Source organism: Mya arenaria, chromosome 9, assembly GCF_026914265.1.
Source record: "Mya arenaria isolate MELC-2E11 chromosome 9, ASM2691426v1".
NCBI classification, from domain to species: domain Eukaryota; kingdom Metazoa; phylum Mollusca; class Bivalvia; order Myida; family Myidae; genus Mya; species Mya arenaria.
This window is the reverse complement of record NC_069130.1, coordinates 68,216,526-68,360,704: the sequence shown is the minus strand read 5'-3', so window position 1 is coordinate 68,360,704 and position 144,179 is coordinate 68,216,526. Positions and strand designations below refer to the sequence as shown.

General features: G+C 34.8%; 8 protein-coding genes across 11 annotated transcripts; 7 read left to right on the top strand and 1 right to left on the bottom strand.

Moving 5' to 3' along the window:
* The first annotated feature begins 15,852 nt into the window (after positions 1 to 15,852).
* LOC128245583 (uncharacterized) lies at positions 15,853 to 30,620 on the top strand. 4 transcript variants are annotated; one of them, XM_052963790.1, is made up of 14 exons: positions 15,864 to 15,960; positions 16,120 to 16,348; positions 17,947 to 18,250; positions 18,560 to 18,890; positions 19,012 to 19,155; positions 19,941 to 20,111; positions 22,947 to 23,050; positions 23,376 to 23,504; positions 24,028 to 24,098; positions 25,331 to 25,354; positions 27,163 to 27,304; positions 27,684 to 27,780; positions 28,524 to 28,628; positions 28,998 to 30,620. In XM_052963790.1, exons 3-14 carry the CDS (start codon positions 17,952 to 17,954, stop codon positions 29,301 to 29,303), a joined length of 1,923 nt encoding a protein of 640 aa, XP_052819750.1. In that variant the 5' UTR covers positions 15,864 to 15,960; positions 16,120 to 16,348; positions 17,947 to 17,951; the 3' UTR covers positions 29,304 to 30,620. The 4 variants fall into 4 exon arrangements, with proteins under 4 accessions (XP_052819749.1, XP_052819750.1, XP_052819747.1 ...); XM_052963787.1 differs by having other exon boundaries at positions 16,120 to 16,374; XM_052963789.1 differs by lacking the exon at positions 16,120 to 16,348 and having other exon boundaries at positions 15,853 to 15,960.
* Positions 30,621 to 36,348: 5,728 nt separating this feature from the next.
* On the top strand, positions 36,349 to 41,712 carry LOC128246481 (uncharacterized). The gene is made up of 4 exons (XM_052964704.1): positions 36,349 to 36,492; positions 38,525 to 38,594; positions 39,178 to 39,285; positions 41,536 to 41,712. Exons 2-4 carry the CDS (start codon positions 38,528 to 38,530, stop codon positions 41,589 to 41,591), a joined length of 231 nt encoding a protein of 76 aa, XP_052820664.1. The 5' UTR covers positions 36,349 to 36,492; positions 38,525 to 38,527; the 3' UTR covers positions 41,592 to 41,712.
* A 10,921-nt stretch (positions 41,713 to 52,633) lies between these two features.
* LOC128246514 (uncharacterized) lies at positions 52,634 to 55,848 on the top strand. The gene is made up of 4 exons (XM_052964741.1): positions 52,634 to 52,734; positions 54,307 to 54,376; positions 55,053 to 55,160; positions 55,675 to 55,848. The coding sequence occupies exons 2-4, from the start codon at positions 54,310 to 54,312 to the stop codon at positions 55,728 to 55,730; spliced, it is 231 nt and encodes a 76-aa protein (XP_052820701.1). The 5' UTR covers positions 52,634 to 52,734; positions 54,307 to 54,309; the 3' UTR covers positions 55,731 to 55,848.
* A 21,019-nt stretch (positions 55,849 to 76,867) lies between these two features.
* LOC128203765 (uncharacterized) lies at positions 76,868 to 83,631 on the bottom strand. Its single transcript, XM_052905306.1, has 7 exons — positions 83,506 to 83,631; positions 81,939 to 82,095; positions 80,431 to 80,516; positions 79,516 to 79,613; positions 78,829 to 78,992; positions 78,399 to 78,473; positions 76,868 to 78,211 (listed from the first exon to the last, which is right to left on the bottom strand). Exons 1-7 carry the CDS (start codon positions 83,610 to 83,612, stop codon positions 78,158 to 78,160), a joined length of 741 nt encoding a protein of 246 aa, XP_052761266.1. The 5' UTR covers positions 83,613 to 83,631; the 3' UTR covers positions 76,868 to 78,157.
* A 2,257-nt stretch (positions 83,632 to 85,888) lies between these two features.
* Positions 85,889 to 95,648, top strand: LOC128246302 (clavesin-1-like). Its single transcript, XM_052964495.1, has 6 exons — positions 85,889 to 85,904; positions 87,055 to 87,204; positions 91,196 to 91,355; positions 92,199 to 92,260; positions 95,057 to 95,233; positions 95,536 to 95,648. Exons 1-6 carry the CDS (start codon positions 85,889 to 85,891, stop codon positions 95,646 to 95,648), a joined length of 678 nt encoding a protein of 225 aa, XP_052820455.1.
* A 3,284-nt stretch (positions 95,649 to 98,932) lies between these two features.
* On the top strand, positions 98,933 to 111,127 carry LOC128246480 (alpha-tocopherol transfer protein-like). The gene is made up of 8 exons (XM_052964703.1): positions 98,933 to 99,067; positions 101,301 to 101,450; positions 102,648 to 102,807; positions 104,550 to 104,611; positions 107,160 to 107,365; positions 108,712 to 108,822; positions 109,358 to 109,481; positions 110,869 to 111,127. Exons 3-8 carry the CDS (start codon positions 102,797 to 102,799, stop codon positions 111,009 to 111,011), a joined length of 657 nt encoding a protein of 218 aa, XP_052820663.1. The 5' UTR covers positions 98,933 to 99,067; positions 101,301 to 101,450; positions 102,648 to 102,796; the 3' UTR covers positions 111,012 to 111,127.
* A 2,719-nt stretch (positions 111,128 to 113,846) lies between these two features.
* On the top strand, positions 113,847 to 119,564 carry LOC128203270 (alpha-tocopherol transfer protein-like). The gene is made up of 8 exons (XM_052904604.1): positions 113,847 to 113,939; positions 115,002 to 115,151; positions 115,943 to 116,102; positions 116,328 to 116,389; positions 116,698 to 116,903; positions 117,155 to 117,265; positions 118,106 to 118,229; positions 119,059 to 119,564. Exons 1-8 carry the CDS (start codon positions 113,924 to 113,926, stop codon positions 119,199 to 119,201), a joined length of 972 nt encoding a protein of 323 aa, XP_052760564.1. The 5' UTR covers positions 113,847 to 113,923; the 3' UTR covers positions 119,202 to 119,564.
* Positions 119,565 to 122,025: 2,461 nt separating this feature from the next.
* Positions 122,026 to 141,074, top strand: LOC128202891 (uncharacterized). The gene is made up of 8 exons (XM_052904062.1): positions 122,026 to 122,138; positions 131,816 to 132,076; positions 132,798 to 133,370; positions 134,319 to 134,597; positions 136,518 to 136,946; positions 137,214 to 138,514; positions 138,745 to 139,051; positions 139,251 to 141,074. Exons 1-8 carry the CDS (start codon positions 122,120 to 122,122, stop codon positions 139,556 to 139,558), a joined length of 3,477 nt encoding a protein of 1,158 aa, XP_052760022.1. The 5' UTR covers positions 122,026 to 122,119; the 3' UTR covers positions 139,559 to 141,074.
* The last annotated feature ends 3,105 nt before the right edge of the window (positions 141,075 to 144,179 follow it).

Sequence of the window (144,179 nt, the reverse complement as noted above, 5' to 3'; positions counted from 1 at the left end):
TTATTGCATGCATATTTACCAACAATGGTGACATTGAAGGTTGTTTGTTCTTACAATATGGTCTAAAACCAAATTTAAACAAACAGTTATAGAGGAAAACATAAAGACGGTTTTAACTCATAAACCGTTTTCATATTCAACGACCTGGTCTGTTTTGTTTCTTATCAACTGAAATACCCGATTTTTAAAATAACAAAATATCCACTTACCGAAAACATCATTCGAGGCATGATTTGAATTTGGTTTTGATGGCAATTATACTCGATTATGGTAGCAAATGTCTTCCTTTATCGCTGTTACACATCCAACGTAAGGATAAATCGTCCAGTCATTCGGTCAAGCCATTTTTCTTTTTTATGTCCGACGTTCAAACGTTTATATATTTTTAAAAAGAAATAGGTTAATAAATAGCGTTCCGTGTATTAATTAGCTGCATCTGTTCCGTTTTTCGTCATAAGGCATATACTTAAAGCTCTTAAAAATAACGCATTAATGGCACACCCTGTAGAATCCACTTATGCATTAAAAGCTTCAAAGACAAGACCAGTATGCAAGCGTTCAAATGTAAACCTCGTTTAGAGGCGTTAACGATATTATCCTCGCAGACAACACAGTCAAATTCCTTTCAGTTATTTTATTGTAATTTAATCATCAAATATTTATAATTCTAGACCCAAGTGACAAATAACACAGCAGCTATGTGACTTCTCAGATAATTATCCCCTTAGAGAAACTAATTTGTTGCTTACAGGGGAGAGAGACAATCCTCATGGAGTGATTAACACAGCAGTAATACAATTAACAGGAACAAGCCCTGTAGTTAAACATTAAGTGATGACCTTGTCTAGAACAAAACACTTTTCAAAGTCTCACAAACAAACACAATGATATATCAATGATGAGGTTACCGTCTTGGAGTGGCAATTCACAACATGAGTGCACGTGCGATTAAACCGGTTTATGAGTATGTGACTCTTTTCCCAAAATCTTATAGTTAGATGACATGCAAATTAAATCTTAATAATTAAAAAAGGGCGAAGTCAGCGTAGAGAACGAGCCCTTCTTAATCAGTAACATTTTACTTCAGGTAATCTATTTGATTTAGATCACAACCTAATTGACTGACACATTGTCAACGACACAGGGAATGGCCATCGGATGAATGGTTGTAGACCTTTAAATACCCGCGAAAGTTTAATTCTTAATGATTAAGCTTAGTACTTAACGATTGTCTTTCTGCAATTTCATTGGCTGAAAATATAGGTTGTAGTCTAAATTTCTAATTGTAATTTCATTGGCTGATATTGAATGTTGTTTTTAAAAGTAATGAATCATAACGATTACACAAAACGAACTGGTTTACAGACCAATATATTAAAATTACATTCTTTTCACGGTCTTATAGCAAGTCTTGTGGCGCGCGTGTGTGTGGGGGGGGGGGGGCTATCGGAGGGGTGATCTGAGAACCAATACATTAGTTTAAGCCCCCCCCCTCCGATAGCTTGATGCACCTGTAGTCCGTTAGGCCTCTCAGGGTCATTGTTATTGTTTTACTGCTGGGATTGTCCCTGTTGTTTTTCATATTATTAAAGCTTCGTATCCATAAAGTCTAAATAATGATTGAATAGTTGGTCCAGAACATACTACTATTCCTATTCTCAAGAACTTTCTTTCAATAAGAATTTTCTCAACGATAGGTTTGTGTAAAAAGTGCCTTTAAACTTGGCTCAAAATTATTAGGCTGTGGTGTCTTATCACAATGCTTGGTATTAAAACAGAGATGGATTTCTCAGGGGGATACACGTATTCCGAATCTGCAACGGTTTAAGTGAGGTTTTGGAGTCTGATATGCAAGATGGCGACGAAACAATCCTATATTGTCATTGTTTTAACCTCACTTAAACAGTTGCAGATTTGGAATACATGTACTCCCCTGTTTCTACATTTTAAGTTTAATGTCATGTCAATATAATTATGTGGATATTAAACATACCAAGATGAGTGAAGATATTTTGTTGTTGATTTTTGTACTTTTGACAGTATTTTTATTCTAGGTATATACGCATAACGTACTTATTCTAAATTATTTTGAACAGCATTCGACAAATACAATTTGTTGTTGTTTAAAGTGGGACGCTGGGTTCTCTTTCTGTAGTGCGTTTGGTGGTCGTTGCAATTACATCGATCATGACATCTGCGAGCCTAAGACAGAGACTTTTGCAATTTGGTCCAATGTAAACAACCCAATGACCATAACTCAGGATTGCCTACACTTGTCAAGCAGTTTGTTGGACCCCTCGAAGATAATAAGCCGATTACGATGACAGTGATAAACTATATTGTTTACGTTTGTTTTATACTACCAAGGGCTATTACTCATGCGTGACAAAATTTATCCTTATTATATAATTAATCATTGAATTTGTCTAACAAAAATATGGTCTGAGTTAAAAATGGCAAGCTTTGACTGAATGTTTCTGTTCGTGGTATTGTGTTCTGTGTGTGAAAATGTGAAAGGTCTGCAAGACGCTAGTTTTCCCTGTCGGTAAACTCTTGTGAACTACCTGAGTAATACAGAATGAGTGTCGGTGGATATACAACTGCTGTGCAATGTTGTATGTTCATTTTTCCACTATAACAAAACGAAAATGTAAAAAATGTATCCTAACATAGTCTGAGCAGAAGATTTTCCTTACGAGGCTAGTCAAAACGGAAACACACTTCCAATGTTTATATTGGCCTTTATGAGACTGTGGAATTGTCTAAGACATCTAATATAAAGACGAATTAGATGTAATGCGGAAATTGTAGCCTACGGCGTATTTTGGGACTTTTTTTATCCAAATAGTCTTAAGCTAGCACAAGTTACCCCTGATTAGAAGAAAGATGACCCATTTATAGAAAAGGACCATATACTAGTAAGTATTCACAATCAATGTCCAAATTTAATGAAACAGGCGCCTTTCTACATACAAAAAAAGTAAGTATTGCAGAAATTCCCAATACAACATAACTAAACTGAACATGCATTATTAGTTTACAGTTACATTCATGGTGATGTCATAAGTGTTTAGTTATCACAAATGGAATTTAACGTGAACTGATTTATTTATTTATTTATTTAAAGTTTCCGATCAATATCTGAAGGACACTATGGCTCAAGGAACAGCAGGTAGGCAGGATGGTCATGACAAGAAGATGATCCCTATTTCTTTTGAGGTAAGTGGGCCAAAAGTCAATGTCGTAATGACCTTCAGTTGAAATTCGGTTAACATTCAATATCTGAATAACTCTTCGGCTCAGGGACCTCAAACTTAATAGTATAATTGTCATGACCAGCATATGAATCATATTAATTTTGAGATTAGAGGAAAGGTTAAGTTGGTTCTGACCTAAAGATGGAAATCAGTTTCTGATCAATGTCTGAAGAACACTATGGCTCAAGGGACCCCAATACGTGTAAGCAGGTTGGTCATGACCACAGAATAACCCTATTGCGTTAGAGGTCAGTTGGCCATAGGCAAAAACCAAGGTCGTTGTGATCGTATTCTGAAAATACGCAGTTTCCTTTCGATGATTGAAAAACGCTGAGGCCTTGAAACTTGGTAGAGATCCCTTAAACATTACCCGCACCCAAACTTTTTTGACTTTATGCAACAGCAGAATTGATTAACGTATAGTGTTACAAAATTAATTTCCAAAATGTAACGCTAAAATTTGAAAACCTTCATGGATCCTAATATGTTTGTTTTTTTCTACAAAATTAAAACCACGTAAAATATTGTGGAGGACTATTTGAAAACGGGGAAAGGAATAGACAAATTACAAGTAAAATAACCTTCAACCATGAACTATCAAGTACTGTTATCGAAAATAATCCATTCGCTATTTTAACATGATCTTTTTAACAGTGTCTTCAGTGTTCATGATAGCGCAGTGGATAAGGTTGGACTATGAGATGGGAACCACAAACACATGGTAGTCATGCCCGACTCTTTCAAGAAAATGATCGGCAAGCCCGTGTCTACGCCTGTGCTGGACGGCTTTCAATTTAAAGATAGAAGTGCATATTTGCAGTTTATTAAGATGAAGTCCTTGAACCTCTGCAAAAAAGATAAGACGCGCATATAAAACATTTTAATCAACCATCCGAACGTAGGGTTTGATATAAAATCCAATTTCTCTAAATGATTAATTTGGAGGACGAAAGTTCCATTTCCAGAATTTCGAAATTGACGGAATCCCTTTAACGCAGCAAATGATTATATCAAACATTCATAAAAGCCATTCTTTGTCAACTAAAAAGTGTTGTTGATTTTTCGCAGATATACATAACGTTGGTTAAACGTTGAAATGCCGTTTTGGACGGCGCAGACATCCGAGTTAATTCGTGCACTTTATAGATTTTATTCCTTACATTAAAATTTTGTTTTGACAAGATATCTTATCAAAAGTACATAGATTGCCATTTTTATCAATTTGGTTTAATCTTGTCACATCAATATAAATAAACAAGAGATGTTTGCCTAAACATGATGCCCCCTTAGCGCCATAACATCAGGAATATTTGGACAATTGAATAAACACCTGATTACCCCCAAATCAATAGGGGTCACATACTGGTCACGCCCAACCTCCACGTCAATTTTTAGGATCGTCGGTGTAGGCATTGCCAAGATATCGCTCGGCCTATATTTTTGCATTCAAGTTCACTGTGACCTTAACCTTTGACCCCAAGATCGATAGGGGTCATTTGCTGGTCATGCCCAAGTTCCAAGTCAAGTTTGAGGTCCAGGCATTGTCGGGTTTAAACATATCATCGTCTAACTTAAACTACTCAAACCACCAATTAGAGGCAAAGCACTGGAGTTGGGAATCGACCGAAAAACATTTTTTTTTTAACATCAGCAAATATAATATGTATTGGTTTTGCAATGTGCCCTTGATTTGAAGTTAAATATGGTGTGTAACAAACACACTTGAAAAGGTTGAACTACAAAATATCAAAATCAAACTAGCAATTATTAAAATGATAATGTTAGTCAATTTAATTGCAGTTGTTTTGCAAATTCGACCACATGCACCACCGCCGATATATTTTCTTAAAATATAGATAACAGTTACTACTGTGACATGGAATGTGTAAATACATGTTTATCATACAATGATTGTTTTTTTAATATCTCGTTGTTTAACAAAGTGCAGGGTTGTTCATTTATGTGGTATATGTCGTGTACATTAAGGTACAGGGTTTATTCACATACGGTGTAATTTGACTATGGCCAATTACAAACGTTATTTTATGGGCAAGACATATCATATGTAACTAAAGCACAAATGTCACATCTATTTGTGTATAATGTATATAATGAAGTTGATAATTGTATGCTTAATGGGAATTGTTTATTACATAAGTTTACATTATTTTATTCAGCATAAACGTAATAATGATTCCTTACATATATTTAGGACAAATACATAAAGTTATACAAGGACATAAAACATTATATCTAAGAAGCAACTGAACATTTAACTTATATTCTCGGAGTTTTATGGCATAGTATTTATTCGTAGTCGTGTATTCGTACAGATATTTCCCAATATATGCACACACCATTTTCTCTTTTTATTTTCTGTAGACATTTAAGGTATTTAAATTTTGCCAGTGTCGAACAGGCAGATCTTATACAAAATGCACTCTGAGATGTTCACAAGACTTGCGTATAGTCTAACATAAAATGCTATTTATGTTCTACTCTTTTCAGTGTACATAACTTCCAAACAGACTATTTCTAACTTAAGCCTTACTTAGCTTAGGCCAGAGTTTTTATATCTTTAGATTTACGGGAGCGCCGTACCTAAATATTGCAAAACCCAAATAAAAATAAAATTCATTTTCGTAGTTTTAGTTTTATTTTTTTCCGACGAACGTTACTCCAATGTTAAGAAAAAAATAAAATTAGTGTTCTATAACCCATATCTCAGAACCAACTGGTGAACCAATTGTCATTCATTATCGGTCTTTTTACTGCACAAACCACGTAAACCAGTCGGAAATACGCGGGGAAACAGAACAGGTACCCGTTACCATAACAACGTCCTGTCAAAAGTGAAAGTACTTTTTGTCATACCCCTTATTTCTCACAATTTCTGCAGCTATATAGAAATGTTTTACTACAAAAACGTTCCGATGTTTATGTTTCATTATTTAAATCAAACCGTGGTGAACTTAGAGCGTATTTATTGTGGTTTTTTTTTTGTAGATTCAGTATGTTGTTCGCGTTTTGTGGAATGATTGCGAAACTTCCGGTCAAAATAAGGAGACAGAAATTCGTGGGTTGTATTGTCTATTAAAAGTCGTTGGCGCACGTCGTATATTAACAAGGATGAATTGGATTACAGCGCAAAAATGTATAGCTTCTGACAAACACAAACTGCAAAATGATATCGTGTTCATCATAGTCATAGTCATAGCTCTGGGGAGCATTGAACACACTGCTTCACGATCACATATTTGAAGAGAAAAACACAAGGTATCGTGATATTCGTAGTTGTTAATTAGTTTAATAATGATTTAGAATTTGAATCGTTATAGAATACTGAAAATGATGTAATAATAACATAGTGTGTGTTTCCGATAAAACAGAAAAAATCTGAACATAAGATATCTGGCAGTCAGTGCAAGAAGTCAAACTTATCTGTTGCTTATTGCCAACGGGCATAGCTGGAATTAGAAGGATATTTTTCAGGACTGATACTAAAATCAGTTCTTAGACCTGGTTTTTTGAAACATATAACACGTGTAAAATTTATCTTAATGCTCCCGAATTTTCATTGTGAAGTACATAAATGTAGATTTTGACTGTCTGTGTATCCGTAAGCCCTGTCAAACTTTGAAGTGAAGAGGAATTTCCATCAGGGCTTCTACTTTTTTGGGTTATATTTTCTATATAAAAACCACGTCACGGTTAATTGTCACGGTGCTATTTCGTTAAAGACAGAAAAACACATTTGACCTCCTTATTATACCGTGTCTGAAACTGTGTTCAATGTTTGATTACTTCACAATGGAAAGGATATGCTTATATTGTGGGCAAAAGGTTAGAATTGGCCATTTAAACTTCTTTATTACACTGACATGTTTCATAAAATCCATGGGTTGATAATATATGCACCTCATAAGCATAGATGCATTCGAACAAATATATACAATTAATTTCAATGAGCGCTTGAACTCACAGTGTTGAGGTCAATATTTTCAGTCATTAAAAGGATCTTTTAATTATGCTTTTGAAACTTTATGGTGATCTATCACCCTTTTTTTCAGCCTATGAAATAGCTGACACAAGTAAGGTGTGTTTTGTCTTCATGATATAAGAAGATTTAAAAAATAAAAAAAAATCGGAGAAAAATCTGTTTTATTTTTATTTATTTCTCCTTTGGGATATTTTATGCATTTTATTTTTATTTTTATTTCCTCCTCCTTACCCAACTTTTTGAAAAATCTCCCGTAAATTTAACGATAAAAAAACTCTGGCCTTACTAAGAAACTCTACGTTATTAATTGTTTGGTCTGGACTGCTTTTCCCTTCTTGTTAAATATCTAAGATCATATTTCGATCAGCATGATATATTAATCTGCTTATATTGTATTCGACGCTTAAAGTGACACTCTTATTCAAAATCAGTACATACAGATGTATAACAGACATCAATTTCGACTGATAAACCTTTAACTACTTACTAAATAAGGCATTTTTGGAAAATATTAATTACTGATAACAGGATTGTACTCATGTTTTTAAAAGCAGAAAGCGCAAAATTATTAAATGATTGGTGAATGCTACAAGATTTACTGTGATTTACTTTAGTCTCATAAGGTAGAAATACCGTGTTATGCTCATTTCTTTCAAATTAAACTCGGTACCCTTCATAAGAACCGGGTTTTTTTTCGACATATATTCATCCTTTTTGGAATATTTAAACTATATTATTAATTGTGGTAAATCTCACATAGGAGTAAGAGTGCATCTTTAAGTGTTAGAACATTATATCATGACTTAATGTAATAATAAACAACATTGAATATCTTTGTAGCCATGGCTGGGGAAATTAAAATAAAACATTGTATGGTTTCTGTATTTGAAAGAACTCAAGTGGGAATACTTAAAAAATTAAAATTTATCTTATGGCAGCTTTAAATGTGCCTTGGAATTGCATAAACTACAACTCATGTCCCTTTTGGTATTTAAAAGTACACAATACAGGTTGATGTCTAAAGTATTTTTAATTATATTGCATTGTTTAACTTATTTGATTATGATTAAAAGCAAAAAGTGCATGATCCGTGAACAGATAGAAATAAATTAGCTTTTAATAATCGAGTGTTTCAATTAATGGCTACGTGGTCACAAATTCCCTAGTTAAAAAGCGCTAAACATAGTTTATATATTTCATCTGTAGACAAATATTTTCCTTAGACTTTGACTTTACTAATGAAAATAAAATTTTATCAATAAAGTCAAATGTCCATAATAAATAAAAATGCATCACAATTAAAGAAAATGTTTTTGCATTAGCTTATAGTTTACACCTTTAGGTACAATTGAAGTCGTAATGGGCAACGGTAAAGCTATAATACAGCTTGTAGGCGCGGTCAGACCCCTTTAAAGTCTTAAAAAACAGTTCCAGTGCCATCGCATAGCTTGAAGATTTTTTTTAAAGATATACATACGTCGGATCACTGTAACCTACATTAAATAAAGATCAGATATACACACAACGATAGAAGAAAGTACACAGTTTTATGTTCCTCATCTTTCATAAATGTAATTGAAGATGTGTTAACATATTATCGGTGTATGAATAAACCGATAATCAGTCACTGGGGTATTACAGATTCGGTAAAATTGACCTTGTTATTCTCGGCGGGTATGTGAATGCTATGATGAACAAAGAACAGGACTTAACACCTGTGGATGTTCCGAATATGAGGCGTTTTCTTCCTCGTGGCATTTTGCAGCACGATTATAAGTATCTTCCATGGCCGAGTGTAAAATAGGTTCATTCCGACCCGAGCGTAGGGTGCTTTGCGGAAACGAGGTTTACCGAGTTTCCGCAAAACACCCTGCGCGAGGGTCGGGATGAACCTATCTTACACGAGCGGCTATGGTAGATGCTTTTTCTCCCACCTCAGTTAAACAAAATTAAGTAAAAATGTATTTTTTTGCTGGAACTCTTTTGTGCTTAGTGAAAATAATTGCGAATGGATATGCGATAAATCGTGGTTGTCATGGATATTCGCGCAGTGATTCAGGGTATGTAAATGGTCTGATCGGTCTTTAAATAGTTCTAAGAAGAGTAAAGCATTATTTCTTGAAAGGTGTGTGAAAACTGTTTTCTGGTGACATTTGAAGCGAGAAATAATTAACTGGCGTTCTAAATATTGCAACAGGACAAGGTTTCCATGATGCGCTACAGACGACAGTCTTCAACAAGGGAGATAATTGCAATGCGGTGACCATAAAAAGAAGTTCCATACGGGCATTTTATCTTCACCTGTGGGCAAGATCAGAATTTCTAGCATGGTTAAATTAATGGATCTACTTATCTGAGGTGGGAGAAATGCACGCCCGCACACCGCTTGTGCCACAGCGACATAGCTGCAACAGGAGCAGATCAATATCCGAGAGTGGCTATCCAAATGAGAATATCTGGAGTATGTTGGGCCGAGCAGGACGCCGACGTCAACATCCACGGTAATGCTTTCACGCGTAACTTAATGCAGCATGTTTATCCTTGTATTTTCTATACTTTGTTTAATTTGACAGACAATAAATTGAACTATTTACTCTGAAAGTTTGTAAACATTAGCGTACCAATTATTAAAATATCAAATAATATTTACACTGTATAGTTTCGTTTGTCGTTCAGTGTACAAGCACAACACAATTATATATAGGTACTATACTTTAGATATAAAATTCCCATCGTTGTATCGTTTTAAATATTCGTGATTCCTGAAAATAGGTACAGTTATATGTCATTCTTTGATAACAGCATTCATAGTATATGAACTCCTGTTGATATTATTACCCTGATTGAATCTTGTAGCGGATATATCAATACCATTTAAATATTCCTGACACCGACTCAACCAGGATAAAACCTTCCCGGAAGATAAATTTCTTTGTGTAGGAACACACAAATTTCTACAGAAGCACAGTCCCAGTTTAAATTAGATAGATTTTAAGAATTATTCCTCTCACGTTTTCACGAGTTTCTATTCATCTAACTTAATTAAGAAAAGGTGATTGATACTTTGAAAAATACTCAAGAGTACTTTTGCATTTTAAAAATATGGTAAGGGCAATGCTGATTAGCATTTTAACGAGTTTCACAGCGTAAAATGGAAAAATGATATGAACGCATTCCAACGCTCGTATGTTCTTGTTTTTTTTCTTCAGTCAATCAATGTCATTATGCATTGACCATTAAAGCCAGAGTTATACACCTAGTTATACATTGTACATATTGTCCCTTGCAACATGTATGCCAAATGTCGAATATTGTAATTCTGATAAAGTTATTTTTTATTCCATTCAGTATTATTTATTCAATAATTTTCAATGAAATGCTGAGGAAATATGTATCATGGATTCTTGCAACTGTCTCTGCAAGATATTGTAAGAGTATTCAGTTTACCCCGTTTATGAAATGCAAGATATTATTTCGCTAGAGTGACCCATTTTTTAGTCGTTAGTCTGTGAAGGTTAATTACAGTATTGTTAAACGAGAATAAAAAGACGAAAATATGTTTAAATGTTACTTATTTTAATTGTTATAATAAACCAACAATAAAGCAATATAGTTACATTTGCGACGCCATCCGTAGTAGTCTTAAGTTGTGTAAGTTATTGTTAGTTATGTTAGTTATGTTATTGTAAATTTTGATGTTGTCAGGCCTAAAGAAATGCAAAAAGAGATCCCTCTTCGTCTGCGCGTTCCCTTTTATACCCAGCTTTCAAGTTTTAAAGTTTTTCAAGTTTGATTCATACTCTTGGCCCACATGGGCATGAGAGGTAACAAAACATGTATCAAAACATACAACAGCAAGAAAAATATAAATATGAAGATGAACAGCAATAAAAATAAAACAAACAAACATATCAGCATATCATGAAAAGTATTTTAGAATAAAATTAAGGAAGATGATTCAAATAAAATTTAGCATTATTATTTTTGCAAAGAGTGCTAGCTTTATCAATGTATTTTTATCAGAACTACACATTCAATTTTTATAGTTCAAAATATTTGGATATCTATAGAAGTTATGATTAACATATTTACGTCTTTCATTAATAAAGTGATTACAATTAAAAATATAATGAAATTCGTCTCCTAGTTCTTGTCTATCACACAGTGAGCAAAGTCTTTTTCCTCTTTCAATGCCATAGAAACGACCCTTTTCAATAGGTAAATTAAAATTTAGGCATCTAAATCTACAAAGATCAATAGCCACGTTTTTTGGCAAACATTGCAGATAATTCTCCAGTTTCATTTCAATTTTATAAATCCTATAGTTCAAACATTTAGGAGAATCATAAACACTGCTATGCCAGTTTTGTAGATATTGATCATACAATGCAGATTTCACTTTATTTTTAAAATAATTTAAATTAGGTATACTCTGCATAATCCAATACTCTAAACATCCAATGTTATCTAGAATATTTTTAATTTTGACAATCCATTCACAATGTAGAATATCCTTTTCATGTAAATTATACATAGTTCGATACAAAATTGAACTAATTCTATCTTTATTACCACTAACTAATCTACCCCAAAAATTCAACATACTGGAATAAACTTTGTTTTCAATAGGACAAGCTCCCAACTCACCCAACACCATAAAGGTGGGAGTGGACATTTTTTTATTGTAACATATATTTGTAAAATTTGAGTCTTTAATACATCTTCAGCAGCCACCGTAGTAGTACTTCGTCAGCTCCCGCCAATGAAAATGCTGCATTCGCCAATTTCCCTCTTCTCAGCCAATCAAAAAGACGCGGCAAAAGTCTTCGGGAGCAAGACAAATCGGCCCCTTACCAAATCGGCCTACTACCAAATCGGCCCCTAAGACGTTTCGGCCCTGCCATTTCGTCCCCTTAATTAAAATGACTCGAGACGTTTCGGCCCCTTAGTGATTTTCAATAGAGACATTTCGGCCCCTTAATTTTATTTTATTTTTTATCTTGAGTATAAAGAAAAACATTGTAGGTCGTCTTATAAATGTCAATGAGATCTGTAAATAAGTTGTAAATAAAATCTTTAAATTTAAAAATAGACAGATATGCATGAAAAACATTGATATGACTGATATAAAAAAAATAACCTTCTTCAATGGTTATTTACATGCAAATGTCATATATTTCCGCGATCAAAACTGGCAGAAACTTGGCACATTGATATCTATAGAAATCGTGGTAAATATGTAAGTATGGTTAAACTTATTGTTCATCGTTGTTGCCAATCCATGTCAGGAAGCAGTCCCAGTCCCTCACATTATAATATTTTCTTAGAAAACAAATAAAATTTTGATTTATTCAAATAAAGATGCAATAACTTTTTGTCAAATGTTGAAACGATAGTTTGAAGACATCTTTTTTATCTTAGTACTAGTCTAGTATTCAAAATTGGAAAACATACGTTTTATTACATTGTTGAAGCCCCTGCGTTTGAGGGTTTCAGAAATATGTGTACAGACTAAAGCAACATCGCTCGAAGCTAATTGGAGGATAAATGTTGGTATGGATAATGGACATGCAGACTTGTGTGAGTTGGGATTTTGTAGTAGCTCTGTTGTTCTGTAAATACATTTAGGCATTTGTGGTTGCTGACATGTTGTTGAAGTTTGCACTGATCTATACGGACTGAAACTGTTCACTCAGGATGTCAGCTGTCTTGGATGTGTCAGTCTGTAAATAGCCGTCCTTGTCTTATAAGAAGGAACATTTTTTTCTGCTCTTTACCTACAAAGAGTAACGTTTTGGTCCTTTAGTATCTAGAACTGAAACTTTATCTACTGTATGACTTGTTTGTGTAGATGGTTTTACCAACTTCTCTGCTGTATGTGTAGGTGGTTTTACCGCCTTCTCTACTGAATGTGTAGATGGTTTAACCACCTTCTTTGTTGTATGTGTAGATGGTTTAACCACCTTCTGTGCTCTATGTGTAAATGGTTTTATCACATTCTGTGTTGTATGTGTAGATGGTTTTGCCACCTTCTGTGCTCTATGTGTAGATAGTTTTACCACCTTCTCTGCTGAATGTGTAAATGGTTTTACCACCTTCTCTGTTGTATGTGTAGATGGTTTTACCACCTTCTCTGCTGAATGTGTAAATGGTTGTACCACCTTCTCTGCTGAATGTGTAGATGGTTTTACCACTTTCTCTGTTGTGTGTGTCAATGGTTTTACCACCTTCTCCGCCGAATGTGTAGATGGTTTTACCACCTTCTTTGCTGAATGTGTAGATGGTTTTACCACTTTTTCCGCAGAATGTGTAAATTGTTTTTTCCACCTTCTCTGCTGAATGTGTAGATGGTTTTACCACCTTCTCTGCTGAATGTGTAGATGGTTTTACCACCTTCTCTGCTGAATGTGTAGATGGTTTTACCACCTTCTCTGTCGAATGTGTAGATGGTTTTACCACATTCTCTGCTGAAAGTGTAGATGGTTTTACCACCTCTGTTGTATCTATAGATGGTTGTACAAATTTCTTTGCGGTATGTGTAGATGGTTTTACCACCTTCTGTGCTGTATGTGTAGATGGTTTTACTACCTTCTCTGTCGAATGTGTAGATGGTTTTACCACATTCTCTGCTGAATGTGTAGATGGTTGTACCACCTTCTCTGCTGTATGTGTAGACGGTTTTACTACCTTCTCTGTTGTATAGATGGTTGTACAACTTTCTTTGCGGTATGTGTAGATGGTTTTACCACCTTCTGTGCTGTATGTGTAGATGGTTTTACTACCTTCTCTGCTGAAGGTGTGGATGGTTTTACCACCTTCTCTGCTGTGTAGATAGGTGTACAACTTTCTCTGCTGTATGTGTAGATGGTTTTACCACCTTCTCTGCTGAATGTGTAGATGGTTGTTCTACTTTCTCTTTTGTATGTGTAGATTGTTTCACCACCTTCTATGTTGGTTGTGTATATTGTTTTACCACCTTTTCTGGTATGCTGTATGTGTAGATGGTTTTACCACCTTCTATGTTTTATGTGTTGATTGTTTTACAATCTTTTCTGATGTATGTGTAGATGGTTTTACCATCTCTTCTGCTGTATGTCTAGATGGTTTTATCACCTCCTCTGCTGTATGTCTAGATGGTTTTACCACCTTGTATGTGTAGATGGTTTTACCACCTCCTCTGCTGTATGTCTAGATGGTTTAACCACCTTGTACGTGTAGATGGATTTACTGCCTTCTCTGCTGTATGCGTAGATGGTTTTACCACCTTCACTGTTGTATGTGTAGATGGTTTTACCACCTTGTCTGCTGTATGTGTAGATAGTTTTACCACCTTTAAAGACCTTCGTGTAGTGTTTCAAGCATTTTTCCTTTCCCGTTTTCCGTGCCTTCCTGTAGGGACGCAGTTTCCTTATATATCAGTTGTTTTAGCCTTGTGTCGACTCATTGATGAGTTCGCCTGTTGCTAAACGCTTTTGTTTGAACACACTTGTCATTCAGCTGATGTTCACATGCCATTGACAGATTGCATAGATGTTAAGTTTTATTGATTTAAAATGTAGATACTAGATGTATCTTTATAGGGTTGATATTTGCCTTCTAAGATAAACCATGCGGGTCTGAAGGTCTCTCATATACCTTTACGTTAAATACAAGCAGAGGAATGAAAAAAAATGATCTGGGCCATATTACAGAAGCATCTTAAGTAAGGTAAATTTGTACCGTTTCCTAACATACAACAATTTGCTTAACTGTTTCACTAATAGAAAGTGGTATATGCTTAGTATATATCGAGGGGTGAAAGCGAAAAGGTTCTATCTGCTTATTTATTTAATGTCACTTAGAACCTTTTCGCATTCACCCCTCGATATTCTGCTATCAAAATAAGGAAACCTAACTTTTTAAAACTGAAAAATACTTTTTTAAGAATTAGTTGTGTTTTCAAGGAATATAACAATTCCAAATTTTACACTTTTTTAGCTGGTTTGTTTAATTATCCATATTTATAGATGTACTAATAGTTAAATTCATGACTCTCCGATACCCATGTTGGGAGTGACATTCTAAATTTAAACAGGTATCTGCCGCCATGCCATGTATCTGTATATTGAATATCCATATATATATATATATATATATATATACGTCATTTGCCATACATTTGGTATGAGAGAATATACACGTTGTTTGAATTGACTTGACTTGACTACTAGCCGATTTCTTAAATACGTCAAAACAAACCTTTCATCATAGGAAATGATCAATTACTAATTTATATAATACATTTTCAGACTCCTTCAGTCTAGTAAATAAGTCAAATTGCAAACAAGTTGATGGATGATGAACTGTATGCTTTAGTCCAATGTACTAATACAGTTTTATATTCTATCATAGACACTTTTTTTTAGATATTCAACTTTCAGTTACTATTGTAATCTGCCTTCCTTAAACACCGTATCTTATCTTTTATAAAACCAATATAGGAACCGGGAATATGGAGATCGGATGAGACCGGGTATTACGGGGAGTGACCGGGAAATAGTACCGCCCGGGTTTTAGTACTCGAAATATTTTGACCAATCAGAGAGCGTAGTGAGCGTAAACTGTAATGGCGGACAACTGAATAATTGTTGCGAATAATCGGAACAAATCATCATTTTACCACGCTCTTTATGTGGTAATAAATCAAATATTTGCATTTCAAAGGTAAAAATAAGTTTTCTTTTTGATTGCAAACTTTTGGTATTCGTATTGGAGTAATATCTCAATTTTGTGTTCATCAAGAACTTGTTTTGGCATGTTTGCTTGTAAAACGATGAGGGTGGGGAAAGTTTTAAGATGAGACACTTGCGATGACTTTTTCAGGTTGGGTATAAAAGACTGACCGGACCGGACCAATTTCGCACCAACGGAAATTTCCGTAGCGGTCGGGAAATCGCTCGGAAGTCCTCAGAATTTTGATATAAAAGATTGTCCAGACCAGACCATTTCCAAATCATAATAATGTAACGGTCTGCTGTAGGCGGCGGATTAGTGTAACGGTCTGCTGTAGGCGGCGGATGTGCTTTCATAATAACGTTCTGTTAAAACGGAAGTACGTTCATACCAGATGTAAACTTGGTTGGTAATTTGCAAATTAGCAAAACCCGAAAAAATCTGTGAAAATAGAGAAGTTAGTGTATATATAGACCAGTCGACCCCTTCAGGGTCGAGCATGCTTTTCCCTGAAGGGAACTGTTGGTGTTTGTTTCTTTGCACCAGAAAGCTCGGCTATCTGGTGTTTGATTGATTCGCACGTGACAATAATAAAACAAAAAACAACATCAATTAACAGCTTATTACATATTTATATATAAGTACAAATTATATAATTCATAAGATACATATAATCCTTGATACTGTGACATCGTGTGAACAATTTACCATACCAACGACGGGGGACCAGGGGATGAGTGGGAATTCCGGGGGATATGGCACGTATGCCAGTCTTTTAAACCCATCCCTATTTCAAGCTTATAATAATAATAATAATAATAATAATAATAACTTTATTTAAAGAAGGTAACACATTAAGACATAGGCATCATATTATAAACAAACATAACACACGACTTATTTACAATGTGGCCTTCTGAAAGAACATACACACGTACACACACATAAATGCTTAGAATGAAAACGTAAGCATAAATTTATGTTATTTCAAAAGGGTACGTATTAAAATGTTATACGAAAACATATAATACTTGGCACTGGGGTGCAATTTTTTAATCTGAATACTATGCACCAGTCAATTGTAACCACGCCCCCCCCCCCCCCAAGGTCCGGGGGTATACCATGGATAGCCATGGAAATGGGCCGTGTTTTTACCATCCAGGTGGCCCAGCAGTGCCGTGTGAATGTGGTGCTTTTATGTTTGCAAAAATATAGAGGGGAATAGGCCTAACCTAAGGTCCCATGGATGCCGGGGCATTTTACCATCTGATCGTTTCGGCAGGGCGGGGATTTTACCCGGGGTTTGCTGGACCAAAAGTCAAAGTCCACATTATTCCCCGGACATGGGGGGGCCGTGGTTACAATTGACTGGTGCACTAGCAATATACTGGTCTCTTTCAGTAATGTTACAGTTAGACCACCTTAGCAGTGCTTACAAATCATCTGTTTGAGAAATATTATTGTTTTGTAAGATAATATTACTCAACAAATTACATGAAAGGAAAAAGTTGAACAGATATGACAAAATTGTTGTAAGACAAGTTATTAAAAAAATATTTTACTTACCTTGCATGAATGAATTACTGATAGTCCAGCAGATTATAGTCCATTTACAGTAACACATATGTTATTTTCAACTTCCTTGCTATGGCTCTACCCAAGGCCATGAAGCAACAAACTGACATTTTAAAGTGTAATGATATTCCTAAAAACATAAATTAGCATGCTAATATAACAAAGACTTTAACTTACACAAAACATGCTTGGAAAAAGCAAATTGTCTGGGGTAATTTTTTGTGTCTATTTTTGTCATTGTTGGGTTTAAATTTAGATTCATCTATCAGACTAGCTCAGAGTGTCCAGGATTGGATCTTTGCTCAGAGCGGCACCTCTGTTTAGGATTGATCATTTCATAACCAACCAGGAATGGTAAAAAGCAGTTCTTAATGACCATGGTTCTGTTTCTTTCTATCATAGGAAAGATGACTTCCAATATCGATGACTCCTTGAGGGAACAGAGCAAACTGCTGTTACGTAAACTTAAGGACAAACAGACCAAACTTCAAGATATTGTAAATACCAGTTTGAGTGAAGACCAGTCATTCACTGAACCAAAGTCCTTGAGTATTACTTACTTGAAGAAGCAACCCGGGCAGGATCCCGTGAAAAGAACCCCAGTAAGGAGGCTAGGCAGTGCTGAAAAGAAAAATGTGAAAGAAAAGTTAGACACTTCCCTTGAGAAGTCGGTGCTGGATAGGTCAGGCAGAGAGGGAAGAGCAAGGTTTGTTTTATGTATTTCAGGCATTTTTTTATTTTTTTGTGAAGAGTGAACTTTTTTCTTCTATGAGGACCACAACTCACTGTCAAGATACAAACCTTACTCAATAAAAATCGAAGGAAATATGAACTTTTCAACAAGCTTGAAATCTGTTTCACAAGGTTTTAATGATGAGGCTAATGCTAATTGTTATCAATGTACCCTATTATAAGAAATGAAACGATAAACACTGGAATTTCGGAACTTTACCTAGGGAGAAAGTTAGACAGAATGAGATTTTTTTTAATCAATTTCATAATTTATGATTTTCAGGTTGCATAAAAAAAGGTCAAAGTCTAAGGAAAACAGACCTCAATCTGCCGGAAAATCCCCTAAAAGAGCAGTTTCAGGGGAGAACAAAGAAAACTATTATAAAAACAGCCCGGAAAAGACTGTTCCAGAAAAAGTCATAGATATTGACAAAGTTAAGAAAAACGGTGCCAGAAGCAAAGAAACCAATACTGAGCTTGAAGATTTAAGGAGAGAGATCGAAGAACAATGTGGGGCAGCTGGTGGTGAAAGAAAGGGGAACAGACAGCAGGCAGCAGGACCGACAACTCCAAATACAGTGAGGAAGAGGAGGATTATTGATCAAAATGTGAAGGTGAGATGGCTCATGAAGATATCACTTAAAATGTGAAATGAAAGGAAGGTGGAAGGATGTTTCAGAATGCCTATGCTACTTCTCTAGTTTAGTTAAATTCAGTCTTAATTATTTTTTTCAGGTGTCAGGAGTGGCAGACCTGAATGCCAGTGAACTACTTCAAGAATGTGAGGCAGACTTTACCCGCTTGAACTACAGCTACTCGGGAATCGATGATAATGACCTTCAGTTTCTCAGCAAGAGGCTTAACGCAGAAAATGAGCAAGTAAGCATCAGTGATATATTTGATTTAAAAATACATAATAATTACATATTAGATGTGTTTCAAATAAAATGCTCCCCTCAAAGGTCGTGCATTTTTTAACACTTAAACAAGGGATATTATTTAAACTTTCTAGTGGTTTATATAGGATAGATAAATACCAGTTTCAAAGTTTTTTTAATGTTGAAGTCTAAATGACAAAGCTTGTCTGAAACTTGGAAACAAGCTTAATGTATAAAGCTCATTATCATTACATATTAAATATTAAATGAGATATATCAGTGTTTTCTCTACCTGAAATGGGGCTGAAAGTGTCTGCATTTAGTCCACAATAGTAATGGCAAAACTCACAAACATAGTTCTATATTTAACATAGTTCTATATTTAACATAGTTCTATATTTAACATAGTTCTATATTTATTTTGAAGAGCATTTTATTGTGGCCCACTGTGTGCCAGTGGGACATTTATGTATAGTAAAGTCTGGCCTGTAGATGAAATGAAACATAGAACTCAAAATAAGCAATGATATATCTTATAAGCTCCTTGTCTAGCTATATACTTTATTTTATACTTTTGTGTTGATGTGGTTATTTTCACAATTCATTGCGCCCTGGCCCCATTAACAAAAGAAAGAAAAAAACACTGTACACTGTATATCTATAGCTTAAATCAGCAAATTATTAACAGGAATTCAATGAGATAGGCTGTTTTAGTTTAAACCTGATTGAAGAACAACATGAGCTTTTGAACCAGCTATTAACCAACCTTTCAAACTATTTTATCAGCCTGAGGAAGATGCACCAGTGAGAGACACAGACACGGACACAAACCCCCCAGCTCGTTACTCACAGAATCTCTCCCACCCAGGGAACTCCCGCAAGATCGCCTCCTTCATCAAGGAATCCAAGAAACCCAAGTCAATTCTCCTAGCTAACAATAACAGCAGGCTCAACAAGGTATCAGCTCTGTCTTATGACTTAAAGATACAATTACTTCAATAGTTTTAAATTTAATGCAAATAAAGTAAAAGTCTGGGGGGTTTTTGTCTGAAAACAGTGGTGAATTACACCTGTCTTGTTTAAAATGAAAAAAAAAATCATGATATGAAATTACAACATTTTCATGGACTATCATTATTAGCTTGACTATTTAGTTCTACTCACCCTGGTATTGGTATTGGCATATTACCTTGATTAAGGTCTTGCATGTTTTCACATTTAAGGCAATATCTCAGCAAAAACATCATGGATTGCATTGTAACTTCAGACATGTGTTTCCATCCATCCAACCGATATTATTAGTTAAGTTTGATAACGCTGCCTTTCATTCCTGTCTTGTGTATAATACAAATTTTGGCCCTTGACTATTCATCTAAGCAGACATAAGTCGACTTCTGTAAGTTTTGCATTGAAACTTTAAACAAAGGTGTTCAGCAATCAAACCTGCTTTATTTATCAAGTCAGATAACTTCATTTCGAATATTATGCAAACTATACAATTACACTTTGTTTTTCGACTCAATGTTTTGCATGCCAAAGTGCATAAGTCAATATCTCAGCAACATCCTGATGAAATGCATTCAAACATGATTCAACAGTTTCCTTCTCAACCAACTTAATTTATGAAGTCAAATAATAATCTTTCATGTTATTCAAAGTACAGCCATATATTATTCAACTATGAAATTATGTTTAAAAATGGTTATTAAAAAAGTAGTCAGGCATGCTGTGAAAGCTGTTGTAATGATATGCATTTTCATTTGCAATTTTATACATTCAAATGTTCATCCATGTATAACATGTTATGAAAAAAATATTATGTCAAAAACCGTGTCCTACTTATTAAGCCTTACTTCAGTGTTCCCACGCTACCGGGAAAACGGGAAAAAGTCGGGAATATCGAAAAGTCTGTTCCTGGTCGTGAAAATGCCTTGAATTTTGTGATTATAGGTTAAAATCGGGAAAAAGCCGGGAAAAGTAATATTTAAGGTTCGAACTGTTTTGGGTACGAAACTAGTACTCTTAATCATCTAGACACTTGCATCTGACACTGTTCTGTTAAATTGACTCTGGTCAGAGCGATTGAATGATCGAGACTAAGAAGGTTTCCGTTACCACATGCAAGCGTTTATTTTTCACTGCCGTCTGCATTTAAAAGTTATTTTATTGGCCGCAGTTTGTCGGGATTCGCTTTATATACGCTGTCAGTAAGAATCGTGGGTGCTATATACAACGATATTTTTAATCTACAGTATGCTAATTAATGATCATGGATAATTAGCGATCCATGCTTTCATCGAAATATATTTTAATACGTGAAATTGGCCCTAGTTCATTACCATAAACTTGAGATACGCTGTCAATAACATACATGAATGTTAATTGCAATGATCTTACTAGTCTGCGAAGTGCTACACAGCCTGGCAAATATTTGCTATTCATGTGTGAATCTATGAATGATCATGCCTTTAGACTGACCTTGCTCGTATTTATAGACTTTGAGAAGACCACAGTTCTTTGGCCAGTAGACATCATAATAGTTTTAAACTTGTGCAAAAAAGTCACTTATTTTGCATTTTTACCCATGGATTGATGAAGATTGATGGACAGATATAGCTGAATTGCATGCTCATTGATGCAAGTAGATTTTTTTAAAGAGAGTTCAACTCTTAAAATGACACTGGATGTTATGAGTTCAAGTTGTTCAATATTTGTTTAAAGCTTCCCTCTTACGGATTGAACAATTTGACAACTTTCTTACTTTTGTCTTGGAACGAGCCAATTTTGGCAAAAATCCATGAAAACCAATTATTTAAGACTGCTGGCAAAAAGATAGATCACAGATATTTATATTTAAGATCAAAAATTGGTGTTTTATGCATATTTATTTAACCGTTAATAAACCATTAAACATAAATTTTCGAATATAAATATGAAAATTAGCGATCTGATCTTTTGTTGGCAATCTTTTATCGTTGGTTTGCAAATATTTACGTCAAAAATTGATCTATCTCAGACAAAAAATGAAATAAGTTGTTAAAAAAGTATCTATGAGAGTGCAGCTTTAAAAAATGTTCAGAAAGTATGTTTTTGTTCAGAGAGTAAAACTTTTTTTAATGTGATATTTGATTATATTTACCTTAAGCATGCATTTATCCACCAATTACGAAAATTGGTATTGTTAGGAGATCAACCGGCACCAAACCATGCTGGCTGATCAGGGTCCACAATGTTCTATGCACTATAGTAGGTAAGCCTTTAAGTTTCCAAGTAGCAAATACAAATAGCCTAGACCCTGATCATGCCAGCTGATCCATGTCTACACTGTTCACAGAGGCCAACAGTATTCAGCATGCTAAAGGTTAATCATGTTGTTCAATAAATGTCTAAGAAGTTCAGAAAGTGAAAGGTTTTGTTTTTGAGAATAAAACCCTTTGAAAATGACATTTGATGTTATTTAACAAGTTGTTTAATAAATGTCAAAAATGGCAAATAAAGTATTTCACTGAAATGTTTCGTTGTAATAACTGTGAAAAAGGTTGAGAGAAAGTCTGAAATTTGCAAAAAAAACCTTGAAACAGTCTGGAAAAAGTCTGGAATTTTACTTAAAGAAAATTGTGGGAACCCTGCTTACTTATGTGCCCCTCCCCGCTCCCAGGTATTGCTTAGTGTTGTCCTAATTCTACAGCAGATACTGTTTCAGTTTAACTTAATAAACAAGCAGATTCCTTTGCACCGTTGAAGAAATTTAAAATTCATAAATTTAAATAGTTTTCTTCTCACTTTGAACAGTCTGGTAGCAGTAGGGTGAGTTTTCGCAGCCCCACACGGGACAGTTCTGGACATCTGTCCTACTCAATGGATGCATACTCCAAACAGCAGCATAAAATGCTCGGGTTAGTAGTTTAGCATAGACACATACTCCAACCAGCAGTATAGCTGCTCTTAAGAGCTGTTTAAACACTTCTTTTGCAGTATCTTTAAAGGCATTTAGATAATTGCTAATATTATTTCAGCACTTTATGCTTGAGTAATAACCTTTACCAGATGTTAGAACATTCTAAAAACAGCCATATAAAGAAGCGTTTGTACCATATAGTGTGGAACCTATTTACCTATAAGTATTTACCATTTAACCCAATATCTTAAATAGAGACAGTTGTGAGCCAGTTTTGACCACTGAAATATATATTTGTCCAATTCACCTCTTTGTTCTATAAGGTATGACTGGATTGCTGCCCTGATGGATAATGACCCGGCGGGAGTTAACCAGTCTGAAACATTCTTTGACGAGTTGAAAGAATTCCGTAAGCTTAACCTGGAGGAATGTGTCAACAAAGTGTACATGGAGTAAGGCTCAGTTTTCATTTCTAAATTTAATCTATTATCATATGATGTGTCCTTGTTGATGGATCGTAATTTCAAGGGAATTTGATTTCAGTGCTATAGTTTATTTTAAGTTTAGTTACACCATTCACAGTCATAAGGTAAATATTGTCAATAATGGTAGAGTCTAAGTCTTAGTAACCAAGAGTAATTATGACACTGACTTTTGCATGCATGTTCTCACCCAAGGGGTCCTTTCATCCATCCTCTTCATTAGTTTGTTGTTGAGTTTTTTTGATACCTAGACCGCCTACCAATAAAACGGAAATACAGTTATCATGGAAGTGTGATTTTTTATGCCTTTAGCGGGATGTGTCCGCCAAAGATGGCAGATGACAGTGACATTATACTATAATGAATTCACTGTTTCAAAGAGTGAGTTGATCAGGATATTATCCACCCCTATTGTTCAATATGCCACACCAAAACCATGAAATAAACATGACTATCTTTTCCCATGTAAAAAAACTGTAAATTTTGTTTCCAGTGGTCCCCAGGAATTATGGGAACATCCGGAACGAGAACCGTCGCCTGTACAGCGCGCCTTAGAGGAAACAAGTAAGAACTAGATCATTATTAGAGTTTTATTCACAATCACGCTGCACTGTTGTTAAAGTACATATTTTTTTTATATGTGTATTTTGATATGAATTAATTGATGTTTAATGTGCTTTTGAGGTTTTTTCTTTGAAATATATTTAAAAAAGCATGACTTTATAATTGTATGACTTTTTAGAATCTATTGAATATTTCCTATAATCTGTAGTAAGAGCATAGTAAAGAAGTTATTTGTTAGTTTAACAGATGATCACTTGAAATGCACATTCAATTGTAATGTTGTTGTTTTTCTTCACTGGGGAACAATATACTACTGTAATGTCCTGATTCCAGTCCATGTGTGCTGTGTCATTCAAATTGATTATTTGACACACTTTGCTGCACATAAATCATTTTTTGTCACATTTGTTTGATTCACTTCTTCTATTAATTATTGTACTTTCACTGTTAGAGGGAAGTTCTCATACAATTGCCATATATGCTCTTTCAATTATGCATTTGGGGGGATTTTGTAAATTTAAAAGGATGAATGTCTGGCTTATACTTTTTGCCATTATTCATTTTATTGATTAAAACCTTTACATTTTATATTGTGTCATATCATGATATATATAAAACCCTGTTGAAGAAACACCTTTCACGGCACTGAATTAGGGTTCCAACTGCAGATACAGGAGACTTCAGTTCACATTCTGTTGTCAGAGGAATCTAAAAAATGATTGTCTTAACAGCTATTACCTTGTTAAGTATATAAAACAATCAGATATTTTTTTATTAGTTCACTGAGCACAAAGTGTTCATCATTCATTGTGCGTTTTGGACATTTTTTTACTTCAAATTACTTCTTTTCAGAAAGCAGTGGCCAATTTTGCTCAAACTTTACCAGAAACATTGTAGTATTGGTCCCTTTCAAAATTTGGGACTCAGACCTAAAAATAAAGATAACACTTATGAACCGCAAAGTGTTGCATAAAGCATTACCAAGGGCTCATCTATCAATTTTGTTCAAATGGTGACTCTTGTGTTAAAACTGGCCCTACCCTATGAGCTACCTGTTTTATATAGGAATATAGGAAAAGTTATAAATCTTTTAACTCTGGTGAACTCCATGTATTTAAGGCCATCTTGGCACTCTTGTGGTTGATTACAAGAGCCTTTAGTGGAAGTACTTAAAAAGGATAAACACTTAACACTTGAATAAATTGTGTATTTTGAGTGACTTGATATTTTAGGAAAGCGTGAAAATCCAGTGTCAGGTATTGTAGTGTGAATTAACCCATGATTTATATTTAACTTGAAGGTATTCATGTTTTAGATTTTTTAATTTGAATTAGTGTTTCTTCTAGGCCTTTGACCACAGCAATGCACTATGCCACCCTTTTGACTCCCTGAAAGGCGCCCTGCTGCCCAATCAGAATCGAAAAAAAAAGATGTTTTTTGTTGTTGATAAGATTTAAGGTTATAGGTCATTTTCCTAAAATACCATAGAAAATATCATTGATAAAGGACACATTTTTAACCAATGCCATTTTATTTTGGAACGGAGGGGGGGGGGGGGGGGGGGGGGGGGGGGGGGGTCCTATATATGCATGACTAACAGATATAAGGTGAAGCTTTTAGAACTTGACATGCAAGATGTGCCAGGGCTCCCTTTTAAGACATTGTCAACAATGTCACCGTACAGTTGTGCCCTTATTAGAAAAAAATACCATGCCCTATGTAAATCCTGAAGAAACACTATGAATGTATTCATTGTTTTGTTTCAACATATTTGATATGTTTAGATTGTTTGATTATATATCTTGAATTCACTACATATTTGCTAATTTATAATTTGGTGAGTTGAAAATTAATATGAATAGAATACACATGTAGTCATGCTGATTTAATTATTACATGCAATTAATAATTGTTTCGAAACTGGTGAATGTTGAACAGTAATTAATTTGTTTGTTGGTTAGAGTTTTCCCAAAGCTTTGATTTATTTGGTTGTTGATAGCAGAATAACTCTTTAAGACATTCTACTATTAAAGTGTTCCAGTTGCCCCTGGTATCTCATGGAGTTGATATTGCTCAAATATCTGTTCCCTGTTTCGTGCGTCATTAAAGTACTATATATTGTTTACATGCAATGCATATGATTGGATAAAAATCACAACAAAATATTTAAGATATATGTATAAAAAAATAACATTTAACAATCAATATGCATAAGTTATTTTTATGGCAATGTATACAATACATAGAGATAACTATAGTACAGTTTATCAAAGTTAGAGGACAAAAGGCGCATTAATTGTTTTTGTTTTACGTACAAAGTAGGCCACCAGTGAGGGCTTGATTTCCTTGTGCTATCAGCCAATCAGTTACTGGAGGGCAAACACCATATCATATGAAATGCTATGTCACTCATCAATGAGCCTATAGGAATGAACTTAAATAATAAATAGTCCAGAACTGAGTGGTATTGTTTTGTCAAAAAAGGTCATGTCATAGTAACCATGTAAATTGCCTAACTAGCTGTTTAATTCTAATTAGCTGAATAATTAACATTAATAAACCGAGCATGAATCCCATATATAAACTTATTTTGTTTTGAAACTGTTTTTAATATCAAATAAAGTCATTAAAACTGATATTGTTTTTTTATTGCTTTTTTTTGCAAATTATGAAAAATATGACCGTGAAGGTTGAATTAATTAGAGTGCCTTCATCATGATTGATCACATCAGTTTAATATGCGGAAATTTAGGAGTTTATGACTGTGTTAACATAAAGGCCAAGGTTTCAATAATATATTAGTCATAACTTCAATAGTCTTAAATCTGTATTAACATCACAAATGGCAATCAATGACCATTTTTATTTCCTCAACTTTGTGCTCATTTTTAATGCTGGCTTAAGTTTAATACCACTAAAGTATGTATCAAAGTAATGAAACCATGACAGTAAAATATTTGCAATTAACGACTAAAAATGATCTTTATTGAAACGGCCACAAGAATGATAAAAAAGGCAAACATGGACTTATATTGACTTATATTATCAATATGATTATTTTCAGAGGTGAAGCCTTACGTTGTGAATGATCGCCTGTTTGCGGAACCAGTCCATCGCAGTCTCTTTGCAGACTATGACTACCAGGAACCACAAACCAGTCAAGAATCAGACACAAAGCCAACCTATGATGAACCAAGATTTGTCAGGTAGGCAATTATATTTCAAGTTTTAGTAAAGACAACTTCGTTTTTATAATTAATAGCCCTTTTCAATTGAATATTGTATGGGCCTACACCCTCTTTTCACTGGAAAATTAATGTTCTTCACTTGAAATTATTTTGGTCTAATTTCCTAGAAAAGATCACTGTGTTAAGAATCTATATTTTTGTTCTTAATTTGGAAAAATTACATGCAAAATGTACTTTTGTACTCATGAAAATTAACAGAAATGGCACATAGTTCAAATACTGCACCAGGTATTCACTAATTTCTCTGTGAAGAAAATAGTTTCAAATTATAAAATCTGCATACTCATTTTTCAATTATTCAAGTACACTTGAACCTGAATCTTTCTTCACTTCAAAGGGTTAGTGTCCCCCGTTCTACACTGAAGACTCCCAGTCGGATGAAGCCACATCGACGGAACAGCTTTGATGCTGCAGATTCCATGGCACTGTCGAAGGTATCTGTCTATTTTTCTTTCCTTCTGGAGCCAATGATATTTAATTTTTAGACAGAAATTAATAAAACTTATGTCATGTATGCATCAATGCAATGTGGTCTGTTTTGTCTGGATCGTTTCAGTTAACTCAAAGAGTTATTACACTTCAATTCATAAAAAAAAATGTACAATTAAATTTGTCTGTTTGCAGACAAGGTTATGCAACTGATGAATAGAAAGGAATGCAACATGTATGAGTTGTGTATAGCAGTATGAGGCAATGATGAATCAACAAGTTTAACTAACATCAGGACAATAAAACTAGAATTGTTGCCATTTATTTTTAAAAGAATATGTGTTACTAATATAAGTTAATGAAACATAGATTTGATGTACCACCAGAGTTATAGCCCTTTAATTCATGAAAATCTAATTCCTGTCCTTTGGTGTATTATGTAATTTATTTAACCTGAACTTTATGAAGCTAATACATGTATTATCATTATAAAGCTATTTTGACCTAACAACAGTAAATTTTAGACTCATGCTTCACAACTTTTTACCCAGTTCATATTCATATTACTTTACTTAAGTACTTTTGCAGAGTTTTGCCTAAGATGGTGTCTTGAAATGTCTGGGTGTCTTGAAATGTGATTTTTTACCATGAATCTACTATCGGGGAATATCAATTCTCAAGTTTGCTTGTTCTGTATTTTAAAGTTGTGGTCACTTATCATTGAAGCAACCACTCTTCTCCATTTCAGCATTGCATGATGGGGTTCAACACCAGCAAGCCAGCAATGGTGCCTGCCTCCTCCAATATAGCCCTGCGGGATGCCACGTCTGGAATCAAGTCAGCAGTCCGCACAGTAAGTAGGTTTGATGAAAGTTTTAAGCTGGGTTGTTTTACCAATGTAAACATTTGTTGAAGATATGCCTTAATATTAGACAAGCATTTGAATATTTGGTTCTGTTGTAAGTGTCATTCTGTTTCAGCTGTTTAACATGGCTTAGAAAAATAATTTCACACCACTACACATGTTTGTCAGCTTTAGCATTATTTTTATTGTCATAAATTGGAGGCTTTAAGTTATAAAGTCAAAACTGTTGGATTTTTCAAACTATCTAGAAGAAATAGTCTCAGCAATGCATAATGATAAATTGTCACATTCCCATATGCAATTGCTCTTTCCTGATAATTATACAGAAAACTAATGATTAACATTTAATATTTTCAGACTTTGGATGATGCAGAGACATTAGCTGCTAACTTTCCGTATGAATGGGACCCTAAAGAACAATCCATCTGCCGTCCCTTACCAAGACCGACTTATAAACCTGAGTCTTCCTACGCTGATAGCAGCTGGCCCGCGGCCATGAAGAGCCAGAGCCTGGCTAGTTGTCTCCATACATCCAGCAACTTTCAGCAGACATCACAAAATCTACAGAAAGCGACGGACGAGTTGTTGGATTCTACCTACAGCCTCATGTACGAGATGAAAAGACTGAAAACTGAACGCAGCGATCATCCTATAAAGCTGTAGTATTATAACAAATGTCTAGGCTAGTGTCTGTGATAGACTTCATTTGAAGAGTTTTACTATATGCCAGTTTATTCCGTCCATTTCATCAGGAGTGTGTTGATTCCGTGATGCTTGATTTTCATTAACTGTTGTTTCAAAGGTTTGAAATGAGACAAAATGATTAACAACTTATTGGTCATCTCACATCTCTTTTTTAATTGTCATTTGCCAGTTTGCATATTAAAGTCATAAATTTAGAAGTTTTAATCAATTGCTCTTAGAAACAGTAAACATATTTGGCTGCTCCTTTTAGATTGGTTTTATGATTATTTTATCTTCACTACCATACACACAGTTGAAACCATAGTGACTGTAGCTACCATAAGTATCTGCTCATCTGTTTTTCAATGAAAAGTATTAGGTATGGTCCTAGCCTCGGTGTTGTTGTTGTTGTTGTTGTTGTTGTCATTATCATACACAAACATTAACCTTTGCCAAAATTCATAAAACAAGTGAAGATATTCCAATGAAACTTGGTACACATGTTGACAATCATCAATTGTACAGCAAGGCCCATAACTCTGGCTTAGATAATGGTTGAGCTATGCACCATATTTCACTGAAATAAGACCAGACGAGTGTGTGCATTACCTCAAGGCTCTCTTGTTTTATATTTATTGTACCTCTTAATCGTGTTGACTTCGCATCAGTGTAAATGTTAACAGCTGTTCCCATCAGGAATATCCATGTTTTGGAATTCACTAGATAAATTTATTTATACTGTGTTTCTCACTAACATGTATAGGTTATACTCTGTTGATGTTACAAAGCTTTTTTCTATCAGTTAGATAATACATAAGAACAACAACAACAAAAACAACAACAACAACAGTTAGATAATACATAAGAACAACAACAACAAAAACAACAACAACAACAGTTAGATAATACATAAGAACAACAACAACAAAAACAACAACAACAAAAACACCATTTAACAGTGACTGACGTCGACATCACTTTCTTTTACATGATTGCTTTTATTTGATAAAGGCATACTTTCAATGGTTTTGGTTTAAACATTATTTACTGTATTTATTGTATACAAGTACATTTAGCAAAGACGTACAACTTTTAGAGATAAAACTTTAAAAAAAACACATCTTATGTTGTAGAATTTATATAATTGTATAATTATGTTAAATAAATCAGTCAACAGTCTTTATCTTTAGATTGAATAGTTTATTTATTTTTGTTTAGCTGTTTTCGCTTATAAAATATTTAATGCATTTTGTATATATGATTTTTCTATAATTTAATGGAAATAAAATTGAATTTGTATAACCTTTGTTAGTGTTATTGTGTTGACTTTTGAAAGAATGGCAGACGCATAGAAACTACATTGCATGGCATCTGCAGCGTCGTTGTCCTTGACGTCTCACTTTCATTTCCGATTAATAACTTGTGTACAATTTGTTGAAGAGTCCTCTAACTTGTTCCTAGTCTATGGTCCTAAAACTAAGAAAGTTCATTGAAATGAACACTACAATAACATTTGTCAGGCAATAATTGAGGTTGTTGTTCCGAAGTGAAAATACCTCTGTTTTGACTGGATGTTGGTACTACTCCAGGGGTATTAAAGCTACGTTCATGAACGTTAGTAAGTGGAGTTAGGCCATGAGGGGATTATAATGTACTTTATTTTTTATGTCAGATGATTTTTTGTGGTTGCTATGGCAACAAACCAAGAAAATTGCAGGAACTGAAGAAGAAAGCAAACTAGGTTAATGGAAACTTGGTATGTGGATACAGGGGCATTAGGACAGTAGGCATGGCGTTTTATGTGTATCGTCTGATGGAGAAAATGTTATTGAAAGTTACCACTTTGACTTGATCCTGGCATAACCCCAAGAAAGAAGCTGCATTTATGAAACATTGTTATGTATAAAGAAGGCCATTAGAACATTATGCTTGTAATTTCAATACATTGAAAAAGGAAAAAAAAACAACTTTTAACTTGATCTTGGCATAAAACTCAAAAAGCATATACATATAAGCTATATTCATGAGACTTGGCATGTGGATGATGGACATTCGGACATATAGTTTTGTTGGTCAAAAGATGTTATTGTATGACAAAAGAAGTAGTGTGAATATCTCCGTCCGTATCGACTTCCTTTGGAACCTGTGAGTTCTCTAAACGTATGCAAGCTGTGTCCATGAAACTGTAAGTGGTTGGGGCAAATAAGGGCAATATGGGCATCAATTATAATGCTACACGTTACCATGGCAACAAAACCAATGGGACTACTTGATTGCTGACACTACTCAGTGACTTGTTATGTTAAGTGTGGTATTTTTGTTAAGCGTTCGAGTTTCAGGTGGCATAATTATGCTTGGTGTTATTAGCCTCGGGATCGGTTGAGGGTTACCCACGTGAACACATTCACTATTGTATTTATCATCCGACCATGCTGAAACTTGGTGACATTGTTAATGGGTATCATACTATGATACTTTGACCATTTGGGTGACAACTTGGTTGCAGTATTTTATGAATCGATCTTAGATGCACCACATTTATGCCCCTTTTGTTAATTAAAGTAGCTGGTTTATTGGTTTTGAAGACGATGACTAAAGTTTTTATCATCGAATCACAATGCAATTTGGTGACAGTGTGTTCATGGTCAAAATGTCGAGGTCATTGTCAGCTTGATTGCCTCAGTAACACTAAAGTTAAACACCGTTTACATCCATTATGTCTTGTGAGTAATCAGACGAATTTATACATTGCCAACGCAGTCTTTTTCCCGTTACATTTGAATTGGTATCATATATATAAACATATGTATGTTTTTTACAAATAATTCCGATATCGATTCCGATATGCGACATGTCCAACTTTGCGGATTTCTAGTGGTCTTTTATGAAAAGTAGTGCAGGATGAATGAAATGATGCCGGTGGCGGTGATAGTGGTATGGGTAGTAGTAATGCAAGTAGAATTAGTAATAGCAGCAGTTGTAGCAGTAGCATTATCAGTTTTATTACAGTTTTATTATACACTCAGCACATACAGCATGTGAAAAGAGCTAAATACATTGCATTTTTAATATAGAACAAATTTGGTATTCAACCAGGCTGTAAGGTATCTTAATACAGCTAACAAAATCTAACAAAGTACAAATTGGAATCAGTGAGCAATTAAGGGTTTGGATATAAACATTTTATTGACGTGAAATTTAGTCCATGCCAGGTGGGGTTTGCAGTGTTTTATATATTGTCATGACAAATTTGCTAACATTGTTTCATTATTCTCGTTCATAATAGATTTAAATCCGAGAATATTTACAGTATTTCTATTAACATAAGGTAATAATGTTTTTCGTTCGTTATTAAAGTGTGGACATCTAAGGAGGTAATGGAATTCGTCTCCAATTTCGTTTAGGTTACAACAAATACATTTACGATCATTTCTATTTAGTCCAAGCCATCTTCCTTTTTCAACAGGTAAGTGGTTATTACATAGTCTAAAGTTTACAAGGGGCTGTATATATAAGTCAGGTAATGTACAATAAAATTCCTCAAGTTTGTGCTCTGTTTTATATATTCGATAATTATAACATTTTGGGGATTCCTTCACTTTGCTATTCCAAGTTTGTTAATATACAGTCGAAACTCGATGGCTCGATTTTCTAGGGACCGGCCAAAGTACTTCGAGCCTCGAGAATATCGAGCCAAGCGGGATTGCTTACAGAATGTTATTTTTTTATTTGTTACATAAAGTCTTATTTACCCCCACATGTCACATGCATATAACACAATAGGGACAACAGTATTATCAAAAGGTTTAAGCTGACAGTCAATTAGCAGATACAAGTTTCATATTTTGAAATACAGACTAAATAGAGCTTTTCTAGTTTGTTCAATGACATATTTTTAGCATTAAGCAATCGTCTATTTTTAGTGAAAACCATGCCAAGATATTTAAAATTATCGACAACTTCAAATTTAAAATTTCTTGACATTAATATCTACCTTCCAAGTAGTACAATAGTCGATGAATGTATCCATTAGTGATAATAATTCGTGTTCACTTTTTGCAAATAACACAGTGTCGTCAGCATGCAACAATACAACTAGTTTCAAGTATACATCGAGATCAAAATCATGTATATTAATACTAGATGCATTGTGGGACAACATATAATACTCAAAGTCATTTAAAAATAGTGAAAATAAAACAGTTGATAAATTTTCACCCTGTCGTACTCCTCGACTACATTGAAAGAAGTCAGAAACATTGTGATTTAGCAAAATGCATGTTTTTATGTCACTGTACATGTTTTTTATAACACTGAATAGTTTACAGTTCACATTATACTTCATCAGTTTCGACCAGAGTCCTGCACGCCATACAGAATTAAATGCTTTACGGAAGTCAATAAATGAACAAAATAGTTTGGATTTCTTTGCTTACAATATTCTGACAACATTTGTAGCACAAAAATATTATCTACAGTGCTATGATTTCGTCTAAAACCAGCTTGATTTTTTTAACAAAAGTTCGTTTTCTCAGTAGCGGTGATGGTGTGGTGTGATAGTGGTAGTAGCAGTAGTAGTATTGGTAGTAGTTGTATCATTGTATTGTTCTTTCCGTATGTAGTTTTATAATAAGAGGGTTCTTTGTTTAAATAGACAATAGTAAAATGTATTTGAGTTTGAAGTTCATTGAACTCACTTTTAACGACATCCAACTTACAATGATAATGTGGAGCTTTATGGTAATTTGACATAATATCACAACGATAGAGTATAGAACGTTATCTTGTTAGAGATGTCAAACCTTGGTCGATTAAGTTTGAATTAATTTACTTGTTCTTCTTTTTATTTACTTATTGTCCATTTCCATCCCCGTGGTTGTCAATCAGTAGTTATATAATGTACTTAGTTATTTTATAAGCGTCAACTGTCTTAGTTGTCATAAACACCTGTGTGAGCCGATCATTTTATAAACGTTTACAAGAGATCAAGGGTTACTTCTAAGATTAATTGTTTTGTAAGATGAAACATGTACCAAATGCTAAAATGATGGATTCGGTCCGCTTTCAAAACTAAGAATGTAGCCATAAAAATTGGAATACTTGTAAACAGACGAACTACCATCCATTGTTTAATTATTGTTTTTTTTGTTGTTATTTGATAACCTTCAATTATTTTAAGCAATTATTTGCATTGCAAGTAATGTTTATATTATACATGTAAGATACCCACATACACCGCTGCGCGCGGCGTCACCCGGGGCAGTTTTGGGATATACACGTATTACACAACTAGACATCAGATGATACAATTGCAATAAAAAATGAATTGTCTACAAAATTGATATCTTTATGTACAACGCATTAAATCTTACGTACTGATGTATAAATATACACACTTTATGGCTTTAAGAACGGACATTGGAAGAAAGCAGATTTCTGCTGCGACCCAGAGCCCGAATATCAACATCGGTGATGAAATGGATTGATTGAAACTTATGAAAGAAGTTATGCACCAGTCAATTGTAACCACGCCCCCCCCCCCCCGTAACAATTCTATGCGTGTTCTATAGAAATATTCGTATTACTCTAAATACATATAAACTTCCTTCATGGTTATAATTATATAACACTTGTGTTAATGCTTTTGTTTTACCTTTAAAGGCGCACAATATAGATTGATGCAAAAAAGATGTTGTCCTTTTTAATGCATTATCATGTAAACTTTTTTGACTTTAATGATAAAAGCAAACAAAGCATAAAGAAGGTAACCAGAACTAGTTCGAACTTTCTAGTAATTTCTAATAGTATAATTTATGTGCTTTGCTGGCTTTAAAATCGATCTTCAGAATTAAAGTTAGTTTTAACTGATTGTTAGTGTAAACAAATAGTAAAATTGTTATCTTCTACTAACGGATGATTTATGAGTATCGCTTTAGCGCTAGTTTATCATTATTAATTTGTTATTGTTGAATAGGTCATATTTCAGCTGTATACTCTCTGTTTGAACCCACAAATGATTCAAGAAAAAAACTATTTCAATGAATAATAAATAAGATAATGTGTTTTATGGCATGATACGTTTTGTATGTCTTTCTTTCCTGATATTGTAATTTTATGTTCAAAGTTCAAAGTTTATTGCCAAAAGCGGCATATAAACGTCTGTTGCAATTGTAAACATAGTCATGGAAATATAGTTATATTTCCTTAATGAAGTAAGCTTTGATAAATAGTAAATAATTTAAAATAAAAGTGTCCTTACATGTGCTATACAGTGACACTTTAGGCATACTACCAATACAATCATTTCAGTCTTAATCAACTAGTCGTATATAGTTCATTATTTTTGTTTATCTAAACGTAGATCATTGTATAACATATTCATTGGTTAATTTACATTTTTCGTGACTTTTAATCAGAATTTGACAGACTTTTCCTAACCACATGTAGGTTATAGTTGATGTCATAAGTATGTTTACTTCTTATATGAAGCAGATTGATTATGGCAACGTGTTGGACGAATCATAAATACTCAGAGAAGAATGACACTACAAGAAAACATATCGCTTCCGTCCGGATAAAACACGTTCTAATTAGTATTTCAATTATTGTTTATATCCTGCATTAGGACATTACTTTTTTATTTCTGTTAATATGTTTTCAACTTAAATAACCCCCAAACAAATAAAACACTACTGTTTTCCTTGGTCTAAATATATATGTTATTGTTATCACCCTTCTACGAAATGTTGCAAATCCCACTCCTCGTTGAGTTAAACCGAGATGACAGATAAAAACAACACTGACAAAGTTCAAACAATAGACGGTGAAACAGTCACTCTTCTCCGTTATCAAAAAATATAGGAAACAAAAAATCGTACCACAATGTTTTCCCACAAAAAAACAACAACATTTTTTTTTACAAAAAGCCGTTTTCTTGTAAACCAAGAAATAAAAAAGACGCGGCCTTATCTTATCAATGATGATGAAATATAAACCAATGAATGATAGGGACATTTTACAGTATATATTTATTTATAGAAAAATGATCGATGTTTGCTTCGACCAAACATGAACGTATATAAGACCGATCTTATGACAATTGAATGCACTTGGAAATTGTACTAATTCTGATTGTTTTATTTAGCAAATTTAACACCTGCAAACTGAGGTAAGTTTATTTTTCACTTTCAAATTGGTAATAATTTGGAATATTTAGATATCTAACTTATTCATAGTTTTAACTTTAATTTTCATTTTATTTATTTAAACGGTAAAATAACACGCAAGGCGGACAATTCAAACTTCATTCATTACCAAACAGGAAATAGAAAACCGTCTGAAATAAAGTGCATATATGTTACTTTATTAAATTGTTATTTATGCAATTGTTGTTACAATACATCAGTATGTGGCTTCAATTACAAACGGATATGTAATCCATTTTGTTCTAACTATACTCATATTGAACGAATGAGTGTTTGCTCTTGAGCACAAAATGGTGTATTTGTTATATTATATTATGTTATGTTTGACTGATAACTGTAAGCGACTACTAGTATTCATTTTCTACAGTACCAAGATTCTAACGGCTTCTAACGGCACAACAATGCTATATAATCGAAAGCTTTCCAATGTCTCTGTTTTGTGCCATTTCTTGAAGCAGATCATACAAATACATTCTTGGTTGCATGCAAGTAAGATAAAATTTATGAAAAATGCGTTTGCTTTTGGGTTAAAACAAACGGATGTTGGGAAGATCGAACAACGACTGGTTGGTGGCTCGAAACAAATGAGGATTGCAGTGCTCGAATCAACGACTGGAGGGAGGCTCGCAGGACTACTGATTAGTTTTTCGAACCAATTAGGGCTACAGGGCTGAATCAACGACAGGTGGGAGCCCGAAAAACAACTGATGGGTGACTCGAACAAATGAGGTTAGCGGGGCTCGAATCAACGATAGATGAGAGATTGAACAACGGCTGATGGGTTACTCGAGCGAATAAGAGTGGCGGAGCTGGAACCAACGATAGACGCCTGATGGGTGACTCGAACCAATGATGGTGGCGGGGCTCGAGTGAACGATAGATTGGAGCTCAAACAATGGCCGGTGGGTGTCTGGAACAAATTAGGGTGGCGGGGCTCGAATAAACGATAGATTGGAGCTCAAACAACGGTCGGTGGGAGTCTGGAACAAATGAGGGTGGCGGGGCTCGAATAAACGATAGATTAGAGCTCAAACAACGGCCGGTGGGAGTCTGGAACAAATGAGGGTGGCGGGGCTCGAATAAACGATAGATTAGAGCTCAAACAACGGCCGGTGGGTGTCTGGAACAAATGAGGGTGGCGGGGCTCGAATAAACGATAGATTGGAGCTCAAACAACGGTCGGTGGGTGTCTGAAACAAATAAGGGTGGTGGGGCTCGAATAAACGATATATTGGAGCTCAAACAACGGCCGATGGGTGTCTGGAACAAATAAGGGTGGCGGGGCTCGAATAAACGATAGATTGCAGCTCAAACAACGACCGGTGGGTGTCTGAAACAAATGAGGGTGGCGGGGCTCGAATAAACGATATATTGGAGCTCAAACAACGGCTGATGGGTGTGAGGAAACAATGAGGGTGGCGGGGCTCGAATCTACGATAGATTGGAGCTCAAACAACGACTGGTGGGTGTCAGGAAACAAAGAGGTTGGTGAGATTAGAATCAGAGATAGGTGGGAGCTCGAACAACTGATAGCTGCCTCAAACAAAAGAGGGTGGCGAGATTCGAATCAGCGAGTGTTTGGAGCTCAAACAACGACTGACGGCTGCCTCAAACAAATGAGGGTGGCGAGATTCGAATCAGCGAGTGTTTGAAGCTCAAACAACGACTGACGGCTGCCTCAAACAAAAGAGGGTGGCGAGATTCGAATCAGCGAGTGTTTGGAGCTCAAACAACGACTGACGGCTGCCTCAAACAAATGAGGGTGGCGGGATTCGAATCAACGATAGGTGGGAGCTCAAACAAACGTCAGGCGGCTTATTAGCGAGGTTGAAATTTGTTATCGCCAACAAAATGCTTAGCCATACATGTCGGGTCCAATATGCATAATCAAGATTTTGACAGTTGTTACAGCAGCAATTTTTTTTTACCTTTTCCTTTTCATAGCACATTACCTGTATCGTTTTGTTAACGTTCAGGTCATTTGTTTCTTTACAGAAAATGTTCCGCCTGACTTTTATGGTTCTGTTGGGTATTATTGCCGTAGCTGTCGGTTACCCCTACTTTGGTAAGACTTTTAGCGATAATTATGTTTGCGAGAATAACTTTTCTTTACTTTCATAGCATAGACTCTTTACTTTCATAGCATATACACCATGCTTTATTTTTTATTTATTTAAAAGAAACATTAAACGATTTTTATTGCAGCGACACATTGCGAAACAATATAATAGCGGTATCGTAGAGAGTACGATGTAAATTATATGCCATTTATGTTCTATAGCCAAACGTGGCATACCTTATAAGCGTATGTATACCACGTGATAAATTACGTCATATATGCTACGTCGAAAAGTAACATTTTGCTAAAAATGAAGACTTAAAGCAAATACCACTTTTCTTTTTCTAAAATTTAAAATGAAACATAGGACAGCCCATGCCGCTTAAACAGCCCCAGTTTCGTTTTATTACCGGAGGCAATTTATCACGCAGACTGCTTACTTTAAATTAGTAATATATATATAGTAAAGTTATTTTCTTGTCATTTCACAATCATGTTCAAATGATACAGAAACTATTGCCATACAAATTTATGACCATGTCAACTTGTAACCAACTCGACATACAGCTGTTATAAATCTGTTCGTCAGGAGGAGGTGGCGGAGGGTACATGGGTGGTCGTGGGGGATACATGGGCGGTCACGGGGGATTCATGGGCGGTCACGGTGGCTACCCTGGGCGTTATGGAGGACACCGTGGTATATGTTTATATAATATATTCTTATTTCATTTTTTCTTGTTCTACTTTAGCGTCATTTGTCTTTATTTCAAGTTGAATGCGTACACACATCATATGTAAATAAGAATGTGTAAACACATCAAATGTGAATTAAGAATGGGTCTACGCAATATATGGAGGTAAGAATGTGTAAACGCAACATATGTAAAGTAAGAATGTGTAAACACATCATATGCAAAGTAAGAATGTGTAAACACATCAAATGTGAAGAAAGAATGTGTAAACACATCATATATAAAGTAAGAATGTGTAAACACATCATATGTAAAGTAAGAATGTGTAAACACATCATATGTAAAGTAAGAATGTGTAAACACAACATATGTAAAGTAAGAATGTGTAAACACATCAAATGTGAAGAAGGAATGCGTAAACACATCATATGTAAAGTAAGAATGTGTAAACACATCATATGTAAAGTAAGAATGTGTTTATCAAATGTGAAGAAAGAATGTGTAAACACATCATATGTAAAGTAAGAATGTGTAAACACATCAAATGTGAAGTAAGAATGTGTAAACACATCATACGTAAAGTAAGAATGTGTAAACACATCAAATGAGAAGAAAGAATGTGTAAACACATCATATGTAAAGTAAGAATGTGTAAACACATCATATGTAAAGTAAGAATGTGTAAACACATCATATGTAAAGCAAGAATGTGTAAACACATCATATGTAAAGTAAGAATGTGTAAACACATCATATGTAAAGTAAGAATGTGTAAACACATCAAATGTGAAAAAAGAATGTGTAAACACATCAAATGTGAAGTAAGAATGTGTAAACACATCAAATGTGAAGTAAGAATGTGTAAAATAAGAATGTGTAAACACATTAAATGTGAATTAAGAATGGGTCTACGCAATATATGGAGGTAAAAATGTGTAAACACAACATATGTGAGGTAAGAATGTGCAAACACAACACATGTGAGGTAAGAATGTGTAAACACAACATATGTGAGGTAAGAATGTGTAAACACAATATATGTGAGGTAAGAATGTGTTAACACAGCAAATTTGTGTAAACACAACATTTATTGAGATAAGAATGTGTAAACACAACATATGTGAGAAAAAATGTGTAAACACAACATATATGATGTAAAAATGTGTAAACACAATTTATGTGAGGTAAGAATGTGTAAACACAACATATGTGAGGTAAAACTGTGTAAACACATCATTTGTGAAGTAAGAATATGTAAACACAACATAAGTGAGGTAAGAATATGTTACCGCAGTATAAGCATGTGTAGTAAGAATGCGTAAACACAATAGTGATTATGAGGTTATTATTTTTTTGAATAATTATACAGTGTAAGTTCAGTCGATATTTAATTTATTGTGAACTTGACTCAAATATGAACAACTCAATCACACAACCATTTAAAAACCAATAGATAGGGTTTTCTTACTGCGTATTGACACCCGAATAAAAATCCTTTTCTGATCAATCTCGTTATGAGTCTTATAAGGAGTTGTGTGTCAAAATAACATGTATAATATCCATTTTACACATGCAAGTTGACGATCTGGATAAGATAAACGAATACTAATGCAGGGTTTGCTCAGAATTTATACTAGTGGTATAGGTGTCCACCTTCTACCCATTCGCAATAGATTAAGGTTCGAACCCCACCACGCTCATGTTCACTTATGCCTCTCAAAACATGCAGGAGTAATGGCTTCTCCCTTGCAAGCCTACTTAATATCAGATGCCGATATCAAACAACGCATTTTAGAAAAAAATCTACGATTGCATCTTAAGATTTTTTCATTACAGATAAGGTTATTTAATATCATTACAACAGTAGGTTTTACTTGTTAATGATCAGATGTCCAGTGCTCGGTAAAATAGATTTATTCCCCTTCAATTTATTAAGAGAGTCACTCTAAAACAAAAAAACAACAACAGAAAACAAAGTTCAAATTTCATCTGTAACAGAAAATAAAGTTAAAATGGTGCCTTGAATTTTGCAAGTTTGTCTATATCTCAAAAATGTCCTTATTTAGTAACAAATATAATATGTTTGGGAACTAAATGCTTTTCTACGATGTTTTTTATTATTTTTCCTTGCGTATGTTGAACTCTAAGGTTAATTAAATGATTGATGAATATCAACCACCAGCTGGCTTTACGAGCTCGGACTAAATAATTTCTGATGCATATCTATTATTAACTGCTATTGAATTCCATTTCAGGAGGGTACAGACGCTACGGGTACGGGGACGATGACAACAATTACTACAATAGCTAATTGTTTCGCCATTTGTATATATATAAAGTAAACCCACGTTTTCACGAGAATGTGATGTATAATTTATATTTGCTGTGAATGTTGAAAACATTTTATGCTGAATAAATGTTATGTTATGTTATATTATGTTATGTTATGTTTTATTAACAACTTTAAATGTGTTTAACAACATAAAGGGTCGACAATAGGTGGCAGAAGCAGCCACGACTGGTGAACAACATTTTATATAATAATTATAATTACATATACATAATAATCATATATTAGTATATAATTATTTAATAACATAACGTATGTTTAACCATCCTTGTACGATATATCCACCTGATCCCGGGCCCAGTCAATACGTTCAAAGCATAGTATAAAACAACGTTCGTTTGCCTGATAATACGACAGCAGTACCGTAAAGCCATGAGACAGTATTAAGAAACGGATATATAGATTCTGGAAGTAAGAGCCTTCGGAAGAACTGAACAGAACATGAATTAAGATACGAGCGCATCTAGCTTATGATCAACAAAACAACAATCAAAGCATTCACAAACGCATTAAGAAATAAACCTGATTATAAGCAAAAATACAACAACATCGTTACAAAAGCAAAACTTTTACATCCAGTTTAAGTTCCAGTCCAGTTTAAGTTAAACTGGAACAAACATGTGTATAAACAAAAGTATTAACTGGGACCACGGAAAATATCTTGAGATAACGAACATTCATTGTTACCGAAGTACAAAACATGTCTTACTTAACCCAACACATTTATAAAAAAGTTCGACATAACCAGAACATCGAGATAACACCGTTCGATATAGCGGATTTCGATTGTACTTACAAAGAATACAGTCATGCATGGTTTACAGTAATGCATTAGGGCGGCGCAATTGGATTAGTTGTCCTTGTAGAAAAAACAACAAACGTTTCAAATGAGACTTTCGAATCAGATAAAGGTGATTTCATACACACACCTTTTAAATGTATGCTTTACAAACAATACCAAATACAAACGTAACAATAAGACCTAATGACATCCCTTGGATAAACAATATGATTTGCAAACAAATAAATATCAGGAAAAAATTACACAAATAAGCTAAACGGCAAAACATTGAGACAGCTTGATCAAATTTTAGGAGGTCCAGAAATAAAGTCATATACTCAATTCGAAAGGCAAAAGAAGAACATGAAAACAAGTTAATCATTCAAGTTAATAGTAGCAATATCTCATCTAAAAATGGTTTAAACTAGTAAAACAACCTTACAAATAAACAAACAAATGCAATTTTACCAACATTAATAGAAAATGATCGCACTGCGTCAACAGATCAAGAGAAAACTGAAATGCTTAATTACTATTTTTGTAAACAATCAACACTTCCAGATGAAAACACTCAACCGCTTCCTCACTTACGAAATGCTACGTCAGTCTTATCAGACATCGTCATATCTCCTCAAGATGTCTTAGACGTGATCATCTCTATCGACCCTTCAAAGGCTTTTGGACCCGATCTTGTCAGTCCCAGACTTATACGAGAAGGTGCACCTGTCCTTGCTACGCCTTTATCCATATAATTTAGTAAACTAATACGACAATCTGTTTTTCCGTCGTCATGGAAACTTGCAAACGTCACTCCGATCTTTAAAAAAGGAGACCCGTCTAATCCAGCCAGCTACCGACCTATTTCTTTGCTCAGCTGTCTTGGAAAACTGATGGAGCGCTGTATCCATAAGGTTCTTTATAACTATCTCGTTAGTAAACAAACTATTATCCCCTCTCCAATCAGGCTTCATCAAGGGTGACTCTACAATCAATCAGCTTACATTTTTATACAATGACGTCTGCAAAGTGCTTGACGATGGCAAAGAAGTTCGCGCAGTCTTCTGTGATATTTCTAAAGCGTTCGATAGGGTTTGGCATTGAGGTCTCCTCCACAAACTATCTGCTCTTGATATTTCTGGCTCGTTGGTTCTCTTCCTATCTATCATTTCGCCAACAGCGTGTGTTATATGCTGGTTACTCGTCATCTTGGTCTTCTGTCAACGCCGGTGTCCATCAGGGGTAAATTCTCGGCCCACTTCTCTTTCTCGTTTATATCAACGACATCAAAACGGACATCAATGCCAATATTCGCTTTTTTGCTGACGATACAAATGTAAACACCGTGGTCGACCATCCCGACACAGTTTAGCACTGTACTTAACAGAGATCTTCAAACCATCTACTCCTGGTCCCAAACATGGCTTGTTTCCTTCAATCCAGACAAGTCTAAGTCTATCATATTTTCTAGAAAACACAATAAGCCTGTACATCCACAACTTTACATGAGCCATATTCAAATAGAACAAGTCGAGTCACAAAAACATCTCGGTATAACCCTCTCAAACGATGCCGAATGGACACAGCACATCACTCTAATGTTGGGAAAAGCTTGGCAACGTATCGGTCTGCTAAAGTATCACCTTAATCGTCCCTCTTTAGAGAAAATGTACATGTCTTTCATTCGACCGCTTTTGGAGTATGGTGACACCTTATGGGACAACTGCACAAATCAGCAAAACTCTGATTTAGAGTCTGTGCAAAATGAGGCTGCTCGTATAGTTTAAGGTGCAACTAAATACTGTAATATCAACTCAATGCTCTCTGAACTAAAATGGGAGTCCCTAGCAGACAGGCGTAGAAAACACAAGCTTATTACCTTACACAATATACCACTCACTTTCTCCTATATATCAAACAGATCTTATTCCCGCATAAGAACAAACACGATACAATCTTCGAACTGCCAACAACACCCCGACTATTATAGTAAGAACACAACTTTACCAAAAAACTTTCCTTCCAGCAACTATATGTGAATGTAATGAACTTCCATACAACATCAGGAATCTGCCGTCTTTGATATCATTTAAACAATCTCTTAATTAAAAAATGTCAAAAGCCAAACCAGTATTCAGCTTTGGATCACGCACTGGACAAATATTACACACCAGATTAAGTCTTGGCTGTAGCTCACTTGACTATGACCTTCATAGAAGATCAATAGTCGATTCCCCTTTGTGTCGTTGCGGATCCGTCTAAATTGCCGAACACTTCTTACTTTATTGTCCACTGCTTGTAGACATTCGTCGCCGCTTCTTGAGCAACATGCCATGTGCATCTATTTATCAAAATCTTCTCTATGGAAATGATACTCTTTCATTTGAACAAAACAAAGTAATATTTTCACTTGTGCAATCGTACGTAACTGCCTCTAGGCGGTTCGGTTAGCAATGAGAAGCAACACACAATAAACGAAGACCAACCCTCCCTGGCGTATCGGGCTGATCACGCCTACCCCCTAATCGGTGTGCGACCAACAATTTTCATTTCTTATCATTTTTAGATAATATTAAGAAGACAAAATATATCAGTTGTCAACGTAGCATATGCCATGTCTCATCTGTTTTTTTATGCGCTTTATCTAAGTAGAGGAGCAGAATTAATATAAGTTATTTCTTGTTTTCTAATCCTCGAACATATTGTGATGTATTTCATTTCCATACATATAACGTATGTATATTTGTATGGTATTTGTAAAATAAATAAAGTTTAAACTAATGTATGCAGACATTTTCACGGTAATTGCACCTCTTTTATTTATTAAGTATGAGCTCCTTGACTTTTAGTCTTCCAATGGATTAAAGCTCCAAGGCAGTTGAATACGGAACACAGGGAGGGGAAAAGCTAGGAAAACCTCATAACCAGATATGCTCTATTAATTAGAGCCAAAAGTCTGGTTTGCGATCACAGCCTAGATTTACGGCAACAAAATACTGAAACTTACGACAAACGCTTTTGAACTAATTTTATTCGGTGACTGGTTACCGATCCGCGGAATGGCAGGTTATTGAAATTGTGTACAAATATCATCGAATCGTAAAAGCATTTTCATACCGAAGGTTGACCAGTTGACTGGGTGGTCATTAGTTTGGCGATTTATTAACGTTAAGCAGATTGTGTATACATACACCACATACCAGCTGATGGGACATTCTGATCAGCGAACTCTAAATACGATGCATTCATTATTATAATTATCTCAAAATTAAACAAGAAAAAAGTTGATGCATAGCATCAAGTCGGCGCAATGAAATTAGAAGAAAAACGTGCATGCAGATAACCAAAAATGGTTATTATCTCAATGATAATATTTTGTTTTATGTTGGGTGTACATATGCCCGAAGGACATTATGGTTAATAATATTGTTACAATAGTTTAAGCCCGGAATTATAGATATTCTGTGTTTCCCAAGCTAATCCTCCGGTTAAAACTAAATTATAACACAACTATACATACGTTTCTTCAGATGAAATAGAGTCAATGATCTAATACATAGATTTCAATAGCATGAAATTCACCTTTTATTTATACCAACATCTTATGTGAATTCCTTGCTTTATATTATGTATAAGTTTTTGTAACACATTTCACTCATATGAGTATATAGAACGGGAATAAAAATATTTTTTCATCAAAGGGGAAATCCCTGGAGTTCATTCTTTTGAATGACATTTTCAAAACAAACGATTAAGCTCAAGGTTAATTTTTCAAAACTCGGCATTTTTGCTGTCACGAAGGGAGATTACTGCGTCGGAGGTTTACAAACATAAAGGATATTTTAATAGTACCGTGTAACCTTCATCTATTTGATATCAATTGGAACACCTCAACCTGTATCTATCTCGGAAATGGCCGAGTTGTTATGATTGAGTTGTTATTTAAAATCAAAATTTTCAAAATGATAAGCAGGGCTATTTTAATCTAAGGTTTCATTATCAATTAAAGTGTTAAGTTTTATAAAACAAACTAAACTTCATATTTTATCATGCAACGTGGAAACTTTTGAAAGCATTGTTCTGCAATTGTTCTTTTGACACATGTATACCAAACATAAATTTTGAGCTATAAACCTTCAATTCCTTACTAAATAATGCAATTAATGGAAAATGTGAATCACTGATAACAAAATTGTAACCGTGTATTTAATAGCTGAAAATGCAAAAATATTAAATGATTGGTGAGTACTTAAAAATTTACTGTGGCAAACTTTCGTCTCGTAAGGGTGGAAATACCGGGTTTTCTGCACCTTTCTTTCAAATTAAACGCGATATCCTTCATAAGAACCATTGTTTTCGACATTTATTCATCCTTTCTTGTATATTATGATAACAATTGTATTAATGGTGGTTAATCTTATGTGGGAGTAAGAGTGCATCATTAAAAAGTTATGCGTGACCATGGCAAAAAGACCAAAGATACTACTTTATTGCTAGCAATACTCAGTGACTTGTTATGTAACACGTGGTAATTTTGTTAAGCGTTCGAGTTATTAGATGGCATATACTTGGTTTTATTAACCTCAGGGTAAACCTTGTGAACACATTCACTATAATTTTATTGTATTTATAATCCGATCATGATGAAAACTATTGACATTGTTAATGGGTATCATACTATGAAATTTCGATCATTTGGGTGACAACTTGGTGGCAATATTTTATGATCCGATCTTGGTACACCAGTAGATGGTTTTTGGTTATTAAGACGATGACTAAAGGATTTATTATCAAATCACAATGCAACTTGGTGACAGTGTGTTCATGGTCAAAATGTCGAGGTCATTGTCAGCTTGATTGCCTCAGTAACACTAAAATTAAACACCGCTTACATCCATTATGTCTTGTGAGTAATCAGACGAATTTATACATTACCAACGCAGTCTCTCTCCCGTTTCATTTGAATAAGTAGCATACAAGTTTATGTTTTTTTACAAATAATAGTCGATCCCGATAGGCGACCCGTCTAATTTTTGGAATTTGAGTTATATGTTATAAATAAGCGTGCAGGGTGAATTATATGTACGCTTTTGGCGTATGATGTGGTGCCGTTGGCAGAGGTAGTGGTTATGATGGTAGAGGTCTTAGCAGTAGAAGAGGCAGTAGCAGTAGAAGCAGCAGCAGCAGCAGCAGCAGCAGTAGAAGTAGTCGTAGTAGTAGTAGTAGTAGTATTGGTAGAAGTTGTATCATTGTTTTGTTCTTTGTATTTAGTTTCATGGTTTCTTTCTTTAAATAGTTGATAGTAAAATGTATATTAGTTTGAAGTTCAATAAACTCACTTTAAACAACATTCCACTTACAATGGTAATGGGGAGCTTCATGGTAATTTGACATAATATCATAACGATAGAGAATAAAAAAGCTATCTTGTTAGAGATGTCAAACCTTGGTCGATTAAGTTTGAATTAATTTACATGTTCTTCTTTTTATTAACTTATTTTTCATTTGCATCCTCGTTGTTGTCAATCAGTAGTTATATAATGTACTTAGTTATGTTTATAAGCGTCAACTGTCTTTGTTGTCATAAACACCTGTGTGAGCCGATCATTTTATAAACGTTTACAAGAGATCAAGGGTTACTTCTAAGATTAATTGTTTTATAAGATGAAACATGTACCAAATGCTAAAATGATGGATTCGGTCCGCTTTCAAAACTAAGAATGCAACCATGAAATGCGAATACTTGTAAACAGACAAAATACCATTCATTGTCTAGTAATAGTTTGTTGTTATTTGATATCCTTCAATTTCATTTAAGCAAGTATTTGTACTGCAAGTAATGTTTAGCATACATGTAAGAAACCCACACTCACAACCGCGCAGGGCGTCATCCGGGGCAATTTTGGGATTTTTCTCTAGGATAACACACGTGACATGACCCCCGGATTCTCTCGGACAACACACGTGAAATGACCTCCAGATTCTCTTGGACAACACACGTGACATGACCCCTATATTCTCTTGGACAACGCACGTGACATGACCCCTATATTCTCTTAGACAACACACGTGAGATGACCCCCATATTCTCTGACAACACGCGTGACATGACCCCCATATTCTCTGACAACACGCGTGACATGACCTCCATATTCTCTTGGACAACACATGTGACATGACCAACACATTCCCCCGGACAACTCACGTGACATGACCCCGACTTTATCTTGGACATCGCGTGGTATGACCCCAAGATTCCCTCGAACAGCGAACGTGACATGACCCACAGAATATCTAAGACAACACACGTTTCATGACCCCTAGATGCTCTTGGACAACACGTGAAATGACTTTCTGATGCTCTTGGACAACACATGTGACCTAACCCCCAGAATCTCTGGGCAACACATGTGAAATGTCCCCAAATTATCTCGGACAACGCACGTGACATGAGCCCCAGATTTTCTTGGACAACGGTAGTGACATTACCCGCAGATTCGTCCGGATAACACGTGACATAACCCCCAGTTTCCCTCGGACAACACGTGACATGACCCCCACATTCCCTTAGACAAGACATGTGACAGGAACCCCCAGATTCTCTTGGACAACGCATGTGATATTACCCCCAGATTTTCTTGGACAATACATGTGACATGACCCCCAGATTATCTTGGACAACACATGTGACATGACCCCCAGATTATCTTGGACAACACATGTGACATGACCCCCAGATTCTCTTGGACAACACATGTGACATGACCCCCAGATTCTCTTGGACAACACACGTGACATGACCCCCAGATTCTCTTGGACAACACATGTGAGATGACCCCCAGATTCCCTTGGACTACGCACTTGACATGACCCCCAGATTCTCTTGAACAACTAACGTGACATGACCCCCAGATTCTCTTGGACAACGCACGTGACATGACCCCAAGATTCTCTTGTACAACGCACGTAATTTGACCCCAAGATCATCCCTGATAACAGATGTAAAATGACCCCCAGATTCTCTTGGACAACACATGTGACATGACCACCAGATACTCTTGGGCAACACATGTGACATGACCCCCAGATCCGTTAAGACTGCACATGTGACATGACCCCCAGATCCTCTTGGGCAACACATGTGACATGACCCCCAGATCCTTTAAGACTGCACATGTGACATGACCCCCAGATCCTCTTGGGCAAAACATGTGACATGACCACCAGATACTCTTGGGCAACACATGTGACATGACCCCCAGATCCTTTAAGACTGCACATGTGACATGACCAACACATTCCCCCGGACAACTCACGTGACATGACCCCGACTTTATCTTGGACATCGCGTGGTATGACCCCAAGATTCCCTCGAACAGCGAACGTGACATGACCCACAGAATATCTAAGACAACACACGTTTCATGACCCCTAGATGCTCTTGGACAACACGTGAAATGACTTTCTGATGCTCTTGGACAACACATGTGACCTAACCCCCAGAATCTCTGGGCAACACATGTGAAATGTCCCCAAATTATCTCGGACAACGCACGTGACATGAGCCCCAGATTTTCTTGGACAACGGTAGTGACATTACCCGCAGATTCGTCCGGATAACACGTGACATAACCCCCAGTTTCCCTCGGACAACACGTGACATGACCCCCACATTCCCTTAGACAAGACATGTGACAGGAACCCCCAGATTCTCTTGGACAACGCATGTGATATTACCCCCAGATTTTCTTGGACAATACATGTGACATGACCCCCAGATTATCTTGGACAACACATGTGACATGACCCCCAGATTATCTTGGACAACACATGTGACATGACCCCCAGATTCTCTTGGACAACACATGTGACATGACCCCCAGATTCTCTTGGACAACACACGTGACATGACCCCCAGATTCTCTTGGACAACACATGTGAGATGACCCCCAGATTCCCTTGGACTACGCACTTGACATGACCCCCAGATTCTCTTGAACAACTAACGTGACATGACCCCCAGATTCTCTTGGACAACGCACGTGACATGACCCCAAGATTCTCTTGTACAACGCACGTAATTTGACCCCAAGATCATCCCTGATAACAGATGTAAAATGACCCCCAGATTCTCTTGGACAACACATGTGACATGACCACCAGATACTCTTGGGCAACACATGTGACATGACCCCCAGATCCGTTAAGACTGCACATGTGACATGACCCCCAGATCCTCTTGGGCAACACATGTGACATGACCCCCAGATCCTTTAAGACTGCACATGTGACATGACCCCCAGATCCTCTTGGGCAAAACATGTGACATGACCACCAGATACTCTTGGGCAACACATGTGACATGACCCCCAGATCCTTTAAGACTGCACATGTGACATGACCCCCAGATCCTTTAAGACTGCACATGTGACATGACCCGCAGATACTCTTGGACAAAACATGTGACATGACCTCCAGATACGCTTCGGCAACACATGTGACATGACCTCCAGATACGCTTGGGCAACACATGTGACATGACCCCCAGATACTCTTGGGCAACACATATGACATGACCCCCCAGATCCTCTTGGGCAACACATGTGACATGACCCCCAGATACTCTTGGACAACACATGTGACATGACCTCCAGATACGCTTGGGCAACACATGTAAGATGACCCCCAGGGAGTGTGACAGTCGCAAAATACTTGAAAAGAGCAAATTATATCGTCCACCGGCTTCACAAGAAGGTAACCAGAACTTGTTCGGACTTTCTTGTGAGTTCTAATAGCATATATTATGCGCTTTGCTGGCTTTAAACCCGGTCTGAAAAGTCGTTTAAACTTATCGTTTGTGTAAAAAGCAGTAAAATTGTTTCTTCTATTCACGGATGTTTTATGAATATCGCTTTCGCGCTTCTTTATCATTATTAATGTGTTTTTGTTAAAGGTCATATATCAGCTGTATACACTCTGTCTGAACACACAAATGATTCAAGAATTAATATTTAAATGAATAATGAATAAGATATGTGTTTTATGGCTAGATATGTTTTTGTATGTCTTTCTCTCCTGATATTGTAATAAAGTTCAAAATTCAAAATTAATGGGCAAAAGCGGCATATAAATGTTTACGGCCATTACCAACATAGTCATGGTAATAAACATTATAGAGATGTATTAATATTTCCTTTAACTACGAGCTTTGATGAGTAGCAAAGAATTTTACATAAAATTGTTCTTACACGTACTATACAATGACACTTTATGCCTATCAACAAGACAATCATTTCAGTCTATTATTAATGAGAATCAAATCATACATTTAAAGCGACAGTCCGCAAATCGGGCAAATTAGCCATGAAAAAAAAATAAAATCCATCTATGTGTTGATAAGCATTCCTGACTGACGAATCCAAAAAAATATGAATCATAAAAAATATAACCAAGTTAAGTGTAATATTCATTAAACCACAAGGAACAATAAAATAATAATATTTTTTGTTTACATTAACACGCAGATCATTGTTTAACATGTTCATTGTGAATTTACATTTTTCGTGACTTTTAATCAAAATTTGACAGACCTTTCCTAACCGCATGTAGGTAAAATTTGATGTCATTAGTATGTTTACTTCTTATATGAAGCAGATTAATTATGGCAACGTGTTGGACGAATCATAAATTTTGAGAGAAGACTGATGTAACAAGAAAACATATCGCTTCCGTCCGGATACAACAAGCTCTAATTAGTATTTCAATTATTATTTATGTCCTGCTTTAGGACACTACTTTTTGATTCTTCGCTTCTTTTTTTCATCTTAAATAACCTCACACAACAAAATAAATAAAATTACTGTTTTTCTTGGTCTAAACATATATATATGTTATTGTTATCACCCTTCTACGGAATAAAGCAAATCGCACGCCTCGTTCAGTAAAACCGAGATGATTTATAAAAACGGCATTGACATAAAACAAACAAACAATAGACGGTAAAGCAGTCACATTTCTTCGTTATCAAAAAATAAAGGAAATAAAAAATCGTACCACAATGATTTCCCACAAAAAATACAAAAAGGCGTTATATTGTAAACCAAGAAATAAAAAGGACGCGGCCTGATCTTATAAATGATGATGAAATATAAACCAATGAATGATAGGGACATTTTACAGTATATATTTATTTATAGAAAAATGATCGATGTTTGCTTCAACACAACATGAACGTATATAAGACCGATCTTATGACAGTTGAATGCACTTGGAAATTGTACTAATTCTGATTGTTTTATTCAGCAAATTTAACACCTGCAAACTGAGGTAAGTTTATTTTTCACTTTGATAATAATTCGGACATATCATCAGATATCTAACTAATTCATATTTTTAACCTTAATTTTCATTTTATTTATTTAAACGGTAAAATAACACGCAAGGCGGACAATTCAAACTTCATTCATTACCAAACAGGAAATAGAACACCGTCTGAAATAAAGTGCATATATGTCACTATTTTATATCGTTGAATAATTCTACAAATTATGTCACATTTGGTAGTACATACATTGTTATTTATGTATTTGTTGTTATATATGGCTTCCAATACAAAAACTATGTATTTCCTAGTTGGCTATGAATGTGGTAACATTTTATGGCGAATAAACAATATGTTATGTTTTGTTAGACTGATAACTATAGACGACTGTTCACTTCATACAGTACCAAGATTCTAACGTCACAATAACGATAATTAATAGAATGGCCATTTGAGGTAATGACAATCAAAAACCTAGCCGTTAAAGATGTGATAATAGGGTTCCTTTTAGTTAGACACAACCTTACGAAACCTGTTTTATTTGTATATTTTATCACCCAAAACAATATAATTCACTTTTCAATGTCTCTGCTCTGTGCAAATTCTTGTAACAGATCATACAATAACATCCTTGGCTTCATATAAGCAATGTAAAATTTAAAATGTGCATGCTTTTGGGTTCTAACAAATGGATATGTGGGGAGCCCAAACAGCGGCTGGTTGGTGGCTCGGAACAATGAGGGTGGCGACGATTGTTGGGAGCTCGAACAACAACTGATGAGTGACTCGAATAAATGAGGGTGGCGGGGCTTGAAATAACAGTAGATTGGATCTCAAACAACGGCTGGTGGGTGTCAGGAACCAATGAGGATGATGGTGCTTGAATAAATGAGGTTGGATCTCAAACAACGGCTTGTATGTGTCTGGAACCGATGAGGGTGGTGGGGCTCGAATAAACGATAGGTTTGAAGGAACTTAAACAACGGCTGGTAGTTGTCAGGACAGGAACCAATGAGGATGGTGGTACTTGAATAAATGATTGATTATATCTCAAGCAACGGCTGGTAGGTGTCTAGAACGAAAGAGGGTGGTGGGGCTCGAATAAACGACGATAGTTTGGATTTCAAACAACAGCTGGTGGGTGTCTTGAACTAATAAGGGTGGCGTGCTCGAATCAACGATAGGTGGGTGCCCGCACAATGGCTTGTTGATGTCTTTAAGAAATAATGGTGGCGGGGCTCCAATCAACGATAAGCAGGACCATGAACAAATGTCTAAATAAATGAGGGTGGCGGGACTCGAGTAAACGATGGTGCCTGTCTCAAACAAATGATGATGGCGAGGCTCGAATTAACGATAGGTGGGAGTTCAAACAAACGTCCGGTGGCTTATTAGCGAGGTTGGTACTTTTTATCGCCAACAAAATGCTTAAGCCATACCTGTCGGGTCCAAAAGAAATAAAATATGCATAATCAAGATTTAGGCAGATTTTACAACAGCAAGAATTTCTTGCTTTTCCTCCCTAGCACATTACCTCTATCGCTTTGTTAATGGTCAGGTCATTTGTTTCTTTACAGAAAATGTTCCGCTTGACTTTTATGGTGCTGCTGGGTATTATTGCCGTAGCTGTCGGTTTCCCCTACTTTGGTAAGACTTTTAGCGATAATTATGTTTGTGTGAATAACCGTTCAGAGTTCATATTTAATTTCACTGATAAAGGGTTATTTATCTATTTACTACTCCTAGTAATGACTTCTGTGAACAATTGATAAATACAAAAAAAATCTTGCAATCATTTCAAATTTGATTATATGTCTTCTTAATTTTCACAACATAGACCCCATGCTTAACTTTTATTTATTAAAAAGAAACATTGACAAACTCATTATTATAAAGTGTAACATTAAATGATTTTTATTGCAGCGACACATTGCGAAACAATATAATAGCGGTATCGTAGAAAGAACAATGAACATAAGATGACATTTATGTGTGTTCTTTAGTCAAACGTGGCATACCTTGTGTGTGTACCACGTGACAAATTACGGCATATGCTACGTCGAAAGGCAACATTTTGCTTAAAAAAAGGACTTAAAATAATGATAACTTTTCCTTTTCTAACTCATTTAAAATGAATCAGAGGGCAGCCTATGCCGCCTTAACAGCCCCGCCTTCGTTTATTACCGGAAGCAATTTGTCATGTGGTATACGAGACTGCTTACTGTAATGTAGTAATATTGTAAAGTTATTTTCTTGTCATTTCACAATCGTGAAACAACTTGTAACCAAATCGACATACAGCTGTTATAAATCTGTTCGTCAGGAGGAGGTGGCGGAGGGTACATGGGTGGTCGTGGGGGATACATGGGCGGTCACGGGGGATTCATGGGCGGTCACGGTGGCTACCCTGGGCGATATGGAGGATACCGTGGTATATGTTTATATAATATATTCTTATTTCATTTTTTTCTTGTTTTACTTTAGAGTCATTGGTCACTCAAAACATGCAGAAGAAATGGTATTATAACACAACGCCTTTCAAAAATACAACACTATGATTGCATTTGTTTTTCTTATTTTTTCTTTATGAATCAGCTGTCCAATCCTTTGTAGAATAGATATGTTCCCCTTAAATGAATTAAGAGTGTCACTATAAAAACACAACAGCAAAAGGTTCAAATTTCTTCTGAAATAGAAATCAAATTAAAACAATGCCTTGCATTTTGCCTCGTTTGTCTAGATCTCAAACAATGTCCTTGTTATGAAAGAACTATAATATGTTTGGGAGAAAAATGCTTTTCTACGATGTTCCCCCCCCCCTCTTATGTACAACTCTAAGGTTAATGAAATGAATGATGAATATCAGCCAACAGCTAGCTTTACAATTGATCTTAAATAATTTCTGATGCATATCTATTATAAACTGCTATTGAATTCCATTTCAGGAGGATATAGACGCTACGGGTACGGGGACGATGACAACAATTACTACAATAGCTAATTGTTTTACCATTTGTATATATGAAAAGAAAACACACATTTTCAGGACAATGTGATGTATAATTTATTTTTCCTATGAATGTTGAAAACATATGCTGAATAAATATAATGTTATGTTATATTTTGTTTTAAAAACAACTTTAAGAGTGTTTTACTACCACCCATTAGCGCACCTGATCCCAACCCAGAATAATACGTTCAAACATAGTACAAAAATGATGAAATGGCCGCAGTACAATAAAAACGTAAGACAATATTAATAAACGGGTATATACATTCTGGAAGTAAGAACCTTTGCAATGAGCAGAACATAACAGAACATGAAGGTAGATACAAGCATATCTGGCTTATGATCATCCAATTAACGATCATAGCATGCACAAACGCATAAATAAATAAACATGATTATAAACAAAAAATAACACATTGTTTCAAGACAGCAATTACATCCAGTTTAAGTTAGACTGGAGCATACATATATGCATACATTAGTATTGACTAGGCAATAGTAGGTGCAACACTGTCAACATTCCTAGCACAGAGTGAAGAAGTACACATCTTATAACGTTATCATATACGAATACAGTCAAAACTCGATATATCGAAGTCGTTGGGACCAAGGAAAATACTTCGAGATAACGAACATTCTTTGTAACCAAAATACAATACATGTCATTATTTTTGTAAAATGCTCGACATAATCAGAGTATCAAGATAATATAGTTCGACATTGCGAGTTTCGACTGTACTAACAAAGAATGCATTTATACATCGTTTACAGTAATGGTTTTGGACACCGAAAATGAAAGGGTTGTGCTTGTAGAAGGAATAATATACGTTTCAAATGAGACTTTCGAATCAGACAGAGGTGTTATCATACATTCACATTTGAAACACAAACAAGTTCACGGTAACTGCACCTCTTATCTTGAAGCTCCTTTACCTACAACCCTTAAATGGAGCCAGACGTCTGGTTTGGGCCATGAATCACTGCCTAGATTTACGGCAACCAAATACTGAAACTAACAACAGCCGCTTTTGAACTGATCTTATTTAGTGACTGGTTACCGATCGGCAGAATGTCAGGTTATCGAAGGTTTTGTACAAATATCGTCGAATCAAAAAAAGCAGTTTCATACAAAAGGTTTGCCAGTCGAACGGGTGGTCATATGTTGGGGTGTGTTGTACATACATCACATACCATTTGATAGATCATCCTGATAGAGAACTCTAATAACGATACAATCAAAAATCTCAATATCAAAAATGTCAATCTCTAATATATTTCACAAATAAGCTATTCACAAATATGAAGTTGCATATAAAGTCATAGGATTACTTAAAAATAACCAAAACAATGAATACATGGCTTAATACCGAAATAACTAATTATCCTCCAATAAATTAAACCTTCAACAAAGTGTGCACAGCAAGCGAATATTAAGCTGTTGCACCATGTTCCTAATCAAGGGTACATGTACATGGAAATGATAAAACAGCTGTTTTCAGTAGAGTTAAACAAATTGATATACTACGTTTATAATTTAATATTGGCCTTTAAAATGTTTGTTTACTCCCTTTTTCAAATTCTACATGATTTATTATTTCCCTTTGCGGATAGAAATGTTCAATGACCACATAGGACCAATTTGAGTCCAGTCCATAAAATGTCACCCACAATCCGACAGTCAATAAAACAATAGATAAACTGCAACCAACATGTTGAGCCAACTAAAGTACTATAGTATATTTTCACCGTCTGTTAAAGACTAGCAACAACATGTGTATAGCATGTTTACACAGTCTGTTAAAAGGCTAGCAATACCATGTGTATAGCATGTTTACACAGTTTGTTAACAGACTAGCAATACCATGTATATAGCATGTTTACACAGTTTGTTAAAAGACTAGCACCATGAAGAACATCTGATAATTATCTCGCGCACAGTCGTTGTCGGCAGTCTTCGAGGATTTGGACATTATTATAGTGGGGACAGATCTAACATATTGCATTATGACAACATATGAACCTGTTTTGGGCTACACATTTCATACTAATAAACGGGAACTGGAAACGAAATATTAGTTCGCTTTGAATTGACGAAGATAATATTTGGGGGAGAAAAGCACTGAGTCTAGCATTCTTATTGTATTGTATGGTTAACTCCATTGCTATTGTTGTGAGATACGAAATCCCGTCTTAGGTTTAAACATAGGATGCCGAATACTCTTTAATTGTATATGCAACTAAACAGGACCGATGACTTCAGGCAATTAAAATATATCGCTGATCACAAACATTCTAGTGGCCCGTGTACAACATTAGGTAGTTTGTAGTCGTGTTGTATTAATAAGCAGTTCGTGTTGCGTTCATATAATTTTCTTTCTAAAACTAGTTTTGTAAAAGCGAACAAGGTTTTACGAGCATAATCGAGATAAGACTTTATTATAAGTATCAAGTTGTTCTGTCTCCTAATTGGAGGAATGTAAGAGTAAATTCAACACACAGGACAAATGTCAAGCTAATGTTTATACCTTTAATTGCTTATTTGTACCAAGTCAATCAAAACTTGACCTTTAATAAACTCACTTAATTAATGATTGTGGTTGGTATTTTTTTATAAATAAATAATATCATTAATTAACGAATGTTTTACTGAATGTTGGTGTGAAAACATTGATTTCATAAATTTGGCAGCCTTATTTTATGTAGATTAATTACCGCGTCATGACATTATCTTTGTATTTTTTTTCTAGAAATGAATAATATCATAATTATAATATGTTTTACCAAATGTTGGTGTAAACATATTAATTCATAGATTTGGCACATTAAATTACAGCGTCATGTCGCGATATTCGTTTGATGTCAACATTCGGGCAAATACAGTTACCCTCGGTTTCGCCTGGGGTAACAGTATTTCCCTCATGTTGACAATATGTACTGTCACACTGGAAGCCATGCAATATTTACATATTATGTCATGTTACGTTACGTTACGTCAGTTACGTTTATGTTATGCTATGCTATGCTATGCTATGCTATGCTATGCTATGCTTACAAAAGACCGGTTATGAAGCACTTTTATCCATCGACTTATTATTGATATATACATTTTGTGTAAATATATGATATAAGGAAATCTCGTTATCGGACCACATATAATGAAACACTCTGTCGGTAACCAATAATGCGGCACAATGACTTTTTAGTTTGCTTAAGTTTACTTCCCATCTGATTTATTCTAATTACATGTTTAACTATTTAGCAAAAAAGTAACACCATGGTACCGTATTAAATCCAATTTGAATCCTGAAGACGAAGTAGGGCGTTTTTGTTGATACCAAACCTGTTTCATGGCGTAGCTACTGCATGTAGCCGTTATTTCTTAATATTAATTACCTTTTTTCATTTAGCTCATCTTCCCATTGTAAGTCATTGTTATCAAAAAGATTGAGTTTCGATGGTTTTAAAAACCGGTTTCAGTTTTGGTTAAAAAAGGAATAAACTGGTTTTGGTACTATTATACCACAGTGCCAGATAGACACGATAAAGTGTCGATACATCCTTTTTGCAACCACTGATCAATCCGGAATTGTATATCATTGTCAGATTTGATATACTATGCTTTACATCTAAACTTTGCTTAATTCGTAAGCATGTTAATATGGAAATATATCAGCAAAATTATGCATATTCTTTTTTTTTAAAAATAAGTAGGCACAATAAAGCTACAAGAAATGAAAGGAAAGGTACATTTGTTATCTGAACGGTAGTGTGGACGAGTTCCATTTTGTTATCAAATGTCATTTTATATGAACACCTTAAGCGTCAATTAATCCCGCTATATTATGACACATCAACGTGTTTGAAGAAACATAATATATTGATGCAAAACAGTCATAAATTGCTCATTTGAAAAGTATCTATGTATTGTGATAACTCTTTTAAATTAAGTGAATATCTAACTAATATAATGTCTGTAGATGCATTTGTGGTCCATAAAACAAATAGTTTATATTTCGTTATTTGTAACCTCTATCTCCAATGTGTGATCATTAACTGGTTTACGATTTTTAGTCATATGTAGTAATCAATTACATTGATTTAATACGTAATATAAGTTATTATCATTGCACGTGCTGTTAACGGTGAAAATTTAAAATGCCGTGTTAGGCAAAAACTTCTGACACATTAATTCATTTTTAGAAAAACGAAATGGAGAATGCACCTTATACGATGATCAGTACACATAATATAATGAAATGTGCACATAACAAAACATAGAACGTACCTAACATATCAATCAGTAGACATATCATAATAAAATTTGCACATAACGAAATGGAGAACGCACCTAACATGCTGATGAGTATACATATAATAATGGGATAAGCACATGACAGTACGTAGACTAATTTAATGAGGCAGCAAACGCGTTCCATAGTTATCTGTTTCCCCGTTTAAAAACGCACTACAGTATGGTTTCCAACTTTAAATCAGATATGTTTATTAGTACAGATAAATATACTGACGCTATTTTTTAACTTACTAGGATTTACGTTGTAAACAACTGTAGTAAATTTCGATTTGGAAAACTGCACATAAACTGCGAAAGATGCGAGTCCATATGCAAGTGTCGTAAGAGATGAGTTACATCAGTAGATAAGATTTAATGCGTTTTTAAGCGATGTCAATTTTATGTACGTTTTTGACAATTTTCTTTTTCTCTTGCAATTGTATCATCTGGTTTGTAGTCCCTTTAAGAGGCACAAGATAAGGACTAAAATGTACTTGCCAAAATAAGTATGTCATTACAGTTGTGGATTTAAATGGAAGAGCCGGGAATTTGGATGATATTCTTACTTTGGTGATTACATGTTTGATGTTATTGGTGTTAACCAAACTTGTTTGATATTGATTTAATAAATAATTTGAAGGTTTTCTCAACAATCATCGAAGGGCACACAAGGGATCCAAATACTCAATGTGTGGCGCGACATGCGACTAAAGCTATACAGTTCCTAACAACGGAATAAATACAGAACTTATCTTACTTCATTGACAGTGTTTAAAAATTTCGAAAATATTTTATAACTAAAAAATATATAATATAAATATACTGTATATAAAGATGGTAACTAGGTGGGCTTAAAACATGGTTCAGAAGGACTTGCTATGTTTTGGACCAAAAAATCAGTTTTCCCGGTAATAGGTCGCCGGTAAAGTCAAGAAAATATTATCTTTTTTTAATTCAAATCATTTTTTTATAAAGGCCATCGGCCCAAAACAATCATTTTGTATAGACATATAAATAAGACAATGACAGGTGATGGTGAATACAAGTTATATGATAAACATATTTGATAGAGAATGTATGCAGTGAAAAATGTGCATATACAATTATGTACAACGGAGAAAAAACATTTTATACGTTTATGAATTCCCCAGAATAGTGTTTTTAACACTTTTATGGTAGATTATTATTTACAAATTCTTCCCGCAATTTCAAAGCATTGAACATTACTAAGCTATTAACAGTGGTCTAACTAAACACCAACAGAAGAATATATTAGAAAAAAAGGCGCCTTAATCACTAGGCAACCAAGAACTTTACAAAGAAAAGGATATTTTAACTATACATTGATACCATCATGTGATAATGTCAATCGACCAATCATGCAACAAGGAATCTCTCTTAGCCGTTATTAATGCTAATGAAAATTGTGGTCATCAAAGTCGATATCTGAAAAAATATCAATATTTGCTGAAGAGTTCTTTGAGTATTATAGTTTTATCACTCCTTATAGTTGACCGCACTTAAATTCATCATACAAAAAGTGGATTTTACACACATGAGTAAATCCCTTTAAACCAACCCAATGTTACAAATAAATAGATTAAGGCAAGAACGCAGCCTCTTGTATTATAAATGACGCTGTACTTGCTTGTATGACAAATCACAATCAAGTATTAGGATTGACCTGTAAAGAATGTAATACTTGAAAGTGTATATCCCTTTTGAAAGCCGTTAACTAATACTTTAGATTGATTCAGTGTGGACACTTCATAGCTGCTCCCCCGAAAAATCATTGATTCCTAGATTATCTGAGGAGTGTTTGAGGTGTTTTCTACAACCGTTTCAGTCAATTATTTAACCAACATTTTCATCAAATTTGCGACGCAATGACGTTTAGATTGACACAGGGTAACGATTATTGTGTTAGTATACCATGAACCTACCTAACATTAGGTCAGACATAACTTAAACACGGACCGATGTTTTGACCGAACTATTCATAAAACCATATTATGTATTTTCGTGAATTTTGTTTGAACTGAAATGCGTAAGAAATTACATAGTCAGAATGAGACCGTGATTATTGCCAAAATCGTGAGACTCACGGCGCAACATCGAGACTTGACAAATATGACAGTCATCGTATGATCACTAATTTCATGCTGGTTAGTGGTTTCTGCCTATGTCATAACTGACATTATTGGACAGCACTGTGCATATTGGGCAGCTATTCTAGCACATTCCTTGGCATTGTGAAATCTAGTTTTGACTCATCTTTAAGCCATTTGTTGAAGCTCTTTGAACACGAATGGCCTACGACCCTGTAACCATCTGTAACCATCTTGAACCGTTGGCGTATAAGTATTAGTGCATTGTATCACATGCACTATATGCGCATTTACAGTGAAGTCCGTGGAAGGATGTTGGAGAATTTCACAAACGTATTGCAATTGAAAGAAAACTACATAACAGTCCACTTTGACAACACACGTTTTGCTGATATGGTCCGCATCTCTACATTAGATGTTGTACATGAACTCTCCCACGTCAGCAAAACCATCCGGGGTGCTTATGGATACTGCGCTCATAACGAAGGAAATATTTTTGTTTCGTTTAAAAGCGGTGAACATATAGAGCATACTCGTTGATTTGAATGTTATTGTTTTAATTACTACTTGTGAAACAAAATACGATCATTTTCTCCCACCTCAGGTAAGTAGATCCAATAATTTAACCAGGCTAGAAATTCTTATCTTGCCCACGGGCGAAGATAAAATGCCCGTATGGAACTTCTTTTAATGGTTACCTCCCTTGTTGAAGACTGTCGTCTGTAGCGTCTGTTTGAAGCGCATCATGGAAACCTTGTCTTGTGGCAATATTTAGAACGCTAGTTAATTATTTCTCGCTTCAAATGTCACCAGAAAACAGTTTTCACGCACCTTTCAAGAAATAATGCTTCACTCTTCTTAGAACTATTTAAAGACCGATCGAACAATTTACATTCTCTGAATCACTGCGCGAATATCCATGACAACCACGAATTATCGCATATCCATACGCAATTATTTTCACTAACCACAAAAGAGTTCCAGCAAAAAAAAGACATTTTTACTTAGTTTTGTTTAACTGAGGTGGGAGAAAAAGCATCTACCATAGCCGCTCGTGTAAGATAGGTTCATCCCGACCCTCGCGCAGGGTGTAAGATACTTATAATATGAAATCAACATTTTTTATTTTTACTTTACTAATATCATGTACCATGTGTTTCCCGACCGAATAGAAAAAAACGACTCCGGGGTACGACCGGTAAAACAAGATCGATATCCTTTCTTGCATACCTAAAATGTATAATTTTCTGAAAGAAGGCAGAAAACGCTTCATTTTACACATAAATTGGTCCCACGTCATTAAAACTTCATGTTTCCTAAAACTGTTTATTTCAAATTTTATTAAAATTAAATCCAAGAAAAAAACACGAATTAGATACCTTGTCTAGCAGTATAAGGACATATATATGCAATTTTAAAACAATGAATACCATTGTTGACGGCGTATTAATACATTTGACATTCTGTCATTTACTTTATGTTATTATCACGCAATTGTCACACAATTTGCCAATAATAGTTGTTATTGCTTTTCATATGAGACGATTTTGCGGTAAATTCTTTTACTAACGAACTTTACCAATAATTCAGTAATTCAATCAAACTTAGAATGAGACTCTTATTCAAAATCAATACAATACACAAGTAGAACAAACATGTATGATAAACATTTAACTACTTACTAAATAATGCATTTATGGAAAATATTAATTACTGATAACAAGATTATGTAGCTGAAAACGCAAATATAATAAATGATTGGTGAGTGCTAAAAGATTTACTGTGATCTTCTATCGTCTTATAAGGGAGAAATACCGTGTTTTAAGCACCTTTCTTTCAAATTGAACTAGGTAATCTTCATAAGAACAATTGTTTTCAATATTTATTCATCCCCTTTAATATATATATATAATCAATTGATCAGTCTTGTTTTGGAGTAAGAGTGCATCTTCGAAAGTTAATACGGTTCAGGAATATTACCAAAAACGGCCTATATTTAATTATCCACAACGACTAGTTTCTGGTATAGTTAAATGCGAAACATTGACTGAGTCAAGTGACGAATAACGCTGAATTGTAGCGAAAGTAATCAATCAATCATAATTCATAAAGACTCAAACTGATCGGATCAAAATATGACCTTGTATGTTTATTTAGAGTGAACAGTGTTTTTGGCTTGATTATTCAGAAGCATTTGCATTTTCGCTAGCATAGATCTTTTTCAATACCAGCAAAGTCCAGAGAAAAACAGAATCCATTAAAAACGGAAATAAGTTTCAATTAAAAGTTAAAGTAGGTATTTAAATGTTTTAAATAAAAATGTATGGTTACTAAAATGAAATAATTTTTTTTTTCTCACACATAAAACCACAGTGTTTTTAAGTAGGAATTCACCAACAATTGGTTACAATGGTTTTTCCCAAGCCTGAGTGAAAATTTCAAGATAACTACTATAATAATGATTTAACTTGTTTTATGTTTTGCTGTTTTACATAAAAATTGTCAATTTGTCTTTGATAAAATTATTCTCGCTCAACAGTCTATAAATAAGATATGCAATGGATGGTTATACAAATATGAGATGTCATAAAGGGTGATGGCACAGTTATGTTCTGTTATGATCTGTTCTGTTAATATTACATCCTCCATGTCGTCTGATATGTAGTTAATTATAGCGAATAAATCTAATTAACACCGGTACTTGTGGTGTTTGATTTGAAAAGGAAAACACAAGATCATATCAGCTTACTATATTATACTTATTAATAAACTCAAAGAAAACTTTTCTTTTAAAAATTATCTTGTACAAATTAGAAATGATAGACTAAGAAAATATATGACGTGTTTTAGATTATCAGCACATAACCTTGAAATTGAAAATGGTAGATATTTTGAAACTGCCAGAGCTGACAGAAAATGTAAATGTTGTTCTTCAAATATGATAGAAGACGAGTATCATTTTATGTTATTTGTACACTATACAATAGATTGAGACAAACTTACTTAGGCAACACATCCTGGCCTTCTATAAATTGTTAAAATCTGTATTACTTAACAAATCAGCTAGTAAACTACTTAATTAAATTTGCAATGGAATTAAGAAAATCTACCCAAGAACCTTAACTGTTTCTAAAATTTACTGAAATAATTAAGTGTAAATCAATTGGCTTATTATTATTATGTTGTTTTTTGCGGGTTTTTTGTATTATGATCTGTACTGCACTATTGAATCTTTGTGTGTTTCTATTTGTTTATATTATCACTATGACTATGTGTTTAATGGCCATAGGCATTTGTATGCCGATCTTTGCCAATAAACTTTGAACTTTAATTAATACATTCGGGGGGTGTTGCCTTTGAACGGTCAGGGGAACGGGAGCTCATGGGGGTTGATTTAGTCTTTGAGTACTCATCCTCATCGTATAAATTCAGACGGAACAACCATGCTAAATCCGCAAGAGAACGACACAGTGTTTCAAAAGCAGTTATCCGACATTATTCGGCTAAGTGCTTAGATATAAGGTTTAAAACTACGAGTGATCATCACTCATTGCGTGACGAAAAACGCGAGACATAACATAACATAGTTTAATGAACATTAATGTTGTGACAACATCATAGCCATACAAAAACAAACACAATGAAATACAGTGGTACAAGTACACAAAAACACAAACTTTTGCTCGGAAGCAGTCATAGTAAACAAAGTGACACACACGCGAGACAGTATTAACTACAAAGCTTTAAGCTTCCTACACAGTTATGTTAGGTTTATTTTGTTGTGTGCATGTATCACTTGTAGATATTCATGCACTATTGCCACATTTAATCCTGTGATTATTCTTGGACCATGAATATGCTGGAAATGATTAACGTCGACCTTTTGCATAGAAATTTAATTCAATTCATATGTATACAACTCTAATCAGCTTAACTTTTATTTGTATTAAACCAGTCATGTATTATACAGGTTCTTTTCAATGAATAAATACTCAAGTAGTCAGTGTAAAATAAATGTTGGAATGGTATTTTACGTCATTTGCGAAAATGCGTTTTGCAGAGGTAAAAGAGGCATATTCATTTTTTTGGCCAAAAATATGTCTCATAAGCCGTCAATCAGTGCTATTTTAAATTATATTTGAAAATATATCTATTTCAGATATTGCACCTGGTAAAAAGTTTATATTGTAACCAAGCGTTTGTTTAAAATGTGTTTTTGATGATAAAAAGAACGCCTCCGTAACAGACTCATTTTTACACACGACATCACATATGCTTCAGATCATCTCCCAGTTTATCAGTTCAGTATTATGTGCTCCCTCTGGTTCTATCTGGCAGCGGTAAAGGTTGTTTCACAACAATATTGAAGATGTCAATTCTCATATTTTCTACTTTCGTTTCAACACACGGAACACATGTTGACACAATCTTCAGAAGTTCCATTTGGCATTCTTTAAACCAGAACACATACAGGCCCGGGTCGATGATGGAATTGCAGAGTTCAAGAATGTTCAACAACATTAAAGCATCTGAAACAGTTTCACTAACTGCAAAACGCAGTGTTAAAACGACTAGAGAAACTGTTGATGATACCAGGAATGCCAACACTAATCCTGTGCTGCCTTGGAATGAACCTTGCAACCATAGTTTGCCATCTGAGACGCGTTTCGTCCACTTTCGTATTTTAAGATATATTGTAATATATGCGAAATATGAAACTAAAACATTCGATAAAATAAAGATGGTCAGTTCTCGCTGTACGAATGTGGTGCAAAGAATTTCAAACTGATCTATCACCTCAGGGCATCCAAAAGTCTTTGATAGAACAGATGACAAAAAGTAAGTTATCCAGATCATTAACACTGTGTTTCTTACACGACGGTAGCTCATATGACGTAGAACACGCCGGATGTGAATATGATAAGTCTCTCTACACACATTAGTCCAATTGTTATGTATGATAACACGAATACTGTGACAGCAATGTGCAACACAGTCCGTCGAAATATTGTTCCTTTGAATAGCTTCTCTGTCACAAAAAGAACGCTTAATAGCATGTTAAACGACACTAAACCAACGGACAGAAAGCGATTTAGCTTCGGTGTCCTTTTCGTTTTGATCATGACATATAAGGCAAGTTATGATCAATGTTAAACAAAATGCTTCTTCGAACCAGATATCTAACATCGAATTCATTTTATATTTTAAAGTTCTTGTAGGTTCACATTAATAGCATAGCATCAAACAAACATGTCTTGGTTTTGCCCATCAGTTTGCATTCAGCTTTATATTTATATAAGGTCACACACTTGTGAAAATAAGATGTTTATCACACCAGCATGCAAATGTTTTTCAACAATTAAGACATTTACTTGTTTTTCTTTCAGATTATGATGTATGCGTATAAATCTGTTGTTTTGCTAATATGAACAAACAACGTTTTATATCCATGGATTAAATTTAATTCGAAAACGTTCATATTCGAAGAAGTAGTTGTGGTACGAAATTGCAATGTCAGAAATTCAACGATATGTAGGTTGCACAGTTATATTTTAATATTCAAATCAAAAGAGGAATTAAAGTAGTCCATAATACGACTAGTTGAAATATTGTTGTGTGACACTGAATATAAACACAGCAAGATTACGCCCCTTCATCTATGTTAGTAATGAGGGTACTCCAGTATGAACTATTTTTTAGGCTAATGTGTGTAAAAGATGCACAACTATTCAAGTAATCTTTAATATGAAATATATTGTTTTGCCGACACTGAATGTAAACGCATTAAGAATACGCACCTTTATATACATAGCAGTCCTAATAATACTTACAGTTACCATGGACATTATTCCAATACCTTAAATCACGTGTTTACTAACCATTGATGCTACATTGATAAAGCAATATTTTATGCTGGAAGTAGATAGTGCACGGCATTTATACCAAGAAGCTTGACGTAGTTTTAATAAGACTACATTTGATGTTAATGGGACCTCATTGTGTCCAAGAAAGACCACAAGGACAAAGAATGTTCTAAATAAATTTACAGCAATGTAACTATGGCTCCTGTCAGATGGTTAAGACATTTATACTTGGTTATGATATAATAGTTTCTAAATTAGTTTGATCTTCATATTTAGCACAACAATGCAACAGTGTGATTCAAAACGATCTACTCATTTTGATTATTCTAGTACCAACTGCTTGCTGAAAATCTAGAGCATAAGGTGGCAATGCAGCTATGCATATTTTAAACGTGTTCTTAACCGAGCGAGGCTAGGCTGAGCCATATTCAGGAGACGTGTGTGTATAAAAAGGTAGTGCTACTTTCTTTCAAAATTGTGCCTAATAATTTCGATCCATGATCAGACATTTGACGTTAGTATCCCATCCAGAAAAGTCCATACGCTTCTGTAGCCTGACGGATTGAAGAGATAACATGGCCGTTCAACAATTAAAAAATAAAAGGAACAAACAAGACAAACTGTTGTCTTTATTTTAAAAAAATGACTAAAAGTCCCAGCACACCAAAACCGGTGACTGTACGGTTTGATGTCCACTTGGGTTCATTCTCTTATCCATCTCTAATCCTTCTCTAATCCATCTCTAATCCATCTCTAATCCTTCTCTAATCCATCTCTAATATATCTCTAATCCATCTCTATAATCATGTTTTCCGAAAAATTAAAACCTAGCATTTATTTACTAAATGATCTCACAAGCAAAACAGTGGATTTAAGTCTTTAGTGACAGTTGTCATTAACACATATATACACGCTATATATATATTTGAAAACATTTTTGGAAATTACTTTTTCGACAATTTTTTTTTAACTTATGTGATGCTTGTAAATTGACATTTTTGTAAATGTTTTTACATTTGATAAAAAGAAACTTACTTCTTAATTGCTGTCAATTGTTATTTCTGAAACGTGTCTTATCAAGAATAGCTTAGACTGTTTTCTTGACATAGTCACTTAATAGTATAGGAATGTTTTGCAACAAACCTAAATTACAATTGTATGCCCTAAGGCTTAATTGTCTAAGATGATTTTGTTTCTTTATATAGTTTTCATATATGAATACACGTGTTTTAATGTACTAATACTAGTACACTTTAGACAGTATACGATAAATACCAATCGGGAGTTTTCTTTAGTTACCCATTGCGTGACACTACTATCCGAAGGACTCCACCAGCATTTTGAACTGCGCCATTGCATACCATACCCCAATAAAATGCAAAACTGCGCCATTGCATACCATACCCCAATAAAATGCAACATGTCGAATTTAATACTTATATTTACATTTATATAAATCTACATTTCTGCTAAAATAGATAGATTACTCAAGAGCATTTTCTTTTTTTCTTTCTCTCGTTGTTCTCAACGGTGGGTAAATTAGAACAGCTATCGTAGAGTATTTTTATACAACAATGAATGCGCAGATAAAATAGTTCCTTATTTATATGTTTATTTTCTATATTTTCAAGGACAAGTATATTATAAATACGTATTATAACTGTATAAGTAGTATTACAACTGAAAAAAATACAATTTGAGTTATGAAAAATTAACAATAATAAGAAAACAACCAACATACCGCCACCTACAAAGTTCTCATTATATCTCGCGATAATACGCGATACTGTCACGTGATGCTACTGTTCACCTAACTTGTTGAAAGTCTTTAAGCTATTAAACAACAACCGTTCGAATGTCAGTTCTTTATTGTTCCAGTTATTTCTAAGTATAATAATCAAGTCTAAGTACAGCATGACATTTAAGGTAATCCCGCATCCTAACTGCCGTCCATTAAGGACCCAAGGCCGCTTTTCTTGCCTTGCCTAACACCTCTGTTTTTACATACAAAATCATCTCTCTTAAGTACTACTTTTTTGTATAAATATGACAGCTTTACAACCCAAGGAATACACGTTTTTGTAAATAACATGACCATTTTGTACATTTGTACCAGGTCGGCTGTCAACCACTTCCATATTCAAATGACAATCAAATATGCCCTACATTACTAAACATACAGTATGTAGACACATATCAATTTAATTAAAGTGTATGGACCATGTTGGAATACGGTGTTGGACAAATCAGCAAGTGCATTGTCATTTCTTAAGAAGTTAACATTCAATTTGGATGAAATGACAGTGGTGGTGGGTGGGGTAACGTGTTTAGCAATGGGAACTTTCGCGGAAGGAAAGCAAGAGGACGCGAGAAGACTAAGTGTTGAACTCAGCTCTTTCTTCTGTCCTGTCATTGGGTGCACTACAATATGTTATTGTTTTATTTCCTCATGTTCTATCAGATGCTTTATTTTTACCAAATGTCAATTGCAAATTCCGAAATAAGTCTTCATCATTGCCATTTAATATTTCTTCAACTGTTCCATCCATCATGAAATAAAAATCTACATTAAAATCAATCAAATTATTGTTGCTCATTTTGGTTTAACTGCTTTACTGCAGATTTTAGTCTTGCAGGTTGCCAATAATTTTACTACGATTTCATTGAAAAAAATAGTTCCGTAGTAAATATGCCCCGCCCATTAGTATTATTGCGCCCAATGGCAGGACAGAAGTATCGAACAAATGCACGCGATTTGGATGGTAAATGTCATTGCACTTTATACAGAAATAATGTGAAATTGATAAACAATAACCATCGTTAAGGAATGAAGTGTTAGCGTAAATATAAGTAATTGAGCGGGGATTCGTGGGTTGCGGCTCCCGTAATTACACGACGTCATCATTTTATACTTTAGTGGACGGCTTAAATGAAAGTGTTCCGTCTGGTGACGGAGTCTCGTGAGGGATTCACTGAAAGAGAAAATGGACATAAGATTCAACTCGTGTGTCTGAACGTTTATGCAATACTTGTATGTTAGAGTTCATTTATTCGGTATACAGCAGGCTTCCAATCTGTCCTCTATTGGATTACATGTGGTTCCTTGTTGAAAGATACGTGCCTAATGATTGATGAAGCTAATAGGCTCAATTTGTAATTAGTGTAGTAATATTTTTTAAATTACTGTAGTCAGGTTTCGCTATAATGCAGAAGGTTAATAAGAAGATGACAAAAGACCTATCACAATCATTAATTTCTTTGTTGGTGAATGTGAAAACATACTCTGGTGAAAACAGAGTGTGCGCCTTTAAGCTTTCCTTATAATGCACTATATACTGTGCAAACCCACTAACCCTAACTAGCCCTAACGAACAAGTGCTACCTTACAAATGTATGTCCTAAACGTAATGAAGGTAATAGTACCCAATGTATACCCATCGGTATGTGCAAACGGACGCACAGACAAAGCAGCGAATATATGGCCCGATGACGTCATAATTTTTACGTCAAAGATTTGCTAGTGTATTCAAAACAAATCGACAGTTCATATCAAATTTTTAAAACGGCATTACTTTAACAGGACGTGAATTACACATGATCGTTTCAGTAAGATTTAATGTCATTTAGAATAAAAAAAACACAAAACAAAAACAATAAAAAGCAATTTTGATAAAAAAAAATCGAAAAGCGGCAGAATCCGACAATAACTCAGGAATTTGACCTTGGTGATCAACAAGCCGTTGTGGTATAGTAAGAACATAAACTGCTTATTAAAAGCATACATTGACATTAAATATGTGAAACGAAGGACACATTATAATAAGGCACGCACTTTTATATATTATTTATAACAAGGTCAACCTTTTATTGACGTTTGCCTGATCTACTTGTATTATTTAACATCTATTAACGTCATTTTAAGTAAGCAAGAACAAAACCCCCTTTTAAATCTATAATTAATCACTAAATAGTACTGTACAGTACTGTACAGCTGCTTATACATTCTACAAAGTGAACCACTGGCACAAATATGTGTTTCCGTTTGTCGTTAAAATTATTGATAGGGATTTCAACTGACGTTAATTATTTTGAGAATTAGTTATACCAGTATACAATTAACAATGCTTATTTTATGGCCGTAAAGTAACATTTTTATGTCATTTAGACATTTTATCAGTATAAATGATTCGGAAACAAATAGTCATTCAACCGTACAGTTACTATATAGTTAGTTACACGATCGTATCTGGTTAAACGTTAATTGACTGTTCAGAAGAGAACAATCTACATCTAAGGTACGAAATGTTTAAAGTATTTATTTATATAAAGAACTCTATACATATCTTAGGTCTTTATTTATTATAAGTATTTATTTAAATGAAAAATCTACACAAGGGGAAGTAATTATTAAATCATTTACTAGACCTAAAGCATTTATTTATTTAATTAATTCGCCTGAGCAAATGGCACGGAACAGAACAGACAGTTTATTTGTATTCGTTCAAAGTACTACAAATCAATGCTTTCATGTAGCTTATGACATTATAGGACATTTTATAATTTAGAATACAATGAAATAGCAGATGTATGTATACGCTAAATCGGTAAGGAGTTCAACTTTCGCGTGTGTTTTAAGTTCCGCTTACTGCCACTCATCCGATACATAACCCCTGCGCCAGAATTTGCGTTTACAATATGTCAGCCAATGGGGTTGTATTGTAAGTCAGTTAGATGTGTTTTGAGGTAATATTTTAATTATAAAAATAGACGGAGTGAGCATAAATCATTTAAATCTTACTTCATATCATCTAACTATTTCTTAATTACAACACGACCGCGTTTAATAGCTTACTTACACTGAACAAGAGTCCCTTACTGCAAAAAAACAACACATACAGTCCACATAATGTGGTCACCGGAACCTGAACGGTCAGAAAAACAGAAGTTCGCCGTGGATTTAAACATTCTATGTGTACTGATACGTAATTAAAAACGCACGTAAACTATGTCTAAAGCATGATGCAAACGATAAATGCATGTTGTTTCGAACATAATGACACATAAGCCTCTGTGTATGATTTTAAATTTGTTATCTCAACTGACAAAATGTAAACAGAAAGTGCGATTCAATGCATTTATACATACATCGGCTTTCCTGATTATTCCAAAATAAAGGTATGTATGAATCATTGATGAATGTAACTAACAATGTTTTTCCTAATATATATATATATATATATATATATATATATATATATATATATATATATATATATATATATATATATATATATATACTTCATTTTGGGGATAGTTTTTTTGAACTGACATTCACTGATGCAATTATTTATTATTAGTTTTTTTTTTAAATTTTAAGTCGAAATGGAGGTTATTTTACATTCATGAAGTAATATATTGAATTTTGACGCCAATGTTGTTCTACGGTCTTGACGGAATTTTCATGTGTTTAGTTAGAGCGATAATTTAAACGCAGAAAAACGTGCTATAAATCGTAGAAAATATATCATAAAATAGCATTCTTCCAATTTAATACAGAATGCAGAATAACTCGGGAATAACACTCACTTCTATAGCATGTCATCTTTGACATTAAACAATTAAAATCGAGATGATGCCACTATGGGGCCAGGCCATATTTCAGCCAATGGGCGCATTTAGACCCTCATAGACTCTAACAAAAAAAATAAGTAAATTTAATATCATCCGCTAAAGGCCTTCGAGTTGGATAAACAAATTGCGTATGGAGAAGCTCATTTCATTTGAGGTGACTTCCTATGTACATCTACAAATTCATGCAGTTAGAAAAACAACCAATTAGAAAAGTGCATTCGTGTATAGTAATTATTGTTCTGGTTTGAATCCATGCGACTACGAGTTAAATTACATTATATTTAGCAAAACCTGGCTAACCCAGCTATTTATACCCAATCGATCGATAACTTTAGTTCAGCACACTTATGGGAGTATTAAGTGGCACGAGCGGGTGTCAATACGGTCAGCTTATTCATGATAAATTTGTTTTAGAAGTTACTTCGAAAGTAGGGATAGCAGGATTCATGCCTCGGAAAGTCTCCCTTATCATGTTTTATTTTTCAAAATGTTAAGTGCCATGATATTCTAAATATATACCATACACCTTTATACACATAACATGTGTAAAGCATTGTTCTTGTTCTGACTATTTCTAAGCAATTACTTGCCTGAATTAAACATTGATTTATGGGAATGTTCACAATCAGGAGGTTAACTGAACACACTATTATCATGCTGACTTTTAAAACTTTCTAGAGACGAGACAAGCTATCATTCTGTCCTTCAATACACCGCCTGATTAACATTCTACAAGCTATCATTCTGTCCTTCAATACACCGCCTGATTAATATTCTACAAGCTATCATTCTGTCCTTCAATACACCGCCTGATTAATATTCTACAAGCTATCATTCTGTCCTTCAATACACCGCCTGGTTAATATTCTACAAGCTATCATTCTGTCCTTCAATACACCGCCTGATTAATTTTCTACAAGCTATCATTCTGTCCTTCAATACACCGCCTGGTTAATATTCTACAAGCTATCATTCTGTCCTTCAATACACCGCCTGATTAATATTCTACAAGCTATCATTCTGTCCTTCAATACACCGCCTGATTAATATTCTACAAGCTATCATTCTGTCCTTTAATACACCGCCTGGTTAATATTCTACAAGCTATCATTCTGTCCTTCAATACACCGCCTGATTAATATTCTACAAGCTATCATTCTGTCCTTCAATACACCGCCTGGTTAATATTCTACAAGCTATCATTCTGTCCTTCAATACACCGCCTGGTTAATATTCTACAAGCTATCATTCTGTCCTTCAATACACCGCCTGGTTAATATTCTACAAGCTATCATTCTGTCCTTCAATACACCGCCTGGTTAATATTCTACAAGCTATTGATGCTCCTTTCAGAAAATGTCCAACCTGACTATCTTGGTTCTGATGTGCATTTTGGCAGTTGCGATTTGCCATCCGTTCGCCTACGGTAAGCTAATTTCCGCACCTTTCTTTGAAAACAACTAGTTGGTCATTTATTATTGGTGCAATACATTTACATAAAAACATTGTACGGCATTTTGGTAACCATGACGCATTCGAAGAACTAATCGATCTGATTAATGCTAGTGTGATAAGGGAGCAGTCTTACCAACGAACGTACGATCAAATATCGTATGATCAAGAACTTTAGTTGAAGCTTGCCTTCAGATCACTTAAGATCATCAATTTAAACAGGCTGTGTCTAACGTTGCCATTAAAAATGTCCAAGAAATCAGTCCCAGTTGTAAAAAATGGCCGTATGCTGAGCGACCCAGTGTGAACATGTAAATATGTTTAAACTGTATCCAAATGTCAATCATGCCATTAAAGCTGCACTCTCACAGATTGAACATTTTAACAACTTTTTTTTTATTTTATGTCTTCGAACGAGCCAATTTCTGCGAAAATCCATGGAAACCAGTTATATAAGACTGCTGACAAAAATCAGATTTTTAAATAAAGTTGATGTTTTGTGCATTTTTCTTAAACCGTTACGGTTTAGCCATAACACATTTAATTTCGAACGGAAATATGAAAATATACGATCTGATTTTTTGTCAGCAATCTTATATCACTGGTTTGCAGATATTTACGCAAAAATTTGCTCTTTCCAAGACAAAAAATAAAAAAAGTTGTTAAAATGGTCAATCTGTGAGAGTGCAGCTTTAAAGTAAACATAGCCATCAGTTCTACATCTTCATTTTACAAGATATGTGTACAGGGAATATAATATGTCTTAACAAGCAATCATGATATCTACATACTGTTTAAATATTGCTGGTTTTGTTCCTGTGTTCAATCAATTGAATCTTTGCGAATTTAAACTTATCTACAAAGGTACGTGACTGTGTTTAATATCATTGCAACTCGCGAGCTGGAAAATATGCTGAGTCAGAAACATTTCATTTCGAATTTGAACAAAAAGAGTTATTTCCGTGCATACGAGTCTTGATATCAGGCTATGATATGAGACTTCACTAGGAAATAATAATGACTAAGTTTTTACTGCAGGAGGAGGAGGACGAGGACGAGGAGGATACTTTCCCGGGGGCCGCAGGGGCTACATAGGTGGCTATAACTGGGACAATGATTATACCAACTACAACGACTACAACGACTACAACAACTACAACAACTACAACAACTGGAACGACGACTACCGTTACCGCTATTGATTTGTCACAATAAAAAAGCTCTAAAACTGGTTTGCTCTATGTTTTTTGTTCTTCAATGATACATTGAAAACCAAGAAAATGACAGACGCCTTGTATAAAGGCAAAAGGCAAAGACTTTATCACATAATGAATACACAAAACTTGATTATGCCATCTAGATATATATACCTGCTAACTTGTTGCCCTGTACATATACAACAATGGACATAGTTGTGCGGAAAACCCGATTATTCCTCGATACACAATTATAATATATAAAACCCGAGTTCATTGACATTGACTTTGGCTCACTGCACTATAGCATTACATGTTACTATCTGTCTGTAAATAGTCGACTGTTACCTAATCGACGGAAAGTTAAATGTTAAAATATGCTATAAACAATATGCCGGTAACTTTATTTTAAAAACATACTCGGGTTGCACAAAACACGATTGTTCCAATACAAATACAACAGCAAACATATAATGAACATAACAGAACAGACAGTTCACTCGACTTATACAAGAGTACATCGTCGTAATACATATAGTTATATAATTTATTATATAACTAACAATGAAAAGGTATCCAAGACTGTTTTCACTCCTTGTTCAATGATCCTGATTTTTCAAAGTAATATAGCAACATCAATGGACACATACCTGCGTTTGAACTATCCTCGTACTTGTGAATTATAGCCGTGCATTCAAACGTGCCTCGTGCGAAGAATTATATACAGATTTAAATACGCACATAATGGAGTATAACTAATGAAACAAACTCGACCTTGCAATCTATAAAGAACGTGACCTTTAATACTATAGACGTTGACTGACATTCTTCTTCAAAAACATCTAATTTAAAAGAAGGTGCTTTTATGGTATGTCGCTTCAATGTATTAAGTCGAATAATGGGATCGTTAAGTACGACCCTTCCTCCACTTTAAATCTTAACTATATTTTTACAATACGCAGCAGCCTCGTGTGGAACCTACTTGGCTATAATATATTAAATAAAGAATGACACAACCTGGAACATGATTCTGTAATTTTTTAAAAAGGGATTTTTAACGCTGTGTTTATGTATATTATAAATTTGAATTGAAAATAAAATGATGTGAAATTGCCTTTGAGGAGCTGTCATGAATTCAAGGTCAAGGTTGTTGTTGTGTCTTTAGAATAGGTCTATTCATAGTACATAAAACAGAAAGTCTCGAAATTGTCAGATTGAGTACTCGCCAACCGGTGCGATCCCCAAATGAGAATGTTTTCACTTCAAGGTTCCTCGACTATTTATTGGAAGCGATATTTGATATATGAAATAGGTGTCCTTTGTCATGTTACGCTCCGTGCCTCGCTGAGTGTTGACTATCCCTTGCTAGTTTATATGTTCCCATCTTATTATTGACGAATAATTTCCTTGTGTAGACCCGGATCAGTTAGGTAACAGAGGCGAATCCAGGATGATTTAAAGTTAGAGGGGGAGCATCTTAGAGCTGTAAGCTTTTGACTTGCGCCCCTCTCTCAAAACCGAAATTTATTTGGTTTAAAAATGTTGGCAGAGGGTTTGGGTGTTCTCCTCCGAGAATATTTTAACAATTTCTTCTTCGAAATGGTGTAAGTAGGGCTTATTCAATGAGTTTTCACCTATTTTGAAATAAAAAGTAAACATGAGCGGTTTAAGGGGGCGCTCGCTTGGTGCGCCCTCTCCCTAGACCCGCCAGTGTGTAAGGCGTTTTTCTCACACTTCTTTTTAAAAACGTGGAGAATTCCTCTTTTTCCCCACCGTAGATAAACTGTTGAGTGTAAACACCTATTACTTTATATCTCAGCAAACACACTGTCGTTACTGAAGTCACCACGGCTTGAAATTGGTATTGAAACAGTCATCAGGAATATATCATAGACAATGTGGTATCAGCAGTTTGTTCACCTTGGTATACCTGAGAAAGAAATTCAATGCACAAATACATGATGTCTAAACAATACAAGTCATGGCATTTGAAACTCATTGTTATCGTTATTTGGCCCATGGCCATGTTTATGGAGTCTCCATACCATAGCTACAAAATAAGAAAGTTTTAAATAATAATCGAATGAACGTGAAACTGCAGAGCGTAGAATATTTACCAGATCAAAACTGAACCCTTCATCAAAACTGATTCCGTAGGCTGCGTTAACAATATTCTGGAATGTTCGGATAACCTGTAATCACAGCAAATAATGCGAAAATAAATCATTAGGTCAATTCCGACATTATAGTATCTTACCTCACCTAAGCGTTAGAGAAATCACGACGACTTGATTTGCAAAATGAATAAACCGGAAAAAGCCTGATTGATAGCACGGCACTCTTATATGCCAAATAATGATCACTTATCATCAAAACCACAATTAAGAACAGTTTCATGTCAAACAATGTTTACACGATAGTTAGTGGATGATGAATTAAGATAATTAATTGTGAAACATGCCATCTGAACTAACAAGACATTCAAGTAGAATATAAGGCGTGTTCTTATAGTCAATGCAACTTTCTTTATTCATTTGTGATGATTACCTCTTTACTTCCGTCATCGTCACGTGCCGCACCAATGCACGCGCGGTGGGCAGGAATCACGAGAAAGCACGAGGGAACAAAATCCACTCTCACCATCTGAATTAATGTGCTCAAGAATGCGTCATTCATCAGCGCATCGCTGGGTATAGACGGCAATTTAGTAACTGAAAAAATGATGCACCGTACAAAACAGTCTTGTTAAGCAACAGGCAACGAATATTATGAATAACTTCAATGTTGCTTAGCACTTTATTGACACTTCAGTCTTAATACAAAATAAAGAACTCAACATTGAAGCACTGGTAGTATTTGACCATGAAACAGTGATTCTATCCGCGTCTATATATGTATGTATCTTGAATAATCATACTGTGCATATTCAACAACAAAAACGTGACTTATTAAATATTCAACAGAAACAAGTACGAACAGATGTTTATTTTTAGCAGATGCAGTTGTTTGTGAACCAATGAGATTATATTTATGTTAAATACGTCTGTGCTTATGCAGGGCTTGGATCAATGATGTTTTCCATTTTAGCAAACCCCACGATACAGGCTTTGATAACTCTACACAAGTACAAATAAATTAATAATACTCAATTATCATAGATCCACAAATAAGAGCATACCAAGGTGTACCTGACATATTCATGTGGTATAAAATTCAACATCTTCATACACTTACAAGGCAGATCGTTTATTGCATTCTCGTATATTGGCTGTGGAGTCTCATCGAAAATATCCACTCGCAAGGCACTCAGCACCACCAACTTCTTCACGCAACTAAAGGTAAACAAGTTTTACATGAATAGTAGAAACTACAGGGACATGCTATAGTTGAATACTTATGACCTCGATTGACCTCCACTGTTGACTGTTTAGGCAAAGTTTATCAAGCACCTTTTGAAAAAGCTGCATAGTGTTGATATCGGCATATAATAAACCTTTATACAATTAATTGTCGCAACGGCAATCTCAAGTGACGATGTTTGCAAAAGGTGAGTTTTCTAACTACGTAATTATTTCAGCATAAGGCCTATTCGATCCAAACATATATGTGTGTTTATATATTGTTCTTTAAACATTTGTTTGGATCATATATCTGTTTTTAAATATACTTGACTTGAAAGCCTTCTACCCCGAGTATTGCCAACTATGCCAGTACACAAAATAACAAGCCCATATTCATGATTTTCCATTATATAAGTACTTACAAACCTCTATATTGTCTGCATATTTTAGTGCGATTAAATAATAAAACGTGATGTCATTTTTGTCACAAATTTTCTTTAATTTCAGAGTTTTACTTTTAGAAAACTTCTACCTCAAAAAACGTTTTTATATATTTTGTCTCTTAATGACAAACACTAATGCTTAAATGAGATTCATGTTTTCATTTGATTTAAACCTATCTTTGCTCAATGGTTTAATCTCAAATTGTAAATGTCAACCTGCTGGCTAGAAATAAAGGAATGTTTTAGTGTTTCATTAGATAAGACTTTATAAATAATACTGATCACAAGTTTCTTCTTACAAAGTTTTGATGTCGAGTTCATTTGAGCGTTTCATAAAACCAATTCCTTGTTTCAAACTGATATACCTTCTAGAGCACAGGTCCACAATCGCGCTGCACACGTGGTGACATTTGGTGGGCTTCAAGGCGGTGTTGACAAGAATTACTGAAAACTGAAGGTAAAATAGTCGGTTCACTGCAACCTCCACTTGTCGGCAATATCCGGTGTGGTTCGGAAATGGAACCATATTCTTTTTATACTATCTGCGCATTCGCGCAGGTAGTCTTAAGACCACAAAATCCGAAGAAATACTTCTTTTCATGTCGTTTTAACCCATTTTCTGTCTCAATGCGCTCTATGTTTAGCAGAATGACGTCGAAAACATAAAAATAGATTAGTTGTATTGCGCTCCGCGTATGACCTCTCGCTTGTTCGGCTATTTCCGCGCTGTATTTCTGTATCCCGGCGATTTATTTTAAGCAGAATACAATTATTTTCAGATCGCTAAATTTATCAGATTAATGTGGGTCAAAATAATGGAGGCTTTGGTAGGAAGGTAACATTATGATAATCACTCTAAGTTTATCCCAAGATGTCCCATCGCCTGCAGGGTTTGTTATTATAACCTGGCGTGACCCTGAAGCACGCTTATTTGTAATGGTGTATTTTTTATATTACTTTTATGTGATAAGAAACAAAAATGATTGTCTGAATGCCAAAATAGTTTTATCTCAGGTTTCGCGTTGCTAATGCTTCAAATACTATGATTTACCTGCTATACAATAATAAAATACTATTCAATACCTGACCTTTTGGCGTATACTTTTCTAATAAGATGTTTTCCTTTTTTGCATAAATGATTCGTTCCGGTGTATTCTTGGCATAGTTTTAGACATTAGACTTTCAATTTATATTAGCGCACATGCCCTGATACGACAGTGAGTTATGCATACGTTTGGTCAAACAAAGTAGTTCGGATTAAACCTGCAAAACATCCAAAGAGTGCGAAGCATTCATAACAGCACTAGTACTATTTCCAAAAGATACTTACACAAAACATAACTAACATTATTTATCAATAAAACTTGAAAAAAGCGCAATCATATTCTCATTCTTCTTTTTTACTGCTTAATTTCATCGTCGGCAACCACGGTACTTTCTTCTGTAGTGTATATCTGGAGTATGCGACGATAGTTTAATTATGACATTTTAAACCTAGTAAGAACATTTAAAATACGAAACAAAACAAAGTAAATAGCATCCACGTCACAAATTGAACTCCAAAATCGTTATTTAACGTGATGAATGTCGTTGCGTGCTTTCGCTTATGTATTTCAAGCAGTTATTTGGAGGTAAACTAAGTTAAAGAATGTGAACTACTAAAATAGCGAGCACACACTCGTGCACATCTATGTACGTAATATAATATATCGTTATAGCAGGTCAACTTCGACTATGGCTGATGAAAATAACTACAAATGTTCAAAACCATTTTCAAATCAATTTTAGCATTTCGTTCCGATTTTACAATGGTTTAAGGTAAAGTTAAAAAGTCATTGTCAACTATTGCTTAAGGCAAAAACTTGAAGTATACCTGTTCGTATTTGAGATTCCAGACCTGCACGGGAGCGAATTCTCGTTCTCGTGGGTCAAGGTCACCGGTGCGCACACATGCAAGACGGGCACCTGCTAGTGCCGGTACGTTGATGTCCATGTATTCTTTCTTCATGTCTATGCCCAGCAAGGCACGGCTGTAACAAACAATTACAAGAAATACCAATGTTACAAAGCATCATAGGGCGCCAAGAATTTATAGTAAATGTATGTATGATTGACATAAGAATGTGATAGATATGTAAATTTAACAAACCTCTGACGGTGTTTGTTACATTTTATTTAACCAATATACACCACATGTATGTATAAAACGTAAGGTAGATCAGGGAGGTAATTTTACTCACAGGAAATGTAAAATAAAATACTTTGTAATAGTTTAATACTGGATGCTAATGACTAGATAGTAGTTTGAAGTAGGATTGGTTATTGGTCCCAGATTTTATGTTGTCATAAGAAATTCAAGATTGCATGAAATCTGTCTGAATTGCAAATAAAACATTATCATAATAATAATAATATATTCTCGTGAAAGTCGCAAAACACTTCGGTGAAGTCGAGTTTAACAGAAACTTAATTCAGAACTACAGCCACTCCAAATAATATTATTATATTGTTTAGTTGCATTATGTCGTTAACATTTGGATCATGATTTGCCTATAGTGCTGTGTTATTTAAGCTGCACTCTCACAGATATACCATTTTTACAACTTTTTGATTTTTTGTCTTGGAAAGAGCAAATTTTTGCGTAAATATCTGCAAACCAATGATATTAGATAATGTTTTCGTTGGTTTTCGCCAGAAGCGTTCCTATCAAGTAGATCCGATTTGTCCGGCGATCCCATTTCTGGAGGCATAAGCGTCAAAATAAGCATCAAACAATCATAAGTAAAAAGTGTAATTACATGTATTTCATTTTGCTCAACCGAACGTATTGATTGATCAATTCAAACTTTTTAGGCTAAAATAGTTTTGGCGGAAATGCGACCCCCCCTCCCCCACTGAAATCGTCAAAGTTTACCTTTTATTTCAATACAGGAGAAAACAGTAATAAAATACGCCCAGAATGCACTATTACCATTCCGACCTAGTAATTGTTAACATTTCCTTGGAGTTCAGTACACCAAAACCGCCTTGCCCAAATTTTAAATAATTTTCGATTCTTAAGTAGGGGCGCAAGTCAAAATATACCGCCCCTCTAACGTCAAATGCTGGATCCGCTTCTGGTGAACACTCAACTTAGGTAAGAGCAAAATCTATAACTGAACTTCTATACAAGCATATTAAAAAAAAGTGATACAAATTTTTTAATTTAATTAGCTACATAAACGCATTTTAAATTTAAATAGCTACATAAACGCAGTCTGAAGCCTTTGAAGTATGGCTCGTGGTAAGAATGATGACCAAGAACGTCCTTCGATTACAATAAGATGAACAAAATATGAAAAATATTTGAACGTCCAATTATTAGTGGGCACAAAAGTACAAGCTCTGACAGTATCATAAATAACCTAATTCCGCCACATCGACGTATATATTTTACGTACATGCCTCCCGCGTTCACATCGGTGTATCCCAGAAATACGGTTTTCCTCAACCGGAAGTCGGTCGGAGCTTCGTGTGGCTCTGTAGGGATGATCCTGTTCAAATACATTATGACGTCACATCTTTAAATACGTCATCATTTAACCACGAGCTAAATTTACGGTTAAACGTATTTAGATAAAAAGAAACTTTTACATTGAACTGACTTTGAATGTGTTCAAATGATTAAATAAATATGTCCATAAATGTTACGATCTTATCATTATGATTCGTTCCATAAATGTCAGTATTGGTTTATAATTCATATCTAATAAATGTTCACGCTTTTTCAACGATAGCCAGAGAACCTAAATGTTTATCAATTTTGCACTCAAGTATTTTATGCGATAACAGTTTGATAAGATATTTTAAATGAATATCTTTTATTGGTAAAGGATTACTATAAATCAAAAGGTTAAGTTAAACAGCTTTCAATGAGATTATAGGCTAATATTTGATTGTGACTGATTTAGTTCGCTGTAATTGTTGATCATATGAAAGCTACCGAATAATTTGATTATTTTATATATTAAATCGGATTATAAGCAGCATGTTTACTGTTCACGTGTACTTAAAATAATTACCTTTAGATCGACATGTATACGAATAAATAAGATATCTTGTAGGATCCTTCTTATTATACCACAAATTACGAACAATGCTTCATTCAATCCTGATTTGATTACAAAATTAGCGCAATACCTGCTGTTTAATTACTTTCCAATACAGACATTGTAAAGGAAACATTTAGTTTTTTTGCTGAATTACCACCACCGCCTACTCGGAGGGACGTTAATCAGTGTGTGTATACCACGTGATAAATTACGTCATATATGCTACTTCGGAAGGCAACATTTTGCTTAAAATGAAGACTTTAAAATCAAAGATAACTTTTCTTGTACAACACCATTTTAAATAAAACAAAGGGCAGTTTATGCCTCTTAAAGAGCCCTGCATTTGTTTTATTACCGAAATTATGTAAAGGTCATTAGTTTCATCAAACACTTCGACAAACCTGTTTCTAAATTCATGTTTTGACAGTGCTACGTCAGACGGACGAGGTTTGTCGAAGTGATTAAAGAAACTAAACTCTCAATCAAACTCTGGTAAAAGACCAAAGGCAGGGCTCTTAGCGGCGTAGACTGCGCTAAGTTTCATTTAAACGTTTAAGAGAAAGTTTTCTTAGTTTAAAGTTATCAAATGAAGCAAAGTATTGCCGTCCGATGTAGCCTTTATGACGCAATTTATCACGTGGTGTACACACACAACTCTCTATGCAGTATGTTCAACAACATACAAGGCTACTGTTGTCACTGGGTCAACTCATTTGATATTTAAGTGATTGTCCTGTACACATATAACATTTTATAGCAATAATTTTTATCACAGTGGCATAATTATTGAGAACTGCGATAGGAAATGAGGTGTCTTTAGCCACAGGTGTGTCGTAGCAATCCGGGGAAAATATTTTACATACACCACCAACCCACTGGAACGAACGAAACACAGGCTGACCGAACACTGTACGGTGTGAGTATCCCAAAGTCAATATTTTCCTACCTAGCGTGTCATTTATCATTTAGTCATACTCAACTGCAAATGAAACCGTATCTGGTAATTTGGTTTCATAAACAATGCACTGCAAACGGATAAAGCATTCAGGCATTCACATTAGCCGTATGGGCGGCCCCGGTGGCGCCTGGTGACGCCCAGTGACGTCATAACGGCCTGAAGTAAGAACGTAGTCCCATGACATTCGCCTTCTAAGACGAAGGCGACCGGTCCCAGCCTTCTAGGTCGTCGGGAAAGTGCCTAACTTATAAATAAATTTGGTGTGACTTTATATATGAAGCATGGTGGTTGCACTTAATTATTGTTTTAAAGACAACACTGCAATCACAAGAAGGCAATGCACGGACGGCAGAGCTCACCTCACTCGAAATAGTGCGGAGAAAATAACTGTCTGTGTCTTATTTTGTACAGCTACTAATACATGAAACGAGCAAATTGTGCAAGGATATTGCTTATTTACAATTAATAAAATAGATAACACAATAAATATAATATTTAACCTACTTTTATTAAAATATCGCGCTTAATCGAATCGATCAATCCTAAAGTACAGTTATGCCTCAAGTACTTTTTAAAACTATCGAAATGTCATACTGCAGTTGCGATCTTCATGAATAAAGTATTAAACAGTCAAATCGATACATATTGTTGTAGCCTTAGCCAAAAAATAAACAAAGCAGTTAGGAACATTAGGTAAATATATCCGTTTAAGTTTCAAACTTATACATTGATTGACCGTGTTGGTGTTTGCTTTCTGTTAAGAAACTAATACAAATGGCAGAAGAAGCATGTATGTGTTATTTGATTTTGCTACTTTTTATTGAAATGAACTTGAAAACGTTTTATTGCACTTCTCTATTTATTACAATCGTTTTCCACTTCGTTATGGTGGTGTTTAAACATATTGGATTTTGGCACGAACAAGCTTGTTAGTTTGAACAAATCGGAGTGTTTTTATACAGAAGCCTACTTTGTATGCAAAAAGACCTAAATGGCGATATTAAATCATATGATAAAGTATCGTTTCAGGATTTGTTGTCCCAACCGTAATTATTCAGGATATATTATACTTGATAATACAGTAGCAAGAACGTTATTCTTATTGATACATATGTCAGTGAACAAACTGAAAATATTTCTTATGTATATAAATCAACATAATTCAAACAATAGTACATCCATAGACAGTTTAGCGTTGTTATACATCAGAAAATATATCAACTCGAGTCAATGGTATAAAACTAAATAACTTATCCGCAAATATTTTTATAAAGTTGCACGTGCAAAGAAACATTTTGGTGAAACACTATTATTTGATAAATATAGACCTATCAATAAACATTTCAACTAACTTTAACCTAATCAAATACTTGACCGGTTTAATACAATAGTCATGCAATTGGTCATAATTGTGTTAATTTAGTATTACTGAATGGTGTAAATGCATGTCCATCAGGTTTGGTCACCTCATCACCAACAGTTCATGTCTCGTCAATTATGGCACTAGTAGAAATGCTATATTGCAATAGGTGCATTGACAGAAGGTGACGGAATAAGTCACCAACAATCGAAAACAGGTCAATATTTGAATGGCCCGGTGTCTTATCTAACGACTGTAATCAAAGAGAAAATGATCACTATAATAAACTGTTAAGCTAAGTATTAAACAGCAATGCTCTCCTTCATAAGTTGTTTCAGTATGTATTATTTAGACTATTACATGATAAACAGTGTGTACGATGGTAAATGTGTTGCTTCAATGACGGTGTTACATAAGTATCGCCCTGTCATTGACTAAGATGATTAATAAAAGCAAAAACGTGGTTTTAGTAAAATTTAAAGGTTATACTACAAGTGCGATGCTGATAAATTACGAATAAAAGTACCATACAGTGGTTGCGTTAATCGGCTCATCAGTACTACAAATTGTCCCTTCACAGGTGATGCGAAGTTTGTAAGCAAGCTTGACGAAGCGAGTAAACAGAAATGTCGAGACGAGTTGAACGAGCGCAACCCCGCCGACACGTTGATTGCTGTCCAGACACTGCGACAACGGGTTAAAGAACAAGACTGGCTGAGAATCCCGACAGGTACGCCTGATTCCCGACAGGTAGGTTCGACGGCCAAACAGGCTAGGATTATTTAAACCAACAGAGTTCACACCTGAGAAGATTTTTGCGAAAATAACGGTTGTAATACATGTACCTTGATAAAGTCTGACGCGTGCTGGGAGACCGTTTTTAAAGTATTAATGACTGGATTCGATTCCTTGTAAACTGCATGATGTGCATATTGCCAACGTTTTTTGTTGCAAATACATGTATGTCATTGTGTACGAGGTTTCCGCAAAACACCATGCGCGAGGGTCGGGATGAACCTATCTTACACGAGCGGCTATGGTAGATGCTTTTTCTCCAACCTCAGTTAAACAAAATTAAAAAATGTATTTTTTTGCTGGAACTCTTTTGTGTTTAGTGAAAATATTTGCGTACGGATATGCGATAATTCGTGGTTGTAATGGATATTCGCGCAGTGATTCAGAGTAAGTAAATGGTCTGATCGGTCTTTAAATAGTTCTAAGAAGAGTGAAGCATTATTTCTTGAAAGGTGCGTGAAAACTGTTTTCTGGTGACATTTGAAGCGAGAAATAATTAACTAGAGTTCAAAATATTGCCACAAGACAAGGTTTCCATAATGCGCTACAGACGACAGTCTTCAACAAGGGAGGTAATTACAATGTGGTGACCATTAAAAGAACTTCCATACGGGCATTTTATCTTCGCCCGTGGGCAAGATAAGAATTTCTAGCATGGTTAAATTAATGGATCTACTTATCTGAGGTGGGAGAAATATGACGCTTTTTCATTGGTTTATGATTCAGTAAACATAATTTAGTATTAAATTTAAAATATAAAATATTGATGAAACACTACCAGGGTACAACTACTCTAATAATTGAAAAAAATAAGAACTACAAGGACAAGCCCAGTAGTAACAGCTTTTAACCAATACTCTGTTAAAGGAATTCATCGATGACGAAGGTTGTCCGGTTAGCGCAGTGGTTAGCGCACTCGCTTCTCACCTGGGCGACCCGTGTTCGATTCCCGACTTGGGCGCATGTGAGTTTGGTTTGTGGTCAATAATCCGGACAAGTGTGTTTCCTCTGGGTTCTCCGGTTTTCCCCACAACACAAGACCACACTCTCGCGTAAAATCGTGCCAACGAGAGTGATAAATGTAAATATAATGTTGTAATAACTTGTTTCACAATCGTTGTAAAATAAATATGTTTAAACTAAGGCATTCGACATAGCACAAGTGACACCTACACATGTTGCAACGGATGTATGTATTATGCTTGCTAAATATTGAACCTCAAAGCCGAACGAAAAAAATCTTTATCATTTTTATGGTTTGGTCCTTCAAACGACGTTTTCACTGTGGGAGGCCCGTTAAGGCAAACACTGAGCAATGATTCGTCATTGATTTACTGACGCATGCAACTTCCATTGAAACAGATTGATACAATCACACTCAATGTTTAATGAAGTCAACGACTAAAACATGAACCAGTTGAATGAATAAGTGCTTAAATATTGAACTTTTAGATGCTTTAAGTTGACTATGTAAGCCTTAAAATAACATAATTTACTAAAACAGTCACCTAATTTTAAAATTATGTAATCCTTATATAACATGATTTACTAAAGTAAGAGATTTGCATCTAACTTCAGCTTTGTTAAAATTAAGACAGTCAATTTATATTTGCGAATGTCGAAACCAATGTATATCTTTTATCATATGAAAAATCTTTATATGGCAATCTGAGAGATATCATTCGCAAGCAACTTTATGTCAGCGGCCTCTAGCAGCGGCCTTAATGGTAATATAGTTTCATTAATCGTTAAAACATTCAATGGCCCCGAATGACGAAAACTAAATAAATCAACTATATCCGCTGTATGTTGTACAGGTCGATAGCACTAAGTGACCATTGTAAAAGACAATCTAGTATATACTACTATCGAACAGAAATCAGATTTCTTTCCATTAACTTCTTTTAAAAAAATACAAAATAGAATTCCCCAAATGGTAGTGAAAAATACAAATATAATGCTGTTGTTGTCATAAATTGAAGTCAAAATTGATTTTATTTTTGCTGTTAAGGTGGAACGCGACTATGGATTTTTTTTCGAGTTACTGTGTGAAAATTAGTATACGAATAGAAGAGCATATGCCTAATTAGGGACTGTTTTTACATTTTCAATATTCAATATTCTGAACAGTTTTGAAACTATGACTCCTCAAAATATACCACTGACGTCAATTTTGAGACATCTCTCCCAAACCGTTGCGTAACAAATGACCCTCGTTGAAAATGTTCAAGAGTTATATTCACTACCAAACTTAGTCAATAATATGGTCACCAATATAAGTGGAATTTATTAATTGTATATGTGTTATTCAACGATAACCGATTGACTACATCAAACTTAGATTCAGAACACTGAACTCCATAGTCGCGTATGTTATAGATCTGTATACTATTACATTTTTCTCCGATAGTGACATACAGAAGAAAACTTGGATGATTTTAAGGGAGGGGTGGGGGGCTGCACCCCCCTCTACTGCCGGGATCCGTTTGTGCTTAATACAATGCAGATTTCTGTCGATTATCATTGTTTGGTTTGTTAGTTATATTTTTAAAATGAAATGAGTGTCACACACTGGATTTGCTACGCTTTTGCTTAGTTTAGAGCCTTATAACTGCAGATCTCTACTGATACTTATTAAAGAAATTGGTAACTAATAAAGTAGTTGAACCGTTTATTGTTGTGTTATTACTGTAGATGTATATATAAAAAAAACAAAGCACTTATCAGCATAGTCACAGCTCATAGCATAGTGACTGGAACGATTATTGATGTGTATTATCAAAATATTATAATTCGGCAAATGAGATTGCTTAATAATTAAGAAAGCCTCTCATTAAAATAGCCGCCAGATTTAAGTCATAGATTTATAAAGCTGGTTATTCAGCGCCCGTCTTGTGTGGAATTAGATATTTTGTACAACAACTATAACAAATATCCCTAACTTAAAACTGATCAGATACTCTAAGATTTCTTATCTTTCCATTTAATAAACAAAAACAATTCGATTAACGTCATGCTAAACGTTTAAATACACTTCGTATTGCAAAAGAAACAGGTATTGGGGTTAGATTATTTGATACTGCGCAAAAAGGAACTCGGTGAGGTACCCTTTTTTTGATATCAGACGATTTGTAATGAAACATTGAATATATGTATTTAAAAATATTCAAAAATTAAACGAGCAGTTTTTTTTAGAATTAAAGAAAGGCGCACTTTTTTCAGCGAAACACGACGCCGTTTTTCCCGCGAAAAATGACGTTATAGACGAATTTAGAAACAATAACGTTCAACAAAAGAAAGAAAAATATATGAGCGTGATCGTTTTCACAAGACACACTTGACGTTGAAATTTCATAGCTGTAAACGAAGAATTGATGAAAATATCGGTTATTGTAGATGGAACGCAAAAATATGACAGAAGTCTCAAAATTGACGTCAGTGGCATATTTTGAAGACTCGTAGATTCAAAACTGTTCCGAATATTGAAAAAGTAAAAACAGTCCCTAACTGGGCATATGCTCTTCTATTCGTATACCAATTTTCAGACAGTAACTCGAAAAAAAATTCATAGTCGCGTTCCACCTTAAAGTTTTGTATCTAAGTCCTTTTTGAGAATCTCTCGAAGCGGTGAGAATGTCGTGAGTCAATGGCGCATTTCTCTCTCTGGTATCGCCATCTACACGATAGTGCTGCGTTTCACTTTTTCCTTTATCATTTTACTCTATTGTGACTGGCAGTCTCCTAGCCGACTAAAAGAAATCCGTACCATGTACTGGTACGCTCTGTTCCCCCCCATACAAATTAACACAGTGATAATGTTGTAATCATTAAGTTTTTCAGTGTATTATATAACATTTGTAATATCCTTGCTTCGTAGATTTGAAACGATAAAAAAATGAAAGAAATACAAATACATTTCGATTTAGATTTCGAATTCCTGTTGCGTTTTCGAAGATTTCGAAAGTTCAGTCAGCTAGAGCAAAGAAAGGCCTTGGAGAAATTCTGGACTGTTCGAACCTCGAGACCCGAATGGTACAGCAACATCGACCTGGACGATCCAATTCTACAGAGAGCCATGAGGTTAGGGTAAGTCAAATAAGATTAGAACCGCACACACTACATGGTTCGATACCGTATCATATGAACATGTTAATGCCGAAGGCTGAGCAACTTTGATTAAAGTTATGAAGCGTTTTTGCCATATAAATCTTAACCGTTAAGTACCCTTAAACGCCGAAACGTTATCTAATTTCGCATTGATTCGATATGACACCACGTCCACAGTGATACCTAATGTATGTAAAGCAGGGCATTTATAATTGATATCAATCTTAACGCATACTTGCGTTGCCGTAATGCATGGTCAGTAAAAAGTTTCCTTAGACATCACACATCATACCATAATCACCGCCGGTAGCTAATTCAACAAATTGAACAACATTTATTAAACACTGAAAACACCCTATAACTTTTTTATCTGAAACATCTTGCAAAAAATCATATGTGGTCACTTGTTGCAAGTATACGACTTTAGAAAATAATGACAATACATTGTAGAACTTTCTTTCACCAAATACTATAATTAATACTGTATACTTTGAAATCCGGTCGCCTGGCGTATGTGGTGTGAGGTTGAGTACTTATCAACTAGGTATAACCCACTAAACCTTTATTAAGCTGACGATTCTAAGACGGTAATCCTGACAACTTTTTTTTAAAATGAGGCATTTGTGTTCCGTCTGTGCTATTTTGTATTTTTAGTCTCTCATCGACTGACTGTAAAGTCTTAGCAAGGTGCCTTTAATTGCCTTTGTTAAGGTTATTGGTGCTGTGTTTCTCCATGTTTTTTTTATTTATTTTGTAGTATGGATTCAATAAGGTAAAAGCAAACTATGACTTTATGTATAGTAAATGTATTAACATCTTCAGAGTCACAACTATGTCGCCTGTTCGAGACAGACTAGGGCGATGTCTTATGATTTGGCAGTTTGGTAAGTTTTACAATAAAACTCTGAAATCTAGAAATACTTTAAATGATATATGCAGCAACGTTACCTAAAAATGTTTGTAATTGCCAGAGTGTAAGAATTCAGTTAAGTACATTCTCATTTTTATTTAAAAGCTGGTTGTCATACTTTATATCTTAGGTTAAATCTTATGTGAAATCATGTACATCTTACTCTGAATACGCTATCGACTTGCGCCGGGTTATTACCGCGATATTGCTCTCCATTTTCGTATAGGACTTAGAATGATATTTTTAGATGATATGGCTAGCTTAGGAACTCACCTAAAGACGTTCAAAATTATTTAAACAACATATTTTTATATTGCAGTGCATGAGGTCAAAATGTATTCATCAATTAATAAAATAATGTTGTTGTTTTTTGTTAAACAGGGTACAATACGCCTAACATGAGACTTGGATCAATAATGGTCATACAATCATAGAAGTCGATAATTTAAACTATTATGACCTGCTCTACTTTTTAAATTGAACCAAGCGCATTTAGTGGGGAAGACCCTCAGGCTTTGAGCAGTGTATTATAAAAATGCAAAGCATCTGACTTAAAGCCTAAACTACTATCTCAATTGTGTGATGTCTTTGTCGGTTCATTAAATAAGTATGCATGCGAATTATTGGGATTTACTAAATCCAAAGCAGTAGAACGTATACATTTACAATTTTGCAAACGATTGCTAAATATTTCATTTATAAACGAATTCAAATATAGAACAATAGACACATTCAAACCAGAATAGCAAGGAAATATTAATAATAGTACTGTTTTCGATATGTATACATTTTTAAAACTTCTTTTGATAATGCCACATATTTAGGTTTAGTTCCTACGAGTTAACGTTTACACCTTATTAAGTTAAGAGTAAGAATACAAACATGACGATATTCACCTAATACTATACCACGTAGCGAACGCTTTTGTATATGTTGTAAAAGTAGTGTCATAGATGGTTACTTTGAGTTTAATACACGGCGAAGCTGGCCCGTTGAGTGATAATTGGCCCAAGTGACCCATAATTGCCCGAGACGTAAAAAACAACAACATATGTATTAAAGAGTTTAATACACGGAGTATCCGGGCCTTTGGGTGATACGCTGTCATGGAAATAATCGCGAAAACCCTGCACAAATGTGTTACTATATATAGTTACATATGTATTAAAATGTTAATACATCTGAATTCAATTTCATCAATTATTGAAATCATGTCATAAAAAGGAAAATATGAATATTGGTAAACATTTGTTATACGCAACTCAGTTATTAAAGGGACTGTACACCAGATTGGCACAAAAAGGTTGTTATCTGTAATGAATCTCAGGACAATTATCTAATAAAATGTTTTACTCTTTGATATCATAATTGTAAAAAAAAATACCAAAATGAAAAAAAATAAATTCGGAGACCGGGTTCAAACCGGTGTCCCCAAAATTGCAGTAATTGTATCCACTGTGCTACGAAGGCTTACCCTAAACGTTTGAAATATTTAAATTTTATACCGGTAACTTGGTAATATCACGTGATAGTATCGACTAGCCAATCACACATAAGGAATGAATTCTACTAGGTAGACATACCTAGTAATCTTTTTTTATGGAAAAATACAAAAAAAAACTGCGAATAAAAATCAATTGTAAAGTATGTGGTACTTCAGTTAGTAAGTTTCAATGCATTGTACACATCGATACTAAGTTTATGTCAGTTTTCGACAATTTTCTGTTTTCGCTATTTCATCATACGGAGTACAGCCCCTTTAATAAATACAACTTAGTACAATAGTTATGATACTATTCTCACTGCCAGTGTTAACAAGTAATTATAAAACTTTTAGCTTTAAACCTTTAATGCGATTTTAATGAAATAATTAATTAGCTAATTATATGTTCGAAACGTGACATAAATATATTTATAAATGAACGTATTAAGTCGAATTTCAATTGTTTAAGGTGAATAAACTGTCAGTTCTGCTCTGTTCTATAACTTAACTGGTATTCAAAGTGTGTTTTAAAATAGTGATACGAAATATGTTTGCAGCCTAAATCGTACTTAATCATTGATGCAAGAATATATAACAAGGACGAGTCTATTTATGTGGGCATATATCAAATGATATGGAAAGCTTTTTTTGTAAAGCATATAGACTAGTACACATGATTTAAAAGCTTGATACATTTCTAGTACTTGAAATAGGTTACTATACTTTATCACTTATATTCTCGACGTAAGTGCATAACACTTAAACTTCAAGGTTTCAAAATACGTTAGTCAAGGCATTATATAAATGCACAAATACCTTTCACATGTACGTGAAACACACCGGTGATCTTTATCAAGGTCGTCAGATCAAGCACAAAATAAATTGTCGTCGTTATCGTCACAATTGCAATTCAATTCAATATCTTTATTTTCTCCTTATATGAGATATGCATTTTATATACAAGTAGAAAAGTCAATATTCAAAATTCTAATGGAGCATTACAAATATGTACAACATGTGCCCAATCGGGGTGATAAGTTTACCATATGCAGTCTTATTGAACAATAATAATGATACACCGTTATCGTCACCTTGTACACAAATAATACTAAGGTTAGCGTGGTCAATCTAAAACGCTGAACACTTCCATATAAGTTGGGATGATGCAGCAATGTACAACATAGTCTGATATATTTGTTCAGTAATTCTTCTTGTTCGAGTAAAGGAAACCGATGTACGATAACGTCTGCTAGCTGACCGCACATTATTTCTTTTCATACATTGCAGAAGATATGGACATAAAGGTTATGAAAGACCTCGGAATGGACGTGCTATTCAAGTGGTCATGTGTCTTTTACGATTGGATGACGAGGGACGAGAATGTTCAAACGAACGGCGTGGTATTCATCGCCGATTACACCGGCATTACGATGCAGTTATTTAATTTCATGGCGGACAGCGCCAGTCAAAGCGATTTTTTTCAGTTATTTCTAGTTTATTTTCTCGCTTTATCATACACAATAATCTCGTAATACAGTATTCCTATCATATTTTATCAATGTTTATTTTTTTTTCATTTTTTTGCGTATGGTTGGGGTAGATGATATTTGATGGTGGTGAGGTTGGTAATTCTCAAACTCTCACCAATATGTAACCGAGACAATCGAATAGATTAATTGTACTAATGCACATACCTCACTGATCATAGCAACCATGTATGTATTATCTTAATTCCAACTTTATTCCAACTCTCTGCCTCTTTTCAGATGAGATCCGGGGTCAGGTAGTTAAACCAGAATTCCGCAAGTATATTCGCGAGCTGTCCAGTGGCAAATATGGCGTGGACAAGAATCGTATACCAGCTAAATCAGAAGCATAGGGCTCGTACAGGAAGCTGAATATGGAATAGAACAGAGTGTGAAGCGTAATATCTGAACCTCAGTGATGTTGTAGTTGAGTTTATGTGTTTAACTGATTATACATGGAGTAATATATTTATTAACCAACCTCTGTATTTCGCTGCTTATTGAATTATCTATCCATGACAAGAATATCATTCATGCTGAAATGTCCTCAATCACATTAACCGACAGTTTATTATCAAAACATAATATTTCATGTTTTCATACCTACTTGCTTTGCTTCACTTGTTGTTAAAATTTTGTAATTTAATGATATGGACACAGAATGAAAGTAGAATGATTGCTAAAGGAGTATAAAACACAAACATACTTGCAATATAAGACGAACTTTGGTGATTTGTTAACTTGTACCATTGTGTTTTGTTAATTTTATATTTGCGATATTTCTATTGAAAGTAGCTGTTCTTACACAAGACTATGATTAAGATTTCTGGAATTTGACAAGCTGATGTTTTTGCATCAATATTCGTTATTCAGACTCAAAATCATTACGGGTTTTGTTCTAAAGCACTATGTATAACTTTGCAAGTTATATTATTTTGTAAGTTACCATGTTTAAAATAGTTTATACAATCGTACTTTGTTTATTAATCGTTTCGAGATTCAACAGGAAAATTGCTGGAACATTCCAAATAACTTCAATTCCCGTATCATCGAAACAACAAAGGATTAAATCCATTTTGATAAAATAGCGATACAACTGAAGTTATAGTTTGCCTTTGTAACGCCGCATAACAGCATAGCCGTATAAACGTGTTTTTTTCGTTTATGCGGTGATTTTCAACGCATAAACGTTTATGCCGCAACGCACAACACATAAAGCAGAAATTGCTTATATGGGGCGCAACTGTACCTTTTTGCCACATAAAGAGGATTAACTTAACTATTTATTCTAAAGCTAAAAAAAAATTCAACAAAAACGATGGTGGATGACGTTGATGATGATGATGATGATGATGATGATGATGGTTGTGGGGATGAAGTTGGTGGTTGTGATTGTGGTGATGATGATAGTGGTTGTGATGATGTTGTTGATTATGGTGATGATTAAGATTAGGGCGTTGCATATTACTGTCATTTTAAAGAAAATATGGGAAAAGTTGGCAGGCAAGTTGAGCCAAAATGGAAGTTGAAAATAAACCCTTGGAGTGTTCAAATGACTAGTGCATAAAAATACAATCAATGAAAGAAGTCCATGATTACCCTATTATCAGTTTGATATGACGTTGAAAGTATGTACATGAAGTTAGCGGTCTAGCGGCCCAGCGGCGTGAAGTTAGCGGCCTAGCGTCCTAGCGGCCTAGCGGCCTAGCGGCCTAGCGGCGTGAAGTTAGCGGCCTGGCGGCCTAAATGCTACCCTATTTCAAAGCATGTATACATGCGTTTTCTTATAAAACAAAGAAATATTATCTGATTTTTTAAGCACACACTATCACTCTAGGCCGCCAGGCCGCTAACTTCACGCCGCTAGGCCGCTGAGATGTTCGATCGACTTTTTTGAAAAAAAATGTTTATAATTACTTAAGAGTGATAATTTGGGCATAAAAAACAGAATATATATATATATAATTAGAAGGAGAGGCATGTTCACATGCTTTGAAAAACTGACTGCTTGTTCGAATTTAAAAAAAAAAATGTTGATAATAGCTTCAATGTGTTAATTTGTGCATAAAACAGTTATTATGTCATTGTTTTAGGAGAAAATGCATGTATACATGCTTTGAAATAGGATTCAATTTTAGGCCGCTAGGCCGCCAACTTCACGCCGCTAGTCCGCCAGGCCGCTAGGCCGCTAGGCCGCTAACTTCAAGCCGCTAGGCCGCTAACTTCACGTACATGTTGAAAGTGCGCATTGGCAAGGGTACATGTCCGTCAGTCTGACAATAAGGCGAGAATATATATTACGTCAAACGGCGATTCAGTTTTCTGATTGTCCCAAATGACGGTGTTGTGCATTGTCGTAACATTTATTCCAGCCTTTAGTCGGGTTAAACGTCATTTCAAACGTTTTCGCAGTAAGATCAATTGGTTTGGTTTACATTTAAACCGATCTTACAAAATCTTTGTCAGAATTTACGTCTCTAAAAGTCTAGTTCAAAGCTTGGTTAAGTGGACACAAAAAACTAAGACCGATCTTGATGAAACTTTATCAACCACTATTATACTAGTATGTGTTTTAATTGCCTTTTATGCGGCGAAAGTGTGCCTTTTAGCCACATAAATAAATCCTTCCTATGCGTTGAAAATCACCGCATAAACGAAAAAAACACGTTTATGCGGCGATGCTGTTATGCAGCGTTACAAGGCTTTTACATAATTCATTTATAAGAAAGTCGAGGGTAGAAACCCCGGCCGCGCTATACAGATACTACATTAACATATGGAACCAGTAGCTCCTTTGCCTAGCGCTCGGTATCGCCCTCTAACTATCAACAGATAGGATCATTGTCCAAGTCGAGACTCTGAACTAAACTTAGATGACGCGCACAGATCACGGTTGTCCTCTATTTAACCGGGGATGAACCATTTTAGCTATTCGAAGAATAAGGAGGGTATACTCGTCGCCCCGGAGTCGACCAGTCAGTTGTAACCCCGGCCCCTCAAGGTCCGGGGAAAAGCGGGAACCTTGACTTACGGCCCAGTCAATCCCCAGTATGGTCCCCACCCTGTGGCGACAAACTGCTGGTGAAATCCTCGCCAAATGCCAATGCAACCCGGGTACATCCTAGTTTATGCCAATTTCCCGCTATTTTCGGCGCGCAAACAAAAGCACCACATTCATTCGGTACTGCGGGGCAACCGGGAAGGTAAAGACAAGGCCCGTTTCCCCCGCTTTCCCCGGTATACCCCGGGCATGGGGGGGGGGGGGTTACATATAACTGCATTCATGTAAGATGATCGAGTCCAATGGCACATTAAAGTCAGGTAATGTCGAAGCCTGAAGTTAAGATCACCGCGAGAAGCATGTAAATATATCAGTTGTACAATAAGAAAAGATTAAAGTACACTTATTCAATAGAAAAAAACAGAGATTTAAGGATAGTTTTGTGAAATATTTGAGACCTAGAAAACGAACGCACACCGGAATGTTAATCTTTAAACTTATAAATGAACTATAAGATAATGTCGAGTTCCGATATTGCCTCAGGTGCTTTAATAGAGCGATTCGCTTTGTCATGCTTTATAGTTGTGACGAGTATTGTAGCCCGAAAATCAATATGCCTTAAACCAGGGTATTAACTAGACCACGTTTAAAACGGGTATTGGATCAACTAAGTTTAAGTTTATATAGATCAGAAGCTAACTTGTGAAGGTCAAAAATAAGTGTGTGGTGTAGTTTCTGTGTATGATAAGAATATTATGGCGGAAGAAGAAGGTACGTGTTTTTTAAATTATAAGATTTGTTTAAACATTCAGGGTTGCTGTATACAGTACACTGACTCTAATAAGTGCAAGTCATCGATACATGAATACACCCTATTACCATTTCATCATAGTTTTCGTTGTGTTTTCAGCATTTAAATACATGAACATACTAAAATGTTAAAATACAAGATTACGTTATACGATTACGGGAAACGGAAATTAATACTGATTCGAAATCAACGAATATAAAATAATTTTACGAAACTAATCCAATACAGTCAAAACAAGCATTTGAAGTTAATCAGATATAAAATAAATTATACCGCCATAAATTGATATGAAATTATATGAAAAGTAAGAAAGAAGTATTAATTGGTTTCAAGCTGCTGCTCATTAAATGGCGGATATATAACACGTAATAATTTGACGATTCAGATTGCATTATAAATTACATTAAAATGATCATATATAACATATATTTAATGATCTATAGCTCTCTGTTTACATACAGATCAATGACAAACAAGGCGTGTACCATGTACATGAACATTAGAGGAAATTTTGAATGTGTGTTCATGTTTTGAGATTATCTGTTCATATGTTTGGACATGAGACATGCGACTGTTCGCGTTATGTGCTGCAGATCATTGAGTTCTTGAATGATAAGGAGAAATCGTGTAATATCTCAAAATTAATGTACCAACAATTTTAATGACAGGGTTATATGCAATACTGAATAATGTGTAAGGATAAACCTTAAACGGTTACATTATACTTTATTTGTATTATTATGCTCGTGTTTCGATTCCCAAGCCCTTTTAGAATATAAAATAATTTAATCACGTTGAATACTTAGAAACGCATTTCTTTCTTTTTGGTTGTCCTACTAGAACTAAAGCAAGAAATTTGTTGTTGTTTTTCTAAAAAAGGTTGTTTTCCAAATCCTTTTGAGTTGAATCAAGTATGAGGCATATTGATTTTTGATAAAAATACGTCGACTTTTATGACGTTTTTTTCATATTTAAGTGTTATCAGTTTAAAAGTGTAATATCTTGTCTTGCTTAGTTTCTTTCCGTAAAACATTTGTTTGAAAGGCATACTTACAGCATATATTATATGATTCTAATCATGATGTGTCCTTAAACGATGGCAAACAACACAAATTTAAAAATAATATGAAAATTGGAGTGTCCACTTTAAAAACCGTATAATCTGTTAATATATAAGAATTGTCTGTTCCTATCACTAAATTGTACATACTATAAACACTAAAGGCCTATGTTTTTATTCAAAAGTTCTATTGAGAAAATAAGTATAAGGATTGAGCTATTGAGCAAAGTTGTACTCGCCGTTTTTGTGCCGTTTTAAGCGTTAAAATAACATTAGTATTGAGAATATAAGGACATAAAACATGCCTATCAGGTTGCAGAACCACAGATTTAATTTCCGCAAATCGGCAGATCTACATTTTGACATGTTAAAATAATCAATGCGTTGAGGTTACAAAATGGGGCATATGGTGGTATGAGGTTTAAAATTAGTGCGAGTGTTAAGAACAATTTATTTAAATACGTTCATAAGTTTGCAATTTTATGGTGTATTTGAGAAAAAGCCTAATAATCTTAAATAAATCTTGATGACAAACCTAGTGAAAGGATAATTATAGATAATTACGCAGAAAAAAAGAAATGTGTTGACTATTAAAAGATATTGTATTAAATAACCAACTATAAATAGTCAAAACGCCATCAGTCAATATCGAGTTTCCTTCAAATAACTTTACACTAGCAATAATGAAAGCAATGTATATATATCCTTGTACATTGATCCCAAAAAAATCATCATTTTGCTTTTCCTGTAATTAGTAATGGCAGGCACTTATCGGTTACAGTTTAGGAAACCTCAGAAGAATATTTGGATTTGATTTCTATTGCCTGCAAACAGACCTGTAAAACAAGTAAAATCAGTCCTGTCGCGCCTACAGCTTTTCAGCGCTTTCTGTTTTAGTCCTTAAAACGCATTTTTACATTTGTGAAATCCTTTTGAAGTTCTACTCAACAGCAAAATCGTTTCACCATTTCTGTATATATATTAAGTATTCCCGAAATCAATACTGCTGCACCTCAGTGTTGAACCATCTTTATGCACGTAACTATATACTTGGTAATGATATAAGCCCGATTCAAACACCTGTAGTTTAATGGTTATGCTTAATATTTCAACGTATTATTTTCCCACAACAGGTGATACGAAGTTTGTAAGCAAACTCGACGATGCGAGTAAACAGAAATGTCGAGACGAGTTGAACGAGCGCAACCCTGCCGACACGTTGATTGCTGTCCAGACACTGCGACAATGGGTTAAAGAACAAGACTGGCTGAGAACCCCGACAGGTACGCCTGATTCCCGACAGTTTGCCTTCTGTGCTGTCCATTATAATTGCTTGTGATTAACTTTTCAAACGCTTTAGTAGTCCATCCGCAATGAAAACTATATCTCGAAGAGATATATGCTCCCAAACTAGTGAAACAATGTACTGGAGGCTGCATGGGGTTGTTTAGAGACACTGGGTCCAGGAGTGACATACACACAACGTCATAAAATAACACAAGAATAAGACAGGCATTTAAATATCTTGAAATAAGGATAATTATGCTACCGACTCTATTCGATTAGCGACAGGAGACCTTACTGGAGGTTTAAACCGGTAGCACCTTTTTATTATGCCCCCCCCCCCAAAGAGGGGTATATTGCTTTGCATATGTCGGTCGGTATGTCGGTCGGTCGGTCGGTCCGTCGGTAGACCAAAGCTTGTCCGACTGTTAACTCAACAATTCCTGAACGTATGGTCATCAAACTTGACATGAAGGTTGGGCCTGACCAGTAGATGACCCCTTTTGATTTAAGGGCTCATCGGGTCAAAGGTCAAGGTCACAGTGACCTTTAATGGTAAAATAATTTTAAAGCTTGTCCGAGTGATAACTCAACAATGCCTACATCTATGGTCATCAAACTTGATATGGAAGTTGGGTCTGACCAGTAGATGACCTCTATTGTTTTTGGTGGTCATTAGGCCAAAGCTCAAGGTCACAGTGATATTGAATGGTAAAGGGTTGTCCGAGTCAAAACTCGACAATGCCTGCAGCCATGGCCCTCATACTGGACTTGGAGGTTGGGCCTGACCAGTAGATGCCCCCTTATGATTTTAGGGGTCATCGGGTCAAAGGTCAATGTCACCGTGACCTTGAGCGAAAAAAGCTTTGTCTGTGTGATAACTTGTCAATGCCTGCACCCATGGCCTTCAAACCTGACATTTAGATTTTTGGTGATCAGCTCCTATGGATTTTGAGGTCATAGAGTCAAAGGTCATGGTCATAACACAATCTATTCTCACACTTTGAATGGTCATAATCTTAAAACTGCCTCAACAGCATCCAGTGTTAGTGACAAATCAGGATCATTTGGATCCATGCATATTTCATTCAATTGTCCATATAATCCTGACAACATGGCGCTCAGGGGGGGTGGGCATAATGTTTGACAAACATCTCTTGTTGTTCTTGTTTTACTATAATTCCTTTAATTATCAGATTTCGAGTTCCTGTTGCGGTTCCTTCGATTCAGAAAGTTTAGCTAGTTAGAGGCACGAAAAGCCCTGGAGAAATATTGGACAGTTCGTTCTACTAGACCCGAGTGGTTCAAAGATGTGGATCCTGAAGACCCACTTCTACAGAAATGTATGATGCAAGGGTAAGTTTAAGTGGAATTATAGTATGGCAAACACTTGCATATTTCATTATTAGAGAGGAGTGTGATCTTGAGATGGATTGCATCGTATTTGATTCATTTATTTGTAGGCGATGTCAGTATCTGGTCACTGATAACTTTTAAGTATATTTATTACTTGACATGATATTGCGGACTTCAAGTTGCTACTGGCTCCGGCGAGGCTTATATGTCTATTTTTTTCAACAGTTTGAGCAAATATTATGCGAAAAACTACAGAAACAAGATCAGTAGCAAAAAGTTTAAACATAAACCAGGTTTAATGGCACTTGGTAAATGCCAAAGACATAGAACATAAAAACAAAAAATCACAAACAAGAAACATGGAAGAACAGCACGAAACTCCACAAACAGCACATTGCATACATACTATATATAAAAAACTAGGTATGTTTATCAAGGATTGTTAGGTATTGCCTTGGAACGGTCAGTAAAATGTAAATTTACTCGGGATTTAAACCAGTTTAAGTGCACAACCTCACTCTTATCCCAACAATCCTAAATAAAGTAATAACCTAAATGGTTGAACGTCAAATTTCTAGGTGCTTCTTTTACATAAGATTACCTAGTTTTTGCCATAATCTCGTTTAAAATATAGGCATCTTTAATTTTCTATTCATAAATAAAAAACTAGGTGTGAAAATTAATCAAGGATTGTTAGGTACCGCCTTTGAACGGTCAGTAAAATGTAAATTTACTGGGGGTTTAAACCAGTTAAAGTGCACAAAACTCACTCTTATCCTAAATTAAAAAAAAAAACGCAAAAAGTAAATCTTATCAAAGTATGTATTAGTCTTAGTAAGTTTAGACAGAGTGAGTTCACAATAACCACACAAATGCAGTTACAGCACAATGTTCCGTGCACAACGGAACACAATGTATTAGTGTTCCGTGCATTATAGCTTTGTGTCTCTGTTTAGTGTGTGTTGTGTTGTAGCGTTGTGTCTCTGTTTAGTGTGTGTTGTGTTGTAGCGTTTTGTCTCTGTTTAGTGTGTGTTGTGTTATAGCGTTGTGTCTCTGTTTAGTGTGTGTTGTGTTGTAGCGTTGTGTTTCTGTTTAGTGTGTGTTGTGTTGTAGCGTTGTGTCTCTGTTAAGTGTGTGTTGTATTATAGCGTTGTGTCTCTGTTTAGTGTGTATTGTGTTGTAGCGTTGTGTCTCTGTTTAGTGTGTGTTGTGTTGTAGCGTTGTGTCTCTGTTTAGTGTGTGTTGTATTATAGTGTTGTGTCTCTGTTTAGTGTGTGTTGTATTATAGCGTTGTGTCTCTGTTTAGTGTGTATTGTATTGTATCGTTGCGTTTCTTGTTAAGTATTTGTTGTTTTGTGGCGTTGTTTTTCTTGTTTTATGTTTTGTTTAGTTTCGTTTGACATTGAACATTATACTTTTAAATATGATATTGGTTCAATTGTAGGCCAATGATCTTTTCCCTGTAGCTTCCACTGCTGTAGAAGTACTTTGAAAGCAACATTAACCTGAACAACAGAAGGTTTTCTGCTACAGTGAATGTTTCTTTAATTGCATTTGATCCCTCGTGCACGTTCAAACTAAGAAAACAATGAGAACATAGTGTTTACATTTTAATAATCTTTTTTCGTTTCAAATTTATATAAAAAAAAACAAGTGAATCGTCACAAACTGTACGTTTCATAACTTGAAATGTGATATATTTATATCGAATACCATGTGTACATGCACCATATTACTTGCAGAGTAACGACGTTTTCGCCAGTACGAGATAAACACGGCAGACGTCTCCTGATTTTTCAGATTGGTAGGTAGTTAGCATTTGAAATTTGACAGATTAGTGTACAAATCCGCAGACACTGCTGATTCTACATGATATTCTTTAATACGTTTTACCCTTGCCTGTGCAAATGCCGGAAAAGGAGACATTAAATAAAATAATTGAAACTTATTATTGTTTTACGATTCACTATGTCTTTAATGATATATGTATGTTATGATGTGCATGACCACAGTCAAGCTCCTTACGATATTCCTATAAGTGTGTTTATTATACATAATTGTAGTGTTTAGTATACCTTATTGTAGTGTTTATTTTACATAAATGTAGTGTTTATTTTACATAATTGTAGTGTTTATTATACCCCCACAAACGAAGTTTGAGGGGGTATATAGGAGTGAGCTTGTCGGTCGGTCTGTCTGTCGGTCGGTCTGTCGGTCGGTCGGTCGGTCGGTCGGTCTGTCGGTTTTCATGGTTTCCGGACGATAACTCATGAAAGGCTTGACAGATTTGAAAAAAATTTGGTACACAGGTGTAACATCAGAAGATACAGGTCAAGTTCGATATTGGGGCTGGTGGGGCCAAGGTCAAGGTCACTGTTACTAAAAATAGAAAAACAGTTTCCGGACGATAACTCATGAAAGGCTTGACAGATTTGAAAAAAATTTGGTACACAGGTGTAACATCAGAAGATACAGGTTAAGTTCGATATTGAGGCTGGTGGGGCCAAGGTCAAGGTCACTGTTACTAAAAATAGAAAAACAGTTTCCGGACGATAACTCATGAAAGGCTTGACAGATTTGAATTTTTTTTTGGTACACAGGTGTAACATCAGAAGATACAGGTCAAGTTTGATATTGGGGCTGGTGGGGCCAAGGTCAAGGTCACTGTTACTAAAAATAGAAAAATGGTTTCCGGACGATAACTCATGAAAGGCTTGACAGATTTGAAAAAATTTTGGTACACAGGTGTAACATCAGAAGATACAGGTCAAGTTCGATATTGGGGCTGGTGGGGCCAAGGTCAAGGTCACTGTTACTAAAAATAGAAAAACGGTTTCCGGACGATAACTCATGAAAGGCTTGACAGATTTGAAAAAAAATTGGTACACAGGTGTAACATCAGAAGATACAGGACAAGTTCGATATTGGGCCGGTGGGGCCAAGGTCAAGGTCACTGTTACTAAAAATAGAAAAACGGTTTCCGGACGAAAACACATGAAAAGCTTGACAGATTTGAAAAAATTTTGGTGCACAGGTGTAACATCAGAAGATACAGGTCAAGTTCGATATTGGGGCTGGTGGGGCCAAGGTCAAGGTACCTGTTACTAAAAAAAGAAAAACGGTTTCTGGACGATAACTCATGAAAGGCTAAACGGATTTGAACAATTTTTGGTACACAGGTGTAACATCAGAAGATACAGATCAAGTTCGATATTGGGGCTGGTGGGGTCAAGGTCACTGTTACTAAAAATAGAAAAATGGTTTCCGGACGATAACTCATGAAAGGTTTGACAGATTTGAACATTTTTTGGTACACAGGTGTAACATCAGAAGATACAGGTCAGGTTCGATATTGGAGCTGGTGGGGTCAAGGTCAAGGTCACTGTTACTAAAAAAAGAAAAACGGTTTCTGGACGATAACTCATGAAAGGCTAAACGGATTTGAACAATTTTTGGTACACAGGTGTAACATCAGAAGATACAGATCAAGTTCGATATTGGGGCTGGTTGGTTCAAGGTCACTGTTACTAAAAATAGAAAAATGGTTTCCGGACGATAACTCATGAAAGGCTTGACAGATTTGAACATTTTTGGTACACAGGTGTAACATCAGAAGATACAGGTCAAGTTCGATATTGGGGCTGGTGGGGCCAAGGTCAAGGTCACTGTTACTAAAAATAGAAAAATGGTTTCTGCTTCATAACTTTAACTGGGCATGAGATATTGTGATGAAACTTGCTGTATAGGCAGCCTCTGTGAAGACAATGCTTGTGATTGAAAATGGGGCCAGTGGAGTAAAGGTTTTTGTGCACTGTTACGAAAATAGAAAAACGGTTTCCGGACAAACAATACATGCATGATAAAAGAAGATGCAATGTGCAGTAACCTTGGAGCTATGGCCTCTTTTCATAGGAATGGTTTGCCATTCCTGTGTCCAGGCGGCATTTGGGGGTATTCGTCACTCCTGTGACAGCTCTAGTTATACTTTATTTTAGTGATTATTATACTTTCATGTATACATTGAAGTGTTTGTTATTCCTTATTTTAGTGTTTATTATATATTATTGTAGTGTTTATGATAGATTATTTTAGTGTTTATTATACCTTATTGTAATGAACGAAATTAGGTATTTCACATAATGCTATCCGGATACGATTTCATTTTTCCATCAAAGGAAAATCTCGGTTGTTTTAAATAACAATGTTTATCACCGTTGTAAATGTACAACTTTACCTGACCACTGAACTCGCTAACTTCCGGATAGAACTCTCAAACTCCTGCATTTAAGCAATTCAGTTTCACGTGTTGAAGTATTTACGGTATTAATTATTTATGCCTTCTTATTTTTCAGGAAAAATGGATATAAAATTGATAAAGGACATCGGATTAGACATATTCTACAAGATGTCATGTCTATTCTACGATTGGTTGACTCTGGATGAAAATGTTCAAGCAAACGGCGTGGTATTTATCGCCGATTACACCGGCATGACACTGCAGACCTTTAACCTGATTGCGGACAGGTCTAGACAACATGACTTCATGAGTTATTTCCAGGTTCTTTACACTGTTTTATTGTATACTCAATGTTTATATCATGCTTTCTTTGTCTTTGATTTTGCTGTCAACTAGAGCTAGTTTGATTAACCTGAAATGATTTCAATTTTAGGTTACAAGTTCTGAATCAATTTAAAGTGAAAAGTCTCTATGTCCTAATAATATTTTATCATTGAAGCAACTATACATTAATTTGTCCACACGTGCTTTTGAAATATATCCAAGTTATTACGTTTCCTGATTCAAAGTACCGTATTGTGGATTTTTTTTTAAATTAAATATTGCAATTGCTGCCTGAGACCTAGCTATTAAAACTAACTCGTGGTATTGCACATTTGAAACGAACACCTCCTAACTAGATCTGCTATATAGGGTAAAGTGTTGACACACAATGCTGCTGTAACTCTTTCTGAATCATGAGTAACTTAATCTGCTAGAGTCAGATGAAGAACGGCAACAATGATACATAATACTGAAATGAAATCAATACATATCTCCATTGATTAAGAAAAAAAGAAGAACATAATCCAATATTTATGCGAAAAACTACAGAAACAAGCTCAGTAGCAAAAGGTTTAATGAATTAAAAAAAACACTCGAGAATGTTGGTTGGCTGTGTAACATCACTCAACCACATATAAGCAACGACAACAAACTTCGTTTAAACGACTATTATAAATGAATAATAATCGCGTGAGGGAAACAAAACAGGCACACTACAAATACAACTGTCAACTGTAAAACAATGGAAGTTAAAATGTTACATTCAAGTAACATTAGTTTTCCCCATTTCACTTGTAAATGTCAATGTTCCTGATACCTAACATAATGTTGCGCCACTCGGTGAATCGGTCGCGAATAGGACGGCCATCCTTAAGTTGGCCGCTGGGTAGAACAGCGCCAAGTGCTTCTTTCCGCGGTCCAACAGAGGTTCTTATAGTCAGGACAAATAATCTACACGTGGGGCCGGTTTCGTGCCGTGTGCATTTATTTGGATAGGGATTTATAATTATCCGATGTCCCATGATAAAAGGCCCATCATCTTTCACAATGAAATCAATAATAATATTTGTAAAGCACTTAACATTAATTTTCAATCTTAGTATTCCAACTCACTGCGATATAAAAGGAAAATCGATTTACAAGCCATTTTCATGGAAACACAGTTTATGTCTGACAACTGAACTATAATACCAATACTTACACTAACAAGTATAGGTCATATTAACTAAAAAGCATAACTGATAGAAAAATTCCATCAAACCCTCATAAATAATTTAACTCCATTGAACGTACGAAACCTAAAACAGGCTCATTAATACCATTTCTTTGCTTTATGATTTCAGCACGCATTACCGGTTCGCACCAAGTCGATGAATGCTTACAACGAGCCGGCGTTCTTTGATGTTGTGTATGCCTTCTTCTCGCCATTCCTCTCAAAGAAACTGAAAGAGAGGGTAAATGTTTACAATTATCAAATCTACTCGTTTATAGATAAGGCGGGGATTAAAGTAACGAGATTGAATAATAATTACAAGTTTATTTCTAATATATCGGGTATACCACGGTTGACCATATACCGAAAAAACATTGAAAAAAGCGCTAATTGTGTATGTTGTCATAATATATTTATACATTGACAAAAACATGAACTTTTCAACTGGTCTCTAATACTTTTTGCACAACACTCACTCGCCATAACTTTAATTTAACTATACAAACCGAATTGCTTGAAATATTCAAACGCAGAGCCTGTGAGTTAAGATCAACCTGAAAAATAGTAGAGAGATCTGCAAATCCTTGATAATATTATATTACAACCATTTAACAAGAAACCAACCATGGTGTAGGCCAAAAAAATCGTTTGGAGTCACAAAACGAACATTAGTACTCGGTTCTACCCAGGAAACTGATTAGAGCGGGATTTATGTTGGTGACAGTGAAGCTAATCTAAAGAAATATTAGTAACGTATGTTTAAATGTATGCTTCAGTTTCATATACGCGGTCGAAGTTTAGTGAAAATATACGAGGAGGTCGGATACGAGGGTCTACCTGAGGAATACTTGCCAGACGATTACGAGGGACCAAAGGCTGGAACGATGAAACAAATGCAGGGTAAGACTTATCATATTGTTCGATATCTAAAATGGGCGAGAGTGGTCCCGAGGTAAACGTTTCATCCAAATGGTTGTGGGCTCGATCCCCACCAGTTGTACTTTATTACGACCTCTCATAAAGCACAATAACACTGGAGTGTACCATGAAAACGGACATACGAGTAATATATAGCTTTCAGATTTCTTCACAATCAACTTAATTGGTCTAATCTAACGTGTACTTGTGTACGCGCCCTAATCCTATGTGACCTAAGGCACTTGCAAACAAAAGAGGTATTAGTGATGTTTTGGCGTTTTTAATGGGGTGTTTGTAGCCACTTAGATATCAATTGAAAAACAAATATTTAAAAAAGTCTAATATTTTTACCTGTATCTATATCATATGTTTTGTTTTTAATTTTATCATGAAAGACAAATAGGTGAAACATAACAATGCATTTGAATTGCATCAACCTATAGTGTGCCCCTTTAAATGAGGGTCAACGTCAGTATAATGTCCATCGTATTGCAATTATATTACAGTATACTATACTATAAGCTTTATTGGTTAATCCTTAATGAGATGTATGAATTTGACGAATATTGATAGGCCAATAGGAATGTCCTGATATGGCGACACTTTGACAAATACAGAGGTAATAGTATGGGTATTTAAAAACAAGCAATACTTCTTAATCAAAATGGTAAGGAAGACAAACACTATATAAATTCAAGCCAATAAGTTGGTCTATACTAGATACAAATGTTTCTGATGTTTTCAGTTTAAAAATGAAGTATAGGATATTGAATTGCATCTTTTTTGTCTACACACATATATATTTAAAAACGAATAAAAGCAATACTTACGTTGAAAACTACAGAAACAATCTCAGTAGCCAAAAGTTTAAATATAAACCCCATTTAATGGCACAGGATAAACGCTAAAGACACACACCACAATAAAAAATCACAAACAAGAAACATGGAACAACAGTACAAACCTCCACAAACAGCACAGTGCATATATACTATATAAAAGACTAGGTATGTTTATCAAGGATTCTTAGGTTCCGGCTTGGAACGGTCAGAAAAATGTAAATTTATACACCAAAATACAATTAAAACTAAGGAACAAGCCCAGAAGTTAAAGAATCAACAATAATCCCTGTTTATGAGCACAGGGCAATGGCCCAAAGGACAATGAAATAGAGACACAAACATGTTAACACCAAACAGTGTTTTGTGCGCAAAATGCAAGATAAAGAACGTTGATATGAGGTTTGTCAGGCTATCACCGATAAGTAACCGTGGCAAACGAATACATTTGTCATTCATGAATTGTTCTAATGCACCAACCTCAAGGATGATAGCAACCATCTTAATTCTAACTTTCTGACTCCTTTCAGATGAGATGCGGCGTCAGGTAGCTACACCAGAATTCCGCAGGTATGTTCGCGAGCTGTCCAGTGGTAAATATGGCGTCGACAAGAATCGTATACCAGCTAAATCAGAAGCGGAGGGCTCGTACAGGAAGCTGAATGTGGACTAGAACAGAGTGCGATGTGTAATATCTGAATCTCAGAGATGTTGTAGTTGACTTTATAGACATATGTGTGTTTATGTGTTCAATTGATTATACACGGGGAAATAAATTCTTTAATCAAACTCTGTATGTTCGCTGCATATGACAAGGATACCATTTACGATGGAAGGTAGGTTGCCTTTTGGTTTGTATTTACCACCTCCTCCACCACATTAACCGACATTTGATTATCAAAACATGATCTTTTATGTATTTTCATACTTATTTGCTTTGCTTTATTTTTTATTAATATTTTGTTATTTAAAGATACGGAAACAGAATGAAAGTAGAATGATTACTAATGGTGAATAAAACACAAACATACTTGCAATTTAATACGCAATAGGAACTTATGTTTGCTAATTTGTAAATGTATACCATTGTGGTTTGTTAATTTTATATTTGCGAGAATTTATTTGATAAGCTGATGTTTTTGCATCAATATTCGTTATTCTGACTCAGAATCATTAGGGGTTTTCTCTTAAAACCCCATGTTTCACTGTACATTGTACAATCTTTTGTAAGTAACCATTGGCATGTGTAAAAATAGTTTATAAAATCGTTAATAAATCGTTTGGACATTCAACATAAAAATTGCTGGAAAATTCCAAATTACGTCAATTCCCTTATCCTCAAAACAACCAAGGATTAAAGCCCTTTTGATAAAATAGCTGTAGTATCACCATTTTTAGGATTAAAGTTCCTCTTGTGTACTAAACACTAAATGACTCATGCAAAAAGTTATGTTTGTTATAACAGAGAATATTGGTTGATCGTAAGCACTATGTATTCAATATACTAACCAAATCCGGCGCAGGTGTGCAATGCGGTGAAAATGAAAACAAAAGAAGTAGATCAGGTAGATCCAGCATGCTTAGCGAGATCTTAAAATCGTAAATATTTCATCTTCAAAAACAATAAAGATGGTCTGATATGGTATATCTATGCTTCCATTCACTGTCCTGTGATAAAACAACAAGAAGAAAAAACGTGTTTACCGAATTGGTGATAATCTCAACTTAGGTGACGCGCACAGACCCCGGACGGGCCCTATTTAACCAGGGCTGACCCATTTTTAGCTTGACTATTCGAAAAGTATGGAGGCTATACTTAACTCGTCACGGCGTCGGCTTCTGGTTAAAGTTTAAGGACAAGGTGGCATTTTCACTTATAACTCCAATACCCTTCGTTAATTTCACTTCATACTTCACACAATTGTTCTGGACCATCACATAATGAGGTTACATAACTCCATATTATCCTAAGTATAAATCATTGTCCCTGATTGACTTAGAAACATATGTTAAAGTTTTAGACACATTGCATCAGGTTAAAGTTTTAGGGCAAGTTGAGGTTACTAATAACTTCTTGATCGTTCATGCAGTCTACTTAATACTTCACACAATTGTTACCGACCGTCTTGCAATTCGGTTACATAACACCATTTCATCATAAGTACAACTTATGGCCCCTGATTGACCTAGGAACTTAGGTTAAAATTTAGGGAACATTGTGTCCGGTTAGAATTTAAGGAGCAAATTGCAATTTTCACTTATATTTCTATACCCATTCAAACACTTGTCTTTATACTTCACATAGTTGTTTACGGCTATCACATAGTTAGGTTATATTACCCCATGCTATCCTTAACTCAAAGTATGGCCCTTGATCGACTTAAAAGGTTTGGTTTTAGTTTTTGGCAACTTTGGGCTTTAAATCAGATTTCAAATACTGTTCGCAAGGGCTTTGACATTTAAGGACCAAATTTGGTATGTAGGAAGAGTTTATGGAGGACTTCCATGGGATTGCACGGTCAAGGTCACTGTTTCTAAAAACAAATTAGTGGAAACACTGTTACTTAACATATAAAAGGAATTGAAACCGAATCTAACAACGAAGGCTGATGTTATTCGGTCAATCATTGAAATCCTGGTTTGGTTCTGGTGTTTCTTGTTTACTTTTTAATTTGACTTTTTGATTGCTGTTGACAAGCACATATTACATCATTATTGTTTTCATTTCTAAAACAAAGTGGCGTATAGTCGAGCGCGATTGTTCTACGACAGCTCGTGTTAATCTTGTTTCTTGTTATAACATACCCGACTTTAAATACTCTTGTATCTTGTATCTTGTATCGTTGTTACACAACCACATTTTTGAGGCTAAATTGTTATCTATGGGGTTATATCGGTGATCGGGAGATAGCTTATCATATTTTTTGTTGTTTTTTTGTGTGTGTGTGTGGGGGGGGGGGGGGTAAAAGGTTCAGTACAATTACATAGAATTATAGCGCTTGAAGGCGAGCTGTCCACATCGTTTGAGTTAAAAGGAGCAGTAAACACGTTTGTAAACTACACCCTTGGTCTCCGGGGATGGGAGTTAGCTGACCAAAGGTTGTGAATTAGTTATTTTAATGCAGATCCGACGTTTTTGAATGGACATAAAACGTACATTTCTCCCGGCAGCGTTACTCTACCGTGCCGTAGGGTATGTTATTTCATAAGTCTCTGCTTCTGTAGAAGTAATGGATACTGAACATTAATGACTTCAATCACTTTTTGATTCATAGTATTAATTGAAATAAAAAAATCAAATAATTTGGTACAAGTTAATAAAATGATGTTTTGCAATGTTAATTAACAACGAATCAACGGCTAGGTAGACGCTCGATTGCTCACTGATCAAAAAGAGGAAAGAATGTCGCATCCGTAAAAATAAACAAGCTTTCCGATACCACTGATAAAAGAAGACGAATGTGCGTATCTTATTGATCATTACCTGTTGACATTGGTATCCCGATATCAAATACAACAGGTCAAAATCAAGCGCGTCGATTATCAAGCCTTGTAAAGGAAATTATAAATCTCAAGGACATTATAATGGCAAGTGAGGCAGGTTAGTATAGATACAGTATTTATTTGCTCAACATTTGTTTGTCTTGTTGTTTATTGTACAGAAGCAATGTCTTAGTGGGTTGCAATGTTAGCAATGTATTAATTATCGAAGTACTGTTTTGCCCGATGCTTAAGGTAATGTGTACATGATAAGTTGTTTAACCAACATATGGTGTTTATATTATTGAGCGTTTACATCATTAAAGGCTTGGTTTAAGGACGGTGTGGCTTGTAAATCCCCAGCTATACATCCCCTGTGTATTGCCAGGTGTCAAAGCAGTGTGTCTTCAAGGAAAACGTTTATGCTCCGACTGATCAAAACTCAATGATCCAATAAACGACGTTGATGGGGGGTGCTTTTAGAAGGATTATATCCTGTCTTTAACATATTTTCAAAAGTCTTAACCTGAATAAAAATAGTATGGCATATATTGCCTCGTTAACCATGCAAAAACGGGTGAAATCATTCTTGTACACTTCATTTCATCAGTGAAATGTTAAAATGCATATCTTACACTCCTATTGCGCCGGGATACACGCTATATGGGTCGAGAGCGGTTCAAGTGATTTATGAGTCTTATTTATAATATGTTTGCAAAATGTAGAATGCACCGTGTTCTCGGTCATACTGTCACCTGGAATGTAGTACTGATTAGGAATTAGACACAATATCTTACTTGGACTGCCATAGTCGCACTGTAAGTATAACCTCTGTTTTCACTAAATATTGCAGCGAAACATAGAATTAATGATATTGCTAGTTTTAAATACTTTTAAATAATTAATTATTTATCTCTAAAACTTGTTCTTTTAAATGTTCTAGAACCGTCCATTTAACACTGTTGCAATATTCTGGAACCGATTTTTTTTGGAAATTGTAATTCTTGCAGGGGTAGTTCAAACAATATTGGAACTTATATTTCGTTCTTTACCAGGGAAGTGATGAGAAAACACTTCATCATATTCCATCGTACATTGCTTAAACTAATATGAACAACTACGTACACATTGAACAGGACAAAGATATAAAATTAATGCTGTTAATTTTGGTGCGGATAACCAGGCGATGAAAACTATGTGAGCCCCCTGGATGAGGCGAGTCAACAGAAATGTCGGAACGAGTTGAACGAACGTAGTCCCGCCGATACGTTGATAGCGGTCCAGACGCTTAGGCAGTGGGTAAAAGAACAGGACTGGTTGAAAACTCCAACAGGTAAGGACGCTGTAATTTGCATCAGGAATATCGTAGCGCATGATATTAGAACAATATTAAGTATTTCGTTTAAAGATGCACTATTGCTCCCAAATAAGATTGATCACGATTAATATAATTGTTTAAATATACCAGAAAGGATTAATATGTCGAAAACAATGGTTCTTATGACGGACACCGAGTTTAATTTGAAAGAAATGTGCAGACAACACGGTATTTCTACCCTATGAGACGATAGTCGATCACTGTAAATCTTTTAGCATTCACCAATCATTTAATATTTTTGGGTTTTCAGCTTTTAAATTCACGGCTATAATCTTGTTATCAGTACTTAATCTTTTCCATAAATGCACTTACTCAAGATTTATCACTTAACATTTATGTTTGTTATAAATGTGTATGTATTGATTTTTAGTAAAAGTGTCACTTCAAAAACAAGTAACATAAATATATCACCAAGATGTATAACGTCAAAATGTAGAACAGTTTTAGAAGAGATGATAAATACATGTGTCAAGGTACCGACAAATTAATCCACGAAGAAACTCTCAGCGCGAAAAACACTACGAACCCTCTGAATCAAAGTCAAATAACCTGACCACTTGACACATCGCTAATATTAATATTTATGCGAAAAGCTACAGAAACAAGCACAGTAGCAAAATGTTTAAAGTCTAAGCCTCGTTTGTCATGAATGATAGACAGTTTGAGTGCCTTCCCTTTTTCTGTCTGTTTCTGTATTAAAGTATATATCAACCTAAAGTATCATGCACTCTGTCCGACATTTACAGGCTATGCATTTTTGTTACGGTTTCTGCGTTTTCGGAAGTTCAGTCAACTTGAGGCTCGAAAAGCCCTGGAAAAGTTTTGGACAGTACGGACGGGGCGTCCCGAGTGGTTCACGGGCGGTGATCCTGCAGATCCCGTGCTGAACAAGGTCCTTAAAATGGGGTAGGTCGAATAAGTGTACAGTGTATTTAATTGACAAGTTATCAAGACAACTATAAGGAAAATGCAAAGCGTTCTACATCATGTTAAATACAGAACATATTATAGAGGTTATTCGAGTATAAGTCATTCCTAAAAAGAAATAATAAAACGATATTTTGCTTATTATTGTATTCGATTTGTGGCTGACATTTATATGATATGGTAATAATTGTGTTTCTCTTTCAGATTGATCTGCAGTCCAAGACGGAGGGACAAGCATGGACGCCGGGTTATATTTTCCAGACTCGGTATTTTTTTCGTGAAATTGTTCAATAGCTTACTAAATTACCATGTCTTTAAGACTCATACTTACAGATACGTGAATCAAATAGTTCACTACAGTATGTACGGTGCACAATGCTGCATGATATTTCAAAGAACATTGATTTTATTTTTAAATATTTTTTTATTTTATTTTTTATTATTATTTATTTGTTGTGGCCCTTGGAGGGAAATATACATCTACACAATGTGATACAAAGTTTTATCATGCTCTAAAATATTAAAAGAATGTTTATATTTCCTTCAACTGTCACGACACTTATTATTTATTTAGCCGGAATGGATATGGAGTACTTGAAACAGATTGGCATGAGTAAGGTGTACCAAGTTGTCACTCTCGTCTACGATTGGTTGGTTTGGGATGAGCACGTGCAAATCGAGGGCGTTGTCACGGTGGTTGATTACGATGGGCTTACGATGCAACTCGTGACCACTTTCTCAAATAGAGAATTTAAAAAAGAATACATGGAGTACTTTCAGGTTTGTTCTGGACATTGATAATTAACAAAAGACACTGTGTTACGAAGCTAATTAAATAAATGTTTAGTTTATGATACTCTTTTTCAAATTGTTCATAGAAACACTGAGCTGTTTAACAATCAACTAGCAGTAACAATACGTAAATTATTGATAATTTACGAACTACAACAGGGCTGCCATTTAATTTTGCATTGTATTTGTATTTTTGGTGTTACTAAATGTTATTAACGGCTTAGATATTTTCTTTACAGAAAGCTCTTCCAATTAGGTTGAAATCGATGAATGCTTTCCACGAGCCGCCGTTTTTCGATGCAGTATGGGCGATATCGTCAGCGTTTATGTCTCAGAAGCTGAAAGACAGGGTAAAAAGCTGACCGTCCGATGCGGTTTCCTAACGTTTACTTTAATTTAACTCACTTACAGTATTCTCTTTTCTTTGTATTTAGGCCATGAATCGTTGTGACCATAGTGAATATTTATATGTGTGTTTATATTTTCTATATTTTTGTCAAGAAACTGTTACATAACATGTTTACGACAATAAACATTTCTGTCTGTCTGTCTGACTAATGAGGCGCTATTTTGAATAAGAAGCAATGTGTTTTCTCTTGTAAGGTTAAGTCCTTGTTTGACTTTTTAGGGCCTTGATTGCCTTTAACGGGATTTTTGCTAAACGTTTAGCTTTAGGGCCGTTATATCACTGTCGATTTCATGGTTTGATTGAATTTCACAAAAATGAATTTAATATTTTATTTTGTGTTAATATTCGCATAGAATATATATGGCTATGTCATAAAAGTAGTCACAATTCAATGTAGTTGTCACTGGGTGGTAGTTTTAAAAAGTACAATGTTAGCTTTGTAATCTAATGAGGCTGTACACGTTTATAATAAATGATTGTGTATTTGGCGCTGGACTTCGTTTAGGACAGAGTAAGCTTCCCCAAGAGCTCATGTTGTTATTGTCTCTATACTTATATATTATAGCCAGTTGGAACCTGTATAATAGACAAGTTTTGATTATTTTTCCAAGATTGAAGTAATTGATCCGTGTTAAGAGGTAGTAAAACAAAGTTTTGACATAGATATTTGTTACAGATGTTCTTGGATATCTTTATTTTGAGAAGTTTAAAACATATAAAGCAACGCGAGCTGGCCTTTAACCAAAAGGTTTATGTCAGGACACATTGTTGAATTTTACAGTTCCATCTACACGGTAAGAGCCTTGTTAAAATATTCGAGGAGGTTGGCTACGAATGCATGCCAGACGAGTACTTGCCTGACGACTACGAGGGTCCAAGACTTGGGACCTGTGCGGACATCATCGGTATTTCTGGCAGTTATAAAAATGTATTAAGATGCCAGCGTTGCATAGAAAATATCACTGCAAGGCTAGTGTAGTTTTCATTGCCTCCGCCACGTAATCATCGCAATGGTATCTAGAGGAATGATTATACCTCAACAAAGAGTTTTGCAAATGCGAATTTCATTAGTTGACGTGGAAATGGACCTCAATGGTGCAAACTCGCCAACAGTTTCAATGATGTTTAAATATTGCAATGGAAACCTCAGGGACACATCCAGTTATCACATATCTATTTCGATCCTATGTCAAACACCATTCAGGGGTATTTAATAAACGCGCTAACATTTAAAATAAAATATGCATTTATGTTATATGCTTTCCGGTGGTTTATAGAGAAATAAAAATGATATATACCTATTTCAAACAGTGAAAAAATCAATTTGATATATTTCACTGTTTTGAAATTTAATCCCGCTTCGTTTTCAAATCAAACATCAGCGCGCACATGACTGGGACACAACTTCAACGACGTCATTCCCGAAATGACGTAACGCGCGCATTCAAATTGGTGCGTTATCCTAAAATGGTGTAATGAAATTACTTTAATTTCATTATATTATGTCATAAAGTAAAAAGAAAAATAAATGTTCGTTTTAGTGTAAGATCGCAATATTTTTCACCTCGTGAAATCCACTCGTGAAATACAAATGTTGGTGCTCACTCGGTGAAATATATTACTTACACTAAAAAAAAAACAATTATTTTCTGTATAGTCACAACAATGATGATTTTGTGTTAACAAATATGCATCTTTAATCAAAGCATACGTATAGGTGCGATCTGCTTTCAGATGAAATGATTGAAGACCTGAATAAACCAGAGTTCATAAAGTATATACGAGACCTATCTAGCGGTAAATACGGCGTCGACAAGTCACGTGTCCCAGCACAGACAGAGGTTGTCGGGTCATTCAGGAAGATCAGCGCTGATTAATCAATGTTTTGAAATTCGGACACAATGTAGTGTTGTTTTACTGCATGTGGCATATAAATGTATTTCAGTGATTTAATATTCTTAATATATCGTAGATCAGACTTACGTGATGCAAATGGTATATGTACAGTAATCACTCATTTGAACGTGAAGTTTGAAATGTAGTTATTTATTTCGTGTTTTCAAAGGCCGATGACCAAATAAACTTTGGTTTTGTTGCCGTTTTTAAATCCATGTATTTGTCTTTGTTTATACATGTAATGCATTGTAGAACGTCTTAAAACCGTTTTTTAAACCCCTGCATCTTGTAGTTATAAATATTTAGCTTTCTTGCCGACTATAAATAAATGTTATATGTTCTTATCCCCTGAATGACATCCGTATCCGCCTCCGATACGACCCAAATTCACATTGCATGTATACACGTCGCCCACGTGGCATGAGAAAGAGAGGATATTTGCTTGTTTGTTTTTGTTTGACGACAAAGAAAAACATTACCACGAGCTGCAAAACCACGCTTGAAAAAATATCTTAAATATGATCACGAGTGTTTTTATCTTACACTGAAAGCAAGAAATGGTATCCTTCTTTAATGCTTATGGCTTTTTGATTATTTTTCTAAATTACCACTATTTGAAAAAAAAACATTTGCTTCTCTGCTACCTGTGGGACGCCCCTCACGCAGTTTGATCGATGACGACGTAGCTGTCATATCTACGCCTGCTCGTGGAGAAATAGTGTTCTTATATTATTTTTAGTTTATTCTTTACAAGTGATTTAGAACAAACGTTTCATGTACATTCATCAATAAACCGGTAAAGTCTGTTTCAAAATAGTATTAATAATAATGCATGATTGTGTTTTTAAATTGAACAGGGCATGAATACATGACCAAATCACACCGGCCGCCATCAAGTGAATGAACATTTGAAAGGTCGAATGTATGAGCAAGACAAATGTGGATTAACATTGAATTAAAACTTTTCCCCAAGCTTTAGGACTTGTTTCATGGTAGATGGTTATTCAACAACCCTCCACTTCAAACGATCATTCTGATTCGCTTGAATACGAGGTAACGAGTGAAAATCAGAGCGCTTAAGAGTATAGTAATGTAATTATAAAACAAAATAACATAAACATCTCAAGATAATATATGCTTGCTCATGAATTCCTTCGCAAATACTTTTAGATTTTTATGCTGGTACTCAATTAAATAAAAACCATGTAGAATCAGTCACTTGTATACTCATTAATATGTGGAATACCCAAAAAATTACTTAAATATGGAGTAATACTCGTAAAAAACCTTATCTTGAACATTGGTTTCATAAACAATGCACTGCCACGGATATAGCATATAGCCATTCTTTTAGTAAAATCTGCTCTACTCTTCAAACATGACTGAGTCGTATTTATTTTACTTTCAGGGTATGACCGCTAAACCTAATGCATCCAACAAAATACATTTGACATGTTATCTAAGTATATGTTTAAGCTTTCTCTCTACAATGAGACAAAGCTCCTCTTGATCAAATCACCCTCATACTATATATTCCCTGTATGTTTTGATTTATCTTAATATTGCCCTCAACGTATGTCACTCGTGGAAAAAAATGAACATATTTAAGGCAGTGGCGTAATGAATTTGCATATGCAATCTGCCCAAGACTCTGGGCTGAAATTACTGAGGCAATTGAAGAATGTTCACACACTTTCCGTTTCATTCGGCTTACATGACTTTACTCACAACTCGTAGCAGGTCGAAATACTGTCAACGCTTTAATCGCTATGATTTCAATTGTAAAAGTGTATAATATGCATTTAGTAATGGTTGAAGGTTGTTGAAATGTACTTGTACAAGTAAATGGTTTGATGGGACACAGTCGCATAACCATTTATTTTGTGTAAGTAATACTTACATTCTAAATAAAAAAACTGTCAAGTAAGAGCCGATTTATGCTATTTTAAACATAGAAAATAGTCTTATGAATGAATAACAATCACCAAAACAACTGAATATAGGATAAAATGAAATATTATAATTTCATTTATAACATTTTAATTTCAAATGAGCAGAAGAAGTACAATATATTGTATAAACAGGTATTTTGGGTTTAGTGGAGTGCGAACCAACGCCGGTACAGACTAGTGAAATTAGGAAATCGACGCCTTAATCACAAGGCTATTAGGTAGTACATAAAAGTGCAATATAGTTGGACCTGTTATCAATACATTAATAACATCACCTCATAATGCCAATTAACCAATGACGCCAAAACAAAGCCGTTATTTAATAACACTAATAAAAATTGTGATCTTCAAAGACGATATATAAAAAGACATCACTTGCTGAAGGGTTCCAGCTTTTCGTACATTAGTTTTAACACTCCTTATGTTTTGCTACACTTTATTTCGTAATATGTAAATGTATTTTACAAAACAGGAGCGAGTTCCTTTAACCAATATTAGACTCCAATGATATAATTTAAAAGGAAAATTACTCAATAAACATTCAGCGTTACATGGTTTTAGCAAACAGAGCAAGATTTATCAACATATGGCTATCAGTACTAGACCTACACATTAATTTTCTAATTTATAAAATACTTGGATAACGATACAGACTATAAATGACATATTTACGATTGCTTCAGCGGGTTTAAATCACACGGTGTGTTTTTCCTTATGACAGATAAAATACGGAACAAGGTAGGCAACTACTAGCTGAAGATCAAAATAGTTTACATTGATTTGTTTCCCCTTGAAGTGTAATGCGCCTCTGAAGTTCAAGTCTGAGCATGCGCAATACTACTTTTGATAGCAACGGAAGAGGAAGTAAATCGTAAACCTCCAAATATCGCCCTCTTGTTTATCTTTCTAAAATAGCCATGTAATACACGGGATACCGCGATAGTTCCATGAGCATGGATGAAAAAGGTAAGTTTAGAAGTTTTTTTGTTTTTGTTTTTTATATAAATACTCATTTAATTTAAAGAATGCATTGTAAGTTTATCTTACTAATGGATACATTCCGTTGCATATGTGGAATGTGTGTATTGTTTTGTATCTCGTTTGTCAATGTTGTTTTGTATGTGGTATGTGTGTATTATATTGTATGTGGTATGTCTGTATTATTTTGGATGTGGTATGTGTGTGGTGTTTTGTATGTGGTATGTCTGTATTGTTTTGTATGTGGTATGTGTGTGGTGTTTTGTATGTGGTATGTCTGTATTGTTTTGTATGTGGTATGTGTGTGGTGTTTTGTATGTGGTATGTCTGTATTGTTTTGTATGTGGTATGTGTGTGGTGTTTTGTATGTGTTATGTCTGTATTGTTTTGTATGTGGTATGTCTGTATTATTTTGGATGTGGTATGTCTGTATTATTTTGTATGTGGTATATCTGTATTGTTTTTTACATGGTATGTGTGTGGTGTTTTGTATGTGGTATTTGTGTGGTGTTTTGTATGTGGTATGTCTATATTGTTTTGTATGTATTATGTGTGTGGTGTTTTGTATGTGTTATGTCTGTATTGTTTTGTATGTGGTATGTCTGTTTTATTTTGGATGTGGTATGTCTGTTTTATTTTGGATGTGGTATGTCTGTATTGTTTTGTACATGGTATGTCTGTGTTGTTTTGGATGTGGTATGTCTGTGTTGTTTTGGATGTGGTATGTCTGTATTATTTTGCATGTGGTATGTGTGTGGTGTTTTGTATGTGGTAAGTCTGTATTATTTTCTATACTGTATGGGTGAGGTGTTTTGTATGTGGTATGTCTATATTATTTTTTATGTCGTATGTGTGTGGTGTTTTGTATGTGGTAGGTCTGTATTATTTAGGATGTGGTATTTGTGTGGTGTTTTGTATGTGGTATGTCTGTGTTGGTTTGTATGTAGTATGTGTGTGGTGTTTTGTATGTTGTATGTCTGTATTGTTTTGTATGTGGTTTGTCTTTTTTATTTTGGATGTGGTATGTCTGTATTATTTTGTATACGGTATGTCTGTATTATTTTGGATGTGGTTTTTCTGTTTTGTTTTGTATGTGATCTGTGTGTATTGTTTTGTATGTGGTATATCTGTATTATTTTGGATGTGATATGTCTGTATTATTTTGTATGTAGTATGTGTTTATTGTTTTGTATGTGGTATGTGTGTATTGTTTTGTATGTGGTATGTCTGTATTATTTTTGTATGTGGTATGTGTGTGGTGTTTTGTATGTGGTATGTCTGTATTTTTTTGGATGTGGTTTGTGTGTGGTGTTTTGTATGTGGTATGTCTGTATTGTTTTGTATGTGGTATGTGTGTGGTGTTTTGTATGTGGTATGTCTGTATTGTTTTGTATGTGGTATGTCTGTATTATTTTGGATGTGGTATGTCTGTATTATTTTGTATGTGGTATATCTGTATTGTTTTTTACATGGTATGTCTGTGGTGTTTTGTCTGTGGTATTTGTGTGGTGTTTTGTATGTGGTATGTCTGTATTGTTTTGTATGTAGTATGTGTGTGGTGTTTTGTATGTGGTATGTCTGTATTGTTTTATATGTGGTATGTCTGTTTTATTTTGGATGTGGTATGTCTGTTTTATTTTGGATGTGATATGTCTGTATTGTTTTGTACATGGTATGTCTGTGTTGTTTTGGATGTGGTATGTCTGTGTTGTTTTGGATGTGGTATGTCTGTATTATTTTGCATGTGGTATGTGTGTGGTGTTTGGTATGTGGTAAGTCTGTATTATTTTGTATACTGTATGTGTGTGGTGTTTTGTATGTGGTATGTCCTTATTATTTAGGATGTGGTATTTGTGTGGTGTTTCGTATGTCGTATGTCTGTGTTGTTTTGTATGTTGTATGTCTGTATTATTTTGTATGCGGTATGTCTGTATTATTTTGGATGTGGTTTGTCTGTTTTTTTTGTATGTGATCTGTGTGTATTGTTTTGTATGTAGTATATCTGTATTATTTTGGATGTGGTATGTCTGTATTATTTTGTATGTAGTATGTGTTTATTGTTTTGTATGTGGTATGTCTGTATTATTTTGTATGTAGTATGTGTTTATTGTTTTGTATGTGGTATGTCTGTATTATTTTGTATGCGGTATGTCTGTTTTATTTTGGATGTGGTATGTGTGTATTGTTTTGTATGTGGTATGTGTGTATTGTTTTGTATATGGTATGTCTGTATTATTTTGTATGTGGTATGTGTGTGGTGTTTTGTATGTGTTATGTCTGTAATTTTTTGAATGTGGTATGTGTGTATTGTTTTGTATGTGGTATGTCTGTGTTGTTTTGTATGTGGTATGTCTGTATTATTTTGTATGTGGTATGTCTGTTTTATTTTGGATGTGGTATGTCTGTATTGTTTTGGATGTGGTATATCTGTTTTATTTTGGATGTGGTATGTCTGTTTTATTTTGCATATGGTATGTCTGTATTGTTTTGGATGTGGTATGTCTGTATTGTTTTGGATGTGGTATGTCTGTATTGTTTTGGATGTGGTATGTCTGTATTATTTTGGATGTGGTATGTCTGTATTGTTTTGGATGTGGTATGTTTGTATTGTTTTGGATGTGGTATGTCTGCATTATTTTGTATGTTGTATGTCTGTATTGTTTTGTATGTGGTATGTCTGTTTTATTTTGGATGTGTTATGTTTGTATTATTTTGTATGTGATATGTCTGTTTTATTTTGTATGTGGTATGTCTGTATTATTTTGTATGTGGAATGTCTGTACTGTTTTGGATGTGGTATGTATATTTTGTTTTGTATGTGGTATGTCTGTTTTATTTTGGGTGTGGTATGTCTGTATTATTTTGTATGTGGTATGTCTGTTTTATTTTGTATGTGGTATGTCTGTATTTTTTTCTATGTGGTATGTCTGTTTTATTTTGGATGTGGTATGTCTGCATTATTTTGTATGTGGTATATCTGTTTTATTTTGGATGTGGTATGTCTGTTTTATTTTGTATGTGGTATGTCTGTATTGTTTTGTATGTGGTTTGTCTGTTTTATTTTGGATGTGGTATGTCTGTATTATTTTGTATGTGGTATATCTGTTTTATTTTGGATGTGGTTAGTCTGTTTTATTTTGCATATGGTATGTCTGTATTATTTTGTATGTGGTATGTCTGTATTATTTTGGATGTGGTATGTCTGTTTTATTTTGCATATGGTATGTCTGTTTTATTTTGGATGTGGTATGTCTGTATTATTTTGTATGTGGTATGTCTGTATTATTTTGTATGTGGTATGTCTGTTTTATTTTGGATGTGGTATGTCTGTATTATTTTGTATGTGGTATGTCTGTTTTATTTTGGATGTGGTATGTATGTTGTATTTTGGATGTGGTATGTCTGTATTGTTTTGGATGTGGTATGTCTGTATTATTTTGTATGTGGTATGTCTGTATTATTTTAGATGTGTAATGTGTGTGGTGTTTTGTATGTGGTATGTGTGTATTGTTTTGTATGAGGTATGTCTGTATTATTTTGGATGTGGTTTGTGTGTGGTGTTTTGTATGTGATATGCATGAGTCGTTTTGTATGTAGCATGTGTTGGCTGTTTTGTGTGTGTGCGTGTGTGCTTGCTTGTGTGCTTGCGTGTGTGTTGTTTTTTTGTGTGGTCATTTGTATGTGGTATGTCTGTGTTGTTTTGTAGGTCGCATGTCTGTGTTGTGTTCTATTTGGTATGTTTGTGGTGTTTTCTATGTGGTATGTCTGTGTTGGTTTTAGGTCGTATGACTGTGTTGTTTTGAATGTCGTATGTCTGTGTTGGTTTGTATGTCGTATATTTTTGCTGGTTTGTATGTCGTATGTCTGTGTTAGTTTGCATGTCGTATGTTTGTGTTGGTTTGTTTGTCGTGTGTCTGTGCTGGTTTGTTTATGGTATGCCTGTGTTTGTTCGTATGTCGTATGTCTGTTTTGGTTTGTATGTCGTATGTCTGTGTTTGTTTGTTTGTGGTATGTCTGTGTTGGTTTGTTTGTGGTATGCCTGTGTTGGTTTGTATGTAGTTTGCCTGTGTTGTTTTGTTTGTGGTATGTCTGTTTTCGTTTGTATACGTTGTATGTCTGTGTTGTTTTGTATGTCTTATGTCTGTGTTGGTTTGTATACGTTGTGTGTCTGTGTTGGTTTGTATGTCGTATGTCGGTTTTGGTTTGTATGTGGTATGTATATGTTTGTTTGTATGTGGTACATCTGTGCTGTTGTATACGTTGTATATCTGTGTAGGTTTTCATATCGTATGTCTGTGTTGGTTTGTATTCGTTGTGTGTCTGTGTTGGTTTTTATGTCGTATGTCTGTGTTGTTTCGTATGTCGTTTGACTGTGATGGTTTGTTTGTTGTATGCCTGTGTTGGTTTGTATGTGGTATGCCTGTGTTGGTTTCTATGTCGAATGTCGGTTTTGGTATGTATGTGGTATTTCTGTGTTGGTTTGTATGTCGAATGTCGGTTTTGGTTTGTATGTGGTATGTCTGTGTTGTTGTATACGTTGTATGGCTGTGTTGGTTTGTATATCGTTTGACTGTGTTGGTTCGTATGTCGTATGTCTGTGTTGGTTTGTATTCGTTGTGTGTCTGTTTTGGTTTGTATGTCGTTTGACTGTGTTGGTTTGTATGTCGTATGTCTGTGTTGGTTTGTATGTCGTATGTCTGTTTTGGTTTGTATGTGGTACGTCTGTGTTGGTTTGTATGTCGTATGTCTGTGTTGGTTTGTATATCGTATGTCTGTGTTGTTTTGTATGTCGATTGACTGTAATGGTTTGTATGTGGTATGTCTGTGTTGTTTTGTTTGTGGTATGCCTGTGTTGTTTTGTATGTAGTATATCTGTGTTGTTTTGTATGTGGTATGCCTGTGTTGTTTTGTATGTAGTATATCTGTGTTGTTTTTTTTGTGGTATGCCTGTGTTGTTTTGTATGTAGTATATCTGTGTTGTTTTGTTTGTGGTATGCCTGTGTTGTTTTGTATGTAGTATATCTGTGTTGTTTTGTTTGTGGTATGTCTGTGTTGTTTTGTATGTAGTATATCTGTGTTGTTTTGTTTGTGGTATGCCTGTGTTGTTTTGTATGTAGTATATCTGTGTTGTTTTGTTTGTGGTATGCCTGTGTTGTTTTGTATGTAGTATATCTGTGTTGTTTTGTTTGTGGTATGCCTGTGTTGTTTTGTATGTAGTATATCTGTGTTGTTTTGTATGTGGTATGTCTGTGTTGTTTTGTATGTAGTATATCTGTGTTGTTTTGTTTGTAGTATATCTGTGTTGTTTTGTTTGTGGTATGCCTGTGTTGTTTTGTATGTAGTATATCTGTGTTGTTTTGTTTGTGGTATGCCTGTGTTGTTTTGTATGTAGTATATCTGTGTTGTTTTGTTTGTGGTATGCCTGTGTTGTTTTGTTTGTGGTATGCCTGTGTTGTTTTGTTTGTGGTATGCCTGTGTTGTTTTGTATGTAGTATATCTGTGTTGTTTTGTTTGTGGTATGCCTGTGTTGTTTTGTTTGTGGTATGCCTGTGTTGTTTTGTATGTAGTATGTCTGTGTTGTTTGGTTTATGGTATGCCTGTGTTGTTTGGTTTGTGGTATGCCTGTGTTGTTTGGTTTGTGGTATGCCTGTGTTGTTTGGTTTGTGGTATGCCTGTGTTGTTTTGTATGTAGTATGCCTGTGTTGTTTTGTATGTAGTATGTCTGTGTTGTTTGGTTTGTGGTATGCCTGTGTTGTTTGGTTTGTGGTATGCCTGTGTTGTTTTGTTTGTGGTATGCCTGTGTTGTTTTGTATGTAGTATGTCTGTGTTGTTTTGTTTGTGGTATGCCTGTGTTGTTTTGTTTGTGGTATGCCTGTGTTGTTTTGTATGCGGTATGTCTGTATAGTTTTTACATTATGTGTATCTTGTTCAGCTGATTATCTTAACTTTTGACTACTGGGATGGTCTATGTTGTTATCATTCTAGTATTATTACTATTCGACAGGGAGAAAAAGATTATACAAAGGCACATAGTGTATATAAGTTACATTTGACTCATAAAATGAACATGGCGTAATAAAGCTGAAGTAACACTTCATACGACATACTACGTAGGAAATCTTGACACAACTGTGCATAGTTGAAATTAGTAGAAGTAGAACTTGACATAAATGGACATCATGGAAATTAGCAGAACTAGAACTTGACACAAACGGACATCATGGAAATTAGCAGAAGTAGAACTTCACAGAATAAAACATCATTGGAGAATATGTAAATCTTAACACAAATTCGTTTTGTGAAATAAAGCAGAACTCAAACCTGACACAAATATACATTGTTGAATTTAGAAGAAGTAAACCTAGGCACAAATGTACAATGTCGAATTTAGTACTTGTAAAACATGAGACAAATGCACATCGTTTAATTCTTGAAACTAATTAAAAAAAATAGAATTTCACTGTAGTGAGACTTGACACAAATGTACATGATTGAATTTAGCAGAAGTAAAAATTGACACGCACACACACGCACACACACGCACGCTCACACGCACGCAAGCACCCACGCACGCACGCACACACAAACATTCACACGCACACACACACACACACACGCACACGCACACGCACACGCACGCACGCACCCACGCATGCACGCAACCACACACACACGCACGCAAACACGCACACACACACACACACACGCGCGCGCGCACGCTCACACGCATGCACGCACTCACGCACGCACGCGCACACACACACACACACACACACACACACACACACACACACACATGTACATTGTGGATTTCAGCAGAGGTGAAACTGGTCACAAAAGTTCAGTGTAGATTTAAGCAATACACATCATGATGTTATGACTTTTAAAGTTAAAGAAATCTCCAACACTTAACTTTCAAGTATTTGCAACCGGGACCATTAATTATTATTCGAATTTGTTAACGAATTTATCTAACATTATTTTGCTAATGAAATAATGAATAAATCTATACGAAAAATATACACATGCATGTAAACACTGCACATACAATATAACAGCACCAAACATAGATAGCACATATACTTGAATAAAGCCCGTTTTACAATTGACAGATAATAGCACTACTGAGAATTATATATGCAATGTGTGTTTAAAGCTGCACTCTCACAGATTGAAGGTTTTGACAACTTTTTTTTAGTTTTGTCTTGGAACAAGCAATTTTTTGCTAAAATCCATGAAAACCAGTTATACCACACTGCTGACAAAACTCTAGATCGCAGATTTTTATATTTAAGCTAAAAAACTGATGTTTTATGCATTTTTCTTAAACCGTTAGTAACGGTTTAAGCCATGAAACATTAATTTTCGAACTGAAATATGAAAATCTACGATCTGTTTTTTTTTTGTCAGCAATCATATGTCATCGGATTGCTGATATTTACGCAAAATTTTGCACTTTCCAAGACAAAAAAATAAAAAAGTTGTAAAAATGGTATATCTGTGAGAGTGTAGCTTTAAATCTAATCGATAGAGCCTTATTAGAAATCGATCCAAGCAAATAAAGCAAGGTGTGAAATTCTTACCTGGAATCACGAAAAGGACATCGAGCGTAGCAAAAAAAATCGACCCTGGAGAAATAGAGCCATCCTATAAAAAATTATATGAAAATACAGTTATAAAGAATCGTTCCTCTAATCCAAATCGAGCCAACGAGGATATCGATATATCGGTATATGGATACCATTTTAGATTTAAGGAAACTGTTCTTAAATGATGTAAAGGAATCGTTTTGATGTCCGTAAATAGTTAAAACACCGAAATCAAATGTGTTTTTACAAAGAAATTTTAGTTAGACGGCTGGATTGAAAAATAACAAACTTATTCATGGCCTTTTCATTTAGACTGGTCGGTCGCTTCTCAGACGCAGTGGTTATTTCAGTCGCCGAGAGACGACACAGTTCTTGAAAATCGTTCTATATTCATGCACATAACTGTCGTAAGTTTTAACAATAACAAACAAATAGTACAAGGCTCGGGCTTATCAGGATGCTCAGATTACTGGAATAGGCAGACATTTCTGAACTCAAAGAAGGCGATCACGCACCTAGATATCGACCTTTAAAGTATGGAGCATTTTCCGCATATCTCCTAGCAGACATTTAATGCGAAATAACTTATTGGCTGCCTGCCATTCGGGAGGTGGGGGATACGTGTTTTATTTAATTGTTTACATGTTTATTACAACAAGGCGCTTTCGATTTAACAAGTAGTTTTCAATTTACGTCACTCCTGCTTTTTCCATCACTTATAAGAACGTTTAAAGTTATGTTTACCCTCATTCGAATTATGCTAAAAAGATATTTATATTCACACTTGAACCGACTTTGCCGCAGTCGAATTATGATAAAAAGATATATATTCACACTTGAAACTCCCTTGCCGCATTCGAATTATGATAAATATATATATATATATATATATATATATATATATATTCACACTTGAACCTACTTATACGCATTCGAATTATGATAAAAAGATATATATTCACACTTGAAACTCCCTTGCCGCATTCGAATTATGATAAATATATATATATATATATATATATATATATATATTAACACTTGAACCTACTTATACGCATTCGAATTATGATAAAAAGATATATATATTCACACTTGAACCTACTTAGCCGCATTCGAATTATGATAAAAAGATATATATTCACACTTGAACCTACTAAGACACATTCGAATTATGATAAAAAGATATATATTCACACTTGAACCTACTAAGACACATTCGAATTATGATAAAAAGATATATATTCACACTTGAACCTACTAAGACACATTCGAATTATGATAAAAAGATATATATTCACACTTGAACCTACTAAGACACATTCGAATTATGATAAAAAGATATATATTCACACTTGAACCTACTAAGACACATTCGAATTATGATAAAAAGATATATATTCACACTTGAACCTACTAAGACACATTCGAATTATGATAAAAAGATATATATTCACACTTGAACCTACTAAGACACATTTGAATTATGATAAAAAGATATATATTCACACTTGAACCTACTTAGCCGCATTCGAATTATGATAAAAACATATATATTCACACTTACACCAACTTTAACGCATTCGAATTATGATAAAAAGATATATATTCACACTTGAACCTACTAAGACACATTCGAATTATGATAAAAACATATATATTCACACTTACACCAACTTTAACGCATTCGAATTATGATAAAAAGATATATATTCATACTTGAACCTAGTTAGCCGCGTTTTGCATAACAATTCGTCTTGTAATGTGTGTACCTACAATGCACGTGTAAAACCAGGGTATATGCCCGCTATTATTTTATTTGTTATTTACCTAACTTGTTCAACAATCTGTCCTCACGGTTCTCTCATTTCAAGTCTGAATCGATCAAATATTCGACAACTGTTTAAACAAATATTAGATTAAGTGTTCAAATAAAGACGCACTTATTTATACCCGACACTTTTGATATCTGTTATCGTCCTCTTCAATATGTATGTATTAAATTACGGGATAATGACCGCTATGTTATGGACCTCGACACATTGTATATATGATCATGAACTTTACATGTCTTTACAGTTCATTTGGTTCTTGTTGGCCATAGTCTTGAGGCAAAATGCGAGGTTGGAAATGCACTTCTAAAAACAAACGCATTCAGAGAACTAGACTGCCGCACAGAACTCGAAATAAAACGCTTCTATAATGTGACGATTCAAGGCGAAAACATTGCATGTGTCGTCACCCCAAACTTGAACACACCAGGGTGGCAATATGTCCTTCCAATTTTGCGACAGTTCCAGAAAAGGGTTTTCATTTACGTTCGTACTTATGGCTTGACAGGTAAGTAGATATTCACTTTGCTGTAAAATCATTAGTAAATGGGCATAGCTCTGTTCAGCAGAACATAGAGATTTTGGCATGTCATTTATTATTCATTTTACCATCCATACTACTACTGCTACTGCTGCTGCTACTACTACTACTACTACTACTACTACTACTAAATAATAATACTAATACTAATACTAATACTAATAATAATAATAATTATGATAATAATAATGAACAGAACAGAACATTTATTTAGATACAAGCATATACAGCTTATGATCATCAAAACAATTATCATAGCATGCACAACAGGATATAAAAAATTATAATGATAACAACAATAAAAACAATAATAATAATAATAATAATAATAATAATAATAATAATAATAATAATTTTAATTATAAAAATAACAATACTACTACTACTACTACTACTACTACTACTACTAATAATAATAATAATAATAATTATTATTATTATTATTATTATTATTATTATTATTATTATTATTTTTATTATTATTATTATTATAATACTAATAATGATAATAATAGTAATAATAAATAATGATGATAAATTCTGCTGACAATACTGCTTTATTCAATATTTAAATATTCCTCTCTTGCTTTTTGTTAAATGACTACACTTGCTTTTACTACTGCTGCTCCAAGAGACGTTGATTATCAAAGTAACCTATGAACGATTTTTTATTTAAATGTTTTTTTAGATGTAGACGACAAAAAGTCAATTGACTTGATCAGAGATCAACTCTCAGCCACTAAACAACGACTTGATCTTATTGACGTGGATGTAGAAGACCAATTCGATCCAGAGCATTCGTTCCAAGATCAAGAAACATCTCCATGCAAAAAGACCAGCTATTATACATCCGCGTCGACAGAAAGTACAGAGGAAAACGCTAAGACATCTGTTAAGCCTTTGAATGTCATTGTTATTGAGTTGTCAGTATGCAAGGATAGATATACTAAAGACACAAGCAAGCTTACGGCCGAACAATATGGCATGTGCCTTAACTTTGAAATGACACCCGATGAGAAACTCGAGGTAGGCAAGAAGATTTTAAGTTTTATTAAGCGTTTTTTTGAGTCGACCCAGGAACAAGAAGTAGAACCTCTTGTACAAGAAAGTGGTGTCGTTATAAAACACGGAACCGATGCAATTTCGGGAAAGGGGGCAACTGATGAAGGCCTAATGCGCCAAGTGTCGAAACCTGATGATGACGATCAACCAATGTCTTTATCGCAAAAGATTTCGGATGGTGTGCACAAGAAAGTAAACCGTATGTTGACTTGTTTTATATCAAATATACCGACCAACATTTCATTTGTTTGCGGTTTTTCTTTACAATTTGGTTTGCATTTTGAACAAGAATCTACATTCATTCTACAAAATTGACTAAATTATATAATTGTATAGGCTATCCCTGAATTAAAGTGACACTCTTAATTTGAAATCATTGCATACACATGTATAACAAACATAAATTTGTGTAATAAACCGTTAACAACTTACTAAATAATTCATTTATGGAAAATATTAATTACTGATAAAAAGATTATAACCGTGTATTTAATAGCTAAAAATGCACATATATATATATATATATATATATATATATATATATATATATATATATATATATATATATATATATATATATATATATAAAATGACTGATGAGTGCTAAAAGATTTACAGTGATCAACTATCAACTCATAAGGTAGAAACTCCGTTTTTTCTGCACCTTACTTTCAAATTAAACACGGCATCCTTCATAAGAACCATTGTTTTCGGTATTAATTCATCATTTTCAGTTAATTAAAACAATTGTTTTATTTGAGGTACATATTATTTTGGTGTAAGAGTGCACCTTTAAATATTTACTGCAATTTTATGACTACTTTAATAACCGCGTAAATTTCAAATATAGGCAACATTCTGGTTTACTGTCATGTGTATGTATTGTTGTTTTATCTCATCTTATTGTGCTCTTCTTCCATTTTAATAGACAATGGTGATGTTTAATACAGGGTTTATTATTTAAGTACTTCATGTATATGTTTCATATTATAAAATAATGGCCAGATTGACGATTTTTTATTCATTAATTTATGTTTTTTTCATAACAACGATGATATGATTATACGAGTTTGAAATGTGTATCATATGAGAACTACTACCAATGAGATAAAACTGTGTTTCAACTAACATAAAAGTTGTATTTTAGTGGACTCTAGATCAGAGCTACCTGAAATTACAAACGAAGATAGAACTCTGTTTGCCAAGACCTTGGAAAAAGGAAAAGCACGTGCCAACCATGTAAGAGTTAATGTCGTTGGAAATCAAGGGGTTGGAAAAACAACTCTTGTTCAACGATTGCAGAGAAAGAAATCGACACTTCCGGAAAAAACCATGCCAACAGAAGCGTTAGGTATAGAGGAGATTACATGTCGATGTTTACAACCACTGGATGACGAGAAAAAGAAATGGGAAACGAAAGAAAGTGGTATGTACAGCTTTTGATGTATTTTTGTTCTACTTTCTTTGTTTTAATAGTATCAAGTGGTCAAGCTTTTATTTATTCCCGAGAGACGTCGTTTGTCTCGTTGTTTGTTCTTTGTGGGATATGATCGTGTATGTGTACATTTAATTCATTATGATTAGCGTCCGATTTTAATTAACTGGCACAGGTGCATAATGACTTGGTCAATGCAATAACAATGTTTGGTGTGTCATCTATATGATTGTACGAAATAATACTTACACTTTTGGATAGATATCTCAGTGGTTATATTTGAGAGCTCACTTGCTGGTTTTTTGGTATCATTTTTGTTGCATCTTCATCAGCGGCCGGTAAAAGTTTTAGGGCAAGTTGGCATTTTCACTTTTAACTCTAATACTCTTCATTTAATTCACTTAAAAATTCACGCAGTTGTTAAGGACCATCACACCAATGAGGTGCCACAACTCAATATTATTATTAATACAAAGTATGACCTTTGATTGACTAAGGAACTAAGGTGAAAAGGTTAGAGCACATTGTTTCAGATTAAAACTTGAGAGCAAGTAAGGACTGAACAAATATATACTCTTCATTAAATTGACTTGATACTTCACACAATTATTGACTACCATCTTGCAATTAGTTTACATCACACCATTTTGTCCTAAATACAAATGTCCCCTGTTTGACTTAGGAAATGAGGTTAAAGTTATAGGGCACATTGTGTCCGGATAAGGTTTTTGGGCAAGTTGGGATTTTCACTAATTTCTTCTATACCTTTTTTATTGACTAAATACTCCAAATATATGTTCACGGCCATCACACAATAAAGTTACTCATCTCCATATCATCCTGAATAAAACTGATGGTCCTTAATTGATTTAAAAATTTTGGTTATAGTTTCTTGGGCAACTTAGGGTATTAACTCAGATCTCAAATACTGTTTATTCCATGGCCTTCTTACTCTTCACAGTAGCCAACACACATAAGGTTACATCGCTCCATATTAATTATAGGTACAAATTATGGCACTCGATTGAATCTTTTTGTTTTACTTTTTTACTTTTTATTGCTTTTCACAGACATAATTTTATTTCATGAAACGTGGTTATAGAATGACGTACGTCGTTGTTCAGGCGGGCTGGCGGGAGTGTGGAATCAAAGTCACACCTTGAATAATTGTAGTTCAGGTTGACATATTGTGACATCACTTGGAATGTAGGAAGAGTTTATGGATGACTTTCATGTCATTACATTTGGGGCCCTTAAATCAAGGTCAAGGACACTGTTACTAAACATGAAAAGCAGTTGAAACTGAATCTCACAACGAGGGCTGAAGTTCTTCTGTCAATCATTGAAAACCCGGTTTCGTCGCATTGTGGCGTTTCTTGTTAAAGTTTTAATTTGACGTTTTATTGCTTTTGACAGGCACATATTAAATCATTATTAAATTCATTTTTTAACTTAATTTGGAATATAGTCTAGCAAAAAATATATAGTGCTACGACAGCCCTTGTCTTTATATTTAAAAGCCAATTAAAAATGTATCCTCAGTTTGCTCAAACATAGTACTTGTTGCTGTTTTCATGGAACAAGATTAACGGATGTTTTACAGTTTTCCAAAGCATATGAAATCATGAGGATTATGACACAATCTAATGAAATGTTTAATTCAAATTCGATATGTTACCACTGAACTATTTGGGACGGCAAGGCACTAACTTACGTGTTGTATTGTAAAGATTTAAGCTCACTGTTCATTCTCACAGAATGCAGCAAGAATCTAGATAAGGATAGCTAGCACTGTGACTGCAATTCACGTATGAACGTTGAACATACAATGTACATTAAGCGACTGCAGATATTGATTCTTGAATTATTTTTGGAGTCACTTGTAATAATTTAAACAAAATTATGCCTCAGGTTATGTTCAGCAACTAAACGTGTATAGAATGGCTGAAGCTATGGCAAGTCTGACTACCAATGACGACAGAGACAGCAGCGCATTGCAGGAAGAGCAACCTGATCTAGGTTCAGATGAAGTGATAGAGGGGTTGACTCTTACATCGGAGAATGAGACCCCAACATTATATCAAGTCACGGCAAAAGCAAGTACTCGAGACGTGTTTTGGCAACAGGTAAAGAGAGAGAGAAACAGCGATCTTGAAAATCAAATGTATATATCTTATTGGGACTTTGCCGGGCAATCGACATACTATTCAACACACCAAGCGTTCTTGGCACCAAGAGCAGTGTACATAGTTGTGTTTGACCTGAGCAAGGACCTTAATGAAAATTTGAAGGATAGTCTTTGCTTTCGAACAGGAATTCAAGGGAAATGCACTGTCAAAGGTAAATAGAATATTCAGTGGAATTCAAAATATTCTTTTCCAATTTTGGAATGTTTGTCATGTTACCAATTATTGTAGTGCATGCAACATATTTTAAGGTGTCGCCGGTGTTACTCATAATCTCGTGATATCAGTTGGGTCATTTTAACGAGACTTGTAGGAAAATATGTGTTTGTAATATTTCCCTTACTAAATCAGATACTTTTGTTGTTTTTAAATCTCATAAAAAATATACAATATGCAGACACAATGGTTTTTTAACTTTCAGAGTCTTTGCAATTTTGGGCATCTTCGATAAAAGCGTATACTAAAGATGTTCAAGGTGGAAGAGCACCACTTATTTTAGTGGGAACACATGCCGATAAAGTGACTGACGAAAAAATAATAGAAGAACGGTTCAGACAAGCTCGTGATGCTATGGGGTTTGAGACAATAGAATGGATGAAAATAAACAACACAATCGAAATTAAACATGATGGATCCCAGGATGACGACCCCGAAGATTTGAAACAGCTCCGAAACACGGTACTTGAGCTTGGTCTTGGAATTGCGGACGAAGAAGTTGATGCCCAATGGATTGATCTTGAGAATGAGCTGTACAATAAAAAAATGACAGGTGCAATGGTCATAACTTTTCAAGAATTAAAAGAGTTAGACAAGACAATGGACAGACCAATGCAGGACGATAAAAATCTCAAGCTCTTTCTTGAGCATTTGCACTGTCGTGGTCAAGTTTTATACTTCCCAGTAAAAAGTGGGACTGAACTGATAATCCTCGAACCTTCTGCGCTGGCAAATTTGCTAAATTCTCTTCTTCGAGCGATGCATGGGAAACAATCTGTATCAAATCTCGATGCGGAAAGTCACCAAGGGATTGTCTCAAAAGAGTTCATCGACAAAAAAATGACCGAACTTTTGTCAAAAAATCCAAGTAGCGGAAATGCATTGGTAGCAATGTTGGAAAATCTTAAAATAATGATGCGTTATGACAGACCCCAAAATCAAGTCATGTACATAATTCCAAGCCTTCTTCCTGCGCATGAGACAACACGTATTGGCAGTCGCGCCTATCGAAGTGAACGCGTTGTAAACTTGGAGATCAAATTCAAGAAAAGCAATGTTCCTCATGGCTTTTACCACCTTTTCATAGTTTCGTTGATAACTGGAATGCCAGGTATTGAAATCTTCAAAAAGGGAAATGATATACAGTTATACAACCTGTACACAATGCTGGAACTTGAAACGGGAATCGTTGAGCTGTTTTGGGAAGGCTCTGGAATATATGTCGCAATCGACTGTGAAGAAGAGGAAGATATGCAGAAAGGAAATGCAGATATTACAACACTTGTGGACGGCATAACAAAGGCTGTAAAGGACACGCTCCTGATTTATCGACAGAATGGTATCAACTTTTATGTTGGGGTTGAGTGCCCGCAACACAAGGGACTTTATATCGATATAAATAAGCTGCGCGAAAGTGGCAGAGCAAAATGTGTACCACCTAACACTTCGTGGCACTTCGTAAAAACAAAGGAGTGCTTCAAAAAACTGATAAAGACCTTCGGCAAGGTAAGTGTAACGCCTCATGGACTTACCGGCTTTTTACCATACTGTTTTGTGCCGATAAACCAACCCAATGTAGGCATTACATGTGCAGGAAATGCCAGGCTAATGTACACACCAATTAATACTTACACTTTAATTGCACGATTAAAGCATTAATTGATTTTGGTTACATAAACTATGGTTTTAACGACTTGTACACAACTTGCTACATGATATAAGAAATATCGTTGCAGATGCCAGCGCAAAATCCAGTGAATGAAAAACACCTTGCAAGACTTGCGAATAAATTGTCCAAAGACAGATCGAAGGAACTGGCGATGCGATTGCAAATGGAAGGCTGTGACCAAATTGCAAGAGAAGTGGAAGCGAACTATTCGAATCATAGCGTTCGAAGGTTGCATATTTTCAAAAAGTGGATGGCAGTACGAGATAGGCAGACAACTGTTAATGATTTGGTTGGTTATTTGACAGTTTCTAAAGACTACGAGAGGGACGATGTAACCTCTTCTGCTTTAGAGGAGCCTTCGTTGAAAACTTTTGGTAAACTACTCGTAATTGTTTCATGCAAACCGTTTACTTAAAATCTTGAAATAGCTTAAGATTTAAAAATCCAAAATTCCAAAACAGACGTGATCTATATTATATAATAGCCCGCAATATACCAACGAAAATATATGAATTTGCAATTGATATAATATTTATAAAACGTTGTTTTTTTATACGTATTTTATTTTGTTAGCCACAGAGGTGAACTTGGACCAGGATATCACCGAAAGAGACTGTGCAATCGTTTCAAGCCACATTGACATTGGGGAGTATCCACTTTTGATGATAGAACTTGGTATTCCGCTGAATACAATTTTAGAAATAGAACACAACTGCCGTGGTGACGTCGGAGAGATCATTTCTCAACTCCTGATTAAGTGGAAGAAAACATATCCACACGAATGCACAAGGAAGAAACTGCTCAGTGTCGTGTCGCATCTGCAAATGCCAACAAAGGATATTTTATCATCCCTGTCCGGATTGAAAGTGGAGACTTCTTGAGTTAATGTTTTCGACAAACTTTATTCCATGGCCTTCTTACTCTTCACAGTAGCCAACACACATAAGGTTACATCGCTCCATATTAATTATAGGTACAAATTATGGCACTCGATTGAATCTTTTTGTTTTACTTTTTTACTTTTTATTGCTTTTCACAGACATAATTTTATTTCATGAAACGTGGTTATAGAATGACGTACGTCGTTGTTCAGGCGGGCTGGCGGGAGTGTGGAATCAAAGTCACACCTTGAATAATTGTAGTTCAGGTTGACATATTGTGACATCACTTGGAATGTAGGAAGAGTTTATGGATGACTTTCATGTCATTACATTTGGGGCCCTTAAATCAAGGTCAAGGACACTGTTACTAAACATGAAAAGCAGTTGAAACTGAATCTCACAACGAGGGCTGACGTTCTTCTGTCAATCATTGAAAACCCGGTTTCGTCGCATTGTGGCGTTTCTTGTTAAAGTTTTAATTTGACGTTTTATTGCTTTTGACAGGCACATATTAAATCATTATTAAATTCATTTTTTAACTTAATTTGGAATATAGTCTAGCAAAAAATATATAGTGCTACGACAGCCCTTGTCTTTATATTTAAAAGCCAATTAAAAATGTATCCTCAGTTTGCTCAAACATAGTACTTGTTGCTGTTTTCATGGAACAAGATTAACGGATGTTTTACAGTTTTCCAAAGCATATGAAATCATGAGGATTATGACACAATCTAATGAAATGTTTAATTCAAATTCGATATGTTACCACTGAACTATTTGGGACGGCAAGGCACTAACTTACGTGTTGTATTGTAAAGATTTAAGCTCACTGTTCATTCTCACAGAATGCAGCAAGAATCTAGATAAGGATAGCTAGCACTGTGACTGCAATTCACGTATGAACGTTGAACATGCAATGTACATTAAGCGACTGCAGATATTGATTCTTGAATTATTTTTGGAGTCAGAAAAGTTTTAAACGATTAAAATATCATTGTTGTAGATCGCTTCAAATGATTATATGTTAAGTATTATACAGGATATGTATTTGGTAAAAGAAAGAAACGAATGCTGTTGTTAAGAGTAACCTTTATATTTGTATAGATACATTTTACTTTCTTAAGACTAAAACATAGTAATTAGTTTACTGTTTTACTTTATTTTCTGCTTGGTTTATAAATGCTCGTTCCGTTCTAATTTGATTTACTTGGTTAAACTTACGTTCAGTGCTTAATGCATATTGTCCCTTTTGTTGCTTTAGTTTCAGTTGCGATGCTTGTATGTACTTTGTATGTATGGCCCATTTCATTTATTGCTTACCATATATTGTTTGTTTCCCTTTTTAGTAAATTTTAAAGAATATCCTGATTTTGAAGGGAGCGTCTTTATGAACTAGGACAATATAGACGCTTGGATTGTAATTTTGAAATACACGATTATATACATGTATCTTTGTACTTGCAATAATGATCTGTCATTGTGTCTATATCAATGTTAATAAATTACAACAAACGTTTGTCAAAAACACTATTGTACTATTGCTCAGATTTACAACTCGTTTGAATACGTTGTGTTTCATGTTATACTAATTATGTTTCATTCCTTCAAATTTGAAAAGAGAATAATCGAAACATATTTAAACATCAAACTGTTTTATATAAAAGATTTATTTTGAAGAATTCAAATAGATATTAAACAGTTCTTGTCTGTGTTTTTTATTAACTTTGCTAGATGTTATCATTAAACGTTTGACGTAATAGTATCAAAAGATAAATCTCGTGTATCAAGGGTAAAGTGGTTACACTTATTTGCAAGAAATAACACTGCTTGTTGTTTCTATGAAAACAAACTATAATCTCCGAAATAATAGCAATTCCGTTACTATTCCTCGCATAAATTTTCAAGGTATTTTGGTATTTTATTTCATCAGCAAAATATGAATATAAATAGCTTAAACATAACATAACAACATCTCCTTCAGTTTCAACATATAGAGAAAATATATAGAGGATATTTGTTTATTTCAGTGTAAGATCGTATTTTATTTCACGAGTGTCATAGATAAACACATTTTCACGAGTGGCGAATACAAAACAACACAGACAATATATATGCAAAAAGCTGCAGAAACATGCTCAGTAGCAAAACGTTTAAACATAAACCCGGTTTAGTGGCAATGGGTAAACGCCAAAGACATAGAACACAAATTCACAAACAAGAAACATAGAACAGCACACAACTCTACAAACAGCACAGTGCATAAATACTATATACATATATATATATATATATATGTATAATTGGTATGTTTATCAAGAATTGTTAGGTACCGCCTTGGAACGGTCAGTAAAATGTAAATTTACTGGGGGTTTAAACCAGTTTATGTGCACAAACCTCACTCTTATCCCAACAATTCTTAATAAAGATAAAACGCAAAAGATAAATCTTATCAAAGTATGCATTAACTTGAGGAAACTTATCAATAAAACAAATAATAATAAAAAACGAAAAGGTAAACCCCAAGTACTTCAATGATTAGAGATCCCAACTCTATCTGCAGACGGAGGGAAACAATTCAGAGCACCTAATGCAAATACTTTTCAAAAATACGATGCAGTCATCGTTAGAAACCAAAAACATCACATGCAGTCTGCCTTATAAAATAAAAGGTTTAAAACTGTGTGATTTATAGAGTTTCATAATAAAAAGCATCATTGTACTAAAACTGGGAACAAATAAAGAAAAACATTATTAAGAATAAAAGCGACTAGTATATGCTATTCCCTCCTTCCAAATGATTTGAAAATGTAAAATATTTGAAGAAATTTAAGTCACAGCCAAAACACTCGGAGTCAGTCAACACGTGTCCGCCAAAAACGGTTTTAAAGATAACATGAATTAGCAAATTCTTCATAAAAATCAAAGCACTGAAAGTTTAGTTATGAAAGGATGCTATATTCAACCCAATATTTTGTTTCAGGTATTCATCTTCAAAAGGCAAGTGCTCTTCAAAATATTGCCTTTATATCCACGGTTTAAATACAATCCAAGTAATTCATTAAGTCTATCTGCCCTACTCCTGCTGGAAACATTTTAATTTTACGAATTTTCTTTAAAACATCACCATAAAAATCGGGATGAGCAATACTATCAGCAATGAGCGATTTAAGACTACTATTGTACTTTGATATGTGATTATAATGACCATTCACAAATTTTGAGAAAGTTTTCCTTAATTTAGAATATCGGAAACCTTGTTTCAGAAGTTTTTGCGTCATAAGTTTACTGCGAGAGCTGATTTTTTTTACATCTGTACATATTCTAGTAAATCGTATTAACTGTGCTATAAAAACACCATACGATGGTGAAGTAGGAACATCATCATCTAAAGAAGGGTAATTAATTATTTTAAAATTAAAATCATCACGTTTATCATAAAGATTGATGCTCTTCCTTTCCTTCTAGTTGCAAATCTAAACAGGATGCTTTTAAAACTGATGTATTAGATTTATTAAGTTGCAATTTTGAAGAGTATATCGAATGAATGTTATCTGTAAACACAGGATTATCTAAATTTAGAATATCATCAATATATCTAAACGTGCTTTTGAATTTATCAACAAGAGCTAGATCGGCAGACTTAAATAATTTTAACATAAATTCACTTTCATAGCAGTATAAAAAGAGGTCTCCAAGTAAAGGTGCATAATTGGCTCCCATTGGAATTCTAATAGTTTGCTTATATAAACAATTACCATATTTAAGAAAATAATTATTGAGTACAAAATTTAAAACTTCAATGACATCTGTGCATGTCCAATATATATATATTTATCTGAGCGATCATTAGTAAAAAAAGCCTTTTTAACATTAACTGCCATGTAAGTAGTTTTCTCCCTCGCAAAAGTTTTTTGTCGATAAGAGGAGTCAATTTGTTTGTAACTGAAGATTGTGGAATAGATGTATAGAGCGTTGAAAAGTCATAAGTATTAAGTACTGAGACTTTATACCGTCTATTTTCAAAATCATTAACTAAATCTAAAGAATTATTGATAGACCAAAAGAGTTTAATTCCAGAATTCTCATAAACTTTACTACAGTATTTGTTCACATGAAACTTTATATCAGTTAAGCAGGATGTAAGTAAAATTGAAACTTGTTTAGTAGAGCAAGAAATAGAATTAACAATAAATCGTGATTTATACGGATTTTTATGCATCTTAGGCAACCAGTGTATTGTAGGAATGTTTTTATGATCATCATTCAAAAGAACTTGAAATTTAGCATTATAATCAATATGATTTTTAATAACACTTTTTTCATCGAGTTGGCTAGAGTTGTAAGTTCTGGAAGATTGTAACTCTCCAATAATAGTATTTACATAATATAAACGTCAAACTATGATTACATTATTAGCTGCTTTATCAGCTGGTACAAATACAAGTTTTTTATGTAGGGGTTTGATATCCATTATCACTTTTTAAGTTATCGAAATAGATTTTGGGGGAAGTGCCAACGGATTAATGTTGAACAACTCTATTTTCTTATCTATTAGGTACAATATTTTATTCATCCATGGTAATAAGGCATTTGGTTCAACCCCTTCCTTTTTGCACCAGCT

Bases quoted from the DNA above. Each gene is read 5' to 3' on its own strand.
- LOC128246514 (XM_052964741.1), top strand. From the start codon at position 54,310: ATGTTCCGCTTGACTTTTATGGTGCTGCTGGGTATTATTGCCGTAGCT. The intron at 54,377-55,052 runs GTAAGACTTTTA...TCTGTTCGTCAG, and splicing joins TGTCGGTTTCCCCTACTTTG to GAGGAGGTGGCGGAGGGTAC. The intron at 55,161-55,674 runs GTATATGTTTAT...ATTCCATTTCAG, and splicing joins GCGATATGGAGGATACCGTG to GAGGATATAGACGCTACGGG.
- LOC128246481 (XM_052964704.1), top strand. From the start codon at position 38,528: ATGTTCCGCCTGACTTTTATGGTTCTGTTGGGTATTATTGCCGTAGCT. The intron at 38,595-39,177 runs GTAAGACTTTTA...TCTGTTCGTCAG, and splicing joins TGTCGGTTACCCCTACTTTG to GAGGAGGTGGCGGAGGGTAC. The intron at 39,286-41,535 runs GTATATGTTTAT...ATTCCATTTCAG, and splicing joins GCGTTATGGAGGACACCGTG to GAGGGTACAGACGCTACGGG.
- LOC128203765 (XM_052905306.1), bottom strand. From the start codon at position 83,612: ATGTATTTGAACAGGATCATCCCTACAGAGCCACACGAAGCTCCGACC. The intron at 82,096-83,505 runs GTACGTAAAATA...TGTTTGTTACAG, and splicing joins GATGTGAACGCGGGAGGCAT to CCGTGCCTTGCTGGGCATAG. The intron at 78,993-79,515 runs GTAAGTGTATGA...TCATTTTTTCAG, and splicing joins TGCAATAAACGATCTGCCTT to TTACTAAATTGCCGTCTATA.
- LOC128203270 (XM_052904604.1), top strand. The intron at 116,103-116,327 runs GTAGGTCGAATA...TTTCTCTTTCAG, and splicing joins AACAAGGTCCTTAAAATGGG to ATTGATCTGCAGTCCAAGAC. The intron at 116,904-117,154 runs GTTTGTTCTGGA...TTTTCTTTACAG, and splicing joins AATACATGGAGTACTTTCAG to AAAGCTCTTCCAATTAGGTT.
- LOC128246480 (XM_052964703.1), top strand. The intron at 104,612-107,159 runs GTAGGTAGTTAG...CTTATTTTTCAG, and splicing joins TCTCCTGATTTTTCAGATTG to GAAAAATGGATATAAAATTG. The intron at 109,482-110,868 runs GTAAGACTTATC...GACTCCTTTCAG, and splicing joins AACGATGAAACAAATGCAGG to ATGAGATGCGGCGTCAGGTA.
- LOC128202891 (XM_052904062.1), top strand. The intron at 138,515-138,744 runs GTAAGTGTAACG...ATATCGTTGCAG, and splicing joins TGATAAAGACCTTCGGCAAG to ATGCCAGCGCAAAATCCAGT. The intron at 139,052-139,250 runs GTAAACTACTCG...TTATTTTGTTAG, and splicing joins GCCTTCGTTGAAAACTTTTG to CCACAGAGGTGAACTTGGAC.
- LOC128245583 (XM_052963787.1), top strand. From the start codon at position 16,314: ATGTGCTTTCATAATAACGTTCTGTTAAAACGGAAGTACGTTCATACC. The intron at 18,891-19,011 runs GTGAGATGGCTC...TATTTTTTTCAG, and splicing joins TTATTGATCAAAATGTGAAG to GTGTCAGGAGTGGCAGACCT. The intron at 28,629-28,997 runs GTAAGTAGGTTT...TAATATTTTCAG, and splicing joins TCAAGTCAGCAGTCCGCACA to ACTTTGGATGATGCAGAGAC.
- LOC128246302 (XM_052964495.1), top strand. The intron at 91,356-92,198 runs GTAAGTCAAATA...TAACATCTTCAG, and splicing joins CAGAGAGCCATGAGGTTAGG to AGTCACAACTATGTCGCCTG. The intron at 95,234-95,535 runs GTCAAAGCGATT...GCCTCTTTTCAG, and splicing joins TTTCATGGCGGACAGCGCCA to ATGAGATCCGGGGTCAGGTA.